The 142,623-nt window shown below is 45.2% G+C and overlaps 4 protein-coding genes across 11 annotated transcripts; 3 read left to right on the top strand and 1 right to left on the bottom strand.

Annotated features, from left to right (window-relative positions):
• The first annotated feature begins 41,185 nt into the window (after positions 1 to 41,185).
• Galm (galactose mutarotase) lies at positions 41,186 to 92,777 on the top strand. The gene is made up of 7 exons (XM_051165136.1): positions 41,186 to 41,490; positions 50,067 to 50,221; positions 55,182 to 55,388; positions 60,682 to 60,763; positions 88,371 to 88,512; positions 91,220 to 91,394; positions 92,453 to 92,777. Exons 1-7 carry the CDS (start codon positions 41,301 to 41,303, stop codon positions 92,528 to 92,530), a joined length of 1,029 nt encoding a protein of 342 aa, XP_051021093.1. The 5' UTR covers positions 41,186 to 41,300; the 3' UTR covers positions 92,531 to 92,777.
• A 13,567-nt stretch (positions 92,778 to 106,344) lies between these two features.
• Srsf7 (serine and arginine rich splicing factor 7) lies at positions 106,345 to 113,288 on the bottom strand. 4 transcript variants are annotated; one of them, XM_051164836.1, is made up of 8 exons: positions 113,125 to 113,288; positions 111,780 to 111,960; positions 111,046 to 111,222; positions 110,103 to 110,177; positions 109,915 to 110,025; positions 108,785 to 108,838; positions 108,160 to 108,195; positions 106,345 to 107,042 (listed from the first exon to the last, which is right to left on the bottom strand). In XM_051164836.1, exons 1-8 carry the CDS (start codon positions 113,150 to 113,152, stop codon positions 106,988 to 106,990), a joined length of 717 nt encoding a protein of 238 aa, XP_051020793.1. In that variant the 5' UTR covers positions 113,153 to 113,288; the 3' UTR covers positions 106,345 to 106,987. The 4 variants fall into 4 exon arrangements, with proteins under 4 accessions (XP_051020793.1, XP_051020864.1, XP_051020937.1 ...); XM_051164907.1 differs by having other exon boundaries at positions 109,924 to 110,025; XM_051164980.1 differs by lacking the exon at positions 108,160 to 108,195.
• Positions 113,289 to 121,624: 8,336 nt separating this feature from the next.
• On the top strand, positions 121,625 to 123,576 carry LOC127195731 (tetratricopeptide repeat protein 39B-like). Its single transcript, XM_051153269.1, has one exon. It carries the CDS (start codon positions 121,762 to 121,764, stop codon positions 123,574 to 123,576), a length of 1,815 nt encoding a protein of 604 aa, XP_051009226.1. The 5' UTR covers positions 121,625 to 121,761.
• A 6,825-nt stretch (positions 123,577 to 130,401) lies between these two features.
• Gemin6 (gem nuclear organelle associated protein 6) lies at positions 130,402 to 133,780 on the top strand. Of its 5 annotated transcripts, none has more exons than XM_051164719.1 (3): positions 130,402 to 130,462; positions 131,228 to 131,374; positions 133,296 to 133,780. In XM_051164719.1, exons 2-3 carry the CDS (start codon positions 131,247 to 131,249, stop codon positions 133,669 to 133,671), a joined length of 504 nt encoding a protein of 167 aa, XP_051020676.1. In that variant the 5' UTR covers positions 130,402 to 130,462; positions 131,228 to 131,246; the 3' UTR covers positions 133,672 to 133,780. The 5 variants fall into 5 exon arrangements, with proteins under 5 accessions (XP_051020676.1, XP_051020532.1, XP_051020636.1 ...); XM_051164575.1 differs by having other exon boundaries at positions 130,439 to 130,539; XM_051164679.1 differs by lacking the exon at positions 130,402 to 130,462 and adding an exon at positions 130,555 to 130,647.
• The last annotated feature ends 8,843 nt before the right edge of the window (positions 133,781 to 142,623 follow it).

Here is a 142,623-nt window from a genome sequence, read left to right as displayed (position 1 = left end):
TGGGAGTCACCACAACGGGACATAAGCAGTTTTGATAGAATACAAAGTCAACTGTTTCTGGCCAAGTGCAGTTGGCAGGAATCATTTCAGCTGTTTTAAATTAGAGTAGTAAAGCACTCGGAGAGTAAGAACACTGACTGGAGACTTGGTCATAGAGGCACAAGGCTTATTTATTTATTATGTTTTTCCAGACAGGGTTTCTCTGTGTAGCCTTGGCTGTCCTGGGCTTACTCTGTAGACCAGGCTGGCCTGGAACTCACAGCAATCTGCCTGCTTCTGCCTCCCGAGTGCTGGGATTAAAGGTGTGTGCCACCACACCAGGCCAGACATATGCTTTTAATCCCAGCACTCAGGAGTCAGAAACAGGCAGGCAGATCTCTGAGTTGAAGGACAGCCTGGTCTACATAGAGAGTTCCAGAACATCTAGGGTTATGTAGAGAGACCCTGCCTCAAAGAAAGAAAAAAAGAAGGAAAGAAAGAAAGAGGAGGGAAGGAGGGAGGGAGGGAGGGAGGTTGGTTCGTTACAATACAGCCTGGTGAGGTGGTACACACCTGTACTTCCAGCACTCAGGGGGCAGAGGCAGGAAGATTTCGTGAGTTCAAGGTTAGCTTAGCCTACACAGGTAGTTCTAGGCCAACAAGGGCTACACAGTGAGACCCCCATCTCAAAACAACAGCAACAACAACAAAAATTAAGAATACCGATGTAGTAACCTCTGAACTAGAAAAGCAGGAGTACTAAGAAAGCAAAGCTGCTGTACCCAGAATCGTCTGGACACAGTCCGGGAAGACACCGTCCTTGATCAGGGAGCTGCAGAACCATACCACACGGCTCAACAAACATGATGGGCACACTGTAGATGCTTCTGGGAGGCACAAAGCTAGAGAGAGAACAGAAGAGACACATCTGCAGCCACACCCCACCAGTAGATGCATAGAGGCACCAATTGTTGGATGAAGAAAGCAAACATTGTCAAAGACAATTTTACCTATTTTTCAACTTTAGATTACTTCAGCCCAGTGTTACAGTGAAAGGATAGATTGCCTAATGACTGCCAGACTGCCAACCTCAATCTTAAAAACTCAACTTTAAAGCAGAGAATGCATTCAAGAAATTTCTAGAAATAAGATGGCTGGAACTCAGGTCTCTGCTAACAGCTGTTTACTTACCTTCTGACACTTTAGAGATGCAGGGATAACAGTATGTTACTGAGACAGACATAATGATTCATAATCCAATTAACATCACTAATGCCTTGTGAATTAAGTTTGGTGGTGGGTGGTGGTTGGTAAGTTTGGTTTGGTTTGGTTTTGAGACAGGGTCCCACATAGCCCAAACTGGTTTTAAACTCCCTATATAGCCAAGACTGGCCTTGAGTTCCTAATCCTCCTGCCTCCCAAATGCCTGATTATAGGCATGTGCCACTATGCACCACTAACATTTGATTTGTTTTTCCTTCTGTTATAATACATCCCAACTGCAGTATCCCTTCCCTCTCCTCTCAATACCACACCTCTCCTCTCCCCCAGATCCACTCCTCCTCCTGTTTCCCTTCAGAAAAAAAAAAAAAGCATGCCTCCCAGGGATAGCAATTGAACACAGCATAACAACCTCAGTAAGATTAGGCACAAGCACTCTTATCAGGGCTGGGCAAGGCAACCCAGGAGGAAGAAAAGGTTCCTAAGAGCAGGTAAATGAATCAGAGACCCCCTCACACCCACTGTTTGGAGTCACTCAAAAGCACCAAGCTAACAACCGTAACATAATTGCAGAGTATCTATGCAGGCTTCATGGTTGCCACTTCAGTCCCTGGGAGCCCTAGTTAGTTGATTCTGTAGTCTGTGTTCTCAACCTCTCTCACTCCTATAAATTAACTGATTCTTAGATAACCCTCCCCTCATCTGTGAAATCATGTCTCCCACTCTGTTGTGCTGCTAGATCCTTCTAGGGATATGACTTCCTAGCTTGAGACTGTGTTTGCCAGCCTCCCTTGCAGCTAGATATGGTACATGGCAAAGTTTGGGGCCATTGGAATATCTGCATCATTTGTTTGAACAGTCCTTGATGTCCTGTCTTTTATCTTCTAGAATACAGATCTGCTCCGAGTTAGCGTCTACCATTCACAGCACTGTAAGAGACGGCTGAGTAGCAGGGCTGGAAGCGTCAGGTGTCTGGATGATTTTTTTTTTTTTTTTGAGACAGGGTTTCTCTGTGTAGCCTTGGCTGTCCTGGTCTCCCAGGCTGGCCTCGAACTCACAGCAATCCGCCTGCCTCTGCCCAGCTGTCTGGATGATTTTTGTGAGTACTCATACCTCACTTAGACCTCACAGTTCGTGTTACACTTCTACTTTGCCAATGTATTTTATTCTGAGATCTCTTAGTTATAGTTTGGCTGGATCCCAGGCTTTGGTGGCTGAGCCATCTCTTCAGCCCAGTTTTGTTAAGCTTAGTCTTTACCAGGCATATATCTATGGCGAGCCTAAGAGAAGGGAATTAGAACCACAGGCTGGTGTCTTTGTATGCTGTTTGAACATGTACTGTCTAACTATTTAAAATATATTAATCAGTTATTAATCTGTTAGTGCCTATGTGCCCCTGTCAAATAAAAGCCAATTTTGCCAAGTATAGTAGCAACACAGCAATGCTTTAATCCCAGAACTCAGGAGGCAGAGGCAGGTGAATCCCTGTGAGTTCAAGGCCAGTCTGGCCTATAGAGAGAGCTACAGACCAGCCAGGTCATTATAGTTAAAGACTCTGTCTCAGGAAAAAAAAAAATGTTTTTTCATTTGTCTTCCTAGGTATGTGAGTGACACACATACATGTGTGCAGACAAAATGCTCATACATAATGAAACAAAACAAATAAATCCTTAAAAATTTCCTCTAAGTAAAATGTACTTTGACAAAAGTAACTCTCCTGTACTGTATCCAGTAGAGACCTAATAAGCATTAAGTTTAACAAAAACTCATTCACGGTAAGTAGCTTCTAAAACAAAGTGCACCTTTGACTAGAGTTTGGAGTGCTATGATTTTCTAAGTGGGAAGCAATGGTGATGGGGAAGAGTGTCACTCAAGCATTTGGGCTTTTTGAGTAGACAATGTGGTTTCAGGAAGAGTATCTCATCACTCTCATTTCTGTTTCCCACTATGTCTGAACTAGCACCTAAGTGGCGGAGCACAAACAGCACGATGGTTGTCTAAGTCTTCTTCAAGATACAGACACTTGGGCCAGGCGTGGTGGTGCACGCCTTTAATCCCAGCACTTGGGAGGCAGAGGCAGGCAGATGTCTGTGAGTTCGAGGCCAGCCTGGTCTACAGAGTGAGTCCAGGATAGCCAGAACTACACAGAGAAACCCTGTCTTGAAAAAAAAGAAAAAAACGTGGTGGCGCACGCCTTTAATCCCAGCACTCGGGAGGCAGAGGCAGGTGGATCGCTGTGAGTTCGAGGCCAGCCTGGTCTACAAAGTGAGTCCAGGATGGCCAAGGCTACACAGAGAAACCCTGTCTCGAAAAACCAAAAAAAAAAGAAAGAAAAAGAAAAAGAAAAAAAGATACCAACACATGGGATGGATACAGATAGCCACAGAGACTGCCGTGTTCATCTTTACAGCTGAGCCTACCACAGGCCAGGTATGGTGGCTTATGCCTGTAATCCCCGAATGTGGGGGCCATGGATTAAAAGACAACCTCAACCTCGGCTACATTTCATATCACTCTAGAATACACAGAGAGAGACAGACAGAAACAGAGAGACACACAGAGACAGAAAGACATGTTGGGGGCGGGGGTGGAGTTTTAGTCCACGGACAAAAAGTTCAAGCAGAAACACACGAAGTGGCTAAAATGTGTGTGATTTACTTCACAGCAGCAGATGACAACATGGAAAGATGATTTTATCATGCCATAATTAGGTTCATTTTATTTGGCTATTTAAAGAATTTTTTTTTTCATCCTTAGGCTGTGCTAGAAACGTCTGTACTAGTAGTAAATATCCAATGTCTCAGGCCTCTCAGCTAGAATGAAAAGCACTCTCTAGAAAAATAAGTTTTCTTTTAGATTTCTATATATATGTACGTTCACCACTTACATGCCTGGTGCCACAGAGGTCAGAAGAGAGTGTTGGATACCCTGGGTCCTGGAGTTACGGATGTTGTGAGACACCCTGTGTGTGCGCTGGGATTCAAACCTGAGTCTTCTGCAGGACCATTAAGTGCTCCCAACCTCTGAGCCATCTCTTTGGCCCCTACTTCAGCCCCAAACTATTATAAGAACCATAAACACGGGTGTATTCATGCCATGCTATTTAATGGAAAAAATTAAGTAGAATTCAAAATTATCTGTGTGTGTATGTCTGTGAATATGTGTGTGTATGTGTGTGTGTGTGTGTGTGCACATGCAGGCACAGGCGCACGTGTGTGGACTGGGGTTTCTTAACCTTGGCACCCTGACACTGGGGATGAGTTCAATCTTTGCTGCTATAGAGTTATACGTATAGAATGTTTAGTGGGAGGTAGGCTGTGACCTTTTACAAACCTACTTTATTTGGGCTTCTAATTTTTTCAGTCTGGCTTTTCTCTTGGGCTCTGCTTGGCCTCAAACGAACTCCAGCAATCTGCTTCAGTGCACTGGCCATTTTTCATTCTCTGGCCCATTCAGTCTTCACCTGAGTTCTCTCTCTCTGCAACCTGTCTCTCTATTACTGTTCCAGTAAAACTGCTCACTCCGCCCACTGCATTGCCCCTTAAGTAGCTTCCCTTTCCTCTCTTTCTCATTAAGAGTTGGGCATGTCCTATTCTGTCAAATCTTTCTCTGATTCATCACTTTTTATGCCACTCAATTAAATATCACTTTCAAACATGGATGCTTCCTTCTACAAACTAACTTTACCTTCACTGTTTGGAATTAAAGGCATGTACCACCACACCTGGGCCTAAGCTTTTCGTTACTTGACACTTGCCTGGCCTTGAACTCAGACTTGTTTGCCCCTGTCTCCTAGATTAAAGGCATGTTTGTATTCCAGTCAGATCACACAAACCTAGAAGGTCTTTGGATGTGATCTCTTGCCAGAGCAGCCATGTTCTGAATTAACATTCCTCCACATAAAAAAGATTTTAGTAAGATTATGAAGTTAGAGCTTTAAAACATTCTCTTCGATATTTTAATATTAGGGTTAAAATAAAATTCAAGTGATCAAGTATGGTCACATCTCTGAGGAGTTTAAAAGAGTTAAAAAATATTTTTTTTCACTGCTGTAAGTCATCTTTATCTTTCCACCATGATACCATCAAAAACAAAAACAAACAAAAAAACCTTGATTTAGATTATTGCAAAATCATTTTTAAGAAAAGCCATAAAACCCAAACTGTTGTGTGACTCAGCTGAAGAAGGGTGGACTGACTCATGTGGACTGAACTCCTCTTTCTGAGGAATATTTCTTGGAGAACCTCCAAATTCAGATTTGCCACTGATTTCTAAGAGAATTATGTATAAGAAAGAAAACTAAATTTTTTACTTTCAATCACTGGATGCAAGTAAGAACATAACATATGTTTGGCTTCAACTGGAAAGTTACTTAAAACATATTGACAATTTCTAATTTCATTTTTTTCAAGCACTAAGGATTACAGCCTGTAACATTTGCAGAACACAGTGTTCATTTTCCCATCTAATGGATGTGAAAACAAGAAACAAAACTTCAGTTATGAACAGGCGGTGAGCAATACAAGTATATAACACAGAAATAAAGGATGTAGGCTCTAATACAGTAGGAATGAGAAAGTACAAACCCACTGTCAACCTTCATAGAGCCATTTGTCCCTTGTTCCACATGATTAACCATTTTCAAAATCTTTATAGTGTTATTATGAGAAGCAGGTAGTTTTTGTGTTTGTTTGTTTGTTTGTTTGTTTGTTTTTTGGTTTTTCGAGACAAGGTTTCTCTGTGTAGCCTTGGCTGTCCTGGGCTAACTTTGTAGACCAGGCTGGCCTTGAACTTACAAAGATCCACCTGCCTCTGCTTCCCCAGTGCTGGGATTAAAGGCGTGCACCACCACTGCCCAGCTGAGAAACAGATAGTTGTGAGGATAAATCTTTTATTTTTTTCCAGACAGAGTTTCTCTGTGTAGCCTTGACTGTCCTGGCCTCGAACTCACAGAGATCTGCCTCTGCCTCTGCCGGGATTCCAGATGTGCGCCACCATGCCAGGCTAACCTAAATCTTGATGGAGAGATGGGCTAAGTAGTTGGCATACCCTCTCTTTGGTCAGATGTTTGAGTCAGTAAGCAGGTATATGGGTGTGTGGTGCCTGTGTGCCCCGAGGCTTGAGGATTTGGAAACTGAGAATGAAGGAAAAATGGAGGTTATAAACAATCTGGAGATCTGGGTAGAACACTTCCTTAGCGTCCATAACGCCTGAGCTCTAAGACCTAGTATTAATTAATCAAAAAATCTGAAGGGCAGGGGTGGAGGGATGGGAAGGGATACAGCTCAGTTGGTATACTGTTGGTCTAGCATTAACGCAGCCCCAGTTCAATTCCCGGAATTGCATAAGCTGAATGTGAAGGCACAGATCTCTCACCCCAGCAAGAGGAAGATCAAGGGTTCGAGGTCATGCTTGGCTGCTCAGTGAGTTGGAGGCTAGCCTGGAGTTAGTCTTCCCTTAGTCTGGGGTGTCTAATGAGTACTTGGGCCTGGTTTTCTTGATATGCCCACGTGCCCCTACAGTCACAACTTACCCCATCCAACCTAAAGGGTGGCTCCTTTCCTGTTCCCAGGAAACAGTCTGTGATGTACGGTAACTCATGACAGATGGTTCAGCTTAAAATGGAGCCTTCTAGGGTGATGGACAGTCTGATTAAAAACAGCATCAGCAGCCACTGGGCGTGGTGGCGCACACCTTTGATCCCAGCACTCGGGAGGCAGAGGCAGGAGGATCTCTGTGATTTTGAGGCCAGCCTGGTCTACAAAGAGAGTCCAGGACAGCCAGGGCTACCCAGAGAAACCATGTTTCAAAAAACAAACAAAAATGAAATTAAAAAAAAACACACAGCAGCTTTACACAATGTGGAATAACTTAGAGCACAGCTGGCTCTCAGCAGATGTTCTAGAAAAATTCCAGTGGGATGGGACTGGGAGCCCATTGTTTCAATAATGTGATAAATGATGGGCTCAGCACCTCCTTGGAATATCTTCAGGGAACTGACAAAGCACAGGGACAGGAGCAGACCTGCTCCTGCTCCTAAGAGCATGCAAGAAACCATCTCCCTGATTCCCCACGGAGAGCCAGGTAACGGACGCTGAAGACAGGGTTTCTCTGTGTAGCCTTGGCTGTCCTGGACTCACTTTGTAGACCAGGCTGGCCTGGAAATCACAGTGATTGCCTGCCTCTGCCTCCCCGAGTGTGGGAATTAGAGATGTGCACCACCACGCCTGGCTGACATTTATCTTCTATGGGACTTTAGAGGTTCCTATATTTTGCGTAAGTGTGGGAACAGGCAGATCCCATCTGATTCACAAAAACAAACAAACAAACAAACAAACAAAAAACTCACTAACCCCCAGTTCTAGATTTCATACAGTTCATATACCTTGAGAGGCTTTCCAGAAAAGCTGTCTATGAATACTGCATCACTGTGAGTAAAATACAAGTCCATCCTTATTTATAGCTTATGTATGCAGACACCATTAAGTTATTTTCTAGTGCACAAAACCTTTCCACAAACTGATATAGAAGAGTCTGATAACGAAGGGCATTTAGGTGAAGGCCAGCTCAGAACAGGCACTACAAGCCAACAGGGACAAATCTCCTATCTTTAAATTATCTCTCTACCATTAGCCACTGCCATCTCTGAGCTCCTGGATTTTTTTTTTTTTTAATTCTTTGCATGCACTGGATATTGAACCCAGGCTCTTGGACTTTCTAGGCCAGTGTTCTTCCACTGAGCTAAATCCTCAGTCCTACAATGTAGGCTCAATTTTCTTAGCAAATATATTTTATTAAGAACTTATTAACCAAGAGTACTTCACTTATAATCTGACTAACCTAAACAATAGGAAAAGAAGATTAAAGAATACAATAACGAAACCGTAAGGATATCAGTTTCGAGGAACAATTCTCCTGGCGTAATCAACAGGATTTCTTCTGCTGGAACCTGCAGCAACCAGAATCCGGAACCTCAGCCGGAGCCCAGAGCCCCGAAGCCTTCCTTCCAGTGGTTCTCTCTAGATGCCTCTCAAAGCAGAGCAATGAACAGCCAAAACAAACTATCCCAAGACTCCAAAGGCCCCACCTCTTGTTTTAGGCTCACATTTATACCTCCTTTTAGAATTTGTTCAAGGATGTTTTTCAGCTGGCTAACAACCAATCTCCCCCACATGGTGGTTCGACCTCTAAGGGATAAACATCACCTGCTCTCTCACAAGTCTTTTTCTCATCCCCCACTTGTAATCTAAACAAAAAACATGTTTATCTCTCCTTCATCTTCCCCTTTCTATTAAATAAAATAACCTATATACAACACTATAGCTAATTTTTTTTTCTTTCTTTGTTTCTTTCTTTCTTCCTTTTCTCAAACAGGGTTTCTCTGTGGAGCCCTGGCTGTGCTGGGACTCGGTCTGTAGATCAGGCTGGCCTCGAACTCACAGAGATCCGCCAGCCTCTGTCTCCCAAGTGCTGGGATTAAAGGCATGTGGGACCATGCCTTGGCTCAGCTATCATATTTTTAACCTTGTGTTTATAAAGCATAAAGAGCAAGCCTCTGATGGCACCACTTCTTCAGGAACTATGATCATTACTCCCAATTAAAATTTACATAAAACTACATAGAATAAATTTAGACATTCATTCTGAAAGTTTAGCGTGTCTTGTATTGAATGCCACAATCTGTTAGACTCTGCCAGCCAGTATTAGAGTGACATATTCTTTAGTTCATCCTTGCTATGTGAATTTGTAATAAATAACTGCTTTAAAAAAAAAAAAACAATCTGTTCCCCCCTCCCCTTACAAAAGAAGTCTTTTTTCTATAAGAAACCCAAGTCACACATCCCAGCTGAGGCTGAACTCTCTCCTGGGACCGTAAGACAATCTTTACAAGAGTGGGCAAGCAACCCGCTCAATGCAGCTGCACTCTCTCCTACTCACAGTGATTTCCTCGGAGACACACATGTGAGCTAGCAGAGCACATTGACATCCCCTCCACCCCAAGATGTCGCTTGTCAGTTATTGAGAAGAAGTGCAACTGTACCCCTGCTAAGCTGCAGAGTAAAACCCGGGGTGGAGCTGAGCGAGGCTCCCGGAGCTCGGAGATAAGAGCTCTGACACTGCTTGAGCCCCTGGGACCTGGTATGTCTGAATCCTGATCCTTATGACCCTTCTTTTTATTTTCTTGCCATCATCCACCCAAGAACAGAGGGCTCAACTGCTCCAACCTATACCATTTTACAAAAGCCAGCAGAAGTTTTTGAAAACTGAAAGCCAACATAAAACGAAGCACCACCGTTTTCCCATTCAGGGTTTCTCCCAGGCCAGTAGTGATGCCATCGGAATAACTAGTAAGATCATAAGAACATAAAAGCACATGATTCGTTGTTTTTGTTCATTTTGATCAAAGCTCAGAAAGACAGCAGATTGGAGGTATCAACAGTCACTCTCAAAACTACAGCACTTAGAACTGAGTAAAATTTAATAATATTTTTATTTATTCTTTGAAATATCTAAGGTTATATAGTGAGACCCTGATCCCCCAAAATAAAGACAAGCTAAGATATTGCTCTTTCATCTATGAATCATTTGCAGAACTATTATGTCACTTCAGTGGTCTTTGTCATTATCGTCAAGAGGGATCTCCTGGCTAGAAGTAGAGGAAGAGTAAACAGCACAGCACAACTCGGATGATGGTTAATATACACCTGCTTAAATTCCCACCACACTCTCGGTCCTTTTGTTGTGCGCTCACATGCATATACACTTTTTTCCCTCCGTCATAATAGGGTCTCCCCAGATTTCTCTTTTTGACCAAATTTGTCAAATCTACCCCATGAGCCTTCCATTTCTCTGAGCAAATAAACTCCTCTTTGGTTAACCCTACTAGGGAAGGGTTATTTTCACCAAGAAGCGAGTTGAGTACCTGCCACAATCTGCTGACCTATTCGAACCCTTCTTGTTGCCAATTATTGGCATGCTCACTACCATAAATCCTGGGATTCAAAGTCACACACTAGCCAGGTGGTGGTGGCAGCAATGCCTTTAAAAGCACCCGGGAGGCCAAGGCAACCAGATCTAGGTGAGTTCCAGGACAGCCTGCTCTAAAAAGAGTTCCAGGACAGCCAGGGCTACAGAAAAGAATTCTGTCTTAAAAACAAAAACAAGACCACAAAATCATACACCACGTACACACACATATACAAGTTACAGACACACACTCATATCTTCACACACCTACAGACATACAAATAAACAGACTGGTAGACACACACTACAGTACACACACTCTACAGACACACTGCAATGGCACATACACCAGCGACAAATTCTCTTTCCCTGTCACATATAGAGTTATCAGAAAAGGGAAGGGAAAACTGGGTGAGGGGGGTGATGACATCAGCTTCTGAACTCAAGAAGTTGAGGCAGAAGGATTTCAAGATCCAGGATAGTCTGGGTACATAGTGAGACTCTGTCCCCAAACAAACAGACAGAAGAGGAACAGAAAAAAATAACGGGAGTGGCACCTTACGCCCCCTCCCAATCACCAGGAAAACAGTAGAAAGAGAACATATACCTTTAATGTTTAAGGGCCAGCATGACACCTCAGTAGGCAAAGGCACCATGGACCTGAGTTTGATCCTTGGAACCTACCTGGCGGGAGAGAACTGACTCCCTTAACTTCCACATGTGTGCCCTGTGTACACACACACACACACACATACACACATACAAATAAATAAATAAATGTAATTTTTGTTGTTGTTTTATTTTAATTTTATTTATTTATTTATTTTATATGAAGAAGGTATGGGTCTCATGGGACTACAGTTAAAGACAATTGTGAAACACCGTGTGTGTAGGCTTTGATCTTTTAAAAACGTGTGTGTGTGTGTGTGTGTGTGTGTGTGTGTGTGTGTGTGTGTGTGTGTGTTTTGAGACAGGGTTTCTCTGTCTAGCTCTGGCTGTTCTGGACTCGTTTTGTAGACCAGGCTGGCCTCAAACTCAGAATGATCCACCTGCCTCTGCCTGCCAAGTGCTGGGATTAAAACATAAAAAACATTCTTTAATGCCTGTACCTCTCTTCCAACCTACCTATCCTAGATAGGAAAGAAAAGAGGTTAATGGGGACCGGAGGAGTAGACCTTTTTAGACTCAGTTCCTTGTGCACATTTCATTCTTTGACGTCAGGATTCCAGAAGACCCATTAAACAGCAAACCAGAAATTCACCAAAAGTGACCGCAACCACAGCAGCTGTAACCTGGAACCTTGAAGTGTCCTCTGGAGCGTTTCTCTCTAGGAGATCTCAAAGCAGAGCGAGGAACAGCCGAGCAATATGAAGCGATACAAAAGCCAAAAGCCAAGCCTCTGGCTTGAGGCTCATCGATATCTTCCTCTCAGAGTCCGTACCAGGATGCTTATCAGCTGGCAAAGACCATGTCCCCACAAGAGGCAGTTCCTCTTCTGGCTGACAAACACCACGCACTTTCACACAAGTGTGTTTGTTTCACATCCCACACTTGGGATCAGAATAAAACCGTGTTTGCATCCATTGCATGTGTGGGTGTTGAGAGTCAAAACTCAAGTCGTTTGGAAGAGCAGCCAGTGTTCCCAAACCACTGCGCCATCCTTCCAGCTCCTTTTGTTCTTTTTCCTTTGAGACCAGGGTTCACCGTGAAAGTCTGACTGGCCCAGAACTCACTATATAGACTAGGCTGGCCTTGAACTCACGGAGAGTCATCTGCCTCTGCCTTTCAAGTACTGGGATCAAAGACCAGCCCCATCACATCGAGCCAACAAATGTCATTTTTTAAATGTTTTATCACTCAACAAGAAAGTGCAGAGGAAACAGAATCAAAGAACATCTGACAGATTTACAGAAGACGTAAATGAATAGAGAAGTGGTTAACTGACCTGCTAAACGGGAAGAAAGAAAAACTTAAACATTACAGAAATTTCAGCAAGACACTGGCTAGGAAGTAAAAGTTTCAGTGTTTATAGGAAACAAAAATCATGAAAGGGAGGCCAGAGAGATGGCTCACTGCTCAAGAGTACATATTGGTTTTGCAGAGGACCTGAGTTCCATTCTGTTCCCAGCATCCTCACTGAGGGACCCACAACTGTCCCCCTAGAGTTCTAGGGGAGCTGATGCCTCTGGCCTCCTAGGCACATAACCCCCTACACACACACACACACACACACACACACACACACACATTTGTACACATAATTAAAAATAAGATAGAAAGAATCACAGAAGGTAGAAGTGAAGATATAACTCTAAAGTTAAAAAGATGTGTTGGACTGTGTGTGGGGGGGGGCACACATACGAGCACACAAAGTATTGTACCTCAGACCCAGGACTCCTCATCTACTCTGAAGCATCCAACCAAATAGTCTATTCTCTGTTCACCTTCCACAAGAGAACAGGGAGCTGTACTCTGAAAAAACAAACCAACAAACATGAATATCTGGACATTGACATCTAAGGATAGGCAGGACAAGCACAAATCACAGAGCTGAAAACTGGACTCTTAGGTTGTGTCCAACTGTTGAACCAGGTAGGTTTAGTAATGTCCTTTTCTTGTTCCCAGAGTCTCAACAACCAAGCATATCTCCACTCCTGTCCTCCCCACCCAATCAAATAGTGGTTCTTCTTGGGAGAAACTGGACAGTTGCAGAGACAAAGCCAGCAGATTGTAACATTAGAGGGTCTTTAACAATAAGGCTGATTCACCACTCAGTCATCTTACAAAAGAGTCTTGTCAGCTACAATCCTACAAACAGCTTTTGCCTGAGTCAGTCTTAAAAGTTAATGAAAATCAGATTCTTGAGGATGAGTGGTATTTAGACCCAAAGAAGTCAAAACAATCTTGCTTCTGTAATGAATGAACTAACATTATTGCCCAGTGTGGTGGGGCAGCCTTTAATCCCAGCACTTAGGGCGCAGTGGCAGGTACGTCTCTGTACGTTCAAAACCAGCTACGTATTAAGTTTCAGGCCAGCCAGAGCTACACAGTGAGATTAAAGACTTGCATCATCGTGCTTGTTACCATGACTAGCAAAAGCGTACTGTTTGTGTATATATGTGCCTGTGCGCTTTGTGTGCACTGTGTTCATGCAGATACTGTAAAGACCAGAAGAAGGCATTGGATCCCCCAGAACTAGAGTTATGGGGGGCTGTGAGTCCTGATACAGGTGCTGGGAACCACATATAATATAGGCCCTATGCAATAATCGTAAGTGCTCTTAGCAGCTGAGCCATCTCTCTTGACCCCCATTTTATTAGAGTTTTAGAGAAAACAACAACCACAGGACAAGCGAGCTGGAGGAGGAGGAAGACAGAGAAAAGAGAATCATGCCCTTTAAATCAGGCAAGCAGCTGTAGCGATGGGAGCAGGGGAAATGCCTGTCTTTAGAGAAACAGCAAGAAAGCACAGAATGTCAGGGAATGCACACTGAAGAAAAAGAAATTTAAAAAAAAGGAAAAGGACACATGACGTTTTTTGAATCTGAACTCAGCAAAGCTTAGCACTAAAAATCTGCAAGCAAGAGCATCAGGGGAGGGGCTTCTGGAGTGCCAAGCTTATCTCTTTAGTCCTTTCTGTCTCCCTAGCTTGTCTTCAGGTAAAGCAACCCCAGGGCATGGTCTCCTGGCCAGAGGCTTGAGAGATGCAGATGGAACAATGGTATGGAGCATTGTGATCTTTCAGGTAGATCTGCCAGAGGAGGAACTCAGATTTATTTTATTTATTTATTTATTTATTTATTTTGGTCTTTTTGAGATAGGGTTTTTATGTAGCCCTGGCTGCCCTAGAATGTTTGTTACTTGTAGTTAAGCAGTCTTAATTATCTCCTGGTTAAAACAAAACAAAAAGAGTCTAGGTTAGGGGTTGTGGTGCATAGCTTTAGTCCTAGATTACAATGGCTTAAATAGCTGGGCAAGTTTTTGTTTTTGTTTTTGTTTTGTTGCTACACAGTAAGGACATGAAGAAAGCAGCTGCGGGATCTGGTTGAATATTCTAAGTATAGCAGCATGGCATTCCTGTGAGCTTCCCACTGTACCTCTTGGGGTGCGAAATGACTCCTGCATTTTCAGGAATCACATCCTGATGGGAAACAGGAAGCCAGATTGAATGCCAGCTATATATGTCCCCACGGTGTCACCTTAGAGCCGGAAACATACTACACGGCCTGCCATTTGTCTGGGAATCTACAGCAAGGAAAGCTGTAAGGGCAGATGCTCAGGGACACGGTCAAGATGGTGGTCCAGGGATAAACTTGCACAGCTCTTCTTAGAATGATGACCCCTAAGTGCAAAAGTCATGCACTTTTAGTAGTGAGGGTTTCTCTACACAATGCTCTGTCCCAGCATTGTTCCAGCACGCACGGTCTGGTGCTTTGTATTTGATTGTTAATTATTTTCCTCCCTGAGGTCTTCTTGCTGTCTTTTCTGAGCAAACTATCATGTACCCCAAGTAATGCTGTGTAACTTTACCTCCAAAAGTATGCTAAACCTGGGGCGGGGAGGGGAGAAGGGGGGAATGTTACACTCCTTTAATCCCAGCACTCGGGAGGCAGAGGCAGGTAGATCACTGTGAGTTCGAGGCCAGCCTGGTCTACAAAGCGAGTTCAGGACAGCCAGGGCTACACAGAGAAAACCTGTTTCGAAAACAACAACAACAAAGAATTTACATGTATCTATCTCATGTAATTCTCACAGCAACTGTAGCAGTTTTTGTTTGTTTGTTTGTTTTTGTTTTTGTTTTGTTTTGTTTTGTTTGGCTTTTCAAGACAGGGTTTCTTGCTTGTAACCCTGGCTGTCATAGAGCTCACTCCATAAACCAGGCTGGCCTCCAACTCAGAGATCTGCCTGCCTCTGTGTCCTCAGTGCTGTGCCTAAAGGTGCACGCCACCACTCCCAGCTGTATCGTTTACTTTTCTGTTGCTGTGCTCAAACACCATGACTAAGGCAACTTATAGAAGCAAGAGTTTATTTTCCCTTTAGGATCCTAGAGAGCTAGCGTAGGTGGTGACAGAGCAGAGGTAGCAGGCTGCAGGGATAGGAGCAGGAGCTGAGGGCACACAAGTCAGCCCCTGAGGAGGAAACTGAGAGCACGCCTGGCATGGACACAAGCCTTTGAAACTTCAAGGCCTGCCCCCAGTGACACACCTCCTCCAACAAAGCCACACCGCCTAACCTCCTAACCTCCTAACCCTTCCCAAACAAGTCCACCAACTTGGTACCAAGTACGCAAACATTCCAGCCTTATGAGATCATTCTCTCTCTCTTTTTCTTTTTTCTTTTTTTTTTTTTCTTTTTCAAGGACAGAGTTTCTCTGTGTAGCCTTGACTGTTCTGGACTTGCTTTGTACACCAAGTTGACCTCAAACTCACAGAGATCCAGCAGCCTCTGCCTCCCAAGTGCTGGGATTAAAACCTTAGCAAGTAAAAGCAGAGGGAAGCAAGGACTGTTGCCCTGTTCTCTAGGGAGAGCTGGGAGGCTGAGACACCCAGAAGTGGACAGACTCCATCAACTTGTACCAAAAGAGCCTCCTCATACAATACTGTTACTTGCCAAGCTAGGACGAAGCTGAAGAACCAGTAGGTTAAACTTCCCCTCTCCTTATAAGGTCACAAACATGCCCCTGGAATTCCTCTTCCTGCAAATAAGGCATTTCCAGCACCTCAGCCCCAGCCGATGATGTGCACTCACACCCCCCCCCCCGCCCCGAAAAGCCGCTACCCACTTCCCAAAGGTATAAATAGCTTTTGTTCTTCCCAATTAGATGAGCTGTCTCACTGCCGCCTGTCTCCCAAGAGTCTGTTCTCAACGGGCTCACCTGCCTCCCTTTCCTTCTCTGGATCTGCTGGTTGTGGTCGAGGGCCCACGACGCCCCGAAGATCCAGGAACAAGAGCGTGTGAGTGCAGGGAGCCAGACTCCAGTCCAGAGTATCTCTATGTGGCCCTGGCTATCCCGGAACTCACTCTGTAGACCAGGCTGCCCTCAAACTCAGAAATTCGCTTGTCTTTGCCTCCTGAGTGCTGGGATTAAAGGTGTGGGCCACCACCGCCCGACTTCTCTCGAAGAATTTTAAAAAACAACTCTTACATGGCTCTGTTCCCCCAGAAATGCATGTAAATTTCTTTTTTTTTTTGACTTTTCAAGACAGGGTTTCTCTGTGTAGCCTTGGCTGTCCTGGACTCGCTTTGTAGACCAGGCGGGCCTCGAACTCACAGCAATCTACCTGCCTCTGCCACCAGAATGCTGGGATTAAAGGCATGCGCCACCACATCCGGCTGTAAATTTCTCTCAAAGGCTCAAAAATAACTTGGATTGGCAAAAATTTGCATCGGCAGTTTGTCATTTAAAAGAATATGCCAGTCCCAACCAAAGATATATAGAGTGGCTATGAAAAAATAAAGAGGGTTTATATTTTAGGGTGATAGGATTATGAATAAATCCCCCTGATGATTTTAATTTATGCTGTCATAACATAATGATGTCTGCTTTTTGTTTCTTTGCCTAAGGAAAAAAAGTTTGTGTGTGTGAGAGAGCGAGAGACAGACAGACAGACAGACAGACAGAGAGACAGAGAGAGACAGAGAGAAACTATTGTCTTTAGGATCAGATATTCTTTCAACCCAAGCAACAAGAATCCATTTGGGGCACTCAGAGGAAGGACAGCAAGTAGCCAAGAAGAGACTTGATACCCTATGAGAATATATAGGGGGACGTAATCCCCCTCAGGAACAGTCATAGGGGAGGGGAATAAGGGGAAAATGGGGGGGGGGAGGAATGGGAGGATAGAAGGGATGGGATAAACATTGAGATGTAACAAGAATAAATTAATAAAAAAAAAAAAAAAGAATCCATTTGGGCACTCTCAAGCTCTGCCTCCATGCAAAAAGGGAATTTCAGAACACAAGGAGATAAAAATGCAAGAATGTTGCAAGGAACAGAAAGGAAAAGATGTAGCTCTAGGCATTAAGAAAGAAGAGAATCTCCAGGCAGGACGGCAAACACCTTTCATCTCAACACTCAGGAGACAAAAACAGGCCGGTCTCTGTGAGTCTCAGGCCGGTCTACTGTGAGGATTCCTCCACACAGTAGAATCCGCTCAGCCAGGATTCCATAGAAACTAAACATCTGCTGGGCGCAGTGGTGCACACCTTTAATCCCAGCACTCAGGAGGCAGAGGCAGGTGGATCGCTGTGAGTTCGAGGCCAACCTGGTCTACAAAGCGAGTCCAGGAAAGCCAGGACTACACAGCGAAACCCTGTCTCGAAAAACAAAAACAAAAACAAAAAAACCCAAAAAAACAATAAAGAAAGAAAGAAACTGGACATCCATGAGAAACAGATGTTAAATACTCAGAGTTCATATTTCTGTAGTTAAGAGCTCATTCTCGCTCTCTGTCTCTCTCTTCTTTCTTCCTCTTTCCCTCGCCCTCGGCTCTCTCTCATCTCTTCCTCTGTTTCATTCTTTTCTATTTCAGGCAATACACTCTGCTTGCTTCTCCAGACAGTTGCCCCCAAGCTTGCACACTTCTTGGTTCTAAGTGGTCCCAGTTCTGAGTGTTCGGAGACAGAACCTATTTAATCTCGCTGCTTCTTTTAATCTAACCCAAATATTCAGTCAGACAGGCATGCAGCAGAAACAGGGTTGCAGGATTCACTCCTGGAGACAGTTGGAAGATGAAGGCCTGCTGTGTGAGTAGAGTCCTAAATCGTGTGTCAGAGTGCTTCAGATTAGATTAGAATCCACACCTTTCCACCTGAACGCCAGGTGGGGGAGGGGGGGGAGGGAAGAAAGCAACTCAACACCTCCTGATTTCTCCGTTCAAACATTGTAGCTACAACGTGTTTGTGATGTTTCAATCATTAAGCTGGAGAGTGAGTCATAATAGTCTATAGTTTGGGTTTATCTTCCCCCTCTAGCCTCTCACTCTGTCTCTCTCTCTCTCCCTCCCTGCCTCCCTTCTTCCCTTCCCCCACCTCTCCCCCCATCACCCCCCTCCCCTCCCCCATTCTCTCTCTCTCTGGTTCTGGGGATGGAACCTAGGGCTGCTGGTTATGTCAGCACATTATCACTCAGCTATATCTCTAGCTCTGTATATCCTAAATGTTTCATAATTTAAAATATGAACATATTGGGGCTGGAGAGATGGCTGCTCTTCCCAGCGACTCAGGTTCAATTGCCAGCACCCACAAGTGTCACAATCACAGGAAATCTGACACTTCTGGTTCCTCCAGATTCCTGCACTGAGATGTGTATATCCACACATATCTATGTGTAATTAGAAATAAAGAAATCTTTTGTTAGGGTGCAGGAATTGCCACACTGACCATTGGAACACCAGACTCAGATTGATGGAAGTTTATTTGAATGCTGAACAAGAACTGACCAGTCAGGCCCACGGTCCAAATTCAGTAATCAGACCATGGCATTGGTCTGCTTCTAAGGCAGGCCTTTTTTTTTGTTTTGTTTTGTTTTGTTTTGTTTTGTTTTGCTTTTCGAGACAGGGTCTCTCTGTGTAGCATTAGCTGTCCTGGACTCGCTTTGTAGACCAGGCTGGCCTCAAACTCACAGCAATGCGCCTACCTCTGCCTCTCAAGTGCTGGGATTAAAGGCGTGGGCCACCACACCTGGCCTAAGGCAGACTTTTTATAAGAAAAAACAGTAACCAGGTAACAACCAAGTAACCAGGTGGGAAGCCAGGTGGAGGGCAGCATCACATCATTTTGATTAGCTAAACATAATAAGACTCGACTTTATTCTCAGCACAATGTGGCTAGACAAGGCATTTTCAGCTGATTGGCTGGGATTTAGGGTAGGAGAGCTCTTGGGGGCTTTCCAGCTCTCTGGGAGTAAGGAACATAGGAGCATGCTGTGGTCTCAACTCTAATAGAACATCATTTATTTCTAACCCAAGCAGAACATGCATTTATCATCTGTTGTTTTGTTCTAAGCAGCAAGCATTGGACCGTCCTGGTTTCAGGCACGTGGGGCCTGAGATCTTGAACTTAATTTCACCTTAGGATCAAAAAGGAGTAAAATGGCTGCTGATATGAGACAGCTGGTGTTAGCAGTGGAGCCACAGTCATGCTAGGAGCTAACGCTGGTCTCATCGGAGGGGTTGTAGTTATGCGAAAAGTTTAAGCTGATTATATCACTTTTAAAGAACGAAAGGATCAGGAAACATTGACTTTTTAGAAGTAAGTTTAAATAGGGATGAGGCCTTTCCTCTCTAGAGTCGCAGGAGCCTGTCTGCTCAGAGCAACTCTCAATGAAGAACAATTAAAATCTTTTCATGCCTGGGACAGAGTTTTGAGCACTTGTCTGGCCCACAGGAAGGACAGAAAGGAAATTCAGCTAGGGATGAGGCATAAACAATTAGATAAATAAGGCTTTATGTGTTTAGCTGGGGGCATCTGCTGGTCCCTGGTGTCTCAGCATCTGCCCATAAATCTTCCCACAGCAGGAGAAAAGCTAGGGTGTTTCCACCAAAGCAGGGATGATTCCCTGGGGCTGTGGGTCTGGCTCAAGGATAGAGCCATGTGTAGCATAATTGAAGCCCTTAGCTCAGTTTCCAGCACAAAAACAAGCAAACAAATAGCAACGATAAAACAAGAAAAGGAGAAATCTCCACCCACAGCTAGAATGCTATAAAGATGACCAAGCTGGGACGTGCGGCATGGGACTGAAGCTCAGTAGTAGACCTACCAGGCAGAATAGCAGCACGTACGGGAGGCCCTGGGATCTACCCACAGCACTACAAAACAAGACTCTGCTAAACGGATTATTATGGCTTGATTTTGAAATGTCCCCCATAGGTTTGGTGCCAAGGTCACTGAATACTCTGAGAAGTCATACCTTGTTCTTATGTCCTCATTCCTCCTGTTCTCCCTCCCTCTCCCCCTCTGCCCTTCCCCACAAACTCTCTCTCTCTGGATACCATCAGGTGATCAACTCTGTCCCCCCCTCCACACACACACACATGACCATATGCTCTCACTTTGGTGTTCAGCCTAAGTTTGAACCAAGAAACAACTATGGACAGAAACCTATAAAACCATGTTCCAAGTCAGGCAGTGCTGCACACCTGTAATCCCAGCACTGGGGGAGGCAGAGGCAGGTGGATCGCTGTGAGTTTGAGGCCAGCCTGGTCTATAAAGTGAGTCCAGGACAGCCAAGGCTACACAGAGAAATCCTGTCTCAAAAAACAAAACAAAACAAAAAAGTTCCAAAATAAATCTTACCTCTCTTAAGGTGACTCCCCATCCCTAGGAATCTATCACAGTAACCAAAAATGAGTACACAGATAATCTAAAAAAAAAAAAAAAAAAAAAGAGTAACCTAGCAGAGAAAACTGGAGAGACCCACATATTCCTTGGCTCTAAGAAACCCTAAAGGAATGACGGACTGGTAGTGACTTCAATATATTCACGCCACTTACAGGGCCTATAATCTATAAGGCCTCTCAACCTATAAGTTAACCTAAGTGGTTCTAGATTAGCCACTTCCAAGCATGTGACAAACACAATTTTTTTTTTTAATGTCTGCACCATAAATCCAGCCTTCAAAATTGTCCATGATGGGCCACGAAGTCACAACCCAGGCTTTTAATCTCACCTTGTGGGGAGAGGGCATCAGAGTAGGAGGATAGCAAGTTCAAGGTCAGTCTGTGCTACAGGGTGAATTCATGGCCAGCCTAGGCAACTTTTTCTCAAAATAAAAGTTAAAATAAGAAGAGTGGGGATATACCTCAAAGGTAGACCCCTTGTCTTGTATGCACAAAGGCCTAGGTGCGGTCCCCAGAATCAAAAGAAAAAGAAAAATATTCCAGTGCTCCAAGGATCACAGCCTCACAATCAAAACACACAAAGACTTGAGGGAAGAAACTTCTATGTTACATTTATCACAAACAACTGAAGGTAAAATCAGTTTGTAAGTTAGCGGGTGGCTGTGATGGCAGCAGTGGTGGTGCACACTCGGAGGCAGAGGCAAGTGGATCTCTATGAGTTCAAAGCCAGCCTGGTCTATAGAGTGAGCTCCCAGACAGCCAGGGATACACAGAGAAACCTTGTCTTAAAAACAAACAAAATTCGTAACTTATGATTCATAAGCATATAAAATATGCTTAACATTGAAAACATGAACAAAAGAACGTATTGACAGTGAAAATTCTAACAAATTCAATGAAAATTAAAACGTTAATTTTATTAAATATTTTTGCAAATTAAAGTAAGAATCTAAAGGGTATGTGAACAAGTTAAAGGAAAAACATTAAACTAAAAGATAAGAATCTATTGTTCAAGGCTCAGGGCAAAGAGAAAAAGGGATATTTGTTGTTTGTTGTCTTTTGAGACAGGGTTTTTCTGTGTAGCCTTGGCTCACTTCTTAGACCAGGCTGGCCTCAAACTCACAGCGATCCTTCTGCCTCTGCCTCCCTAGTGCTGGCATTAAAGGCATGCTCCACCATGCCTGGAGGGGAAAAACATTTTTTGCCTAGCCTTGCATTCACACCCATCCACCTGCTGCTTCTGCCTTCCTGAGTGCTGGGGTTGAAGGCATGTGCCACCATGCTCAGTTCGAAGAAAAAAAAATTAATTTCAGAATAATCAATATCTTTTCAAAGTAGTAAGATTTCGCACCAACTTAACATTAATAAAGTAACATCAATATGAGAAAGACTGCGCTACAGGGTTAGAATCTTTGAGATAGAAATGAAAAAAGTTGGAGCTGGAGAGATGGCTCAGCAGTCTGACCCAGGTTCAATTCCCATTACCCACATGACAGTTCACTACTGTCTGTAACTCCAAGATTTGGCACCCTCACACAAACATACATGCAAGAAGAACACCAGTGCACATAAAATAAATACAGGTTTTTTAATTAAAAAAAAAAAAAGGAATTGTAAAGAGTCCTGAGATCTCAAATGATCCCTTTGACTTACACCAGGTGACAACCTCATGAAAGACAAGGAAGAAGCTGTGTCCTTGCTTTGAGCTTGATTTTTCTCAAAGCAGAATGTGGTTTGGCTGAAATAGGAAAAGGATATACCAAGGACATGCAGTAGCTGACAACTTAAGAAATCTGGAAGAGATTTTCCCCTGAACTTCTCAGTAAAGCTGACAAGTCCATGGAAGAATTAATTTAAAATGGTGCCACAGCTATGAGGAGCAATCTCATCTTAAGAGACATCTCGTTTGTAGGTAGAAACACAGTTTAGAGACATGTAATTTAGTGTTTATAACACAATTTATTACTGAAGAAGAAAAACCAATATAGTGATTCACTAAATGAAATTTTTATTAAAAAAAATACCCTGAGAGGAATTTTATTTTATTTTTAATTTATAAATTTTATGTGCATTGGTGTTTTGCCTGCATGTACATCTGTGTGAGGGTATCAGATCTGGAATTGGAGTTGCAGACAGGTAGGACTTACTAAGTGGGTGCTGGGAATTGACCTAAGGACCTCTGGAAGAGCAGTTAGTGCTCTCAACCTCCGAGCCATCTCACCAGCACCCTGTGCCTCTTATTTTCTCCTTCTCCTTCTCCTTCTCCTTCTCCTTCTCCTTCTCCCTCTCCCTCTCCCTCTCCCTCTCCCTCTCCCTCTCCCTCTCCCTCTCCTTCTCCTTCTCCCTCTCCTTCTCCTTCTCCTTCTCCTTCTTCTCCTTCTCCTTCTTCTTCTTCTTCTTCTTCTTCTTCTTCTTCTTCTTTCCGAGACAGGGTCTCTCTGTGTTAGCTTTGGCTGTCCTTGACTCACTTAGACCAGGCTAGCCTTGAACTCATAGAAATCCACCTGCCTCTGCCTCCCAAGTGCTGGGATTAAAGGTGTGCACCATCATGCCCAGCAGCTTCTTCTTTTTAATACAAGGTTTCACCATATAGTCCTGTCTGGCCTAGAACTCTATGTTTTTATATTGCCTTCACCACCTAAATTCTGGCATTAAAGCCATGTGTCACCATACCTGGCCTTACCCATTTCTCTCTCTCTCTCTCTCTCTCTCTCTCTCTCTCTCTCTCTCTCTCTCTCTCTCTCTCTCTCTCTCATATATATATGCTCTTCCAGAAAATCCAGGTTCAATTCCCAGCAGCCACTTAGTAGCTCACACCTGTCTGCAACTCCAGGAGATCTTATAATATATATACTTGCTTCTCAAAACAGGGTTTCTCTGTGTAACCTTGGCTGTCCTGGACTCCCTTTGTCTGACCAGGCTGGCCTCACACTTACAAAGGTCCACCTGCCATTGCCTCCCTAAATCCTTGGATTAAAAATGTGTACCACCACGCCTGGCTAATATATAAATTTCAATTTTGTTTTGCTTTGTTTTTCAAGACAGGATTTCTCTGGTAGTCCTGGCTGTCCTAGACTGGCTTTGTAGACCAGGCTGGCCTCAAACTCACAGAGATCCTCCTCCCTCTGCCTCCCAAGTACTGGGATTACAGGCATGTGCCACCATGCCAGGCTTTTTAAAACTCTTGTTCCTAGCCAGATGTTAAACATGAGATTTTACATAATAAACAAGTATTCTTTGTGTTTGTTTGTTTGTTTGTTTGTTTTTGAGATAGGGTTTCTCTTTTTCCACACATCACTACCTTTAGTTTGCCAATATCTACTCCATGAACATTGTGTCGACATTTATTAGAAAATAATTCATAATTTCCCCAAAGAAAAATAAAGACGTTGTTAAGTTTACCGTCAAAAAAAAAAAATGATAGTTCAAGATTGATGACAATATTACTACTCTGCATCCTGTATTTTGAATCGTATGAAAAATATTGTAACCACAAAAACCCTCCCCATTTTAAAAAAAAAAAAAAGGATATAAAAACCTAACTCGCTTGCCTACAAAATACATTCAGATTCAAACACTACCCCTGGTTTGTCTCGGTTTGTCACTTGCCAATCTTTGCCCACTGATGCTGTGAGAATTCTCGTTCCCAGGGACCTATACCCGACTGAGACGGTCCATGGCATGAAGGGAGTGGGGAGACCCTGGTAACAGGTACGTACGATCATGCATTCTAGAAAAGAAAGGAAAAACAGAAAGTAACAACAACAACAACAAAAAACCCACAAATCCATAATCACCTTAGAACATGAGAATGTTCCAGTTTTGAAGAATGAAAGTAGTCGAGGCCGAGCTGGAAGACCACGTGGCCAGTTTCTAGCCTCTGCCTGGGAGAACACACGTCCCGGGACGGTTCTGGCTCAGTTAGCCTGGCTATTTTTATGAGGATGTGGCTTGAACACACTCACATTTCTCAATGCAGTTTGTAGCCACTCATTTCTCAGTGTCAGTTTTGTGTTAGACCCTCTTTTCTTTTTTCTTTTTTTAATGGTACTTAACGATCTTGAGTCCAGTGAACAACAAAGCCACAGGATGCAGAACTCATGTCACATTTAACATTTGTCATTTATCCAAGAAAGACAGGGTGTATCTGTAATCCCAGCAACTTGGGAAATGGAGGCAGGAGGATGAGAACTTTCTGACTAACTCTGTTTCAAAAACAAAACAACAACAATAATGACAAATAAATGCTGTCTTGTAGCATTTGCACATTAGATGATTTGAATCGGATGCTACTGACTATAGATGGGACATGACCATTTACAAACACTCCCTGCATAAGGGGTTTCCACTGCCCTGTTTACCTGAACTCCAAAGACTGAGGCCTGTCACCTGGTTTAAAAACAGCCTTCCAGATTGGGCATGGTGGTGCATGCCTTTAATCCCAGCACTCAGAAGACAGAGGCAGGAGGATCGCTGTGAGTTCGAGGCCAGCTTGGTCTAAAAAGTGAGTCTAGGATAGCCAAGGCTACACAGAAAAACCCTGTTTTGAAACAACAGCAACAACAACAACAAAAACAAAAACAAAAAAACACCAAACCAAAGGTTAACATGTTTTCTATTAAAGAAAGCAAGTATAGTAGCCTGCAGGATGTGTAATACCTGCATTTGTGCTATCACACTGCCACCAGGCAGCCTTTTGACTCCAGACTGAATAAATATAGGTTTAACAGATACATTTTTCTCCCCCTTCACAGTGTGTGTGTGTGTGTGTGTGTGTGTGTGTGTGTGTGGGTTGTGTAGGGCTTGGAATCTGTTTAAGAACATTTTGATGCAACGGTTGCCATGGTAAATCCTTTCCCTAAGAACTAAGCAACTATTGAGAGCTCTTATAATTTACTATTATTTCATTTTAGAGTGACATGAGTGCTTTTGCTTCCTCCTTTCATTTAAACATTTTTGTCTGCTTCTGAGTTTCCCTTTTTAGCTTTTTAATCTTCTCTGGAAAAAAAAAAAAGTGCCTCATTGTAAAATGGGATTCAGCAGCGATGGTGAAATTGTATGGGCTTTTCTCCCCTGAGAAAACAGTTACTGTAATTTTATATCTGGAGCTAGACATCCTAAAAGCACCTGCTGTGATCTCACATGGAAGGCTGGGGTTTTTTTTTGTTTGTTTGATTTGGTTTTGGTTTTTTGAGACAGGGTTTCTCTGTGTATGTAACCTTGGCTGTCCTAGAACTCTCTTTGTAGACCAGTACAAGTCCTCTTAAGAGCTTCCTGGTTTCTATAGGATCAACTTTAAAGATAAGGGAGATGTGTAGCCTTGGCTGTCCTGGACTTGTTTCATAGATCAGGTTTGGCCTTGAACTCACAGAGATCCACCTGCCTCTGCCTCCTGAGTGCTGGGATTACAGGAGTGTGCCACCATGCCTGGCTGGTGCATCAGTTTTAATGGTGTCAGACAGCCAGGCCTACTTTGGTAAATTCATCTATTCTAATCTTAATTAGTGCTCTTAACTCATAACACATGGTGTGTGTGTGTGTGTGTGTGTGTGTGTGTGTGTGTGTGTGTGTGTGTCCAGAATGAATACAAGTTAAATAGGCCACAGCTGAGTTCAAGAGGTTTTAGAATTGGGCTGAGAGGAATGCAAACAGTTTGTATTGATAAGATAGCAAACCCAGAACCAGGAAGAGGTTGCTGCTGTAGAGAAAGGGGCAGTGGGAGTGTCAGGATGGAGAGACCATTGTGTCATTTTCAAATGATAATCTGAAATGAGAAGGAACAAATAACCTGCCAGTCAATAACTCAGTGGTCCCCAACCTTCCTAATGCTGCGACCCTTTAATACAGTTCATCATAGTGTGGTGACCAACCAGAAAATGATTTTGTCCCTACTTCATAACTGTTATTTTGCTACTGTTATGAGTAAAAATGTAAATATCTGGCATGCAGCATATCTGATAATTCGAACTCATCCCACAACTTGAAAACCGATGCAATAACTGTTCTCTCTGAAGCAACAATCTCCCCAGTAGTCATAGATCCTGCTCTGCTCAGTACCGGTAACTAGAAAAGGCAGAAAACAGGAAACGAGGCAGCTGTTTGCTACAGGCAAACAACTCTGACCCTGCCAAGGCTTTCAGGCAAGGGAAGTTCAGCACACCTGTGCAGATAAAGGAAATGCACATAGGCAGATGTGAGATAGTGTGAGGCTCTTACTTCACTCTGAGCTGTAGACCACTGCACGTAGAGAGGTGGGGGCTGAGGATGCATGCGGCTCAGTCGGTAGACTGCTTGCCTGGCATGCAGGAAACCCCGGGTCCAATCCTCCACATCACAGAAGCCAAGCGCGGTGGTGCACACCTGTAATATCCCCACTCTGCAAGCAGAGACAGAAGGGTCAGAAATTAAAGGAGCCATGTCCCTACCCCTAGGTGGCTGGATTAAATCCAGAGTACATGCTCTATACAGGTTCAGAAATACACTGAACTGGACGTGGTGGCACATGCCTTTAACCCCAGCACTTTGGAGGCAGAGGCAGGCAGATCTCTGTGAGTTCAAGGCCAAACCTGGTCTATGAAGCAAGTCCAGGACAGCCAGCGCTACACATGTCTCTTATCTTTAAAGTTTATCCTGTAGAACCCAGGAAGCTCTTAAGAGGATTGTGTGGGACGCTGGATGTTGTTACTTTTGTTGTATTGGAGACAGGGTCTCACATAGTCCAACCCAGCCTCAGATTCACTACGTGGCAGAAGATGGCCTTGGATTTCTGATCCTCCACTGCTCCTTCTTCAGGGCTGGCATTACTGGTGTGCTTCATTACTCTTGGTTTATATAGCACCGGGACCAAGGCCAGGTCTTCATCCTCCTTAGGCAAGCACATTGCCGCCTGAACTATCCTTGGGCCTCTTAAAGGGCTTTATTGAAGCAAGCCATATTCATATTTTAGGAAGACACGCTGTGGCTGTAAGAATAGGGATTAGAGGAGGCCAGGGCCAAAAGTCTATTAGGAGCCATTATAGTACATACAACTAATGAAAAAGAAGAAAAGTCTCAGCAAAAAGGCCGCACTGCAGAGGGGTCGAGGGCAAAGCATAGGCTCAGGGTCCAGAGTGAGAGACGAGGACAGGGGAAGTCTGTAAGTGACAGTAGTCATGTTCCAAGGAAATATGAGTAATGCTGGGAGTGATGTGTTAACTGCTGCAAGGGCTACACTATAAGCCAGCGGAGTCCAGAGAGTAGGGGGCATATTAGTCAGGGTCCTATATAGAAACAACTGATAGAGTGACTCTATCTATCTATCTGTCTATCTATCTATCTATCTATCTATCTATCTATCTATCTATAGTTCTGTGTCTGTGTGTGTGTGTGTGTATGTGTGTGTGTGTGTGTGTGTGGGATTTTTTTTTTTTAAAGAATGGGTTTCTCTCATTCTGGCTGTGCTGGACTCGCTTTGTAGACCAGGCTGGCCTCAAACTCACAGAGATCTACCTGCCTCTGCCTCCCTGAGTGCTGGGATTAAAGACAGGCACCACTGCACCCACCAGAAATGCAATTTATGTAGCCTGGCATGGTGGCTCATGCCTTTAATCCCAATACTCAGGAGGCAGAGGCAGGCACATCTCTGTGAGTTCCAGGCTGGTCTGGTCTACAGAATTATTTCCAGGATAACCAGGGTTACACAGAGAAAGAAACCCTGACTCAAAAACAAAAAACAAAAACCGTGAGATTTATTACAGTGCATTACAAATTGTGGTTGACTATTCCAACAATGGCCGTCTCCCACTGGGAAGTCCTAGAACCCAGTAGTTGTTCACTTCACAACTCCAATGTCTCCGCTGGTCCTTACTGCCTGCTGGAATCCTGACTAGGTATACTCTATTGCCCGCGAAGGGATGAACTTGCCACAAAAGGGAAAGCAAGCAGGCAAAGAGCAAATGCTTCCTTCTTCCATGTCCTTTATTTAGGCTGCCACCAAAAGGTGTGACCCAGATGCAGGCGGATAGCTGTGCGTTCGAGGCCAGCCTGGTCTACAAAGGGAGTCCAAGACAGCCAAGGCGACATAGTGAAACCTTGTCTCAAAAAAACAAGAAAAGAAAGAAAGAAAGACAGAAAGAGAGAGAAAGGGAGAAACGGAGAAAGAAAAAAGAGAGAAAGAGAGAAAGAAAGAAAGAAAGAATCCCTTCCAGGTGTATCCAGCAACTTGAGTTTTAGTTAACTCCAGATGTTGCCAAGTTGACAACCAAGAACAGCCCCCAGGGAGGGAAGGGAACATTTCTTTCTTGCATTCATTTCCCCAATATTCTTATTGGATTCAATAAAAACCTGAGTGTGCTTCTTTTCTTCCTTCCTTTCTCAATTTTGCTTTGTCTTGTTTTTCAAGATATGGTTTCTCTTTAGCTTTGGCTGGCCTAGAACTTGCTCTATAGACCAGGCTAGCCTTGAACTCTGTCATCTGACTGCCTCTGCCCCCTGAGTGTCAAGACTAAAGGTGTGCGCCATCACCGGCCTGAACTTCCTTATTTTTTTATTCTTACTTAAAAATAATTTATTTAATAATAAAAATAATTCTCTAATTTTATTCTGTGTGTATGAGTGTTTTGCCTTGCATGTGTGTCTTGAGCACCACATGAATGCGGTTCCTGAGGAGGCCAGAAGAGGACATCAGATGCCCTGCAACTGAAGTTACAGATGGTTGGGAGCCTCCATGTGGGTGCTGGGAATCGAACCTAGGTCCTCTGCAAGGGAAGCAGATGCTCTTTACCACCATTAGGCCATCTCTCCAATACCTGGTGATTTTTTTTTTTTTATTGTGACCTGTGTGGCCCCTCTAGCCATGAATGGACAGGCTGTCCTCACACCGGGCCTTCTCTGCCTGGCTCTGCAACTAGTTCCACAGAACCATTCCCTGCATACTCAGGATGTCAGGCGAGGGTCAGATCGGGATCAGCCAGCCAGATTCCATGTGAGATTTAGCAATTTTTTTTTTTTCTGAGCTCCCCGTCAGGAATCTGAGATCAGCACATTGTGCACAAACACTGAGCAGGACTGTGCATTTCCTGGGGGGAGGCTCCTGGGAAGCAGCTGCTTGGGGAAGTATATTTTGGGAACAGATGCTTTTCTCACTTGGTAGCACTCAGTGACCCTGTCAGCACTGTTACTTCAGCCCCAGACACTCTGGAAGGATCCACACTGCACTGGTGGCTGCAGAGACTCAGCTTAACTACCAAGTCATCCCAGCTGACAGGAAGTACATTCTGAGAAACGCACTGGAGCTAGGCAGGTCTGGATGGAGTTCCAACACCAGCCACACATACCTCTTTGACTCTAGTCTTCTTTGTGCTTATGAAACAACAACCTTGCCTCCACAGAAAAGCCGCATACAGCTGTAAAGTCAGCTTATTTTTCTGGCCTGGCGTAGTTGCCCGCGCCTTTTAATCCTAGCACTCAGGAGGCAGAGGCAGAGGCAGGCAGACCTCTGTGTGTTCCAGGGTCTACAAAGGGAGACAAAGACCACCTGAGCTACACAGAGAAACCTTGTCTCAAAAGAACAAAACAAAAGAGATTACTTTTCTGAAGGCCGGAGTCTAAACGTGTGTTTCTCACCTGGGCGATCTTCCTGTTCTGCCGTGATTCTTCCTACTCCTTAGCAAGGAAAAGATCAAAACCTGCAGTCAGACTTAGACTCTCCCTGCAGAGTATGGCTGCGAAGGTTTCTAGAAAGAACTGATGCTTTGGGGTGCTGGTGGGAGGCGGGAAGGGGGGGGACTAAAACCTGCGATCGCTCCTCCGTCCTCAGACTTCAGTGATCATGGGACTTTCTTTGCGGAGTTATTAAAGATAAATGCTCTGGCCCATCCCATCTTATGAAAGATAAATGCTCTGGCCCATCCCGGCCTTACTGCTAAGAATCACTGAGTCAGATCCAATAATCTATATTTTAATAAGCTTCCCAGAAGATTCTAAATGTGCCAAAGTTTGAGACTCACTGCCTTTCCTGGAAGCTCCTCCTTCTGCCCCCCCATCACTCCACCACCACCACCACCCCGCCGTAACCTGGGTACCTCTAAAAGAGCGTGCCTGCTATCAGCTGGAGGCTGCAGTACTGTAACATATACTTGGTCTTCGTACCCAGATCCTGGCATAGAACCTAAAGCCTTTGGGGTCTCCTGAATGATGAGTCTTTTATTTGATAATAATGACAGGAGGAGGTAATGCTCAAAAGATTCAGGATGGGGCCTGATTACCAGAAAAAAATCAGCCAAGAATTTAAGGGGCTAGAATTTCAGCCCCTGCCAGGTGTGGTGCTGCATGCCTTTAATCTCAGCACTCAGGAGGCAGAGGCAACAGGATCTCTGAGTTCGAAGCCAGCCTGATCTACAGAGCAGAGTTCCAGGACAGCCAGGGCTATACAGAGAAACCCTGTCTTTAAAAACAAAAAGAAAAAAAAAATTTCCAGCCTCTGTCTATTGTTTTCTTTCTTTCTTTTCTTTCTTTTTTTTTTCCCCCAGTCTCTGTGTTCTATTGCTGTGAAGGGACACCATGACCATGGCGCCTCTTAGAAGAAAAACATTTAATTGGGGCTTACTTGGAGTTCAGAGGTTTAGTGCATTATCATCATGGCAGGAAGCATGGCAGCACACAAGCAGGCATGGTGCAGGAGAAGGAAGGAAGAAGCCAAGAAGTCTACATCTTGATCTACAGGCAGCAGAAGAGAGTGACACTGGCCTTGGCTTGAACATTTGAAACACAAAAGCCCACCCTCTGTGAGTGACCACACCTCCTCCAACAAGACCACGCCTACTCCAACAAGGCCACGCCTTCTAATCTTCCTCAAGTAGTGCAACTCCCTAATGATCAAGCATTTAAATATCTGAGCCAGTGAGGGCTGGGGTTACCAATGTGTGCCACCATATCTGACTGTACAGAAACTTTGATTAAATAATTTTAGCTTGCTAACCTGTATTTTGTTAGAGATATGCCATGTATTAATTACTTTTCTTTCACCTTAATAAAACAACAAGGCAATTTATAGCAGAAAGAGTTTATTTGAGCTTATGCTTCCAGAGGGATAAGAGTCCATGGTGGCAGGGAGGCACAGCAGCAAACATGCCAGTAAACAGAGCAGGAAGCTGAGAGAACAAACTATAGGCAGGCTTTAAACTTAAATTCAAAAAGCCACCTGCGAGCTGGGCGGCGGTGGCGCACGCCTTTAATCCCAGCACTCGCGAGGCAGAAGTGGGCAGATTGCTGTGAGTGCGAGGCCAGCCTGGTCTACAAAGTGAGTCCAGGACAGCCAAAGCTACACAGAGAGACCCTGTCTCGAAAAACTAAAAACAAAACAAACAAACAAAAAAACCCCAAAAAGCCACCTGCCCTCAGTGGCATATTTCCTCCAGGAAGGTCACATATATTAAGCTCCCCAAATGGTTGGGGGACGTTCTCATTTTTGACCACCACAGGTGGGAGGCAGAGACAGGTAGATCACTGTGAGTTCAAGGCCAGCCTGGTCTACAAAGTGAGTCTATAAAGAGAAAGCCTGTCTTGAAAAAAACCAACCAAACAAACAAAACAGACCACCACAGGCTGTGACCCTTTGGCCAGTAAGGATTGTACCAGTCTTTTATAGATTTATGGATTTTATGTATATGAGTGTCTTTTTTGCATGTATGCCTACCTATGGAGATCAGAAGAGGATGTCAGATCTGGAATTAGCATTCCAGACGATTGTGACCCACCTCGTAGGTTCTAGGAACCGACTGAACCTTGGTCTTCATCTCTCCAGCTTGGATGGATACCTGTTGTTATAAGGAAAGAAAATCCCAGTCGTGTTTACCATTTCATTTTACCAATAAAGACTCAGGAGCCAGATGCTGGGGTGAGTGGCTGGTAGCTCAGAGAGGCAGAGGAAGAACCCAGCTGACCTTCCTACTCAGCTCATGTCCCAGAGGAAAAAGCCAAAAACTAAAACCTAGGAGCTCCTTTTTCTTCTTCTCCGTGCTGTTTTAAATACTCTTCTCTCAATGTCTCTCCTTTCTGTTTAATCCCTGTCAGCTGGTTTCTTGCTCTACCTCTTGACCTAGGGTTTACTTTATTTAGCTAGTTTACAGAAAGCTCTTGGATTAAAAGTGTGTTAGGACTGAGCCACACTACACCCATCTGTTTACAAAAAAAAAAAAAAACCAGAAAATTCTTGGATGAAAGGTGTGTGTTAGCAGGGCATCGGCTCCTGCCTCCAGGTTCCTGCCTTGCTTGAGTTCCTGTCTTGACTTCCTTCAACGATGAACAGTGATAAGTCATATAACCCTTTCCTCCCCAACTTGCTTTTTCATCACAGCAGCAGAAACCGTAACTAAGACAACAGTCAAGGAGGTAAGTGCTGCTGCTTAGTTCCCTGTTCAGCTTCCTTTTTCCTTTTCATCCAACCCAGGCTTCCAAGCTGTAGGGTGGAGCTGCCCACATTCAGAGCGGACTTTCCTTTCTCAATTAAACCTCTCTGGAAACATGTCCTCAACAGATATGGCCAGAGGTGTGTCTCTTAGGTGATTCTTAGTCCTGCCGAGCTGACCATGAGGATCAACCATCATACTTTCTGTCACCAGGACTGAAATGTGCCAAAGCTCCATTTCTTCAGGGTTTTGACAAAGCATCCTTAGGCATGATTCATGAAATCTTTGGCCATTGAGGACTGGACTTCCAGTCCCTCTCATTTCCCCAGAGGTTGAAGTATGGGGCTGTGGTACGTTGACTAAGAATGGTACCCTTCAGAGGCTCAGATATTTAAATGCTTGATCATTAGGGAGTGGCGCTACTTGAGGAAGATTAGAAGGCGTGGCCTTGCTGGAGTAGGCGTGGTCTTGTTGGAGGAATTGTGTCACTCACAGAGGGTGGGGTTTTTTAAAAAAGATTTATTTATTATGTATACAGTGTTTTGCCTGCATGTACACCAGAAGAGGGCACCAGATCTCATTATAGATGGTTGTGAGCCACCATGTGGTTGCTGGGAATTGAACTCAGGACCTTTGGAAGAGCAGGTGGTGCTCTTAACCTCTGAGCCATCTCTCCAGCCCACAGAGGGTGGGCTTTTGTGTTTCAAATGTTCAAGCCAAGGCCAGTGTCACTCTCTTCTGCTGCCTGTAGATCAAGATGTGTGCTGCCATGCTTCCTGCCATGATGATAATGGACTAAACCTCTGAACTCCAAGTAAGCCCCAATGAAATGTTTTCCTTCTAAGAGGCACCATGGTCATGGTACATGCCATCAATCCCAGCACTCAGAAGGCAGAGGCAAGTGGATCACTGTGAGTGTACTGTGAGTTTGAGGCCAACCTGGCCTACAGAGTGAGTTCTAGGACACCCAGGCATACACAGAGAAACTGACTCTGTTTCAAAAAACTGGAAGTATGCCAGTGCCCAAAGAGGAGCTGGGAACAGAACTTGAAACCCTGTGGGAGAGCAGTGAGTACTCTTACCCATTGAGCCAGCTCTCCAGCCCCATCTATGATCCTTCTCTTAGTAGAAGAAATTCTAATTTTGGGGTCTAGCTTCAGAAATAAAAGGGAGAGTAAGACACAAAAAGGGACAGGAGGGAGTGAGAAGGAGCCATTTTTTTTTTCTATTTTTTTCCCTGGTTTTGGTTCTTCAAGAAAGAATTTCTCTGATCTGGAACTTGCTCTGTGGACCAGGCTGGCCTCAAACTTACAGAGATCTGCCTCCCTCTGCCTCCCGAGTGCTGGGATTAATGGTATGTACCATCACTGCCCTGAGATTTTTCTGAGATCCAAAGTATGGCTCTCTGGGTTATTGTCTTCTGAGACCCAGCCATCACTAGGCACATAGCTGGTGTCGCAAAATTGGTTGGTATATGGAGAAATAATATGAGGTAGGTTTGAAAACAAAAAACTATTGCACAGGCTAGGGACTGTGTCCTATTTTTATCTCCCTTCTCTCACCTGTCCCTTCTGACACATTTCTTTACAGAATGTGGTTGAGTCAGAAGTGGCAACCACTGCACTGCAATTCTCTGACCTACATTCAAAGGAGAAGTGGGCTTACACCACTCTAGAGAAGCCTGCACACGAGGGGGCGGGACTTCCTGCAGAACCCTGAGCCAGGCTTCTAATTATAATCTACACCGTACTCTGTGAGCATTTCAGCAGGCCAGGAGCACTGGAATTAGTTACAGCCTGCCCATTTTTATCAATCATCTGAAAGACAGAATGTCTGGACTATCATTTGACTTTGAGCTGCCTATTGACCTCTGAACCTATGTAGATGTTATGCCTACCAGACTCCTCCTACTTAGCTAGACCTTTACACTAGCTGTGCTTGGCTGTTTACTGACAGTCAAGCCTTTCCTAAGACCCTAAAGTTGCTACCACAAGCCGTTCACAGCTGCTTTCCCTCCACTCTGTCTCAGGGGCCCAGGCAAAGGCTCTACTGAAAGTGCAGACTGCTGCTTTCTCAGTCTTTGCTGCTAAATTCTAGCTCCCTCCTCTTCTCTTTCCCCATCAAAGAAGACCTACAGTTTCATCAACCAGTGTCACCTATTAGTGATGCTACAACAAAAACACTTGAGATTTTGTTATTTGGTTTTGTTTTTGGGTTCTTTTGGAGGGGGGGTGGTTTGGTTTAGTTTGAGGTTTTTTTTCGAGATAGGGTTTCTCTGTGTAGCCTTGACTGTCTTGGACTGCTTTGTAGGCCAGGCTGGCATTGAACTCACAGTGTTCTGCCTGGCTCTATCTCCCGAGTGTTGGGATTAAAGGCATGTGCCACCACGTCCCACAGTACTTGAGATTTTGTTAACAACAACAACAAAACTCTATACTTAGGAGCCCTTAATTCTGGCACATAAGAGGCAGAGGCAGGTGGATAACTGTGAGTTTGAGGCCAGCCTGATCTACAAAGCAAGTTCCAGGACAGCCAAGGCTATGCAGGGAAACCCTGTCTTGGAAAAAAAAAAGAAAACGTTTGTTTTTAGGTTTTTCGATACAGGGTTTCTCTGTGTAACAGCCCTGGCTATTCTAGACTGGATTTGTAGACCAGCCTGGCCTTGAACTCAGAGATCCACTAGCCTCTGCCTCCTGAGTGCTGGGATTAAGGTTTGTACCACCACCCCCAGCTATAATGATAAAATTCAAAATTAAACACCTGAGATATTTATAGGGAAAAATTCTCATAGTTTTGCATGTTTTAGCCCATGGTCCATTGGCCCCATTGCTTTCAGGCTTTGGGTGAGATAGCCATTCACCTCAGTGACAAAAAGAAAAAGAAGCCACCTTGGCTTCCATTTCCTCCTTTGAAGGCACACCCCAGTGACCTGAGCATACCTCACTAGACCCTTATCTTTTTTTGTTTTTGTTTTTGTTTTTGTTTTTTTTTTTTTGGTTTTTTGAGACAGGGTTTCTCTGTGTTAGCCTTGGCTGTGCTGGACTCACTTTGTAGACCAGGCTGGCCTTGAACTCACAGCGATCCTCCTGCCTCTGCCTCCCAAGTGCTGGGATTAAAGGCATGCGCCAACTCTACCAGGCCATTATCTTTTTTTTTTTTCCCCTCTGTTTTTTTTTTTTTTTTTTAAATTAATTTTGGGTTAGCATACACACGGGTTTCATCAGTATAGAATGTTCTCATTTATTCCTCTCTGCTATTGCCTTTCCCTGTGCTTCCTCCCTGGCGCCCCACCCCCCCACCTCCAGCTGGTACCCGCTTTCCCCTTGTTAGTTCCTCCTCAGCTCTCTTATTACACACGCTACTTACCCTGTTTATTGCCCACAACCCCACTGTCCTGTCAATTAGGCACCATTTGTTAAAATCTCTGCTAATTTCCAATGGCGCCTCACTAGGGGCCTAGCCTTTACTACTTGGGCATTTGGAGGACCCTTGAGATACTATTTATCGTACCAATCATTGCTTGTTTCTCTCCTCTACAGAGAAAGAGATGCGGTCAGTTGGGTAGATGGCACAAAATCAAGGGCTACGTGCCCGAGGCCCCATGTGCTATACAAACGCAACTGGAATGCTTGTACCTTGAGTAGGGATTCAAGTGCTCCACAGAAAAGCATCCCTGGGACTAGAGGGCTACTCTGCTAAACTCTACTGCCTGCTGGGAAGCTCGCTATGGACTTTACATAAAACTTAAGACAGAGCCTCACATAGCTTCTAACCCATTAGTCAAAGGACATCTCTTTCTTCTTTTTCTTTCGTTTATGAGGTAGGGCTTCTCTGTGTATAGCTGTACTGACAGCTGGAAATCTCTCCTTCCTTTGTCACCCACTCTTCCTTCATCACCACTTCCAAGATGCAAACATCCACAAAACCTTGAAGCCAGTCTCAGTATGCTGCATCGTCTGGCACTGGTAGGTAACGGCTTTTGAAATGTTTTCCAGAGTCTTCTAGAAAGTAGAAAAGAGGGTTATGTCATGATGTGTGGTAAGCTCCTTAAAGGCAAAGGCCATGTCTTACTTGTCAGTGTGCAACCATCACTTAGCACAGAGCCTGGGATACAACTATCAATACTTGACAAATTAATGGCATGCTTACATTGGCCAGATGTAGTCATCTCCCTGAACAGTTCTCATGTGCCTTCCATCTTGTTTTCCCCAGTAGCAAATCCAAGATGGTTGACAAAATTACGTTGGACATAACCATGAAGAATTCTACCTCTTATGGACTTGATAGGATTCTCCCAGTTCCAGCTTTTAGATACAGGTAGTTTTCCTCTGACCTCAAATATAATGAGCTTGAGTTTTTTTTTTTTTTTTTAAATGTGTGCATGTGCATGTGAAAATATTGAGTCTGGTGTCTGCTGCAAGACAGCTTCTTCTAGACATGACAGAGAAGGCGTGCCCATGAAATCTCAACAATATGGCAACCTGAGTAAGGGCTGCTTGAGGGCAGTACCAGTTCACATGCTAAAGTGTATGAGGGAAACCTCACAAGGCCTCATCCATAGATGGGTGCTAAGAGAAGGGAAATCAGTTTTTCCAAGGACAACAGCCCTGATAAGTTACCTAGTCCCAGGCGGTCAGCCCTAACCATGTGTACATAGAAGCAACACTAAATGGACTCAGTGGGTTGCGTGCGTGTTATGTACATATGTAACAATAATAACTTAAAAAGCCGAGGCCACAGCCGGGCGTGGTGGTGCACGCCTTCAATCTCAGCACTCGAGAGGCAGAGGCAGGCGGATCACTGTGAGTTCGAGGCCAGCCTGGTCTACAAAGCGAGTCTAGGACAGCCAAGGCTACACAGAGAAACCTTGTCTCAAAAAACCAAAAAAAAAAAAAAAGCCGAGGCCACAAATTTGAGAGGGAGTGAGGGACGTGGGAGGGGGTGGGGGAATCTGGAGGGTGGGAATAACATAAATATAATATTTAACAAAACTGAGTCTTGCAATCAACAGTTGAGTAAAACAACAACAAAAACATTTTTTTTCCTTGAAAAGGGAAGGAATTATCTCAAGTAATGGGTCCTGAGTGACAGGAGGTGTGATGACATTACATAGATGGGTCTTCTGACAACCAGAGAGAGAGAGAGAGAGGGAGGGGGAGGAAGGGGGGAAGGGAGGAAGGGAGAGGGGGGAGGGAGGGAGGGAGAGGGGAAGGGAAGGAGGGAGGGGGTGAGGGAAGGAGGGAGAGGGGAAGGGAAGAAGGGGGGGAGGGAAGGAGGGAGGGAGAGGGGGATGATGCAGAACCAGGTTAACGTGTCAGAAGAGAACCTCCTCCGGGTCTCATTCCAGTCAGACTCAGAGTTTCCTATTACAGCAGCCTATGATAGCTTCAGGCTGCCGAGTCATCTTTATGAACCCTGGAGCTGACGTCCTGGGAGGCGTACACCCTGCAGTTTCTGTGTGGTATGAGGAGCACAGGGTCCATGGGTTTATATCTCTTCAGGCCTCAGGCCTGTCTGGGGGACTATTCACCCACTAAAAAGAAGCAAGTCTTACTTTTCAGCTGTCCAGCCTCATTCCTCTGCCTCTGGTTCATACAGAAATGCCATCACGGTCTCTCCTCTTTTATCATTAACTTAACTCCCAGGCTTTATCCAAAAGGTAGACTTAAATACCTCATAGAATTTCACAGTGGCTCCTTCCTACGTTGCAGCTTTGATGCTGACCTCCCTACGGACAGCGAACATGGCTGTAATTCAGGCTTTGAATGCGGAATGGTGCTGTGGGGTGAAGAAAGTGGGCTATTCGGATAAAGAACACAGGGTTTGTAGCCTACACAAGGGAGTCTTGCTTAATATGCCAAACATTCCAAAGCCACGGGGGAAAGGAAACCAGACATGTGCCCTTCACATCTTAGGGAAATAAAGTATGTTTTACACCAAGCCAGGCAATATGAGCCTCCCTGGTGACACTTGGTGCTAGCCACCCAAGGCGTCTTTCTTTCTTTCTGAGGCAGCATGAGCTTGGCAGAACACTGAGAAGTGGAGGCTGAGAAATTTAAAAAAACAAAAACGACAACAAAAACAAAGCACAACAAAAAACTATGGTCTTCCTGATCACATTAGAGATTCTCAGGCATCTTTCTTAGCACAGCACTGCTGACAGGGCTTGTGTATGAGTCAGGCACACATGTTGGGTGGGCTGGTGAGACTTGCGGAAGCTATAAGGGTTTATCTGATGAAGCAGCATACAAGAGTGTCGTTGGGTTATTGTATGAGCCTGGCACAGTCTGTGACTTGGCTTGTTTGGGTCTCTTTGTTATTACTTGTTGTATTTTCCCCAAAGCCTGCTGCAAGCTCCTTTTCCTTTACCTGCTCTCAGAAGTCCCCTAACTTCGTGATGGAGAATTGAGGGCTGTGTAGAATGAGAGCTTAATACGCCTTTCAGTTTCACAGACAGAAACAAGTGAGCCAGCTATGATGTTTATTAGCATTTGGCTATGAGAACATGAGCTCAGTTCCCCTAATTCCCTAATCACAGATGTGTTTCCGTGCTCACAGTGGCTATGCAAAGATCAGAAATGTAAGTGGAGTGAGTTTTGCACTTCTTTAGGCTCCCAGACCTCTCCTTCCTACAGCTAACAATCTCCAGAGCTGCAGATTCAGCAAGGAGAGACAGAGGTGCCTGTATTTCATCTCGTGATCCTAACAAGGTTCCTAATAGCCTTTTCTTAATCCTAGGCCATCAAACCTCCAAACACTTATTTATTTAAATCTAGTCCCAAATCAACATCAGAATGGCCTGAGAGGCGAGGAAAAGCGCAGACTCCAGGGCTGAGGAGATGGCTCCATCACTAAGAGCTAACACTGCTCTAGCAGAGGACAGGGGATGGGGACATGGAGGCGGGTCGATCACTAACAGCTAACACTGCTCTAGCAGAGGACATGAGAGAGGGACAAGGAGGTGGGTCAATCCCCAGTCCTCTTGTCAAGTGGCTCACAACTGCCTAAACGGCAGTTCCAACGGATCCGATGCACTCTTCCGGTCTACATGGCCACTGCATGCACGTGCACAAATCTACCCACACATACACATATAATCAAAAAATTAAATTTTGTACAAGGCTGGAAAGATAGCTCAGAAGTAAGAGCGTTTCTTGCAGAAGACAAGTTCCTCGCACCCATATGGCGGCTCACAACCTTCTGTGACTCCAATTCCAGGGCACCCAACGCCCACTTCTGATCTCTGTGGGCACCCAGCATGAATGTGGTGCACACACATACTTGCAGGCAAAACACTCAACACATAAAATAAATAATAATGAAGATTTCTGATTATCACCATAGGCTCCCAGACTCAGAAACTGCAGGCAGCTAATTGTAAGGTACACTAAAACAAGACAGCAATTCTTCTCCAATAATTGTCTTCTCCAAACTGTACACACTTCAACTTGCAAAGGACACAAGAAAGGACGTCAGTCAGCTGAATAGTCTGCAACGACTTTCTCCCCATTTCTAAGCTACCCCTCAGTGTACCAGTTACTTCATACACCCAGATCGAAGAGTTAGCCAGGCTGGGCATGGTGGGCCGTGCCTTTAATCCTAGCACTCAGAGGCAGGAGGATCTCTATGAGTTCGAGGGCAGCCTGGTCTACAGAGAGAGAGTTCCAGGACAGCCAAGGCTACACAGAGAAACCAGAGAGAGAGAGAGAGAGAGAGAGAGAGAGAGAGAGAGAGAGAGAGAGAGAGAGAGAGAGAGAGAGAGAGAGAGAGAGAGAGAGAGAACGAACCAGAATTCCCTCAGTATCTGTCTAATTGACTCAATATTAATAGCCAGCAATAATGGCCAACCAGCTCCGCTCAGTACATCTTGTACAGGTGTGCAGAGAAGTGGGGATACTGGGGTTTAGAAAGACTACATGCAATGGGCATCATAGCTTAGTAGGTAATGGAGCGGACCCCCACGCCCGTCCGTCCACCTGAGTTGATTCCTCAGAGCCCATTAGGGAAGTGAGAGGACCGAGGTTTTCTTTTGACAGCTAAAGTGCTGGGTCCGCGCACGCCTGCGCAAAAGAATAGTTGATTTGTTTAAAACTACAAGCCCCAAGATGCAATTGCAATTTTCTTAAAGACTACCATTCCCGACATGCACTGAAGCCCGGATTAATGGAGGAAAAGACCTGCACGCTTGACTGGAAAGTTTGCTTTCCCTTACCTTAGGCAAAGGAAAGTTTTAAAAAGACCTCAGAATATTTCGCCCCCTAGGAGTGGTCAAATACTTAAATCCAGTCAATAAAGGGGCGGAGTTAAGACGAGGCCCTCCCCTTCTCCCGGGAACTTTTATCTTCCCAAACGTGACCAAGGCTACAGTTTGAACAGCAGGGAGTAGCTGCACGCCCCGAACTTTCCCAATGGTTTCGGTGACCAGAACCGTGTTTGGAGAGCTGCCCTCGGGGGGAGGGACAGTGGAGAAGTTCCAGCTTCGGTCCGACCAGCTGACTGTGGACATCATCTCCTGGGGCTGCACGATCACTGCTCTGCAGGTCAAAGACAGGCAGGGGAAGGCCTCAGACGTGGTGCTGGGCTTTGCCGAGTTGGAAGGTGGGTGCGTCCTGCCCAAGGCTGCCAAGTGGCCCCAGACCTAGCCCGCACACATTCCTGATCCTGTGTACCCGTGTCCTTCCGGCCTCTCGGGGGACCTACCCAACGTCCCCATGCTGGGCAGTCTTAACTTGGAAGTGCTTGTATGGGCTAATATTAACCGCTAACAGGATTGTGTGGTTAGGAAAAAACAGGATCGATTGCAAATAGCTGTAGGACTTGGCCTTCCTTAGGCAGTTAGACTTTGTCACTGTTCACGAGGAAGTCAGCTGAGAGACCAAAAACTACCTAGAGCGAGCTTTGAACTGTGGGTCACAGGGCGCGTTGCGTGTGATTTTCTGAGGAAGGCAAATCAAAGACAGGCTCCTGCAACCATCCTACACCCCACAACTTTTATAGGATTTTCTTTGAGGCCTCTTTGAGCAGAAATGCCTCAGAATATAGGCCTGGTATAAACTTATCAGAGCGCTTGGCTGCTGTGGTCAATGTCTGGTACAGAGCCTTTGGAGGAACATGTTTGGTTTGGAAGTAAGGCCTCCTAAGACACGGACATAGATCCGTTGGGCAGTTCGGATGTTTTCTTTTTTTTTTTTTTTTTTTTAATTAATTTATTTTATTTATTTTTAATTTGACAGGGTCTCACGCAGCCCAGGCTAGCCTGGAACTCACTGTGTAGCCAAGGCTGGCCTGGAACTCCTGATTACCCCGCTTCCACTTGGGATGACTGGCAAGAGCCATCTGTTTTATCTTAATCCATGCACGGGGTTGGGGGTTGGGGTATTATCTTAATTCTTTTATTTAAACCTGTTAATACAGTGGACTCAACAAGATAGACATGATAAAACGTGCAGTTTAGCTAGGGAGGCAGTTTAGCCCAACGGTTACAGAATGGAGGCTTTGGTTTGCAGCAAGAGAAAGATGTACATCTTACTGTTCCTTAGCAGTGCATGAAACCAGACAGGAAGCAAAAGCTGAAGTAAAGGCGGCAAATGGAAACAGAATTAACTTGCTCTGCTCAGTAGCACCACAAGAAGTTTGAGGTTTTCCTTTTTTGCGCGTCTTTTTGCCTACTTGGTTCTTCGTATGTTTAACTTGGCTCTTCATTTGAGGTCAACAGGAAAACCGTGTTTTACTTATTTATTTGTCCTTTAGGCAGAAATCAAGGCGTGACCCCCTCTTCTTGTTAAAATGCCTGGTAAGAGTGTTGCTAAGGTCCTGTCCTCGGTCTTGCTTTGGTGTAGGCCCTCCCCCACCCCCACAGTTATGTCTTTATTGTCTTGGAGCGTCTACAGCCCCCGGGATTACTTATTTCCCAGCAGAATTTCTTTGGTTACTTAATTGAGAAGGCTGATGTGAGGGACAGGCTCGTGGGAAGGCATGGAGACTTGGAGGAGGTGAGCCCTGATTCCTCCTTCTGTGTGCAGCCATCTTCCGAGTTGGAAGGCTACAGGGCGGGTAATGGAGGAGGCTTTGCTGAGTCACTCCTCTCCATAGGCCCCTTTGTGGCCTGAAGTAAAATCCGCAAAGAGATTATTCCGGTGGACTGGAGCTGATACGTGGCCGAGAAACTCAGAGCCAGTAAGAGAATTCTTACCATCTGTCGCTTGCTCTACCCACCACCCTCCAGAGACAAACAACGCCCCTCCCCCACTCCAGATCACTTTCAGTTCAGAGGTCAGAGTCCAGTGCACCTGAAATACAACCTAAGATGTCTTTGAAATCCCCATGAAATGTGAGAGGATATCCCAGCCAGGAGGCTCCAATTTCTTTACAGGCATGGAAGTACTAATTAGTGAAAGGATGATCCTCGCCTCGTCATAAAAGCTCTAGATAAAAGGCATTAGCTCTCCTTTAGTACAGTGACCCATAAAAGCTCTAGATAAAAGGCATTAGCTCTCCTTTAGTACAGTGGCCCAGCAGGTCTCTTGTTGAGCTCCGCTGGTGCTTGAGAAGGCGCTATAGCAATGGTTCTCAACCTGTGGGTCACGACTACTTTGTGGGTTGCATATCAAATATTTACAGTATGATTCATAACAATAGCAAAATTAAGTTATGAAGTAGCCAGGAAATAATTTTATGGTGGTGGTGGGAGGGGTCACCACAGCGTGAGGATCTATATTAAAGGGTCTCAGGTTTAGGAAGGAGGAGAACGGCTGCTCTATAGCATTTTTCTTATCAAAATGCATCACAGCTTCACCCAATGAAAACTTTAAAATATCCTTGGTGCTGTGCCAAGATGGACATTTTCGTTCCTGTGCTGTAATTTGAATACTGAGTTATTTTAAAAGGAGAGAAAGCTATTGTCAAAAGAGAAGCTGGGAGGAAAGCACCTGTAGAATATTAAGTAATGCTTTCTGAGATGTTAGCTATCTTCAAGATTATGGCAGAGGAAATCCAGTTCCCCTTGTAAAGTCCTGTTTTTCAGGTTTTTATAGATATGGGTTGTCAAAGACAGGAGTTGGCCCATGTCACAACAGGAAGTATTTATCTCAACTATAAAAGAATAAAATGGTTCTCGGCTACTATCTTGGTGGATTGTAGTGTATTAAAACCCATTTTAGGGCCTATAGAGATGGCTTGGCATTTAAGAGCCCTATCTATTCTTCCAGAGGTCCTGAGTTCAATTTCCAGCAACCATATGGTGCTTCACAACCATCTACACTGGGATCTGATGCCCTCTTCTGGCACACAGGTGTACAAGCAAACAGGGCATGCATACACATAGAATAAAGGTAAAAATACTTTTTAAAAGAACATTTTAGATGCCAGGCTTAGTGGTGTATACCTTTAATCCCAGCACTGAGGCAGTGGCAGGTGGATCTCTGTGAGTTTGAGGCCAACTGTGTGTACAAAGTGAGTTCCAGGACAGCTATGGCTGTTACACAGAGAAACCCTGTCCCCCAAAACAAACAACAACGGTTTCGAGTGGGTCTGATGGTGCCTGATCTACTTAGCAAGTTTTAGGAGAGCCAGACCTTGATAATGGAACCGGCAAAATGGCTTATCAGGTTAAGGTGCTTGCTGCCAAGCTCGATTATCAGAGTTTGATTCCCAGGATCCGCATGGTGGAAAGAGAGAACCGACTCCTGCAGGCTGTTCTCTGACCTCCACATGCGCACCACATGGTACCTGAACACACACACACACACACACAAATAAATAAGTAAATAAATAACTCTAATTTAATTTTTATGGTTTGATCCTGTAACTTTACATAAACAAACTGAGTAAGTAATCTGAAGTGAAAAGATTTACCTTGTCTCATAAATGTTTTGAGATGTGTGCAAGTGATAAACCTGATAATTCTGTGAAACGTGCCCCTTCTGTAACTGCCGGTCTCTAGATAGATTTTTATGTAAACTGGATGGCAGCCATGACTAGAGGTCAGAACAGTTCGATTTCTCTCTGGGAAAATAAGCGCTTCTGTAGAATTCTAAAAAGAGAAATTATATATGATCATTTAGTTATAGCCTGGGAAAAATTAGTAATGTCTCCTGTGGGTTTTTCCTACCCTTTCTTATCGTCATCTTTGTGACCCACCAACAGTCATTATTGATGTCTTTCAAAGCCTGTGATAAGAGTATTTGCTTATAAGCCTACCCAAGACTCCTGCCCTCTCATTTCCCCCCAGTTACCACCAAATACCCAGCTATTACTGCAGTGAGACCCACTATGGAAAGAATAAAAAATACCCTTGATGCTTTGAAGTCTGGGGATGTAGTTCAGTGGTAGAGCAATAAACAAACAGTGCTGCGGCCCAGGGGCTGGGAATGTAGCCCAGTTGGTAGTGTGCTTGCCTAACATGTATGTAGCCTTAAAGACTTGAATCCCATCCCTAAGTGCATAAAACCCTGCTGTGGTGGTATTTGCCTATAATCCCTCCACTTAGGAGCAGAGGCAGGAAGATCAGAAGTTCAAGATCATTTTCATCAAAGTCAGTTTGGGATACCTGAAACCCTGTCGCAAAACAAAACAGAAACAAAACAAAACAAACAAAAAAACCCTAGATTTTTGAACAGGGAGTGGAGACCAAAGAGTTCTGGTCAAAGACTGAAGATTGATACTGCAAATGCTCACGGATTCCCTTGTTGGAACAGGGAGAGCTCCCAGTTTAAATCAGTGCTCTGTCTGTTAAAGTGTGAATTATGTAACGTCTCCAGACCTGTAGTGTGTATCTGCCTGTGCTCAATCACGTGAGCAAAGTCTCTGACTATAGAGACTGGTAGTCGTTTTTCATCTCTTTTCCCTCTTTTGTTCCTAAATTGCTTCTTCCACTCTGCTGGAATTTTTTATTTATTTCAGTGTGCTTATCCCATCACGGAGATAACATCTGGCATAATTAAAGTGATTGTCAAGTCAAGTTGTTTCCTTACAGCCTAAGGACAGTGAGTGGTTCGATGGATGAGGCTTCTGAGGGAAAGTAGGGAGTAATTTTACTTCAGGCTTTCGGGCCCTCTGGCGAAGTTGTTGTAGGCTGCCTGATGTGGCATGCGAGTGGAAAGGCTGTGCACCACTGCTGAGCTTTATTAGTTCATTCTGGCTCATGAACCAGCACCGTCAGCCCGCACTCTCTCAGTCCAGCAGTTGAGTTCACTAAGTTAGCATTAATAGCTTGGCCCAGGAACTTTGACCTTTTGATGATAAACAATATTTTCTGTAATTCAAAACCCTTTCAGTCATGCCCATTTCAGGATCTAAGCCTGTCACTTTTTTTTTTTTTTTTTAAGTTAATGGTCTTTTTATTGGAAAAAAAAAAAGACTAGCATTTACAACTTGGAATGGACGTAAATTATAATTTCCTGAACAGCAATGTTGATGGCTGTGCTCAAGCCCACAGCCACAGCCTGCCCTGCTGGCTCCAAGGCTCACCAAGCTTTAAACCAGAGTCCAGAGACGCTCCCTTGGTAAACATTTCTTATTAAAAATTTGTGTGATCTGGTGACGGCCTTCATGTTCACTTCACTCTAATACAATGCACCCAGCACCAAAGCATGTACTTGGGCATGCCACCAGGGTGTCACTGTCACCATGGGATTGGAGCAAGTACAGGAGGACTCTCCTACTTCTAGGGCTGTGTCTCAAAGTTTAGCCTTCACCCATTTTCTGCACATCATCCTGAGGTAAACCAATTATAAATGTTTGTTTGCAGTAAACTGGCTACTGACAATTTATCAGAACAGATTGGACTAGAATCCATCCCTGTCATTTAAAAAAAAAAAAAAGATTTATTTACAAAAAAAAAAGAAAGAAAGAAAGAAAGAAAGGAAAAAGATTTATTTATTATTTATACAGTACTCTACCTGCATGTGTGCTTGCACACCAGAAGAAGGCACTAGATCTCATTATAGATGGTTGTGAGCCACCATGTATTTGCTGGGAAATGAACTCAGGACCTTTTGAAAGAACAGACAGTGCCCTTACCCTCTGAGCCATCTCTCCAGCCTGAGCCTGTCACTTTTCACAGCCCTGATTTGATGGGGAGGCTTTGTAACACTGAAAATAGTGTTTGTTCTGTGAAAGGTTTTTCAGAGACAAATGGGAATGTTTTCTCTGCCCTTATGGTTTAATCTTTAGAAACTATTCATCTACACTAAAGAACTGCCAAGTGCTATTCTTCCTTCCTTTCTTTCTGTTTTTCTTCCCCCACCTCCCCCACCTTTTTTTGTTTTGTTTTGTGGGTATGCCTGCAGGCCATAAGAGGGCATCATATCACATTATAGATGGTTGTGAGCCACCACGTGGTTGCTGGGAATTTTGAACTAAGGACCTCTGGAAGAACAGTCAGTGCTCTTAACCCTCTGAGCCATCTCTCCAGCCCCTCTCTTTCTGTTTTTCAAGACAGATTTTTCTCTGCGTAGCCTAGGGTGTGTAGACCAGGCTGCCCTCAAACTCACAGTGATTCTTCTGCCTCTGCCTCCCTGAGCACTGGGACTCAAAGGCATGCACCACCCACCATCAGGCTTTCTCTGTCTTTATAAGTTTACACCAAAATTCTATTTCTTGCCAGGAGCAGTGGTGCACACTCATAATCCCAGCACTCAGGAGGCAGAGGCAGGTGGATCTCTGTGAGTTCGAGGCCAGGCTGGTCTACAAAGTGAGTCCAGGACATCCAAGGCTACACAGAGAAAAATCTGCCTCCAAATACCAAAAGAAGAAGAAGGAGAAGGAGAGGGAGAAGAAGTCCACGTCTTTTTAAGCAGGCCCCACTCTGTAACCCAGGCTATGGTACATGCTGGATTATAGACATGTGGCTCTGGGAATATCTCTCCCAGATGTTTTCAATCCACGGTTGGTGAAACCCACAGGTACCGAGGGAAGACTGTATTTGGAAGACATAGGTCTTTCTGGTCGAATGCCTTATCATCTCCCTAGATAGGTGGCCCTCTTTCTGCTGGCCCCATTCTGTCTCCCACCTGCCCCCATGTCAGAAGCTGTGGTTTTAAACCCCTCCTAGTGGCTAACCAGAAAGAGCCCCAAAGAGCCAAACAACCTGTTTCTGGCTTTGCTTCGTGTGCACTTTGGCCGGGATGGGAGTGGTTCCTTTTGCACTCATCATAAAGGGTCACGGCTGACCCCTCTAACAAGAGACAGGTGAGTTCACAGAGACCAACATGCCAAATGTATTGGGTCACTCTGTGACAAAAGAGACTTCTGCTGAGGTGAGCTGTCCGTTTTTGTGCTTATGTCTGATAGAAGCTTTGTAAAAATATAGTTTGATAAAATAGGCATAATTCAGTAGCGAGGGACTGAAGAGGGGACCCAACGGGGCCTGCCCGTTAGGTTCTTGCTGGCCTCTTTGGGAAGGACCCCCTCCTAAGTCTGGGATTCTCACTTAGGGGACTTATGATCTGTAGCCAGTCAAGGAGGGTCAGAGAATTTCTTTATAGCTAACTTAGAAAGACAAGAGAAAGCCTGATGGTGGTGGTGCATGCCTTTAGTCCCAGTGCTCAGGGAGGCAGAGGCAGAAGAATCACTGTGAGTTAAATGGCAACCTTGTGTTACTAGCACCTGCCCTAAAGCCCAGTAATATTCGTGTTCATCAGGGTTCCCAGCATCGACATGGCAGCTCACAACTGTCTGTTACTCCAATTCCAGGGGACCCCATGGCACCAGGCATACACAGGGCGCATACATATGTGCATGCAGGCAAAAAACATGTACACATAAAATAAGATTTTTTAAAAATGCGTATCTGTGTGTGTAATTGTGTGTGAGCACTTGCACACTTGTGTGTGTGTGGGTGCATGTGCCCCCACGGAGACCAGAGTTGTCAGGTGCTCTGGAGCTGCAGTTACAGAAGATTGAGAGCCACCTGATTCGGTGCTGGGAACTGAACTTGAGCCCCCTGTAGGAGCAGTACAAATTCTTAACCACTGAGCCATCTCTCTATCTCCCAATTGTATGGTTTTAAAAAAAAAAACAAAAAACAAAAAGTCAGCCGGGTGTGATGGCGCACACCTGTAATCCCAGCACTCTGGAGGCAGAAGCAAGTGGATCTCTGTGAGTTCAAGGAGGCCAGCCTGGTCTATAAAACGAGCCTAGGACAGCCACGGCTAAACAGAGAAGCCCTGTCTCGAAAAACAAAACAAAAACGTAAAAATTAAAAAAAAAAAAAAAAAACTTATAGTTTTCTTTCAAGACTGTATAAGAGGTACTTGAGAGATGGCTTAGCAGTTAGGAGCACTTGCTGTTCTTCCAGAGGACCCAGGTTCAAGTCCCAACATCCACAGGGCAGCTCACAACTGTATGTAGAAACTCTAGTCCCAGGGGATCTGCTGTCCTCTTCAGGCCTCCTTTGGCACTGGGCATACATATGGTGAACAGACAAACATTAGGCATAGATGCAGGAAAAATACCCATATATGATTATACATATATAATTAAAACAAAAATAGTTTAAAGACTGCATAAAAACTGGCCTAGGTACACACCTTTAACCCCAGCCCTCAGAAGGCAGGGCCTGCAGATCTCTGAGCTGGAGACCAGCCTGGTGTACACACTGAGTTCAGGACAGCCAGGATTACTCAGAGAAACCCTGTCTTGAAAACAAACAAACAAAGACTGCATGAAAAAGAAATTAAAATTATGTCATTATCCTTGTATGTTTGTATGATGTGTGTGTAAGCACACATGCCACCATGCCACATGTAGAAGTCAGAAGGCAAATAGCTTACATCAGCCCTCCCCTTCCAATTTGTGGGCTCAGGAAATTAACTTGGGTGGCCAGACTTGCATCTCTGGACAGCAAGCACCTTTTCCCACTGACCTTAAAAGGAAGAAGTCTTGTGTAACAGTACCATCTTAAACTAGGTGTGGTGGCAGTGGCCAATGTCCGTGACACCCCTAATCGCAGCACTAGGAGGTTAAGGTAGGAAGATGGCAAATTTGAGGCCAAGCTGGCCTAGATAGCCAACAAACAAAGGCAACTTTGTTTGAGCTTGAGCCAGGACCAACTTACACATCCTAAGATTTTCCCTCAGAAGAATGCAGGAGGCCACAGTGTGAACCTCCATTAATGTTGGAAGGTTTTTTTTTTTTTTTTTTTAAAGAAATGCTATTGCTTCCTGTCTGTCCAGGTTACCTCCAGAAGCAGCCCTACTTTGGAGCAGTGGTTGGGAGGGTCGCCAACCGAATTGCCAAAGGCAGATTCACGGTAAATGGGAAGGAGTACCACCTGCCCATTAACAGAGAGCCCAACAGCCTCCATGGAGGGTTCAGAGGATTTGATAAGGTGAGTTGGGCATGTGACAGGGGCCCCTCTTGGCACACTTTAAAGTCTCGCCAAGTCTGTGTTTGCAAGACGTGATCCCAGGCCATGGAGCTCCTGTGTGATGGAGGATCCAGAAAACAGGTTGCTTCCACACTTTGACAGCCCTGGACTTGGGAAGACAGGGCGTGGCTTTCACTGTGTTGGCATCAGGGTGCTGGGTGGCAGGAACACAGATTAATGATCATTCTGGGGTTTGGGGGGTCTCTTGGGGGGTGGGGTTCAAGACAGGGTTTCTCTGTGTAGCCTTGGCTGCCCTGGACTCACTCTGCAGACCTGGCTGGCCTGGAATTCACAGAAATCCACCTGCCTCTGCCTCCTGAGTGCTGTGATTGAAGGCGGGTGCCACCATGCCTTGCTTAATGATCATTCTTTTATTTTATTTTTTTATTTATTTTATTTTTTAGTTTTTTTCAAGACAGAGTTTCTCTGTGTGCCCTTGACTGTTCTGTGTAGACCAGGCTGGCCTCGAACTCACAGTGATCCACTTGCCTCTGCTTTACAAATGCTGGGATTAATGGTCCATCTTAAGACTTACTGCCTCCAGGCGTGGCACCTACCTTTAATTCAACACACTCCCTTGTGGCTGTCCTTGGTCCCTTCTCCCATGCATAGGATGCCCTACACCTAAGACTACCCTTCTACTAAAGTGCTTGGTTCCCCAAAGTTAGCTCAGGCTATCTCCAGATCCCCCTCTGTAGACAACCGCTCCCATTACCTAAGCAAATATCTTGGAAACCAGGTCAGGAACGCAGGAGGATAAAGCTGAACCTCTGAGGTGAACAGAGCCCAGCCTCCTGCTCCTTAGCCCGCTGTGAGCAGTCTCCTTCTGAGCTCTGGGGGAGAACACCCCACAGGTCGCTTTCCTTTGGGCCATGCAGCTTAGGTTACTTTCCAGACTCCAGCCAGAGAACGTGGGTGGCAGCCAAAAGCCACCTCTACCTCTGGCCACTACCTCTCCTGCTGAAGGAAGCTGAGGACTCTGTTTCTCCCACTCCTGTCACCAACTTCCTGTCTATGGCCTAGAATGAGACTTCCCCTTTGGTTCCCTTTCCTCAGTGAGGTGCTTCTCACACCAGGAAGAGCAGAAGGTAGAGGGGAGTGTCGGTTCCGCCAGGGTCAGAGCTGCGGATCTCTGGAACATTCCAGGTCTGTGAACAAACCTCAACCCAGAGGAAGCTGGACCCAGCCTTGCTTGGGACAGGGATCCTCAGAGGAGCCTCAAAACAGCAACTTCTTCCAGCTTGTTCCTCCTTCGTTCCACTGTAGTGTTCTGTGGTTTTCATGAACATATATTCCTTTTATGAACACTGTCAAGTAGTGCATATTTGTCTCCATGCCTTTGCTTTTTCTTTCTTTCTTTTTTTGTTTTTTGGTTTTTTTTGTTTGTTTGTTTGTTTTTTGTTTTTTCTTTTGGTTTGGCTTGGCTTGGTTTTTTTGAGACAAGGTTTCTCTGTGTAGCCTTGGCTGTCCTGGACTCACTTTGTAGACCAGGCTGGCCTCGAACTTACAGAGATCCACCTGTCTTTGCCTCCTGAGTGCTGGGATAAAAGCTGTGAGCCACCATGCCCAGCTTTTCTTTCTTTCTTTTCTTTTTGGTTTTTTGAGACTGAGTTTCTCTGTGTAACAGCTCTGGCTGACCTGGGATAGGGTTTCTCTATGTAACAGCTCTGGCTGTTCTGGAACTCGCTCTGTAGACCAGGCTGGCCTTGAACTCACAGAGATCCATGTGCCTCTGCCTCCCAAGTGCTGGGATTGAAGATGTGTGGCATCACCGCCGTTTGTTTGCTTTTAAGATTTATTGGTGTGTGTGTGTGTGTGTGTGTGTGTGTGTGTGTGTGTGTGTGTACATGTGTGTGCACATGCCTAAGGGAGGCGAGAGAAGGTGTTGGGTTCCTGGAACTACAGTTACAGGCAGTTCTGAGCTGCAAGATGTGGATACCAGAAACCAAACTTGGGTCCTGCACAGGAGCAGCCAGCACTGAGTTCTCTCCAGTCTGGGAGTCACCAGTTTTTTGTGGCGGTGGGACTGATTGAAACCAGGCCTTCGTGCACACTGGGTAGTCACTCTGCCCACTGGGGTACATCTCCTAAACCCTGCCTCAGTATGTTTTATGTTGGTACAGCCATGTGAATTGTTACAATAAAGGTCTAAATTGGTTCACATTTCTGGAGGCCAGAAGTTCAAGAGCATGACGCCACCCTTTGGATCTGTTTCAAATGCCAGCTGCCTCCTTCTCTCTTCGCTTTATCCTAAGGTGGAGACGGCACCTTAGAATAATCTTATTACGAAACCACTACAGCCACCATGGGGGTGGGGGATGCACTCACTTATCATGATCTCATCTAACCCTGACTACTCGTCAGGCGCTTTGTCTCAAACACCCCTACCATGAATTTGAGAAGTTTCCAACAGACAAAACTTCTGAGTGGCACATCCCAGTCTTAACAACGTCCTCCAGTGGTGTGAGCCCCTTCTGTGCACCAGTGAACCTCACAGGCCTGGGTTCCTGGGCCTCCGAGGATGGCCCCTTGCCTAACTGCTAAAGGAGCACAGATATAAATTGTGCAACACAGATGTGAACAGTGTGCTGTAGGAAGTGTGAACAGGCATATAGAATGGGGGTGGTGGGATGTGAACTGCCCTTGAAGAGCACATAGCGCCCACCCATCCGTGGATATTTAGGAGAAGGGTCGTGAAAGGAAAGGCTTGGCTGGCTTTTCTGGAGCCAGTGAAGTTTAGGGCCGAAAGTTTTACTGCACTAGCAGGAGCAGCTTCGTTGAACTTGATACTTTAGTCTTTAAACTTGATACTTTATTCTTTATTCGATCCCAACAGTAAATGAATAATTTATGGAGATAATGTGCTTTTTCTATTTATGTCAACACTTAAAAAAAAAAAAGATAAAAATTGAGTCCTGACAGGACTACAAATAGTACAAGAAAGATGATAAAGATGTGAAATTTCTGGAAATATGGAAACTCTGGGTCAGGAAACTCTTGGATAGGAATTGCACTCAGCTGAGGATAATCAAAACATTTCCATTGTGTCCTTTTTTTAAAGGTCAAAAGTCTAGGTGGCAAAGCAGTAACATTTCAACCAGTTCTTAAAATTTTCCATTTGGCTTTTTTTTTTTTTTTTCTTTTTTTGATTTTTTTTTTTTTTTTCCGTTTTTCGAGACAGGGTTTCTCTGTTTAGCCTTGGTTATCCTAGACTCACTTTGTAGACCTGGCTGGCCTTGAACTTATAGATATCTACCTGCCTCTGCCTCCCAAGTGCACCACACCCAGCTTCTTCTTTTTCCCGCATTAAGTTATACATGTAGCAGGCTTCCTTAAATTTTCAGAAATTTTATTTACTAGTGTTACACCTGTGTGTATGTATCTTTGTGTTCGTATGAATGTGTGTGCTCTCAGGTGCACATGTACACACCCGTGTGTGCCTGTGTTTGTCTCTGTGTGTGTGTGTGTGTGTGTATGCGCTATGCATGTGGAGGTCATAGAACAACTTTTAGAAATCCATTTTCATGTTCCACTGTGAGTTGTAGGAGTGGAACTCAGGCTGTGCGGTTACCCACAGAAGCGTCTTGCCATGCAGATGCTTTTTCCCACAAAGCTGGCCTGCTACCCCTAGGCTCTTTTTTTTTTTTTTTTTTTTCCTGTGGCTCAGTGGCTAAGGGTACCTGCTGTAGTGATGCACACCTGTTATCCAAAGCCACACACTGAGTTAGGGACACTTTGGTCCCTAAATCAGGACTCCTGACTTGTGGCTTGGGACTCTCCCAAATGGAATAAGCCCACTGCTTGCCTTAACCCCTCCCAGGGAGCATGGCCAACCTCAGAGTATTTAGAATAAATATTTACAGAGGATTAGTGGTGTAGCTCAGTGGAAGAGCACTTGCTTAGCTTGTTTGGGACCTGGGTTTCAACATCAGAATAATATAACAGTAAGAATTAAATGTCCATGTGCAGTACCCCAGTAGAAAGAAGGCTATGTTTTTGTTCTGGGAATAGTGTAACATGCAGCCCAGGCTGATCTTGAATTCCCTAAGAGCTGAGGGTGACCTTGAACTCTTGATCCTCTTGCCCCTGTCTTCCAAACCTTGAGGTGATAGGCATGCATTACCAGGCCAGGATTTATGTGGTTCTAGAAGTTGAACCCAGGGTTTTATGCCGGCTGGACAAGCACTCCAGCAGCTGAGCTACATTCCCGGCCCCAAGCTTATCTTTAAATATCACAAGTAGGTTTTGATGCCTTTTATTTGTCAGACTGGAAGTCTAAGATTAAAATACATAGCAAAGCCAAGTGGTAGTGACACCACGTCTTTAATCCCAGCACTCTGGAGGCAGAGGCAGGTGGATCTCTGAGTTGGAGGCTAGCCTGGTCTACAGATTGATTTCCAGGACAGTCAGCTAGGACTGCACAGAGAAATTCTGTCTCAAAAAATGGAGAAAAAAAAAAGGGAGGGGGGCCAATGACTGGAAAGATAGCTCAGTGATTAAGAGCACTGGCTGCTCTTTCAGAGGTCCCGAGTTCAATTCCCAGCACCCATCTATAATGGGATCTGATGCCCTCTTCTGACATGCAGGCTGGATATGCAAGCAGAGCACTCATATACATAATAAACAAATTGTTTTTAAAACCAAAGGGAAAGATAAAGAAAAACATAGACTCGTAAATATAAAGTTAGGAGGAGAAGAAATTATAGGAAATGCAAGTAGATGAGGAGGAAACTGTTTTCTCCCAAAAAGCCATGTCTTTCTGTATAAAACAGTTGTGGATGAGTTAAGGTCCAGGCTGTTGTTGGGAAGCCTTTAGTTTTGCATCACCAGTGCCCTTTCTAGACTCTGGTCTTTAAATATTGAAATGTGCCATTTCGGTGGGGACTGAAGTGACTGAGCAGCTTTAAACACTTCTTCCTAGGTCCTGTGGACCCCCCAGGAGTTGTCCAATGGCGTCCAGTTCTCTCGAGTCAGCCCAGATGGTGAGGAGGGCTACCCTGGAGAGCTGAAAGTCTGGGTGACGTATACCCTGGATGGGGGAGAGCTTGTCATCAACTACAGAGCACAGACCAGCCAGACCACGCCAGTTAACCTGACCAACCACTCTTACTTCAACCTGGCAGGCCAAGTAAGTGAAGTTACTTCTCTTCTGCTGCAACCAGAGTGCTGCAGGGATGACCAAGGGGAGGTGGGGTGGCTGGAGAGACAAGCCCGGCTTGGAGATGAACCCATGCTCTCTGTGATCAAAAGGGCCAAGCAGAGTCTCCGGCTCTAAATAGTTGCTCAGTAAAACGGAAGTCATAGAGGAAGAGCAGGTGAACATGTCATCCTGCCAAGGGAAGCAGCTATCACCCATGTGGTGCAGACAAGTGACTAGTTCGAGAAGCCCTTTTCTTCTCATTGCATGTATGCACATCTGCTCCCTCGTACTTCTGCTTCCCCCAGAATTATTCCCATCTAAGGTGGCTTCCGTGCTTAAATGTTGGAAGTGAGCATGTTTGCCTCAGCCCCTCTAAGTATGCCCCAGGTAGTGTGTTGTGTTCCAGCCATGTGGTGCTACAGCCTCTCCCAGGGCACCTGGTGGGTGTTCTTGCCCTGTGTGGTCCAGTGGACAGGGCACTGGGCTTGAACGTAGGAGACCTGGGGTTTTAGATGACTAGACACATCCTCAGTGTCATAATAGTAGCTAACTTTGTTCAGAGCACTCTGTAAAGCTGTTGGTGAAAACATCTGAGACTTGTGTAGAACAGCCAATAGCACCTTCCCTTATTAGTGTCCCCCGAGCCTTTCCCACGTAATTGTTTTAGCCTGTTGAAGAGGCTGTCCCATGAGTCAATCAATCAACTGTAGAGCCGAACCGCAGAGTCTTATCTCTATGACTTCCTCCCTCATCTGAAGAACTTGGTTTATCAAATCACTTGAATCATGGTGGCACCATTTCCTACAAGCTGGTGGTCATGACCAACTGGCGGTATCTTCCATCTTCACCCTTTAGTGGGTTTTGCTGCTGGTTTGCTGGTGGTAATGTCCCGAAACAGCAGATAAGTGGTTCTCACAGAATCTCCAAAGTTCAGACTGACAGTGATGACTCTTCACTCGTCCTTGTGGTCTGTTTTCAGGGATGGTCTCATTCTGTAGCCCAGGCTGGTCTGGAGCTCATAGCAATCCTCCTGCCTCAGGTTCTCAAGTTCTGGGATTACAGGTATAAGCAAACACACCCGTATTCTAAATTTCATAAATAGAAAATTCTAGTTTGGGGCCTGAGCTTCAAGGTACCACCACTTTTAAGATTCAATGTTGGGGTCCTCGGGTGGGGGTGGGGAATCATGTTTTTCAAAGAACAAAAAAAGGAGAAAGGTTACAGGTGGTTTTTCATTTTTATCTTTCTGTCCTAGCCTGTGTCTACTGAAACACTCAGGGAACATGAACATGATTTTTATTGAAACTTTACCTAAAGAGCTATGGGAGCACTTCGGGGAGGTTTGAGATGGAAAGTAAGCCGTGTGGTTCTGGTATGACTAGGTAGATGTGCTGTCAGTGACCCATTTTCTTCCTTTTCCTTCTTTCTTAGTTATTTTTTTAATTACTGTGATAAGATACCATGTCCAGAGCAACTCTAGAAGAAAGAGTTTGTTGAGGAGGACAGTTTCAGAAGGTGAGTCCATGCCCATCATGACTGGCATGGCAGTAGACCTTCAGGCATGGTACTCATCCACAAGCATGAAGCAGGAAGAAAGAACTGGCAGTGGTGTGGCAGTAGAGCTTCAGAGCCCACCCCCAGCAACACACCTCCTCCAACAAGGCCACACCTCCTCCAACAAGGCCACACCTCCTCCAACAAGGCCGCACCTCCCAATCCTTCCCAAACAGTTCCACCTACTCGGAACCAAGCATTCAAATATATGTGGCTATGGAGGCCATTCTTATTTAAACAAGCACACCTTCCTTGGTGTTTAGGCTTTCTGCATTCAGACGTGTTTCCTCCTAGTCACAGAATGGCTGCTATAGCTTCAGGAGTCCCATCCTAATATCATCCTAACATACTCATCTCCACATACAAAACAGGATTTCCTTTATCTTTTTTCCTTCCTTCCTTCCTTCCTTCCTTCCTTCCTTCCTTCCTTCCTTCCTCTCTTGCTTGCTTGATTTCTTTCTTTCTTTCTTTTTTTTTTTTAAGTTTTTTGAGACAGGGTTTCTCTGTGTAGCCTTGGCTGTCCTAGAACTCTCTTTGTAGACCAGGTTGGCCTCGAACTCACAGAGCTCTGCCTGCCTCTGCCTCCCAAGAGCTGGGATTACAGGTGTGCGCCACCTCACCCAGCTTGACTTGTTCCTTTTCATATCTCTCCTGTTTCTTTTCTAAGAACAAACAGGACGTTGTCCAGAAGCATCACATTTCATCAGGCAAAAGTGTGACCCCCGGTCTAGCTCTACCCAACCCGACGACCAGTAAGGAGACTAAAAGAAAAGCAAGGCCTTTGGAGGCTGGCGAGGGCTCCTCTTCCCCGAATATGTGACCTAGTCTACATTAGACAGCAAGTCTGATTCCTTCCATGGGAAAGGGAGCTGATGCAGAGGCGTTGTTGTGACTTTCAGATAGAAATCTCTTGTCTGTTACCTACAACCCTGCAAGTCACTGGGAGCTGAATTGGCAGTAGTCATGGAGATGCACATGGGTCTTCAATGCCCATGCCGTTGTAACAGACTCTGCGTGTCACAGTGTAGTTACAACAAACAACAGTCAAAGGAAACTACCAGGAAAGAAAAAACAAAACAAAACAAAAACACTGAGTCCAGAGACCTGTCTCAAGGTCAATGTAGAAACCAGTGTTTCATGCCAAGTTTTCATCAGCCTAGAAAGGAAGTGAATCTGACAGTAATCTTCCACCAACATAGACTACTGTGTTTCCCAGACCAGAAGACACAAATATGCTTGCTTCTCCTCAGTAATGAAATGTCTGGGCTGTTCAGAGTTTGAGCTCACAATACACCTTTGCCTCTCCTCCCCTTCCTAATATCTCCGACCCATTCATCTGTTTGGTGTGCGGTTTTCAGGTGTTGGTTTATTTTCTTCCTGCCTTAGTGCTTTAAAATATATTTTGAAAGAACAAAAGAAAGAAAGAAAACAGTCAAGGAAATTCCTCAGCAGCTTTGTTCCTACTGTGAAAGCAGTGGAAACAAGCCACAAGTTTATCTACAGGAGAATTGTATAACGGCAAACAGCGCTAAACCCTATAGTAGAAAGGACCAAATCACCCATCTAGTGACTTGGACATATTCAAGAGCATTTGCTGTGAGGGAGAGGGGAGCCACTGAAAAGCGTCTACTGTGGGATGCCATTTGTATCAAGCTCCAGAGCAGAAGAGATCAGTCTCCAGCCCTAGACACCAAAACAGTGTTCTGGTTATAGGAAGGTATTTATCTGTGAAGGAATGGCAGCAAAGAGATCTGCTCCTGGGCAAGGAAAGTGTAGATCTGGACACAGGCTGGGCCAGGTCCAGAGGGTGACCCCCACCAATGACATCAGCAGGCTTGTGTCTTTCAAGATTCACGTGTAGAGGAAGATGGCTCTTGTGCTTTAGGGCTCTTCTGTTACTGCTGATTTAGCGGCGTCTTACCCAGTGTTCCATGCTAATTCACCAGCGGAGCCTCCAGTGTAATGAAAAGCATTTCTGCTATTTATTTATTTATTTGTTTTGTTTTGGGACAGGGCTTCTCTGTGTAGCCTTGGCTGTCCTGGACTTGCTTTGTAGAGCAGGCTGGCCTCGAACTCACAGAGATCTGCCTGCCTCTGCCTCCCCAAGTTCTGGGATTATAGGCCTGTGCCACCACGCCAGCCTTCTGCTGTGTTTTGGCAGACTCACAAGTCTCTGAACTCTGGCCTCTCTTCTCAGAATGAGTCATTCGATTGTGTAGCCTGCATCTTTCTGCCTATAGAGATCCTGGCTGCCTCTCTGGAACCTGGCAGGGCTTCTGCTAAGGGTTTCTCAAAATCGACACTGACATTTTGGGTGAGATGATTCTTGCAGTGCAGGTAGAATGTTTGGCAGCCTCCTTGGCTTTGTCCAGTTCAGAGGGCAGCAGCCCTGATTCCAGACATTGCAGATGTCGCTCTGCAGCACACAGTCTCCCTGGCTCAGAAGCCTCCGTTTAGCTTTTTGAGAGATCATAAAAATGGAAGCTCAGCCGGGCGGTGGTGGCTCATGCCTTTAATCCCAGCACTTGGGAGGCAGAGGCAAGTGGATCACTGTGAATTTGAGGCCAGCCTGGTCTACAAAGTGAGTCCAGGACAGTCAAGGTGACACAGAGAAACCCTGTCTCGAAAAGCCAATAAATAAATAATAAATAAATAAGCAAGCAAGCTCATATTGGCTCCTCTTCCCCATTTGCCATTGTATGGCTTTAAGATACTGAAAATAAAAAATGCTTATGTGGTTTCATATTACAAAAGTATTTCCCAATTTAGGAACAGTGTATCCCCTTAACTAAACTGTACCTCAGAAGGACCCTGGGGAAAGTGAGAGTGTCTCCCAGTTTTCTACCAAAACAAGTAAGGTTCCAAAAGACTTTGTGATTTTCCTAGAGACACTCAGTGAGTGCCAGAACTGGGTCAACCCTGGGCCCTCTGACCTCTGACCTGAGCTTCCTAGACCAGCTGATTCTGCCCCAAAGAACAAACTCAGGAGCAGGAACTATGATTCTGACTCCTGTTGTGTGACAGGGAATGTGTCCTGTGGGTAGGAGCTAAGCCAGAGAAGAGTGACAGATGGCCTTCTCTGATGAGCCTGGAAGTAGTCTCTGGCTAGACAAGACTTGTGTCTTCCTACCCCTTCTTTTTATCTTGTATGTGAGAGAGCAGGCAAAGGCCACTTTTTTGTTGAAAATTGTGTGTGTGTGTGTGTGTGTGTGTGTGTGTGTGTGTGTTGTGTACGCACACATGCTTACCACAGATCATATATGGAGGTCTGAGGACAACATATGATGAGAGTTTGATTTTCTCTTCTGCCCTGTGAGTTCTGGGCACAGGCTTGACAACATGTCCCTTTACTCACTGAACCACTTTGCCCACCCTACAATTACATTTGACAGTTTCTTCCAAACTTGTCGGTGGCTCTATGGAGGTTCTGTCTACCTACCCTTCAGTGATCTTATTAATCATAGCTATCAGTCAGCTGTCAATGCTTGAAGATGTTTTTTGCAGAAGATAATAAAGTGAATATGTAAAATAAAACCCAGTAGCTAGGCATAGTACACACTTTTAATCCCAGCACTTGGGACACAAGGGCGATCTCTGTGAACTTCAGGCCATCCTGGTCTACATAGTGAGTTCCATGGCCCCAGACTACATAGAGAAACCCTGTCTTATTGTCCACCCATCAAGAAGGACCCAAGCAGTACATCTTCTTTTTCTCTTTTCCTTCCAGGGCTCCCCAAATATATATGACCACGAAGTCACCATTGCAGCAGAGGCATATTTGCCTGTGGATGAAACTCTGATTCCTACAGGTCAGTAAATATTTTCTTTTTCTTTTCTTTCTTTCTTTTTTTGGTTTTTTTTGGGGGGGGGGTTGTTTTTTTGTTGTTTGTTTGTTTGTTTTTTGAGACAGAGTTTCCCTGTGTAGCCTTGACTGTCCTGGACTTGCCTTGTAGACCAGGCTAGCCTCGAACTCACAGAGATCCACCTGCCTCTGCCTCCCAAGTGCTGGGATTACAGGCATGTGCCACCACTGCCTGGCTTCAGGTCAGTGATTTAAACTACTATGTTGTGTAGAACCATGGTTCCCAGTCTGAGAAAGGTTGTTGCTGGGTTAACCTTTACTGTGTTCACCTTAACTAGGTGAAGGCCTAGTAAAAATGGTGCTTTAGTTAACTAGCCTACTAATGTCAGTCTTTTCAGTTTTGATATTTGCACCATGGCTTATACAAAACGTTAAAAGTAGGGGAGTTGATGAAAAGTGTAACAAGTTTTTACAAGGGTACTGGACGTGGTGGCTGTCTTAGTTACTGTTCTCCTGCTGTGAGGAAACACCATGACCAAGGCATCTTATGGAAGAAAGCATTTAACTGGGGGCTGGCTTACAATTTAAGAGGACTGATCCTTGACTATCATGATGGAGAGTGTGGCAGCAGGCAGGCATGGTGCTGGAGCAGTAGCTGAGAGTTTACATCTGATCCACCTGAAGCAGGAAGAGAGGGGGCAGAGGGGGAGGTGGAGAGGGAGGGAGACAGACAGACAGGCAGACAGGCAGACAGACAGACAGAGACTGAGCCTGGTGTGGACTTTTGGAACCTAAAAGCCCACCCCCAGTGACACACCTCCTCCAACAAGCCACACCTTCTAATCCTTCCCAAACAGTTCTGCTGACTGGAGTCCAAGTCTTAAAAGATAATGAGCCACCTATGGGGCCATTCCTTCTTTCAACCCACTGTAGGAAGAGGAGAGGCCTATGAGATGGCTAAGTAGGTAGAGGTGCCTACTGTGCAAGCTTGACCTGAGTTTGCTCTCTGGAACCCACATACACATAGAAGGAGAGAACTGATTCCACAGAGGTGTCCTCTCACCTTCACACATGGGCCATGGTACATGTTCATCTGTACATATGTCATACACACACATACCTAAAGAGTAATAAATTTTAAAATTTCACAAGGAAAAAGGCTAAGTATACGGGCCTACATACTGAACAGCATTAACAGCAGGAATTAAAAACTTTCGCAAGCCAGGTGTTGGTGGTGCACGCCTTTAATCCTGGCACTTAGGAGGCAGAGGCAGGCAGATCTCTGAGTTTGAGGCCAGCCTGGTCTACAGAGTGAGTCCAGGATAGCCAAGGCTATACAGAGAAACACTGTTTCAAAAAAACAAAACAGAAGCAAAAACAAAAACAAAAAAAAAACCACACACACAAACAAAAACCAAAGAAAGAAAAGAAAAAAGAAACTTTCATAAATATAGTGGCTGTAAAATTAACTATATGTGAGGCACACACATTTGATCTCTGCGCCCAGAAGGTGGATACAGGTAGATCTCCCTGTTAAAGGCTAGCCAGGACTACACAGGGAGACTCCCTCTCTCACTCAACCACAAACAAGTAAACCCCAAACCTAGTTGGGGAAAGATGCCTGCAGAACTGTACCATGTAACCCTGTGAATTCTACCCACCTCATCCTCTGTACTCGGAAAAATAGAACTTTCCATTTTTCTTCTCTCTGCGTCCTCTCTCTCTCTCTCTCTCTCTCTCTCTCTCTCTCTCTCTCTCTCTCTCTCTCTCTCTCTCTCTCTTCAGGTACTAGTCAAAGCCCAGAGATCCATGGTTTATCTGGCACTGTCTGCATTCTCATTCTTCCTCTGAAGCCCGCCTCTCCTTCTGTCACGCTGCTGGGTATCAACCTCTGTTGCAGAAGGCGTGGCTTTCTTTCATTCTCTTCATCCCACTCTTCCTGGTAACTGCCAAGATTCACAGCTTGCCTGCCCTATTGTTTCCTCTCAAACTGGAATAAAATAGCCCCCAAGTTAAAAAAACAAAAAACAAAAAAACAGGGTCGTGGTGGTTGGATCACACTTAACCCAGCACTCAGGAGGCAGAGGCCTCTGGGAATTGGAGGCCAGGGTGGTCTATCTACAAAGTGAGTTCCAGGACATGCAAAGCTACACAGAGAAACCCTGTCTCAAAACCAACATAAATAAATAAATATAAATTTTAAAAATGGAATAGTAATGAGAAGTTGAAGTAAATGGACTAACATTTATGGCATCTGAGCTTTGACTATTTCCCTGGTTTGCTGAGGTGGATTTAAAGGCTTTTCTGTCTATCCCACTAGCACATTGCCGCCTGATATTTATGTGACTCTATAGATGAGCAGGAGGAAGTCAGCTCATCTTGTCCTCGATGCAGAATTATTGCATTTCAGCATCTTAGCGGTGGCTTCTGCCTGTGACTGATAAGGGACAAGATAAACTCAGTAGCTTGAAAGTGCTGCATATGAAATAGATGTATTTATCGTGCATGTTTATGAAGCATCTTGTGCCATCCTCTTGTGTTTTAATCTAATGAAAACCGCAGCCGTGCACATCTGGCACCAACTGGGTCATGATTGCGAGGGGGCAGTGCACAGTGGAGCCTGACATGGAGCATAATGAAATGCATAAAAGTCCCATGTGCCTCAATTCTGCACTGCAAATACCATTAGGGTGAGATTCTGCACTTTGTACTAATATTGAAAACCTGTTGAGTGGGAGCTAAGAGTTCCGGACTCTGGTAGCAGGAGACTTGTTCTAGTCCCTACTTTGTTCTGTTTGTTTCTCTGTGTAACCTTGGCTAGCCTGCAACTATGTAGAAAGCTGCCTTGGCCTCCCAAGTGCTGGAATGAGGAGGCGTGCAGCACCATGCCCAGCTCTCACGTTCTTCTTAAGCAAACGAAAGGCCGTCTGTGTATGAGTAATGTTTTAACATTTCACCACACAGATTCCTATTTCTTCTTTTTTCAAACAGGAAGAAAGTGGGCAGTTTAAGATAGGCTTGGGCTACATCAGGATATGTTTCAAAAAATAAAATAAAAAGGCAGGGGGGCTTGAGAGATGGCTCAGCAGTTGAAAGTGCATACTGGAAACCGGGCTTGGTGGCGCACGCCTTTGATCCCAGCATTCGGGAGGCAGAGGCAGGTAGATTGCTGTGAGTTCAAGGCCAGCTTGGTCTACAAAGTGAGTCCAGGACAGCCAGGGCTATACAGAGAAACCCTGTCTCGGAAAAAAAAACCAAAACAGAGCCAGGCGTGGTGGCGCACGCCTTTAATCCCAGCACTCGGGAGGCAGAGGCAGGCGAATCGCTGTGAGTTCAAGGCCAGCCTGGTCTACAAAGTGAGTCCAGGATGGCCAAGGCTACACAGAGAAACCCTGTCTCAAAAAACCAAAAAAAAAAAACCCAAACCAAAACAAAACAAAAAAATGTGTATACTGTTATTCCAGAGGACTGGAGTTCAGTTCCCAGCACCCACATTTGGTGGCTAACAACTGCTAAAACACCAGCTCCAGAGAATCTAGGCCTCTGGCCTCCACTGGCACCACACTCATGCACACTTACTCCCAACACACATGCATGATTAACAATAAGATAAAAATACTTTAAGAAAATTAGGACACCTACATAAAGACCTGTAAAACAGAATTTTTGCAATCAAGAGTGTGTGCATTGAGTTGGGCGTGGTGGTGCACACCTGTAATCCCATTACTGCGGAGGCAGAGGCAGGCAGATCTCTGTGAGTTCTAGTCCAGCTTGGTCTACATAGTGAGTCTAGGACAGCCAAGGCTACACAGAGAAACCCTGTCTTAAAAACAACAACAACAACAAAGAGTATGCATCATTCTTGTGTGACTTTTCTGCTTGTTTGGTTTAGCTTTGGGGTTTTCAAGGCAGGGTTTCTCTGTGTAGCCCCAGCTGTCCTGGGCTCGCTCTGTAGACCAGGCTTCTTGTCTGGCTTTGATTCCTATTTCCACATCAGACAGCTCACAACTGCCCATCACTACAGCTCAGGGACTCTAACACCTTCTTCTGACCAGGCTGGCCTTGAACTGAGGGATCTGCCTGCCTCTGCCTCCTTGGTGCTGGTGTAAAGTGTGTGCCACCACCACCCTGCTTCTGTTCCTGGGCTGTTCAGGGCTGTGGAGTTCGCTGTATGTTCCCCTACCATATACACACAAAAATAAGCAAACAGAGCCAGGCATGGTACTGCACGCCTGTAATCCCAGCACTTAGGAGGCAGAGGCAGGTGGATCACTGTGAGTTCCAGGTCTACAAAGTGAGTCCAGGACAGCCAAGGCTACACAGAGAAACCCTGTCTCGAAAAACCACACACACACACACACACACACACACACACACACACACACACAGAAAGAAAGAAAGAAAAGAAAGAGAAAAATAAGCACAGCACTTGGGAGGCAGAGGCAGGCGGATTGCTTTGAGTTCAAGGCCAGCCTGGTCTACAAAGCAAGTCTGGGACAGCCAAAGCTACACAGAGAAACCCTGTCTCGAAAAAACAAAAAGAAAAAAAAAAAAAGAAAGAAAGAAAAATAAGCAAACAAGCAAACATTTGATAGAGAGCTATTAACTCTAATCTCCTTGGTTATGGCTATCTTTTTCCTATAAATTGTTTATTTTGCTCACCCTCCAGATCTTCCGATTTCTACCTCAAATCCCTGCTTGTATGATTATTCTTCAAATTTCTCTTTCTAGGGCCATAAAAGTTGCTAATTTTATTTGCAGTTGAGAGATAAGGAACTCTCTCTTTTTATCATTGTAGTATTGAGAGGAGGTGATGATGACGCAGATCTAACCTTTGGGGGTGTTTTTCACTCTGGTCAGCCACAATAAACAGTGTTTCAGATGACGGGGAACTCACATCATGAGACAGTAGCACTCTTTACTGTAACAGCACTACCGTGCCTGGGCTACCTACCGTCCCTGTGTATCTCTGGGGAGGAGTCAGTCCTGTTCTCCAGTTGTGTGCTTCCTGCTTGCTCACTGACTGGTTACATAAAATGGAATACTGTGATGCACAAGGACCTGAAACAAGTACAACAGGATGAAATGACTCCCCGTTACACTGCAGGCGCCCATGTAAATCTTTACTCCTGGCATCCTTGGGGCCCCTAGCCCACACCTTTTAGCAATTGTAGGGGACCTAAATCATGCGTTCAGCCCTTTATTTGGCCAATAAAGCATAGAAACCTATGGGGTCTGGCTTCTCCATTCTCTCATTTGTCCTGTCTCCTACCTGAGGAGGCTCTCCTTCGCCCCAAGTCGCTGCAACAGTAGGGACATGTGCAACCTTCACTGGGGCCCCAACAAAGTGGCTTAAAGCCACCCTTGCTTTCTCCATAGGAGATTCTCATGAGCCCTGGAGCTTCATAACACAAACCAGCAATATCCCTTATGTATTCATTGTTCAGCTACAAGATTCTAGCATCTTTGCTTTTCTATTTGAAAAATAAAGCAAGCAAACAACAACAAAAAGCCAAGCAGTGCAGTGGTGGCACATGTCTTTAATCCCAGCACTTAGGAGTCTGAGGCAGGAGGATGATTTGAACCCAAGAGTTCAACAGCCTAGGCAACATAGACCCCAGGTCAAAAGAAAATAAGAAGAAGAAGGAAAAAAAAAAGAAAAAGAAAATACATTAAATAAGACAAATATTTTGAGTAAAATCATTTGCCCAGCTGCCAAAAATACATTTTTGGCCCTCCTGAATGCATAGCCGTTGGTCACTGCGCCTTGGCAGGCTGCCCTTGTGGAAGGCATCTGTGGAGTGAACACTCACTTCAACCCACAACTCAGGCTGCAGTCCATTGCATGTTGGCAAGTTAGCTTAGCCGTTTCTCCAGAGCAATTGTTTTTAGCTACATAAAACAAACAAACCCCAGATCCCTGCTGCTCACGAACTATTAACTCTTTGGTAGAACGTTAAGAGCCTGCTTTCATCAGGATATCTTCAGTCCTCTTGAGTGTGTTTGCTTCATGTGTTGTAGTCAGATCTAGCCCCGAAATAAAACTCCTAGAGACCTTTTACAAGAGAAGCGGTATAATATTAACAACGTTTAGAATCTGGGTGGTGGTGGCGCAAGCCTTTAATCCCAGCACTTGAGAGCCAGAGGCAGGCCTGATCTACAGAGTGAGCTCCAGGACAGCAGGGCTACACACAGAAACCTTGCCTTGAAAAACCAAAATGAAATGAACAAACCAATGTCTGGAATAGAGAAAACTCCCATATCAGACTTTTTCTTTTTTCATGTCTATATGTGTGGTGTGCATACATGTATGTATACATGTTCATGTGTGTGTCTATGTGTGTGTGTGTGTGTCTGTGTGTGGATGCACAATGATACACATGCATTAGGAAGCCTTAAATTGATGCCTGGAATCTTCTTCAGTCTCTCTTCTCCCTTTTTTGTTTGTTTGTTTGTTTTTTGTTTTTGAGACAGGGTTTCTCTGTGTAGCCCTGGCTGTCCTGGAACTCACTCTGTAGATCAGGCTGGCCTCGAATTCAGTGATCCACCTGCCCCTGCTTCCCGAATGCTGGGATGAAAGGCATGCCCACCACCTGGCTTTCTTCTCCCATATTCTTTGAGGCACAACCTCTCAATCAAACCTCGATCTCACAGGTTAGGCTAGTCTCCCTAGCCAGCTCTCAGAGGCTCCTCTCTGTCCTCCTTCCAAGGCTGGAATTGCAGGGTAGCCACCTCGTCCACCTTGCATTTACAAGGGTCTGAGGATTCGAACATGGGTCCTCATCCTTGCGCAGTAAGCCCTTTAACTGCCAAGCCATCTCCCTGACTCCAGCATCTGAATCTGTCCTGCCAAGCAGCCACAAGAGAAAACTGGTACCCTATCAGGTAGCAGGTCAGCTGACTGTGAGCATGTGAGAGTCTAAGCTAGAGATGGATCAGCTCCCGGAGGTGGGACTCTGACATACCACCTTCACCCTACAGAGTGGAAGGAACAGGAGGTGACATCACTGCATACGACTGTGTTTATTTTTTTGCTGTGTTGTATCTGTAGTGGTATATGTGGAATTAAGAAAGCATAAACAGCCAGGTGGTGGTGATAATGCACACCTTTAATCCCAGCACTCAGGAAGCAGGGGCAGGCGGATCTCTGAGTTCTGAGTTCCAGGCCAGCCTGGTCTACAGAGCAAATTCCAGGACAGCTAAAGCTACACAGAGAAACCCTGTCTCAAAAAACTTAAAAAAAAAATAAAACAAAAGCAGAAATGAATGCTTACAGTAACATCACTTTTTTTGTTTTTTGTTGTTGTTTTGTTTTGCTTTTAATTTAAAATTCTTCTCCTTGAGGAAAATATACCTCTTATTTTTTAAAACGTTTACCCAATCAGCCCAGTCCCCCACCTCATCCATGCTCCCCTGCTGTTCTTGCTACAGTGAATTTTGGAAAGCTCATGCTAAAATTACATGAAAGCAGACCCACTTTGCCCAAATTAGAGTTTGGGTAGGAAAAGCTTACCACAAGGTGTCCAAGGAGGTCCAGTGGAGGTTGCCACAGTATCTCACCCTCACTCTGTCCAGCCTAGTACAGTCAACGGTTTAGTTACTTCTCCAGGGCGGGTCTGTCTTTACCCCAGGTCTCCTCTTGTTTCCAAGGTGTCACCAGTGAAGGCTGCCATGTGTGCTGCCATGTAGGGCTTCATCTTTCTAGAATTTCTCACAGAAAATTCCTCTTTCATCTAATCCTAAAAGAATGCCTGATGGGACTGGAGAGATGGCTCAGAGGGTAAGAGCAGTGGCTGTTCTTCCAAAGGTCCTGAGTTCAATTCCCAGCAACCACATAGTGGCTCACAACCATCCACAATGAGATCTGGTGCCCTCTTCTGGAGAGCAGATGTACATATAGGCAGAGCACTGTATGCATAATAAATAAATAAATCTTAAAAAAAAAAAAAAAAAAAATGCCTGAGGTATTTCTTTCTTTCCTTTTTTTTTTTTTTTTTTTTTTTTTTTTTTTAAAGATTTGTTTATTTATTTATGTATACAGTGCTCTGCCTGCATGTACATCTGCAGGCCAGAAGAAGGCATCAGATCACATTAGAGATGGTTGTAAGCCACCATGTGGTTGCTGGGAATTGAATGCAGGACCTCTGGAAGAACAGTTAGTGCCCTTAACCTGTGAGCCATCTCTCCAGCCCTTGAGTATTTATTTTAACCATCCACAGAGTTTCTTCTCTTTCCTTCTTGCCTCCCCAACCTTAGTCCTGCTAATTTTTTTTTCTTTCTTTCTTTCTTCCTTTTTTTTTTTTTTTTTTTTTTTTTTTTTTTTTTTTTTGTGGTTTTCCTGGACTTGGTTTGTAGACCAGGCCGTCCTCAAGCTCATAGAGATTCTCCTTTCTCTGCCTCTCTAAGTTCTGGGATTACAGATGTGTGCCACCACGCCCGGCTAGTCCTACTAATTTTTAACTCCAATATCCATCTGGTCTGTCTCTTTAGTCTTTCACATTGGTTATGTGACATTGTCTCTGTTGGGACTCTCTAACTTACATTACGGGAACATAAATTTTGATCAATAAATGAGTGGATAAATGAATCTAGATCATTACTCTAACTGAAAATGAAACCTTAAAGATTTACCCTCCATCTGGTTCCTAAATGCATCTAAAATGCAAATCTTACTTTGTTAATTACTCCTTTAAAATATCTTTGTAGGGTCTGGGATGCGGCTCAGTTAAGAACTTGCCTAGCGTGTGTGAAAAGCTCCGAGTTCGTGCACCAGGTGGTGCACACCTCTAATCCTAGCCCTCAGGGGATGCTGGCAGGATAATCATAAATTCTGGCTCACCCTTGCCTACATAGGAAGTTTGAGGTTAGCCAGGGCTACATGAGAGTTCATCTCAAAACAACCAACCACATGCCCCCTTCCCCCCCCCATCCCCCATTCCCCCCACAACCCCCCCCCCCCCCCGCACACACACACTCCTTTTTCACATTGCTACCCAGGCAGACACTAGCTGCTTCCCCAGGCTGCTCTGCTCTTACCATGCCTTGGTCACACCTTCCCAGTCTCTGAACATCCCCCACCTCCACGCTATGGGGGCGTAAATGTCCGCTTTGCCTCATGAATCTCCATTCAGCCTTCAAGACTCATACGTTCTCCTTGCCTGTCCTTCCGGGCCTCCTCTGCCGCAGCTTTGCTTCCTGTGCATGGTCTTGGTAATGCCTGGCGTCATGAGGAGTTTCTCACTCGTTCAGATCCCTCTCTCTGTTCTTCCGGTGCTAATGATGCTCCTCAGACATCAGTCTGTCAGGGTAGTTGTAAAACAAAGACGGGCTTGCTGTCTTTGGTTTGAAGCTAGAGAAACTACGGGCTGGTGAGGTGGCACCACAGACAAAAGTCACCTGTCACCAAGCCCGAGGATCTGAGTTCAGTACCTGGGTTCCACAAAATAAAATGTTAAAATAAATATAATAAAATGAATATCTACATTTAAAACAGGGAGGGGCTCATTGTGTAGCCCTCACTGTATAGCTCTAGCTGGCTTCAGACTCACAGAGATCTTCCTGCGTCTGCTTCCTAAGTGCTGGGATCAAAGATGTGCGCCACCATGCCCAGCATAAGAATAGTTTGTTTGGAACCGGGCGTGGTGGCACACGCCTTTAATCCCCGCACTCAGGAGGCAGAGGCAGGTGGATCGACCTGAGTTCAAGGCCAGCCTGGTCTACAAAGGGAGTCCAGGACAGCCAAGGCTACACAGAGAAACCTTGTCTCAAAAAAACAAACAAACAAAAAAGAATAGTTTGTTTGTTTTTTAAAGAAAGACTATCTGTGCCAAATACAAAAATAAAACCCATTAAAAACTAATCTGTATGTTTTAGGAACAGCTAACTACATTTTCCCCCAAGCCTCTCCACTCTAACCTCCCTTGCAGCTGTTTTTTTGGTGGTGGTTTTTATTTTTTTGTGTGTGTGTTTTTGTTTTTCTGATACAGGATTTCACTATTTAGCTCTGGCTGTTGTCCTGGAACTTGCTATGTAGACCAGGCTGGCCTCGAACTCACAAAGATCCTCTTGCCTCTTGTGCCATGAGTTTGTGTGCCACTCTGCTCTGCTCCTTGCAGCTGTTTTCAATGGTATGTTAATGCAGTGTGGTGAGAAAACTGGGGTCCAGTTTCTGCTTCCCACCAGTCACCCGAGAGAAATCTGGTCCTTGTCAACCAAATACGAGAAATCTGAGGAGCTGAACTCTGACATCCTGTCCTGCTTCTAAAACTCTGACCCCAAAGCCATGCAGAAGGTAGACCAAAATGTACTTGACTGGTGGCCTTGTGTCTGGAAATCTGGCAGAAGAACATCAGGGTCCTGGGAGCTCCTGAGAGCCTGTGGCAGATCCTGTGTGAGCTGGCCAAGCCGGCTGGATCTGCATGGTGGGTTCTTATCTTTTCCCCCTCTCACGGCCATGCCTGTCTAAGGCTGCCTCACTCAGCCTTACAGTTGTACACACAATGGCAGCCGAGGGATTTCAGGCAGAGTTGGGCGTTTAGTTTCATTTCGCCGAGTTCATCAGGCTGCACTTCCCAAAGGGAAGCTAAGGGAGGGAGGTGGCACACCAAGGAAATCCGTTGCCCCCGCGGTCCACCAGAGAAGTCCAGCCACGAAGGGCTCAGAGTAGAGCGGCTACTGCTTCTGCCTGATCTGAGGCGTGAAATGACGTTCACTGGCCCATCTGCTCCTGTCAGGATTCAGGCCCGGGCACTCAGACACAGAGGGTAGAGCTGGCAAGCACATAGGTCCGCTCCGCAAGTAGAAACTAGAGCGCCGTGTGTCAGCTGTTACCCTCAGCCCTGCTCTAGCTCCCATGACTGCTTTTCCTAGGTTCCGTCTCCAGGTGACAGCTAGGACCTACTGTGTGCCAGCCACTGTGTCAGCCCAAGGGAAGTCATAGTGAGCAAGCTGGATACATTCTGCCTCCAGTGGGACACGCAGCAGCATCCATAGCACAGGCTCTGTCCTCGGCGAAGGACGGCTACAGTCAAAGAAGTACACGTGAGGCTGGGGAGATGGCTCAGTGGGTACTTGGCTGCCCTTCAAGAGGATCAAGGTTCGATTCTAGCACCTGAGTGGCAGTTGACAACTGGCTGTCACTCTGGTTCCAGGGGATCTGTTGCCCTTTTCTGGCTTCTGCAGGCCCTGCATCATTATGACATATATGCAGGCAAAAAACAAAACAAACCAAAAAACCCTATACACATAAAATAAAGAAGTATGTGTGAGACTGGCACTAAAGCCTGGCTTAGTTGTACACAGCTGAAGCCCCAGCACTCTGGAGGCTGAGGCAGGAGGACTGCTGCAAGTTTGATACATAGTGAGTTGAGGGCAGTTCCAGATGCATAGCAAAAGCCTGTGTCTAGATAGATGGTAGATAGAAAGAAAGAAAAGAAAGAAAGAAAGAAAGAAAGAAAGAAAGAAAGAAAGAAAGAAAGAAAGAAAGAAAAGATAATAAGGCTAGCAAAAATGGGTAAAGGCAGGTGTCACCACGCCTGATGACCTGAGTCCAAGCCCTGGAGCCCATATGGTAGAAGAAGAGAGACCTGACTTTTTGTTGTTGTTGTTGTTGTTTTGTTTTGTTTTGTTTTTCAAGACAGAGTTTCTCTGTGTAGCCCTGGCTGCCCTGGACTCACTGTGTAGACCTGGCTGGCCTTGAACTCACTGAGTTCTGCCTGCCTTTGCCTCCTGAGTGCTCAGATTAGAGGAGTGCACCAGCACTGCCTGACTGAGACCTGACTCTTGAAAGTTTTTCTCTGAATTCCACATGATCACTGTGGCATGCATGTGTCCACACGTAACACATGCCTGCCTCTCTCTCTCTCTCTCTCTCTCTCTCTCTCTCTCTCTCTCTCTCTCTCTCTCATACACACACAGAGAGATGATAAATAAAGGGGTGACACTATAAAAACTTAGCCCCATGTCATTAGAGCTGCTTGTTGTAGGGCAGGTCCTGCCTAAACAGTATGCCAGGAGGCCACTGAAGACCCAGGGCTCTCTCCTGATGGCAATGATGTTTCCTAAGGGGACATATTTCTGAGGACCTCTCCACAAAACAATCCAAGAACAGCTCTGTGAGCCTCCAGAGTAGCTCCCCGGGCTACCTGTCTTCCCAGCTAGAAAACACGCCACCCGCTGCTGTAGGGTTGGCAAACATGAGCCAGCGTGCTAGAAAGTTGGCAGGGAGAGAGCTCAGAAGCTAGCACTCTGCCAGGCTCCATGCACTTCCTGTGACAAGTGCAGGCTCCCATCAAGTGAGTTGGTCCTAAGGGAAGTTAGTTGCTAAGAGTTGATCGCTACCTTTAGAGAACTGATATCACACTCGTGCCTCTCCCCCCACCCCTCAGGGTTGTTCTGTTCCAAAGAGGCTGGAGGATAAAGGGGGCTTTGAGTGATGCATCAGACACTGAGTGCGCTCCCAGAGCAATCTCAGGTTCATATGGTGCCCAGTGACTGGTGCACTGCCTGGGCCTCGGCCATAGCTAGAGAGAGGATGGAACACTGGAGAAGCGCCCAGGGAGAGGAAAAATCTGTCATGGGTTGAGTAGTGATAGATAATACCCTCAGTGCTAAGTGAGCACAGAGGTGAGGCTAGGGGAGAGAGGCTTTCTCGGCTTAAGCTAATTTTTGAGAAGTATTTTTAGTGTCTCAGAATCTACAAATAGAGAAGACTAACTGAAACACAGAATTCTGAAGTAGGGGTGGACTGTTAAGTAGTGCAAGGCAAAGACTAGAGTGGTTTTTTGTTTTGGTTTGGTTTGGTTTTTGAGACAGGGTTTCTCTGTGTAGCCCTGGCTGTCCTGGATTCTTTGTACACCAGGCTGGTCTCAAACTCACAGAGATCCGCTTGCCTCTGCCTCTCAAGTGAGTGCTGGGATTAAAGACGTGCGCCATCACATCCGGCTAGAGCAGCAATCTTTGAAATATATAATTTGTTTTTATTTTATGTTCATTGGTGATTTTTCTTGTATTTATGTCTGTGTGAGGGTGTAAGAAGCCCTAGGACTGGAGTTACAGACAGGTGTGAGTTGCCATGTGGGTGCTGGGCATTGAAGCTGGGTCTCCTGGAAGAGCTGGCAGTGCCCTTAACTGCTGAGCCATCTCTCAAGCCCCACAGAGTGAAAATTTTAAGATACTCACTTGCTGGTTTTTGCTCTTACATGGTCAGCATCTGAGAGCCTGCCTCTGCGGTTTGCACATAAGGCTCCCTGCTTGCCCAACCCTGCAGCTGAGGCATCATGCCTGACCTTTTGTATCATGCTATGAATTTGAGTCTTTATCTTTGAATGATGGAGGTCTTTGGAGGGTTTTAATCCGGAGACTGACTTCTCACAGTTGTCAATTTAGAAATACTACTGCACCAAGCCTAGGGGTGGGGCTTGACTGGAGACAGAGACCAGTTGAGAAGATACTTCATGTCCAAATTAGGCAAGAAGGGCCTTGTATAGTGTTTAGGAGGTAAAGTCAGTGGCTGGGGCTGGGGAGAAAATAGCTCAGTGTTTGCAGGCCTGAGTTCCATCCCTAGAGCCCATATACAAACAACCAGGGGTCAGTAGAGCACTCTGTAATCCCAGCACTGAGGAGGAAGAGACAGTAAGATCCCTAGAGGTCTCTGGCCAGTAAGCCTAGGCAAATCTGCAAGTTCCAGGCCAGTGAGGGACCCTGTCTCAAAACAAACAAACAAACAAACAAACAAACAAAAACTGGGCTGAGCAGAAGTAGCACACACCTTTAACCCCAGCACTAGGGACACAGAGGCAGGCAGATCTGTATGTGTTTGAGGCTAGCCTGGTCTACAGAGCAAGTTCCAGGATAGCCAGGGCTACACAGAGAAACTCTGCCCGAGGTGGTGGTGGTGGGGGGAACAAGGGGAGGGGGTGAGAAAATGAGGGGCCCATGGGCAGTAGAAATAAAGATATTAAAAAGTGATTAAGTGGTGGTGGAGGAAGGGAGTTAAAAGCGCAGGGAGCAAGCTTAGAGAGAACTAAGAAAGGAATGGATTTAGCCATAGTGATATGTGAGATGAAGGCCCCTGCAGGGCATCCGGGTAGAGCAAGGGACAAGCAGTTGAACAGATGAGTACGGTGGTACGTGGTACGACAGAAGGGGGACAAGACACCGATGAGCGTATGAACTTTGTAGAAGAAACCTTGTGGGTTTCCAAAAGGAAACAGACCGAGGGGACAGCAGCAATATGAGACCGAACTCAAGGGGGCCCAAGGAAACTACTACTGATATTGTAAGTTGAGACAGACCCGTGCAAAGGATGCCGGGAAAATGGCCAGGTAGAGAGCAGAGGGAAAGTGTCGCAGCTAACCCCTCTTAACAGCATGGTCAGGGTAGAGGCCAATTCAGGTACGTGGAGGGATCACAAAGTGAAGAGAGTCAGAGAGTGTGAGCCTGTGAAGAGTTGACTGCGAATCCTGGGGCTGATTCTTGATTGGTTTGTTTTGGTCCATGTGTTTTGCTCCAGGCCTGGAGCGAGGCGGCTGGGCGGTCTGTCTATCCTTAACTGCCTATGTGAGACATGGAAGAGCCAGGAAGAGGGTGTCTCCAAGACGCATGGGTACCAGTCAAGTTAGAGGGGTTTTATGGTGAAGACTGAGACCCCAGATTCGTGTTGCCTCGGCTGGGGCCTCTGAATTTTCTCCTTTCAGAAGTCAAGACAAAGAAGGTAAATTGACCCACAATTGAGGTTTTGTCGAATGAAAGGGCAGGATGTCAGAGTGCAAGACAGGCCAGTGAACGTCACAAAACCGGTAGCTCAGGCCGTAGACAAAGGGTCTTTAATAAGTGTGAAAGACTGTGAAGGATGGAAGGATGCATACTGAGAAAATACAGTGACAAGGGACCTGGCAGTCTCTGGGGATATCAGACCTATCAATAGCCTCATGCCTGTGGCAGAGCCAGAAGGCCTGGAGGCCACAGCTGAGCAGAGGGCAACTCAGGGTGAATATTTTACTTAATGGCAAATCCCCATATTCAGAGCTGATGGAAATCTAGGATGGAAAAACACTGTCATGAAAATGCCTTGTGTGGGGTTAACCATGAAAGCTACCTTCTCACCTGAAACTGACCTGCAACTCAGCTTAGCTTTTCCTGCCGCGGATGTTATGTCCTGTCTGGAAGCACTACCCTCCCCCACTGCAAGTCAGAGCCAAAACCCAGAAAGCGCTCAGTGGAATGGAAAGAGGTTGCGGGTGGAACCCACCTGCCCACACAGAAGCAGAAGGACACCACAAGCACAGCTAGACAGCAGAGGAAAATGCAGAGGAGCTTTGAGATTTCGTGCTCTGTGAAATTTCATCAAAATGCTACCTTTACAGAAAAATCCCAAGGTGCTTTACTTGCCAGCTGCTGGAATGAAGTAAAAATTCCCACCCGGGGTGTTACTTTTCATTTTCCTCCTCTTTATGTTGTTTCCTAAAATAATAACCGCCATTCTGGAGATGACTTACGAGATGGCTTAATTAGGTGTCAGACTCGATACCTGTGCCCTCGAGCCCCATTACTGTAGGCCTCCTTATGCAAATCTCCCTGACTAGTCCCAGCCCGACTAGCTAAAGAGGCAGACATAATTGGAGCAGCTGGGCTGCAAGCACAGCTGGGCCGTCCCCATGGAGACCAGACTAGACTCCAGAGTGTTTCCTGTGGCTTCAGCCTCCTTGCTCGCTCTTTTTCCCGCCCCCCCCCCCAAAGATTATGCAGCAGCCCAGTTAAGCTCAGGTCTGTGCATACCAATCACTGGGGAGCTTATTAAATACAGATTTTCCTCCGTGATCTCCGGTTGAGTGCTGGGTCCATGTTTCTTGAGGCATGCCTCACTGCTGGTGGTCCTCGGGTCTCGCTCCAAGCAGCTATCCCCCAGGGCCTTAGACAAAGCTCCAACTAGCCCGCAGGAACCCGGGCTGCTTTCTCATTTAGACACTATTTCTCCCCTTTCGTTGCCCTCCCCAGCTCCTCTGTGGTCTCACAGGCCCTTAGCTTCCTGTACTCTCTCCTCCCTCAGCACACCGTTCCTGGGCTCTGGGCTCTCTGTCATCTAGTCTGTGTTCCTCGGTTCATTCATCAGCAAACGCATTCAGCCAGTGGCCATCTTAGCTTCACAAGTTCAAGGCCAGCCTGGCCTGTATGAGACTCTGTCTCAAAATTAAAATTTTAAAAGAAAGAAGAAAAGGTAACCAACTATCACAGAGTATTCTCCCAAATTAGCAAGCAGCATCAATGCTTTTGTCTCACAGGCCAATGATCCTGGGGTGTCATAATTGGAAAGATTCGTTTATTTGTCTGTCCTGCATCATGATCCTAGCAGCTGGTGCCTCAGAGATAGGGCGCTGCTCTGCTTCTTGTCCTCCTGGGTCAACATGTGGGAAAGGCCTTTCTCTCTTTTCTTTTTTTCCTTTCTGTCTTTTTTTGTTTGTTTGTTTGTTTTTTGTTTTGGTTTTTGGTTTTTTGGGACAAGGTTTCTCTATGTAGGCCTGGCTGTCCTGGATTCACTTTGTAGACCAGGCTGGCCTGGAACTCAGAGATCCTCCTGCCTTTGCCTCCCTAGTGCTGGGGTTAAATGTATATACCACCACCAGCAGTAGCAGCAGCTTTTTAAAAAAAGATTTATCCATATTTGATGTTTTGAGAGAGTCTCACTGTATAGCTCCAGCTGGCCTTGAACCTGCTACTTAAAGGCTGGCCTCTGCAGGGTGGTGAAGGCACAAGACTGTAATCCCACAACTCAGGAGGCAGTGGCAGATATAATCTCTTGAGTCCAAGGCCGGCTAGCCTGGATTACAGAGCAAGTTCCAGGACAGTGTGAGCCACATAGTGAAACCCTGTCTTGAAAAAACAAAATAGAGGCTGGAGAGATGGCTCAGAGGTTAAGAGCACTGCCTGCTTTTCCAGAGGTCCTGAGTTCAATTCCCAGCAACCACATAGTGGCTCACAACCATCTGTAATGTGGTCTAGTGCCCTCTTCTGGCTGCAAGTAGAGAACTAACTGTATGTGTATTAATAAATAAATCTTTTTTTAAAAAAAGAAAAGAAAAGACAAAACAAATCAAACAAAAACCAAAAAAGGCTGGTCTCAGACTGGCCTGCCTCTGCCTCCCGAGTGCTGGGATTAAAGGTGTGTGCCTGGTTTTCTCTTTGTTGAGACATAATCTCTAGCCCAGCCTGACATCAAACCACCTCCATAGCTAAGGATTACCTTGAATTTCTGACCCTCCTACCTCACCTCCTCCACCACCTCAACCTTTTTTAAAGGTGGGTGGGTGCTAAGACAGCTCAGTGATTGAAAGCTCCTGTTGCTCTTACAGAAGACCCAGGTGTGGTTTCTAGTACCCACATGATGGCTTACAACCATCTGTAACTCCAGTTCCAGGGGATCTGACTCCTCTGTTACCTCCATTGGCTCCAATAACACATATGGTACACGCATACCTGCAAGGAAAGCATTTATAAAATAAAGTGAATAAATTTTTTTAAAAACTGGTTTTTAAAATGATGGTTTAGCCGGGCGGTGGGGGTGCACGCCTTTAATCCCAGCACTCGGGAGGCAGAGGCAGGTGGATCTCTGTGAGTTCGAGGCCAGCCTGGTCTACAAAGCAAGTCCAGGACAGCCAAGGCTACACGGAGAAACCCTGTCTCGAAAAACCAAGACCAAAACAAAACAAAATAAAATGATGGTTTAGTCAAGAGCATTCGTTCTATGGAGTCTGGTTGCCAAACAAGTGATCAGGATACTCCAGGGAAGTAGGGTTAACAGTTATTGGTGATTATGACCTCCGATGCCACCAAAATCCGGGGGGGGGGGGGGGGGGGGCGGGGCCACTTGGCTCTGCAGCCCCATGTTGGAGGTTGTCATTAGGAACGACCCCTGCTTTCCTCAGTGCTTCATCTCCCTACCGTATCTGAAAGCTGTTGGTTTGCCTACACTGAGTCAAGCATCTCTGCCTCGGGGTGTTTGTTGTATGTGCTGATAGAAAGTGGAGGGGTTGTGAACAGTGCAAAAGGCGGCCCTGATTTGATATCTGGAGTCTCTGTTGCATTGCTGTAAGTCGGCGTCCTCCAAATTAGCCAGCATACTCCTGATGGTGATGTAACTGCAGCATTCCACCTGTGAATTTTGGCATCCAAGCGGGGGAGGGCAGCGTGCTCTGTGATGCTTAGCAGTGTAGGCAGCCTGTCTTCTGCAGCCCACAGGCCAGGGATCCTTAACAAGGGAGGTGTGGCAGGGCTTAGCGAGCTCCGTGGAGCTTCTGTGTGTGCCTAGTCACGTGTACTGGAAAGAGAGAAAGAGAGTCTGTAGCTCTTCCATTATTCTCAAGGGAATTCATGACTCAACACAGTTTTAAACCCATTCTTCTAAATCCTTAAATAATTAACAGCAAAAAGCTGAAAAACATAATGGAAATATCCTATTAAATAAAACTGCCCCTGTTCCAGTGTTTTCATTTTACCGAATACGCATGTGCATGCGAGTGTGTAACAATCAAAACAGGCTAATTGTGTACCGAGTAGATGCCAGTATTAGCTCCACCTTATACGTGGGGAAATTGAAGCTTACAAAGACATAGAACCTATCCAAGGCCCATGAGTGAGTTCATTTGAAACCTAAGATAGTTTTGAGAGGCTGGGGAAGGAAGGCTGCAAACTCAAGGTCGGCTCAGGCAACCCTACCTTAAAGTAAAAAGCAAAATAAAAGCCTGGTATGTAGGTAAATGTTTGCCTAAGGCTCCAGGTTTAATCCCTAGCCCCATAATCATGTGTATACACACACACACACACACACACACACACACACACACACACGGAATCTCATGTCTTCCAGCCTGGTCTGAAACTATGTAGTCAAAGAATAACCTTGAGTTTCTGGCTCTCTGGCTTCCATTGCCCGAGTGCTGCTGGGATTATAGGCAGGCAGTGTCCAGGTTATGCAGCGCTGGTGATATAACCCAGGGTTTCCTGTATCCTAGGCCAGCACTCTACCAACTGATTGTCCCAAGCCAAAGATTGTTCAGATGACACAGTAGTTTTTGAGCTTTCTGTGCCTGTGCATAGTGCCGGGGATTGAACCCAGGGCCTTGCATATGCTAGGAAAGTACCCCAGCAATCTGGTACATCTGTAGTCCTCAACAGGTTCCCGTTGGTTGGTTGGTTGGTTGGTTTGGTTTGGTTTGGTTTTTGATTGTTTGAAACAGAGCTTCTCTGTGTAGCCTTGGCTGTCCTGGACTTGCTTTGAAGGCCAGGCTGGCCTTGGACTCACAGAGATCCGCTTGCCTTTGCTTCCCTGAATGCTGGGATCACAGGCATGTACCATACTGTCTGGGTTTGGGCGTGGTGGCACACACCTTTAATCCCAGCACTTGGGAGACAGAGGCAAGCAGATCGCTGTGAATTCGAGGCCAACCTGGTCTACAAAGTGAGCCCAGGACAGCCAAGGCTACACAGAGAAACCCTGTCTCAAAAAAAAAAAAAAAAAAAAAAAACTAAAAATGAAATAATTATTTATTAAGTATATTTATTAAGATCCACATGCCTCTGCCTCCCAAGTGCTGGGATTAAAGGCGTGCGCCACCATGCCTGGCCCTCTACCCTGTTTCTTATGCCTTTTACCTATCCTCCAATTGTGAGAGCTCACTTAGGATCTGTGTAATGTTATATAGATGTGTCTAGCTTGTGTCCCAAACATAAGTTCGTCAGAAGCAGAAGTCTATTCCTGTGTTGTCATCTCTTGTCCCTCATCGAATCAGCCAATCCTGACTCATCTTTTATGATCAGGTTTCTGTAACACCTCTGAGAAACCTTTGTTGGCCCACATCCCACAATGATGGCATTTTCACAGCCTTGTAACGGCTTATATTGTGAGTCTGTCTCTGCCACATGGTTTTGGGCTTCCTGAGGTCAGTTTAACCATTGACAAGGATGATACAAGAAACAAACAAGACAAAACTTCCTGTTCGTGTGTGTGCACATGCATGTGAAGTCAGAGGTAACCTCGCTGCTCTTCCTTTGTACCATCCATTTGCCTTTTGAGATCTCTCACTGGCCTGGAACTTACCAAGCTGGCTTGGCTTGCTGGCCAGTGAGCCCCAAGGAGCTGCCAGTCTGCATCTTCCTGGAGCTGGAATTACCTGTCATCTTGCCTGACATTTTAAATTTTATTTTTTATATAAGTTCTGGAGATTCACTCAGGTCCTGGAGCACTCCATTTACTAAGTGATCACCCTGGTCCCTATTTTTGGTTTTCCCTGGTGCAAAAATAATTTCAAGAATCCATGCTCTTGATGTAGGCTCTCTTGAAGGCCCTTAAAAACCATGTGCAGGGCCTGGAGAGATGATAGCTCAGTGGTTAAGAGCACTGCTTGCACTTCCAAAGGACCTGAGTTCAGTTCCCAGCACCTACATGGCAGCTTACAACTGTCTGTAACCCTAAGATCTGACACCCTCACACAAATGCACATAAATTTAAATAAAATAAAATGTTTAAAAAAAAAAAACATGTGCAAAGGCAGGGAGGTGGGTGGGTGGGAGAAAGAGAGAGGAGGGGGAAGAGAGAGGGAGAGAGAGAGAAGCCTCTGTACGGACTTGTCAGTCAGTGCTGATAGGCGACAACACCCTGGAGCAACCGCTAACATAACAAACCAACATAGTCATTTATTGTCACGTTGTTTCTTTTAGTCAGGGCGAGTCATCCTCTAGGGCCTCCAGCAAACATCAGAGCTGGCACGTAAACATCTATAGACTTCTTTTGCCTGTTGGCATTGGCTTTTGGTTGGGAGCTCAGCTGAGGCTATCTCTCCCCCTTCCCCCCCACCCCACTCCCACTCCCCTACCCCCCACCCCGCCTGCACACTCCTCCTTGTGATGTGGGCTTCCTAATTGATATCATGGCTGCCTCTCAAGAGCACATGTCTTAAGAGAGCAGTCCAGGCAGAGGCTGCTTTATATTTCATAACCTCGTCTCAGGAATCACACCCCAGCGTGATTCAGGCAATTATTATGGTGCACATAAGTTCAAGAGGGAGAGAAAGATGCCAGCTGTCAGTCAGGGAGTGTTAGTATTGTCGTTCTGCGTTCTCTGCTGCTGTCAGGGGTGCAGCGTACGGCAGAGGTCCAGTCCTCTGGCAGGCTGGCCCAGGTGCTCTTGGCTTCCGGAGCAGGAACAGAGGAACTTTTAGAATCAAAGTTTCTGCTTCTTTCAGGAGTGGCTAGAGTGCTCTGAGGAGGCCTGTGTGCAAGGCTCCTGGATCTCACAGGGGTGTGGAAAAGCATTTCCCACTGTGTTACAATTAGCTTTTTAAAAAAAAATGAGATTGCTGGTACCAAACCGGGCGTCCCAAAGCTGGTGATGATACTGCAGTGTTATAGCCCATCGGCCTAGCTGCTGAGCCAACGGCAACAGATGGCTAGAAGGCAGGCCTGGCCACTGCTGCTTCATCAGTCATGAGAGGGCTTCAGCAGCTGCCTCGGCAGTCAAGCCTGGGGACCCAGCAGCGAATTCTTCAGGGAGCAGGAGAGCCCTTCCTTCCCCAGGATAAATGACGAGTCTCAGACTGTCGTGGTGAAAAATAATGGCAGCCTGTTTATTTCGTGTGAAACAAGGCAATTGGGGGGTGGGGGAGGTTTGGAGGGTGAATGTGTTTGGGTCTCTGGGGCTAGGGGTGTCAGGGAGACTTCATTTACATGCAGCAGTACCATCCTATCGTAAGAAGAGGAATGCAATACATAACTGTCCATGGGCTGGGCATGGTAGCTCACACCTTTAATCCCAGCACTCGGGAGGCAGAGGCAGGCAGATCGCTGTGAGTTCGAGGCCAGCTTTGTCTACAAAGCAAGTTCAAGGCAGGCAAGGCTACACAGTGAAACCTTGCCTCAAAAAAAAAACAAAAAAACAAAAACAAAAAAACAAACAAAGAAACAAAAACAAAACAAACAAAAAACATAATTTTCCTTGGGTAGGGGAAGAACTCCCAAGACATCTCATTAGCATAGGGTAGGTGTTTCTAGGAATCCCTAGGTGCACACTGAACCCTTTTCTTATCAGGAAAGGCTCAGGCCTGTAATCTGCCTCAGGGGTATGTGACACTTCTTATAGGATCTGGAGTTTCCCCAGATCAAAGGGAAATGAGGGAACCCAGTTGAGGATAATGCCAGCCTTTGACCTTCCCAGCAAGGCCCAACAAGTATGTGGGAAAGGGCACATGAGGGATGGGATGTAGACTAGGGTGCCGTCTGCCACAGACATGAAGAAAGGCCACACTCCGTGATAAAATGTGAGCGTGAGACCCTCAGTGACATAAGGGAAATCAAGGCAGGTGGGTTGCAAAAGAGCTGAGTGCTCTCTTCACTTTCAGAGAGTAAGTAATCATCACTGTCAAGGAGGCAGCCAGGAGGAAGGAGGCTAACTCCTGGTAATGGATGTCTAGCATTGTCAGGAAGTTCTGTCTTTGATGATCACATCCACTTCTTGCAAAACTGGCACAGCTGTTATGGCCAGCGCACATGCTCATGAAACTAACTCTCAGTCGACTCTGTCCGTTCACACACCCTTTCTCCAGCCAATTCCCCTCACTTCTGGGCCACTGTCACTCCAGCACCATCACTGTCACAATTCCTGGCCTTTTCCTTATTCATACTTGTGGATCTTGATCTGCTAGCCCCTTAAATCACGCGATCTTCAGATAGCCTTGTCCTCCACGGGTCCTCACCTCACAGCCCTCTGTGGCCACTCTGCAGGAGGTCAGCCCTCTGTGGCCACTCTTCAGGGGGTCAGCCCTCTGTGGCCACTCTTCAGGATGTCAGCCCTCTGTGGCCACTCTTCAGGGGGGTCAGCCCTCTGTGGCCACTCTTCAGGGGGTCAGCCCTCTGTGGCCACTCTTCAGGGGGTCAGCCCTCTGTGGCCACTCTTCAGGGGGTCAGCCCTCTGTGGCTACTCTTCAGGGGGTCAGCCCTCTGTGGCCACTCTTCAGGATGTCAGCCCTCTGTGGCCACTCTTCAGGAGGTCAGCCCTCTGTGGCCACTCTTCAGGAGGTCAGCCCTCTGTGGCCACTCTTCAGGATGTCAGCCCTCTGTGGCCACTCTTCAGGGGGGTCAGCCCTCTGTGGCCACTCTTCAGGATGTCAGCCCTCTGTGGCCACTCTGCAGGATGTCAGCCCTCTGTGGCCACTCTTCAGGGGGTCAGCCCTCTGTGGCCACTCTTCAGGAGGTCAGCCCTCTGTGGCCACTCTGCAGGAGGTCAGCCCTCTGTGGCCACTCTGCAGGAGGTCAGCCCTCTGTGGCCACTCTTCAGGGGGTCAGCCCTCTGTGGCCACTCTTCAGGATGTCAGCCCTCTGTGGCCACTCTTCAGGATGTCAGCCCTCTGTGGCCACTCTTCAGGGGGGTCAGCCCTCTATGGCCACTCTTCAGGATGTCAGCCCTCTGTGGCCACTCTGCAGGATGTCAGCCCTCTGTGGCCACTCTTCAGGGGGTCAGCCCTCTGTGGCCACTCTTCAGGGGGGTCAGCCCTCTGTGGCCACTCTTCAGGGGGTCAGCCCTCTGTGGCCACTCTTCAGGAGGTCAGCCCTCTGTGGCCATTCTTCAGGAGGTCAGCCCTCTGTGGCCACTCTTCAGGAGGTCAGCCCTCTGTGGCCACTCTTCAGGGGGTCAGCCCTCTGTGGCCACTCTTCAGGAGGTCAGCTCTCTGTGGCCACTCTTCAGGGGGTCAGCCCTCTGTGGCCACTCTTCAGGGGGTCATCTTTGAGATCCTATCATCCTTCACCACAGGACCTGCAGCCCTTTCATCCGTCTACCCTTTCCTTCCGCTCTCGCCCACCCACTCATGACCTCACTTCCACCCCTATCCATCCCAGCTGAGGTCGGAGCTCATCACTGAAAAGCACCACTTTGCACACATTGTCAACTTTCTCATCTCTCTCCCTCCTCTTGTACTGTTGCAAGCCGGTCCTAAGCTGGTAGACCCAGCCCAATCATCACAGTTGCTATCCTGAAGTTTTAGGCCTCACCCTGTAGCCATAGGAACCGAAAACGTGGAATTCTTACTCTTGTGTGCCCTCAGGTTTTGCTGCAACGGGGAAGCAGGATCAGTCAGGTCATTCCTGTGCCCTTGAGCTGTACCGACATGTCTTTGGGTCAGAGGTCACCAACTGCCAGGCTTTAGGTTTTGCTTCCCACAGCTTAACATGCCTCCAGCCATATCAGGATAGGCATCCTCTTCCGAAAGCACACAAGATAGATGGTGGGCAGCCAGAGGAAGCAACAGACAGACAGACAGACAGACAGGGATGGGTGGATCTGGTGGCTTTCAAACTAGAACCATGATGTGACATCCTCTCTGTGGGCACATTTTCCACTTCATTTTCATTTTCTGTACACTCAGCTTTGCTCAAAGCCTGATTGATGTCTCTTTTCTATTCTTAGCACAAAGCAGAAACTCACATATGCAGATTAACCGAAGTTAAAGGAGCTTGTTCATTTTGCAGAGTCTTTGAAAGACCAAGAAGACTTAGGGGCTGAGGGGGTCGCCACGGCCGACACATCATAGTAAGTCAGAAAGGGCTGCCGTGGACACCGGAAGGCTTTGTGGCCTGGAGATGTGTCACTTCAGGCAAGTCCCTTTTGCACCTGGCTCAGTGTCTCTGCAAAGTGAGGGGTCTGCATGAGGCCACTCACATGGGCCTTCCGGGCTTTGCATTCTGACTTTGTCACAGATGCTGCCACCTTCGTAGCGGCTGCTGTTCTCCTGCTTTCCTGTCAAGCAAAGGTTCCAGTTCATGCCAGCCACTATGGAGAGCAGGACCCTGCTCCTGTGCTTCAGAACCCACCTTCACAAGAGGCAGAAAACTTGCTATAGTCCAATATTTCGACAGTAGTGCGGTGGATGTTTGATACAGTCTGTTCTGTGTCTGGTGATAGCACAGTAGGAAAGGGATTAGTCTGACTGTGGAAGAGTCCTCCACGGGAGGAACCATGCTACTAGACAGTTTAGAGAGTTCTCTGACTTTTGTTCTTGTTATTGCTTTTTTATAAATGTAAATACCTGAGACAGGGTCTCTCCGTCATGCAGCTCTGGCTGGCCTGGAACTTAGAGTGTAGGCCAGGAGACAGCAGCTTCCTTACAGGCAGACTTGCTCAATATGGGCAAAACAGGCCTGCCCTTTTAAAAAGTCGATGTACCTCTACCCAGATCTAGCCAAGGGACAGGTCATTCTCTACAGTTGAGTGAAGAGTGGGCACTAACTTTCACATGAACTCTGGTGCCCCATATTTGACCATGTCCCCTTGATGGGGAGGCCTGGTGGCACTCAGGGGAAGGATGGCAGGCTACCAAGAAGAGACTTGATACCCTATGAGCATATATAGGGGGAAGAAGTCCCCTTCAGTCACAATCATAGGGGAGGGGAATAGGGTGAAAGTGGGAGGGAGGGAGGAATGAAAGGATGAAGGGATACGCTAACAATTGAGATGTAATATGAATTAATTAATTAATAAATACATATAAAATAAAAAGTCGATGTGAGCTGGGCCATGGTAGCACACGCCTTTAATCCCAGCCCTTGGGAGGCAGAGGCAGGTGGATCTCTGTGAGTCCGAGGCCAGCCTGGTCTGCAAAGGGAATTCCAGGACAGCCAAGGCTACACAGAGAAACCCTGTCTCGAAAAACCAAAAAGACAAAACAAAACGAAAATAAAAGGTTGATGTGGAAACAAGGCTTGGTGAGAAACAGAAGTCCAAAGTTAGGGCCATCACAGGGACTGTGAGGTCTAGTCCCAGAGTTTGAATCCCCAGGGTGTATGTCAAGTGGAAGGAAGTTCTCTCCCTCCTTCAGTGGCATGAACACCCATGTACACGTAGCCACACATGCACACTAATAATCAGAATGCATAGACCTTTGCGACATGTCTAGGAGGTATTTGGGCACACACTCGTTACATGATAAAAGCACTCAGGTGGGAGCAGCCTTGGCTCCTCCAGCAGGTGGGAGCCAGCCCCCCACCCCACCCCTGCTCCTGCTCCTGCTCCTGGTCATGATGGATAACAAGATGTTGTCTTCATAGTGAATTACAGTACGGTCAGAGCTACAGAATAGACTGTGTCGCAAAAAACAAAACATACCTACATACATACATATTATATATTTGTTTGTGTATGCACATATATTTACAATAAGGGAACTCCAAAACCAAAATTACAGTTGAATAATTGTAAACAATCTTGATACATATTTTGCAAAAAGAATGAAACATAGAAACTTTAAGATGGCCACATGTATCTTGGTCAACTTCTCCAGCAGCTGATTTGACTATACTTATTAAGGTCTACATTTTTAAATTAAAAAAAAAAAAAAAAAAAAAAAGTACCAGTGGGCTCTCTACCATCTAGAATTTGGCCTTTGTGCTCCAAAATTAACTACTAAATCTCCCAGAATGAGTCATGGTGCCTAGGATTGACTAGCACAGACTCCGCGGATGGTTTTGCTGCTCTCGTGTTTCTAGCGCCACCTCCTGGAAACAAGGTGCCTTTTACTTTACCTTCTACTCAAACAGATGGAAACCTAAGACTTAAAGAATTTTGAAAAGGGGAGATAGGGGCAGCTCGCCCAAAAAGGAGTAGGAAGGCAGGGAAAATAGCTCAGGGTTTGTAAAGTGCTTGCCTTGCAGGCACAGGGGCCTGAGTTCAATCCCCACTATGTACAGAAAAAAGCCGGGCATGGTGGCAGTTAGCCAACATAGAATGCTACTGAGTTCAGTTTTTACGTGGGTTCTGAAGACTTGAACTCAGGTCCTCATACTTGCAAGGCAAATGCTTTACACTCTGAACCATCTCCACAGCATGAAGTTTTTTTTGTTTGAATACTTTTATTTTACTTTTTGATTTTATTATTATTATTATTTTGTTTTGTTTTTGTTTTTGAGACAGGGTTTCTCTGGGTAGTCTTGACTGTCCTAGACTCACTTTGTAGACCATGCTAGCCTCCAACTCACAGAACCTGCCTCTACCTTTAGGCCCAAGTACTTTTATTTTTTGGTTGGTTTTGTTTTAGAGCCAATTTTTTGATTTTGATTCTTGGGGTTTTTTTGTTTGTGTTTGTTTTTTGTTTTGTTTGGTTAGAACAGGGTCTCTCTGCATAGCCCTGCAACTCATCAGGTAGACCAATCTAGCCTTGAATTGAATGAGACCTGCTTGTCTCTGCCTCCTGAGTGCCAGGATTATAGGTTTATGATTCCACAACTAGAATGCATAAACTTCTGATCCTCCCGCCTCCACCTCCTGTGTGCTGGGATTATAGATGTGGACCACCACATGTAGCTTTATGTGTGTGCTATGGAGGCACTCCAGCAACAGAGCCGCACCCCAGCCCTTTGCCCATTTCATATTGTTTTAGATACTGCATTTGGCAGTCAGTTGCTTATTCTGATCCAGGGAACCCAGCAACTCACTCTCCTCCGTGGGACCCAGGCTCCCATCTCCTCCCCAGAGGGAAAGGAAGGCTGAGAGAGTAGAGCAAGTGGGTCTTGAGGACAGAATGTGTACAGTGTTGGTCTTGGTAATAAGCACTTTTGTTTCTCCATTCTCTTCCCAGGAGTTATTGCTCCAGTAGAAGGAACTGCATTCGACCTGAGAAAGCCAGTGGAGCTTGGGAAACACCTGCAGGAGTTTCACATCCATGGTTTTGACCACAATTTCTGTCTGAAGGAGTCAAAAGAAAAGACTTTTTGTGCAAGGTTGGAACTTTGTCCTTATTGCCTCTCTGGAAGGGAGAAGAAATAGCAATTCTTATTTGAGGAGCTTTTTTTTTTTTTTTTTTTTGGTTTTTGGTTTTTGGTTTTTGAAGACAGGGTTTCTCTGTGTAGCCTTAGCTGTCCTGGACTCACTTTGTAGACCAGGCTAGCCTGGAACTCACAGTGATCCACCTGCCTCTGCCTCCCGAGTGCTGGCATTAAAGGCGTGTGCCCACTGCCAGCAAGGAGCATTTTCTATAACAGTTTCAATAGCACCTAATAGGAACAGGGGTCAAATACCACACCCTGTATCTTTGTAAAGTCCCCTGCCATAAGTGAATTCTGTAGAATCCTTCCTCTCCAACCTGCTCCTCCAGTCCCCTTACCCAGCATCTTCTCTGGCCTTGCATCTCTGGCTGTCCTGTAAGCCCCTTTTCTGTCAGAGGCCCTAATTCTCCTGTTCTGGTTAACTTAACTCCAGAGCCCTTGGTACATTCCTATCTGCAGGGACGGGCTGGAGGCTGCGTTTCTCTTGCAGTTCTCACAGCTCCCACCCCCAGTTTGACAATGGAATACATACCCTCTTCTCACTCAAATCCAGTCATTCTGTGTGTGGAAGTCCTGATCTTTCCCCTACTGCCTAATACCGTGCTTGGCATGAACAACTGGTCAGCTCATGGCTGTGGAGCCGGGCGTCTAGGGGGAGACGTGACTCATACCTTGATAGAGACAAATACTTTCCGAACCTCATCCCTGGAGCTCTAGGAACAGGGGCCTTTGGGTTCCATCGGCTCAGGATAACCCCTTCCTGTGTGCATACCTACTGTGTGCATACCCATTGTCATATTCCTCTCCTCACCACCCCTACCTAAGGAGGCCTTCCTCTCTTCTTCCCGTTGATTCAAATCCTGGGCCCCCTCTTTCCAAATGTTTTCTCCAACCTCTTGGTTGACAACACATTTTGCATTTTTAAAATTTATTTATTTATTTATTTATAGTTTTCAAGTCAGGGTTTCTCTGTGTAGCCTTGGCTGTCCTGGACTCACTTTGTAGACTAGGCTGGCCTTGAACTCACAGAGATCTGCCTGGCTCTGCCTCCTGAGTGCTGGGATTACAGGCGTGCTCCACTATGCCTGGCTTTGCATTTTAATTTTTTTTAAATTATATTATTATTAGTGCAGTTTTGTGGAGGAAGGAGGAGAGGCACATGTACTGGCAGAGCCATCTCACCAGCCCAACAACATGCTTTGTTTGAATGATTTCCTGTGATCCAGGCCTTTCTTTATATCCTTTTGACAGGAAGTACAGACCTAGGCCAGTATGTTCAACCAGGTGTGGTGGTGCACACCTTTAATCCCACCACTTGGGAGGCAGAGGCAGGCAAATCCTGAGTTCGAGGCCCCCCTGGTCTACAGAGCTAATTCCAGGACAACTAGGGCCAGGGCTGCACAGAGAAACCCTGTCTCGAAAATACCAAACAAAAGAAATACAGAACCAGGTAGGAGTACCACTTCTACAGAGGCCTGGTTTGAAAACAAACAACATAGTGACTCCAGGAACCCCACAGCAGGACTGTTCTGGGGAGACCTGAGGCCAGCTGAAGACCTTGGGAAAGAAGGTTTAGTCAGAAAAACATCTCTCCTCTGTTTTTCATAAGACCTGGCTGCTTACTGTCAAACCAACAGAGCACCCCAACACTGTGGTGGTGGTCGGGGAAGTGTCTGGGGCTGGAGATGCGGCTCAGAGAATCAGAACCCAGAGCTACCCAACTCACACATACCTTTTCTTTATACCAAGACAAGGCTTCTCTGTGTAGCCCCAGCTGTCCTGTAGACAAGGCTGACCTTGAACTTAGACACCCTCCTGCCTGGGCCCCCCGGAGTGCTGGGACTAAGGCTGTGCACCACCACACCTGGTTGAACATACCACACTTTTCTCAGAAGAAGAGTTAGGCTGCTTCGAACCACTTGTAGCTCCAGATCCAGCAGGTCTGATGTCCTTTGCTTGCCTTCAAGAGCACCTGTATTCATGTGCATATTTCCACACACACGCACATGCTTAAAAATATAAACAGCCAAGTGTGGTGGTGCACGCCTTTTATCCCAGTACTTTGGAGGTAGAGGCTTGTGGATCACTGTGAGTTCGAGGCCAGCCTGGTCTACAAAGTGAGTCCAGGACATCCAAGGCTACACAGAGAAACCCTGTCTCGAAAAACCAAAAAATAAAAATAAAAAAGAACATATACATAAACAAACTGGACAGTAGGACAGTAGTTTGCATGCCTTTAATCCCCGCACTCCAGAGGGAGAGGCAGGAAGAGGTCTGAGTTCCAGTGCAACCTGGGCCACACCCTTGGGAGGCATGTCTCAGTGGAAGTGGCAGTGGCCATGTGCTTCATCTCCAACATCTCTACAGAAGCATCTCAGCATCCTAGAACTGCCTCTCTCCAGCCTGCCTGCCTGCTCCTCCACACCCGTAACTGGCTGAGGTCAGCCTGTGGTACCGTTGCCCAGAGAGGCCAAGACTCGTGAGGAGTTGTTTCTGTTTCTGAAGGTCAACAGCTCATGGCTCCCCTGTAAAGCTTCTAGAATCTTCATCCAGTTTTTATCTCCTGCATCTTTCTTGCCCGGCTTCTGTGGCCAGTTCTGCTTCCAGTCAGTTTCCTGGCCTCTTTCTTCCACGTTCAAATGTTGCTTGTCTTATCCCACAGGGTGCATCATGCCGGAAGTGGACGGACCCTGGAAGTATACACCACCCAACCTGGCATCCAGTTTTACACAGGCAACTTCCTGGATGGCACTCTGAAAGGCAAGAGTGGAGCCGTCTATCCCAAGCACTCCGGTTTCTGCCTGGAGACCCAGAACTGGCCTGATGCTGTCAATCAGGTAAGGCTACAAGTTGGCTTGTCAGAGTGGCGTTGACCCACAATCGCTCAGCATGGCAGGTCACAGCACTCAAGTCAGGCTGTGTAATTAAAGCTCATGTTCTTGCTTTTCAATGAGGACAGCCACAGAAAACCCACAGCTAAGGAACCGGTAAAAGCGCGAAGTTTGTTGGGCGCAGTGGTGCACCCCTGTAAATCCCAGCAGGCAGGAAGGCACAGGCAGGTGGATCTCTGTGTGTTCGAGGCCAGCTTGGTCTACAAAGCCAGTCCAGGACAGCCAAGGCCACACAGAGAAACCCTGTCTCAAGAAAAAAGGGGCAGCGGGGTTTGCAAACTTTGTACCATCACCATCTTTCTTCAGTGTTTCTCTTCTCACTTCTTGTTTTCTGCACGTTCTTGGGGAGTGGGAGGTGTGTAGCGACATGCCATGGTGGTTAGAGGACAACTTGCAGGGCTTGGTTCGCCTTCATGCGGGTTCCAGTGATAAACTCCGGTTATCAGCCTTGCCCTCGACCACCTTTACCTCCTGAACGGTCTTGCCAGCCCACATCCATTCTGTTTGTTTGTCTGGTTTTTGACACAGGGTTTCTCTGGGTGGCCCTGGTTGTCCTGGAACTCTGTAGACCAGGCTGGCCTCGAACTCACAGAGATCCACCTGCCTCTGCCTCCCCAAGTACTGGGATTAGAGGTGTGCACCACCACCACCTGGCTTACATCCACTCTTTGAAGAGGCCCTCCAAATCCTTCCTCCCTGTTTGTTTTCTCCTTTCCTCTCTAGTTGCTACTTAGAGCAGTGCTCCTCACCGTGTCATCCATGGGGACAAGCTTGTGGTTTACTCCGGAGTCAAGGCAATGCTTCCCATAGCAAGTCTTGCTTTGACAAAGAAGGCCTGGTGCTGTGGTAGATTTTTAATTTCTCTGAAAGTCAGCAACGCGCTGTCCTCACACTGGCACCAGTCCACATACACTGCTCCGGAGACTAGCACAGAAGCAGCCCCACGTGGCTGTTTGTATAGCCAGGATGGCTGGTAAGGTCTAATTGCTGATTTCTTTCCACAGCCCCAGTTCCCTCCTGTGCTGCTGGTGCCCGGGAAGGAGTACGACCACACCACCTGGTTCAAGTTTTCTGTTGCTTAAAGAAGACTGAGGATGAGACCTGGCTCAGAGCCAGGCTGGTCCCCACTAGCCGGCCTCCTATCCAGCGAGGGCTTGGAAGCTTTAAAGTGGCCCCACGTCTTATGCCTGGTGGCTGCTGTAGTAGCTTGAATACTGATGTCCTCCCAACAGCTGTCTTCAGGCCATGTCTAATGACCGGCTCTGCTCTCTGTCCAGTTCAGGTGGCAAATTAGCTCTTCTACTAATGCCCTCATCTAAGGTCTGATCCTCGGGACTCTCCTGCTGTTACAGGCTCCGTCTCTCCATCCTGTCTGTTTCCTTAAGCCTTCCTTTCTTTGATGGAACTCCCTTGTTTTTCTTGTCTCTTCTTTTACCTCAGACACCCTCCTCCAGAAGTTAGTATAACAGTTTTAGGTTATACTAAACCAACAGGGCTTGGGTTCAGGCTATGAGAATTCAGGTCCTCCTCTGTGCTTCTATTTCAGTTTGCCTAAACATTCCTAGGGTCACTGAAGGACAAGTAGGATTTTAGACCCTGCTCCGTCAGACCTTTCTTCTTAGACTTACTGTAGGAGCCACAGAGATGGCACACACTGCTCTTGCATAAGACCAGCACCCATGTCAGGTTCACAACTGCCTATAATTCTAGCTCTAGGGGATCAAGTGCCCTCTTGTGGTCTCCATGAGTACCCACACTCATGTGCACATACACACACCCACCTACTCACAATTGAAAATAAATTTTAAAATTAAAAAAAAAAATCACTTTAGAATGATTAGAGTGAGTTGAACTATCTTTTTAGTCTTAGAAATGGTGTGGTTTAAATGGTAAAATCTAAATGTTAGAATAATTTAGGTTTTCCTGCCTTTGAGGCTCACTAGGAGCTCGGCTAAGGTGTAGGAAGGTGCATAGGTGTAGAGGGCAGGAGCTGAATGAGAGCAGCTCACACAAACAGTGCCTGCAGCATTGTACTTTGCGCTAGAACTAGATGCTATGTTGAGCCAAAATGGCTGAAGGCTCCTCTTTTCCTCTGTGATTACTGATTTTGAAAAAAAAAAAAATAGTTTGTTAATACCTGCTACAATCAGTTGAAATAAAACCAAATTTTCACCTTCAGGAGACTCTTGTTTGTTCATTCTGTGTGTGTGTGTGTGTGTGTTTGTGTTTGTGTATGTGTGTGTTTTCGTTCATGCATGCTCCATGTCTGCCTATGTGGGCGCTCTAGGAGGATTTGGATAACTTCATGTTTCCTCTTAAGTCAATGTTTTCACTGAAACTGGAGCTCGCCTTTTTTCAGCTAGGCTGGCTGCCAGGAAGCCTCATCTGTCCTCTACCACTCCCCCTACACCTGGGGTGAGAGCTGTGCACTACCATGCTCAATCTTTCTGTGTGGGTGCTAGGTATCTGAGCTCAGATGCTCATGAGTGCACAGCGAACACACTTACTTGATGAGCTATGCTTCCAGCCTGTCTTCTCAGCTGTGACACAAAGGGACAAGAAGATGACTTCTGCAGGGTAGGACCTAGAGCTGATATCAATCATGTTCTTTTTCTTCTGGCCCAGGGTCCCCCAGTGCTGCTGGAGCCCCAGGAAAGGGTGCATAGTAAGTGCTTCAGATGACCACAGCCCTAAGCAACCAAAGCGAGGAGTCTGGAGCATCTGCTCAGAGCTCCTGACAATCTACTTTGATCACGTTCTTTGAGGACCCTCTGTGTAAATAAATCATTACTGTTCCCATTGTGGGGAGCTGTTTCCTCCTAGAGAGAGGACAGAAGCTCCTAAAAGTCAGGAAGTTCTGAAAGTTATAAGATTTGCAAGGTCCCTCCTTCCAGGTTATAGAAGCAATGTATTGGTCAGGGTTCTCTAGAGTAATGGAAATTAAGTGTGTGTGTGTGTGTGTGTGTTTGCATGCTGTGGTCCAGCTAAACTGAACAGAAGGTCCAACAATCCAGTAATTGTTCAGTCCACAAGGCTGAATCTCTCAACTGGTCTCCAGTATACAACAGAATCTTATAAAAAGCTGTAATGCCAGCAAAGGAATGGATTTGCTAGGGAGGTGAGAGCAAGCAAGCAAAGAACAAACACTTCCTTGTCCCATGTCTTTATATAGGCGTCCAGGGGAAGGCGTGGCTCAGATTAGCAGAGGATCTTCCTGTCTCAGAAGATCTGGGTTAAGGTGGACTTTCCCACCTGAAAGATCCTCATTAGAAATGAACCTTCTCCCTTCTACAAAGTGAGTCCAGGACAGCCAAGGCTACACAGAGAGACCCTGTCTCGAAAAACAAAACAAACAAACAAAAAGAAAAGAAAAGAAATGGACCCACTTTTCCACTTTAAATCTAGCAAAACTCCCCCCGTAGTGTGCCCTTCCATTTCTGGTCTCAGTTAATTGGGTGCAGCCAAGGCGACTACCAAGAATTGCTGTCAAAAGCGGTAAAGAATCCGTGGGGAGAGGAGACCCCGCAGTCAGTCAAGCTGCCTGAAAGATGTACAAGGGACTCCATGTTACCTTCCGTGAAGCTGTCATCCAGGACTGTATGGGACCCGGCAGTGACGCAGCTGCTTCCGCTCGCCCACATCCTGTAAGTAGCCCCAGCCCCAGCACGATCTGCACTCTGCAGGTAAGCCTGGTAAACTCCCTGACCCACCAGGTTGGACTTTAGACAGTCTGTGCTTGGTGCTGTCTGGGTTGGAGAGATATTTAGTCTCCTCAGGAAGAGTTAATGCGGCAGCCATCTTGCCAGGGCTGTAACCAGCTATTCACTGTAGCTCTATCACAGTGGTTGAATTGTGAGTGGATGCTTTCATCTGACCTTGAAAGGTCAGGTGGGTATTGATGCCCTGGTGAAAAACAGGTCATGGCAGATCCAGGGTCAATGTCTATATCCTTTGATAAGAAGCCCAGTCCTATTGGCACTAAACACAAGAAAAACGGAAACTCCTGTTTTTTTAGGGAGGGAAAAATTATAATTCATGTCTTAGTTACGTTTAATTGTATAACAAAGCATCATGGCCAAGACAGATTTATTATACAAGTTTATTGAGGGTGTGCAGTTTCAGAGGGTGAGTCTGTCACCATCATAGTGGAGAGAGTGGCAGCAGGCAGGCAAGTGTGGCGCTTGAGCAGGAGCTGAGCTCCGTATCCTTATCCTCAAGTAGGAGACGAAGGGGAAGGGCAGTTAGGGCTGAGGGTGGCATGGGCTTTTGAAACCTCAAGTCCCGCCCCCAGTAACACACCTACTCCAATAAGTCATGAATCCCAATCCTTCCCACACAGTTCCACAAACTGGGGACCAAGCATACAAATACACAGGCATGTGTGTGCCATTCTATTCCAGCCACCAGAATTTGTAATACTGATAAGTAGAGAGTTTCTGCCCAATTGCCACTGGCACAAGCATTAGTTAATACTACTTCAATAGAGGGAAATTTGATAGAATCTATCATTATTGCAAAAACTCATGGTCTCGGGCTGGGTGTAGTGTCTCGCACCTTTAATCCCGGTACTCTGGAAGCAGAGGCAAACAGATCTCTGAGTTTGAGGCCAGCCTGGTCTACATAATGAGTTTTAAGACAGCCAGGGCTTTGTAGAGAGACCCTGTCTCAAAATAATAAATTAATTAATAATAAATAAATGGCCAGGCAGTGGTGGCACACGCCTTTAATACCAGCACTGAGGAGGCAGAGGCAGGTGGATCTTTGTGAGTTCAGGGTCAGCCTGGTCTTCAAAGCGAGTCCAGTAACCAAAAAAATGTTTTCAAATAAATGAAGCCTGGCTTTGTGAGGAGAATTCTGAGTACTTGTGAGAAAACAAGAGTCTTGTGACCTCAGTTTCTTCAAAACACAGGCTTCTTCTTAGAATGTGTTTACGAGCTCCTCCCAGGTGTAGCAGATGGGAGTGAATTTACTTCCAATTACTCATTATTGCTTGCAGGTGTTAGCCAATTGAGTGTTTCTATTCCTCTATGGAAAAACATGTTTTTGCCATGTGTGGCTTCTCGTTGTGATTGTATGCGGCTTGAACTCATGAGAACTTTACCCATGTGACTGTTCTTAACCCCCGGAGTATACATTGTCTGAGGCTCTGACTAAAGGTGCCTGAGTGTTTAGTTGGCCTTATTTACCATCTCTGTTCCCCCACCTGTCTCCCCACCTGACTAGCAGTAAACAGGCGGTTGAGAGCACTTGTGCTCTTCCAGAGGCCTGAGTTTGGTTCCTGATGACATGTGTATCAGGCATGTTCACAATCCAGCTCCAGGGGACCTGCTGCCTTCTCCTGGCCTCTTCAGGCACCCAAACATGTGGCATACATTCACAGAGATGAGCCTAAAAAGAAACAAAACACTAGAACAAGCATATAAAGGCAGTCAGAATGTTTATCAAAATGTAATTGGGTTTTTAAATTTTTATTTTATTTTTGGTTTTTCAAGACAGGGTTTCTCTGTGTAGTCTTGGCTGTCCTGGACTCGCTTTGTAGACCAGGCTGGCCTCGAACTCACAGTCATCCACCTGCCTCTGCCTCCCGAGTGCTGGGATTAAAGGTGTGCGCCACCACTCCCGGCCACAATGTGATTGGTAATAATGAAAATTTTAATCTACCAAATGAATGCCATCAACATAGGAAAATAAGTGACTCAATGGTTAAGAGCTCTGTCTGCTCTTCCAGAGGTCCCAAGTTCAATTCCCAGCAACCACTTGGTGGCTCATAGAATGTGATCGGCTACCCTTTTCTGCCATGGACGTGTACATTCAGATAGAGCACTCAGATACATAAATATTTTTTAAAAAGGAAACCCTGTCTCAAAAAAGCAAAACCAAAACCAAATACAACAACAACAACAAAAGCAAAGTGGGGTCAAGAGAAAGGGAAAGCAAGCAAGTATTACTAGAGATCTAGGTGGTTCATATTAATGAGAGGATCAGGCCAGGGGCGCGGTCGGGGAGTAAAGCACTGGCCTACTAAGTGTGAGGACCTGAGTTTGAATCTCCAGCTTTCCCAGAAAGCCAGGAGCTGTAGAGTGTCCTTGTAATCCCAGTACAGAACCGCCAGAACTTGTGGGTCAGCTAGCCTGGGGTATGCAATTATAAATGTATGTACCTCACAGCAAAGCCTTAGGATGCTTTGAAGCAATAATCATGGCTAGAGTTGTAAATTGCCTCCGCCGTGGCACCCTAGGCCTAACTTAATAGTTCTCCTGTGAAATACTGCTTCAAAGTTCCTGAAGAGAATTTTCCCCCCAGTTTCTTTCTTTTAGCACAGTGACCTCTACTGGTACAGCTGTAGATTAAAGCACAGTTTCTGCTGTTTTGTATTTGGCTAGAGACACCTAAACTCAGCCCCTTAGCCACACTAGTGCTTTTTCCTCTGTGCAGCCAGACTAATGTCAGTTTCCAGTTAGGAAACAGAGACCCAAAGCATTGGTTCTCAATCTACTTGTATTAGGATCATCATGAGGTTTTTGAACTAATTTGACTTATCCATTTGTGTAGTATAGAGGAATATTACTTCAGAACATGGCTGTTCTGGCAGGGGGGTCACATCCAAACCCCTTCTAGGTCTATGTGATCATGTTGGCAAGAGATGACATGCAAAGATCTTTTGGGTCTGTGTAATCTGGCTGGAACAAGCACGCCTTTTATCCAGGAGACAGAGGCAAGCAGATCTGAGTTCATGGCCGGCCTGGTATAGAGCAAGTATGAGGGAAAGAAAAGCTTGGGTCTGGGCATGGAGGTGCAGGCCTTTAATCCCAAACAAAGGTAAAGTTAGTTTGTAGAAGGAAGCATCTATGTTAGAAAGTGATGTCTAATCGAGTGGCAGAAGAGTTATAAATCAGAGAAGATTCGACAGGAGATGCACACCTCTCATGAGAAGAAAGGGGAAAGGGAAGCTACTAAGCTACTTAAGAGGCAGTTTTAGAGGAGGCAGTTTGTACTAGGACAGTAATAGAGACATGGGTTGCAGAGAGAGAACTCAAGACAGAATGAGCCAGAAAATGAGAAGCCGGAAGATTAGCGCAGATTGCTGAGTTAGTTTGGGGCCAAGCAGAGAAATTCCGGCCTGCCGAGAGAGACACAAGATTAAATAAATCAGCTGGGAGAAGAGTTTGAGCCAGAACAGCCGAGTTGAACCAGGCAGCCCAGAGCTCAGAAAGAACAAGTAAGGGTGAGCTTATTAAGCAGTAAATCTCAGAGGCCGAAACATTCGAGGCCTAGATTAGATTACACAGAGGCTAGACGCTTCCAGAACTAGGCCTAGGCCAGCAGAAGGAGGGAGTTAGTCTCCCAGATAACAACTGAGGCAAAAGAATAAAGTTACTTTTATGGTGTAGAATGTTTTAAGGTCCCTAAATTATCCTACTGAAAATAGCAATGAGAGCAATTGCTGTAGCAGCTCTTCCTGCTGTCTCACTATGGTCACCAACACTGCATGTTCCAAGCACACAAATGTGTTGATTCCCTAATCCGCAAGCACCTTTTTTCATTAACAAGTCTCGGACAATAGTCTTTCAGACCATAAGCATTAGTTGGATGTCTTAGTCATGGTTACTACTGCTTTGATAAAAAGAGACCAAAAGCAACTCCGAGAGGCAAGGTTTTATTCGGCTTATGCTTCATCATCACAGGAAGTCAGGACAGGAACTCAAGCAGGGCAGGAGCCTGAAGCCAGAAGCTGGTGTAGAGGCCATGGAGGCGTGCTGCTTAGCGGCTTGCTCCTCTGTGGTTTGTTCAGCCTGCTTTCTTTTTTCTTTTCTTTCTTCGGAGACAGGGTTTCTCTGTGTAGCCCTGGCTGTCCTGGACTTCACAGAGATCCACCTGCCTCTGCCTCCCGAGTTTTAGGATTAAAGGCATGCACCACGGGAACTGGAGAGACAGCCTGCTTTCTTATAGAACTGAGGACCACCAGCCCAGGAATGGCACCACCTACACCTAGAATGGGCTAGGCTTTCCCACTTCAGTCACTCATTAAGAAAAGGCCCTCTAAGGCTGCCTGCAGCCATATCTTTTCTTTTCTCTGCTAGGGTTTCTCTGTGTAGCACTGGCTATCTTGGACTCACTCTGTAGACCAGGTTGGCCTCCAACTCACAGAGGTCACCTGCTTCTGCCTCCGGGGTGCTGGGATTAAAGGCGTGCACCACCACACCCAGCTCAATAGACATGTTATTAACGGAGTCCTTAAAACCCAATCCAGACACTTTCAAACCTTAGTCTTTGTGAAGCACAAGCCAGGGGCCTCCAGCAGGATAGGAGGTAGTCGACAGTCATGAAATGAAAGCCTCTGCACCGTTCTTTCACCAGCTCTGCAGACCTGCTGCACACATACCTTTTGCACAGCAATTTCCCAATGTTTTCTGAGCGCTACTTTTTTGTTTTTTGTTTTTTTGTTTTTCAAGACAAGGTCTCTCTGTGTAGCCTTGGACTCACTTTGTAGACCAGGCTGGCCTCAAACTCACAGCGGTCCACCCGCCTCTGCCTCCCGAGTGCTGGGATTATTATTATTAATAATTAATTAATTAATTTTTTTGCTTTTCGGGACAGGATTTCTCTACTTAATAGCCCTGGCTGTCCTGGACTCACTTTGTAGAGCAGGTTGGCCTCAAACTCAAAAAGATCTGCCAGACTCTGCTTCCCAAGTGCTGGGATTAGAGGCCTGTGCCACCACACCCGGTTCTGATCAATACTTTCAAGACCAGAATTCAGGGTCAGCCCAGATGAGAATATTTTGTGTGGGGGTGTCTTGCTTGCATGTGAGTATGTGTACTATGTGCATACAGTGTCCACAGAGACCATGAGATCCTCTTGGACTAGAGTTACAGATGATTGCGAGCCACCATACCGATGTTAGGAGTTGAACCTGGGCTCTCTGGAAGAGCAGCTAGGGCACTCAACAGCTGACCCCCTGTGCTAGAGCTACAAAATAGAGCCTAAGGAGACAAAGTCGGTCTCATAAGCACCCAAACAAAGTATAAGCTTTTAATTGATATAATGACTAGGTTCCAATTTCATATGCTTACCTTATAAAAATTAATTAGAATCCAGGTGTATACACCTTTAATCCCAGCAGTGGGGAGGTAGAGGCGGGCAGATCTCTGAGTTTGAGGCCAGCCTGGTCTACAAAGTGAGTCCATGACAGCCAAGGCTACACAGAGGAACCCTGTCTCAGAAACAGGAGTCACTATTATTATTCAAGTAATTGATTTATTCACATTAACATTTTCACTCAGAGCTGGTCATGGTATCATAGCCCTTTAACCCCAGCACTCAGGAAGCAGAGGCAGATGGATCTCTCTGTGAGTTCAAGGCCAACCTGGTCTACAAAGCAAGCCTAGGACAGCCAGGACTGTTACACAGAGAAACTCTTGTCTTGAAAAACCTTAAAAAAAAAAAAAAGTTTCACTCAGATACATAAATGTTAATTGGTATGTATAGGCAATTAAATAAAATATAGGCAATTGCCTGGGTGTGGTGGCACATGGCTTTAATCCCAGCACTTCGGAGGCAGAGGCAGGTGGATCTCTGTGAGTTTGAGGACAGCCTAGTCTACAAAGAGAGTGTCCAGGACAGCCACAGCTGTTACACAGAAAAACCCTATCTCAAAAACCAACCAAATATATATTTAGGCAATTACTAAACAGAATAGTGGCTGATATGTAGACCAATGAACAGAAAATAGTTATGTAAATTGAGTCCCACTGGCAAAGTTCAAGTATATTGAAACTAAGGAAATTAAAACAGTGTGAACACATGGAAAATTGCCAGAAAGGGTTGATTAATGTTTTTACCATAAATTTTAAAAGGAGGGGAATAGCCAGGTGTGGTGTTATGCGCCTTTAACCCCAGCACTCATGAGGCAGAGGCAGATGGATCTCTGTGATTTAGAGGCCAGCCTGTCGGAAGGCAGAGGCAGGCGGATCGCTGTGAGTTTGAGGCCAGCCTGGTCTACAAAGTGAGTCCAGGATGGCCAAGGCTACACAGAGAAACCCTGACTCGAAAAACAAAAAACAAAATAGAGGCCAGCCTGGCCTACAGAGAGAGTCCAGGACAGCCAGGGCTCTGTGTAACAGAGAAACCCTGTCTCAAAAAAGAAACAAGCAAACTGACAAAAGGAGAGGTATAAAGAAAAAGATAAATGCGGAGAAAGTTGACCCAAGTATGTTAAATGTATGAAAATGTTCTAAGCGTATTATTTTGTATAACTAAAATGTAGTAAAAGAAAAACACTGTGGCCGAGCGTGGTGGCACACGCCTTTAATCCCAGAACTCAGGAGGCAGAGGCAGGCGGATCGCTGTGAGTTCGAGGCCAGCCTAGTCTACAAAGTGAGTCCAGGATGGCCAAGGCTACACAGAGAAACCCTGTCTCGGAAAAAAAAAAGAAAAACACTGTGTTGTACTAAATTTTCAACACAAGGTCTGTTAAAATCATAAATTTGAAAGCCCACCCAATAGGAAATAAGGAACCTCCTGAATGCCTATATATTACCACCAGGGAAAACTAACAACACCCACCAAAATTTAAAATATACACATATCTTTGACCCAGAAACTTAGGATCCTGGATATACATGCTCATCCAAGCAAAGTTAACATTCACTTAAACGTGGAAATAGTAATTAGAAATCACTCAAGTCCATCAGTAGGGAACTGGATTTCCATTACTGCTCTCCTCAAAACCCCCTCTAGGAAAGCCAGGCAGGTAGTGCGTGCCTTTAATCCTAGCACAGGAGCAGAGGCAGACAGCTCTCTCTGAATCTGAGGCCCGCTTGGGCCTACACAGTAAGTTCCAGGACGTCTCAAACAAACAATAAAAAAACAATTCCAAGTTGCAGGATATTTGATCCCATTGTGAATCCCTAGATTGTGAACTGGAAAACCCTGTTTGTTTATTGTTGTGCTGTGGCTCAGCCCCAACACACACCTTTAAACCAAGAGTGTTCTGTTGATCGTGAACAAGTAGCTGTGGTGTGGCTCAGCACTGGCACACATCTCGAACCCAAGAGCTTTCTGTGAATAAGAGCTAAAGTCAACCACAGGTCAAGAGGCGGAACAAGCAACTAGTTGACAGGGAATAAAACGAAAGGAAACACAGGAAAGAGGGACGCTGAGGTGAAGGGCATTAAAGAGAGCACGGGAAGGAGAAAAGGCCTTTCCTTCTAGTGTGTCAGTGGAGTAGGAAGGTCAGCTGAGTGCTTTCTCTGCCTCGCTGAGCTGTCAAGTTTTCACACCAGCATCTGGCTCCTGAGTCTTTATTGGTAAAATCGAATGATTGACATTTTGCTGAAAAACAATTCTATTTGGAGAAAAAAAAAAAAAAAAAAAAAAAAAAAAGGCTATAGCCATGCTTGGCAGTACACACCTTTAATCCCAGCAAAGACAGGTGGTTCAATGCAAGTTCAAGGCCAGCCTGGTCTACATAGCAAACTCCAGGCCAGTGAGAAACTTGTCTCAAAAACAAAAAGGGGTGCTGGAGGGATGACTTACTTGAGAAGAGTACAGTTGCTCTTACAGAGGACTCAAGCTCAGTTCCCAGCATCTGTACTGTGGTTTACAAGCATCTATAACTCCAGTTCCCCACTGCCCTCTTCTGACCTCTGTACGGGCACCAGGCACACATGTGGCACTCATACATACATGCAAGCAAAACACTCATCTACATTAAAATTAAATACTTAAGAGGCCAAAGCACCTCCCCTTTTTTTTGTTTTTTCCTCGAGACAGGGTTTCTGTGTGCAGCCTTGAATGTTCTGGACTTGCTTTGTAGACCAGGCTGGCCTCGAACTCACATTGATCTGCCTGCCTCTGCCTCCCGAATGCTGGGATTAAAGGCGTGTGCCCCCACACCTGGCACCTGGCTGCGAGAGCCCTTACATAGATCTTCCACCAGAGGAAATGTTGAGCAGATGCTCCACAGCACATGCTGATTAGAGAAATGAATGCTCTAACACAACACCGCCACACACTGGCCAAAATCAAAGGACAGGGCACAACAGCAACTATGGCAGTGTACTGCGGGATATGAGAAGATATATCTCTTGGGAAGTTGGCAGTTTCTTATAAACACAGTGAGAGCTCTAGAGGGATCTAGTAGGAGAGCATGGCTACTTGTATTCTGTTGACTGAAAAACTATCTTCTTCTACTGGGGAAAGTCATCCTGTTTGATTAAGCTCATAGTGTGATAAGGGAGGGAGGTGAGACCAGCCATATTAATACTATATAGGTCAATTGTGTGACAGATCACCCTCATATACAAAAGTAAACAATCATGCTCCTTGCTATTTACTCAAAGGTGTTAAATGTCTACACAAAGTCACCACTTTAATGGTAGTGTACCTTTATTCTTTATTACCTAAATTAGTAACTTACCATATTTTCTGGCATATAAAATTATTTTTTTTTGGTTTTTGGAGACAGGGTTTCTCTGTGTAGCCTTGGCTGTCCTGGGCTAGCTTTGTAGACCAGGCTGGCCTTGAACTCACAGAGATCCACATGCCTCTGCCTCCCAAGTGCTGGAATTAAAGGTGTGCGCCACTACGCCCGGCTGCCCACGTCCAGCTCTTAAAATTACTTTAACCACTGCCCCCTCCCAGGCCAAGCTGAAAAATCCCTACCAAAATCAGGGGTCATCTTATATTCCAGGTACTTACCTGTAGCTTGCTTCCCCTTGCTTCATATGTCTGGTGCATATAGTAGGGGTGCTGTGGCCAATTCCCTGCTGTGCTTGATTGGCTCTCTACCAGAACCCACCCGACTCAGAGGGCTAGTCTTTGGGTTGAGTGTGGAACACACCTTAAAGGGGCAGGCAGTGTAAATTGGCACTAGCTGCCATAAGTGACTGGCTGTCTGTGCCTTGCTTGCAAATAGACACATGCCCAAGTCTGTTGCACAGGGTGTGTGTTGAAGAGGGGTAGTCTCATATGGTGAGTATATTCCAAACATTATTTTAACTGAAAAGGTTGGGGGGTAGTCTTATATGCCAGAAAACACTAAGACACCCTCTCTCTAGCAGGCAAATGGAACTGGAATATCCAACTATTAGCACTAGGAGGTTAAAATGCTAGTACTAGGTTACAAGGAAAAAGAAAAAATCTGGGATTTGATGCATCGGTAGCTGAAGGCAGCTGCAGGATCACTTGAGCCCTGCCTGTAACTTTTGAAGGGTTCAAAACCACAAGAATTAAGTGTTCCTTATTTCCTGCTAGATGAATAAACCAATACTAATTTCTGAACCCAGAAAGATGGAGGTAATAACAATTTTGTTGTAGAGACCTATTTGCTTCAGTAATTACAGTAAACAGAGATAAGAACCTCACATTTTGCTGAGTTTACACCTAACTCAAAAGTCTGATCCAGTTAAAGCAGTTATTTTCTCCAAGTGTTCAACCTGACTACTGTTGCTTCTTTCCTTCATTTTAAAACTAAAAGCTCTTGCCAGGCCTGGTGGTGCACATCTTTAATCCCAGCATTTAGGCAGAGGCAGGAGGATCTCTGAGTTTTAGGCCAGCCTGGTCTACAGAGTTCCAGGACAGCCAGGGCTGCACAGAGAAATCTTGTCTTGGAAAAAACCAGTAAGTAAAATTTTGGTTTTTTCCGAGACAGGGTTTCTCTGTGTAGCCCTAGCTGTCCTGGACTCACTTTGTAGACCAGGCTGACCTTGAACTCACAGAAACACCCCCCCACCCCAAAAAAAACACACTTCCAGTCTTAGGTAGTGATGGTCACAAAGACCTAAAATTACAGACTGGAACTGCATCTGAGAGTGTACCACAGAACAGAAGCATATTGGCCCACACAGCCAGGGCATTCTTACAAAAGCAGAACTGTTTAACTGAGATAACTTTTTACTCCATCCCATCCCTTCAGGCCCTATCTAGAATGCTACACTAATCTTAAAAAGCTACAGGGTTGATTTAATTTTTAGCTCAGATATACTTCCAAAGACTGAATATCAGGATTATTTGTTCAATCTCTGCAGATTTATTGTTGAATAAACTTTTAATTTTTATCGAATACAGAACAATTTAAAGCTAACCAAGTGCAACAAATTAAGTCTGCCAATTATACATCGCTTCATACCAACCATGTATTCCACCAGTAAAACTCTAAAAACAAAGATTCCAAATGACTTTCAACATACTAGTGATCACTCAGCCAAATAAATTTGAGGCAGATCAGTATTCAAGTTGCAATACTATCGGACAACTTTGTTGAAAAAGCCTAAAATGGACAAGGACAGATTCCTGTGCTACTTGTTTTTACACTAAGGCTAAGAAATATAGTTAAAAAGCTTGTTTAAAAAAAAAAAACCAAAAACTTGAAAATGACCATTACTGCCCTACTATGCTTAATATATTTAAAGTCTGAATAAGAACACACTATACCACTCTAAGGTCTACCAGATACTAAAAGAGAAAGCAACAAAAAAACAAAAAGCCCCAAAACATAACAAAACTTAGCTACATGAAATACTAAATATATAAGGTTTACAAAACTGCTTTGTTTCTAACATTTTTACTTGACATCTCTTTATACCAGCTTGGCAAAATAGAACAGTGCCAGGAACTGAAAAATCTAGCTCAGATAGTAACAGGTTTTTGCACAGGATAAGGCAGTCCATTAAAAAAACAGAAAAACAAAACAAAACAAAAAACAAAACAAAAACAGCAAGAGCATGGGGCTGGATCATTTTGCAAAGCTGGTTTACAAGGTTTTGTACCAAATTCAGACAATTCTTCAAACATGCATTTTTTGGTATTAAATTGGCTGTTTGAAAAGAAAAAGTACAGTGAGCAGAATCATCCTAACTTAATAGTCTGGGAAAACCACACAGATACTAAAAAACTCAGCCTCTAGAAATCAAGTTTCTTAATGACATTTACTTTAGTAACTCTGAGTTCCTGTCATGCATCCATTTGTAGGCTAAATCGGTGGTCCCTCTAGCGTGAGGATTTGAGACTGTTAGTTTGACTTCTACTTAACACCAATTCTCAAGAGATCTGCCATGATGCATTCATGCTATTACAAGGACTCAAGATCATCTTACCCAAAGGTACAAGGGTAAAATGGGATTTTCAAAGTCCTCTAAGATACTGGCCAGTGTTATGGAAGTTAATGATATTTGATACTTAGTCAACACCATTAACTTTGAATACAGGCCCATATAAATATGGTCAATAACAATTGTCTGGACACCTGATGCTTACCCAATTGAAAAGTATTAATATTGAACACAAATCAAAAAAAATCTAGTTAGAAACATTTTATTTAAATGTGCCAAATAACAACCCACATTTCCAGACCATAAGATGTTAATACATTCAACAAAAACAATATTTTACTGCTGTGAATTTTACAGAGTAATAATAATCCAGATCCATTCTCATTAGATGGTTGATCCTTCCTAGGTTATACTTTACAGACATAACAAATCCCTTATAATAATGTAAACAAAATAACTTTTCCCTAACGGGTGAACTTGAGAACTTCAGTCCATTCTTTCAGGACTTGCACTTCTGCGAGGACTTCCTGATGGAGAACGACTAAAAACAAAGTTTGGAACCAATTAGTGTCATGGAGCTTTTTCTTGTGTACAAGTCACTATTTCAATACATTCAAAGAGATCAAATTCTTTTTGGCCAAAGACTAAGCATAAGCAAATGTACATATCCACTCTTAATGTGCTTGGTATTTTTTCCCCTAAACATTGTTATTTTAATTATATGTGAGCTATGTTCACACGAATGCAAGTGCCTGTGGAGAGGTCAGAGTATTAGACCCCCACCTGACATGGGTACTGAGTTCTACTTGTTCTGTTAAGAGTAGTATGTGCTCTTAACCACTGGGCCATGTCACCAACCCCATAATCTGGCTTTTAAGAGCCACTCTAGTCAAAACTGCGAGGTTACATTAAATAAAAAATTTTGAAGCTGGGCGTAGTGGCGCACGCCTTAATCCCAGCATTTGGGAGGCCGAAGCAGGCGGATGGATCTCTGTGAGTTCGAGGCCAGCCAGTCTACAAAGCAACTCCAGGACAGCCAAGGATACACAGAGAAGCCCTGTCTCAAAAAACCTTTTAAAAAAGCCGGGCGTGGTGGCACACGCCTTTAATCCCAGAGAAACCCTGTCTCGAAAAACCAAAAAAAAAAAAAAAGACGTTGGGGTGATGGTGGGTGAAGGGGTCATTGAGGGGCAGTGAGAAGGAATAATTCAGTTTCAACATTTCAACTTGCAACTATTTCCAAGATTATGTTTTTTAATATGTGGCTATTTCCCTTTCAGCTACTATACACACAGGGGGAAAATGTGTTTCTTAAGCATGACATACCTACAACTGAACTGAAAACACTCAAGACTAAAAACACCTTAAATTTTCCTAACACTTATGGTTATTTATTTTCTTTTTTTTTTCTTTATTAATTTATTCTTGTTACATCTCAATGTTTATCCCATCCCTTGTATCCTCCCATTCCTCCCCCCCTGGTTATTTATTTTCAACTAAAGTTTTAACTAATACAAAAATAAAAAGTCATCATTAAAAAATGTCCCCAATCTATACAGCACCAATTCTCCAAAGAGTTCAAAGACCACTAAGTAGGCAGTTAAGTTCTTCAAGAGGCCATGTTTTGACAATATTTGGCAACAAAACATTTAGCTTACCTTCTTTTAGGAGATGGAGATCTGGATTTTGATCGGCTGTTAAAACATGAGAAATTCTAGTAAGAAAAAACACTAACGAATCTCTTTATAGTCCTACTACAAAACAAACACCAAAATTATCTTTAAAATGTCACATTGAGCTAAAATTTCAGTGTCTATCTCAGTTCCTCTAAAAAGTCAATTTTTTGTTGGTTTTCTGAAACCAGTTTCGCTGTGTAACTCTGGCTGACCTGGACTTGTTCTGTAGACCAGGCTGGCCTCAATAAAAAGCCAATCTTAAAGGGCCCACTTTTCCATAAAATGAGTGAACTGCTGTATTACAGTTCATTTTTACATTCTGCTATAAAGCACATTTCTCAGAAAGCTTCTCTATGTGCCTACCTCTTTTAAGGGCCTCTTAACCTCCAAAGTAAAATGTCACCTAACATTAACTTCTCCTGAATTTGGCTAATAGGCCATGTATAAATGAAGTTCTCAATTGAGTTAACAAGGTACGGTTATTTCTACTTAACACTCAGATTTTGGGCTAACACCCAAGTTTCAATAATTTGCAATACTTTGATCTCTTTGGATATTGGTGCTATATAATTGTAAGAGCACTGAATCAGATAAAATCTGACCCTACCTGCTTCTCGGTCGTGAAATAGACCTGGATCTTGATCTTGACCTTGAGCGGGATCTTAATGAAAAAGGAAAGGGGACACAATTATACAAGAACTCCTTTGTAACCTTTCCAAGTAGTATAGACAGGACAGAGAAACAGAGACAACCGCTGCATGACATCAATCTGATGTACAAATGATTCAACGAGGAGATTTCAAACAAAGAGAACCACTATTTCATAGTTTTCCTTTTCCTTTGTTTTTTTTTTTTTTTTGAGACAGGGCTTCTGTTAATCTTGGCTGTCCTGGACTCACTTTGTAGACCAGGCTGGCCTTGAATTCACAGCAATCTGCCTGCCTCTGACTCCCAAGTGCTGTACAGACCCATTTGCAAACATGAATAGCCAAGATTAACAGGTGGTTCCATTTGAGAATACTACCATGACTTGACTTTTTACTCTTATCATGGCTGAAGGTCCTTAATTGTCCAAATTAGGCTGACCATGTCTCTTTTAAAAAACCTTGGGACACTATAATTAAACTGATGTAGAGATGGTTTAGTAATTTTCTCAAATTGTTAATCCATTAATTACTGTACTTAAGGGTTTTAATATTAGCTGGCAGTAAAGCCCAGTGGCGAAGTACTTCTTTATCTGTACTATAAATTATTTATAAAATAGATTTTATAACCTTTTAAGGCCTCTACAAAGGAAGTAAAGTTGACTTCACTTAAATACATTTACTGAGAGTGTTATGTTTGAGTAGGTTAACGCCACCTTCCAGAAGTCAGAGAGCAACCTGTGGGAATTGGTTCTCTCTTCCCTCTATGTGGGATCCAAGATCAAAAAGCAAGTTGTCAGGCTTGGTGGAAAGCTCTTTTGCCAATTTTCTTTGGCTGGCTTGCATCATGTTTGCCCAGATTATTCACTGGAATATTATTTTTCTGGTCTGAGGTGGAATATCTACCTCACTATGCTCCCCTTCTATTTCAGTCTCAGTCTAAATGCTAGGAGTACAGGCATGCACCACACTCAATAAACAACCTTCACATCTCAAATATTTTGAAGACCCTTATTTGAATCAAGATACTTCACTGTGTCATTAAGATGTGACAGTCCATCTACAAGTAAGCAGGAAAAAATGTGTTACATACTGGAAATACCTCGATCCTTTTATAGAACCAGACCTAGATCTTCTGAGTGAAGCTGATCTTGATCTACGAAGAGACACAGACCTTGATCGTCGAAGAGATGCTGATCTTGACCTAAAAAATAAAAGTAGTTTTAAGCCCATCTCTCTTTTTCCCACTTGTTAAAACTTGAATTTTACTAGATTTCTTACCTCCTACCCCGGCTCCTGCTGCGTGAGCGAGAGTATCGCCTTCCCCTGGATCGAGAATGTGATCTAGACCGTGACCTATTTTTCAAGTTAGAAAAATACAAAATATTAGACGATAACTCAGTTTTAGTGTTTGTGTACCTCTGCTGAAATCAAATCTCAAAACTATTTAAAATTCAGTATCTCATTTGGAAAGTCTGGGCCTATTAATTTTTTTTTTTTTTACTACCTAAAAAAAGATTTGTTAAAAGCTGAATTACAACTTAGAATTACAAATTATAAAACGCCATAATGTGTATTTAAAATAAACCTTGCAAGTTTGCAGGTCGACCCTCTTTGGCCCATGGTCTAGTAGTAGGTCTAGTAGATCTAGACGATCTAGAAGTATCTATAGCCGATCGCTGCATCTAGTTGTTTTCTTCAATCTAACGACGATCAAACTGACAGCCAAAAGAGCCAGGTGAGGCTTGATTGACGCAAGAAGATTTTTCTAGTTGGGAATGTGGTCAATCTGGTGTTCCTCTTTCTAAAGCGGAGGGGGCCCCAATTGTAAGCCAAATTTACTGTTACGGCGATCACCGACTCAAATTTTCTGCCCTTTAAAGAATAAGGTGAAGCTAGGTGTAGATGACTCGAGGGGATCTGGCCTCTTATGCTGATCACCTCAAGGTCTAGGAGGATCTTAATTGTCGGATTTGCAAGGCGCCTCAGCATGATATCATAAGGCTCGTGACATTCTGAATCAAGGCGACTGACTCAAACGAAGAAACCTGAAAGGTTTTGACCAGGTTGATTATTAATATATTAACATTTTAATTAAACAAAAATTGTAAAATACACCTGTACAATTAACATTCAAGTTTATAGAAAAAACACTAGTTTCTGCCTTGCTAATAAAAGAATTTGATTAACTAGAATACCAACCATTCCTTCATTAATTAAATACCTGCTTCTTCTTCGTCGGCTATAGCGATGACAGTCATAAGCATAATGTCCCTTTTCACCACACTCATAGCATCTATCATTAGGATCAAAGGGACGACGGGCAGGCGGCCTATCAAAACGAGATCTCCGAGGCATGCCTGTAGATAGTTCAACCCTCACTCGAGAACCACAAATCACCCTATAAAATGTTAAGAAAATGCTGATGTTAAAATATACATATGAGCTTAAAAGAATTACCAACCAACTACTCATTCTCCCTAGGAGCTTCGTCTTTGTTTACAAAGCTCTTCCAATTCCACCCTTTTTTGGTTTGGTTTGGTTTGTTTTTCAAGACAGGGTTTCTCTGTGTAGCCTTGACTGTCCTGTACTCCTTTGTAGACCAGGCTGGTCTTGAACTCACAGCGATCCGCCTGCCTCTGCCTCCCGAGGTTTCTCTTGAGTCCTGTCTGTCCTGGACTCAACTTGTAAAGAGATCTGCCTGCCTCTGCCTCCAGGCATATGCCAGCACGCCTGGCTGATGATCTTAAAATTATCAAGTGCCTGTAATTCCACCACTTGAGAGGCTGACAGATTGGCTCCAGCCACCACCTGAGCTACTTACTGTTGAGTTCCAGGCCAATACAGGCCAGAGACACACTATCAAAAACAACGCTCCTCCCCCAGTCTATGATTAGTACCAAGATGACTATCTAGCCCACAGGAATATTGTAGACAAACTTGAAACAACCCACTTACTTCCCATCCAATCCTCGAACTGCATCTTCTGCATCTCTGGGATCTTCAAATTCCACAAAGGCAAATCCCGGAGGATTTCTGGCAATCCATACAGTTCTTAAGGGCCCATAGTAACTGAATGCCCTTTCTAACTCTCCTTTACCAGCACCAGTTCCCAGGTTACCAACATATACCTTGGTTTCTGTTCAAAAACAAACACAACAAATGTTATTCAAAGCGTGTCTCGTTTGAATTCGTTCCTTTAAAACAAACCATTCTTTAAAAACTGCCAAAAATACATGTTTTGCTTTGGAGACCTCGATTGCGCCAGCTTAGTGCCCTACTACGGGGACACACTACAAACATTTACGTATGTATCACTTAAGGAACTCTCTTGCCACAACTTTCCTCAGGCAGCTGGGACTAAAGGCCACCATGCATGACTTCTTTTATTTGGCTCTCTTCAAGCATTAGTTTTAGTCTTAACCTCGTGAGATACTGAAAGCCAGTCTCGTGACCAAATTCTGTAGTTCCTATACGACAGAAGCGCTGGAAAACTCTTGCTTTAAGGAAGAGTGGTGGACTAAGGCGTTTGGGGTGGGGTGGGCCCCGGCCCCGCCCCCCAGTCCCGGCAGCCCCGGGCGAGCCAGCGTGCGGACTCCGGTGGCCCGGCCCGGCGAGGTCTACCGGGAAGAGCTGGGCCGCGCCGGTTCCTGTCTTCCACGGTAGGCGCAGGCTCACTCAAGTCCCCGCCCCAGAGCCAGAAAGCCACGCTTGAGACGACTAAAAAAATAATAAAAGAAGGGGGGGGGGGTAATAAAAATAAAAAAAAAAAAAAGAAAAAGAAAAAGCCGTCGCCGGTCGTAACGGTTTCTCCCTCCACTCTCCCAATTCAACCAGCTATTGGACGCCGCGCAGCTCGCAGCTACCAGTGTCGTTCTGTCTCCAATCCAAGCCGAATCTTAACGCCCAGCTCTCCCCGCTCCAGTGGCGGGAAAGCGCTGAGGAAATGCGCCACCATGGTCGTCAATGTGCTCAAAATGGCAGCCACGGCCGCCGAGGGCGGGGGGGGAGGGAGGAGGCGGGCGGCAGCGCCGAGAAAGGGCTACGCCACGGCGGCGGCGATCCCACCAGGCTTCGGGCTGGCCAGGAGCCCCAGACGGCCCAGCGCCCCGGCCCTACCCTGCACCCATGCCCTCCAGTCCCGCTCTCCCTCCTGCACCCCGCCCCCGCGGCCTCGGGCTTCGTACGGCGTGCGCCCGAGCCGCCATTACGCACGCGGAATAACCGTCTCCAACCGCCGCGCCGACCCTTATGGCCTCGCTCTGCCAACAGCACCGTCCTCCCCTGGGCCCTGGCCGCTTACCTCCTCCATACCGCCCGTAACGTGACATGATGGCCGGCCCCGCGTACTCGGCTCTAGTTCAGGGCTCCAAGCGCGAGTAGCACGGAAGCGGCGATGCGAACCTCCCCGCCAACGATCCCAGCGGCACTAACAAGGAAGAGGCCGGATCCACGCTTATATACGCGGCGGGCGGGGAGGCCTTTTTTTTTCCTTGCGCATGCGTCGTGCTAACGTTCTGCGCGGCACAAAGGAGCTGGGCGGAAACAGCCTAGAGGCGGGGCGGAGGGAACTAAGAGGCCCCACGCCGAGTGCGGGCGGAGGGATACGTTTCCATGGGAACACCGAAGACTTTGCCCCCCCCCCCCCAAACCCGTAGCCTTCGGGGCGGCGTCCTGCTCCCTCCCCTCCCCTTCCCCTTTCCCGAACCCTTTGGAACCTCCTTACCTTCTCCCAACCCTTCCACTTCTTCATTTTAATCTAGGAACTGACCTCGCTAGTAACCTTAGTGCAGGTGCCTTAGGGTCCATCTGTGAAAGTCTGTAAAATTTAACTGCTGAAGTCGCTGTCGCCACCTTTCGGTTTGGGGTACCTGGCCTAAGTCTGCTATTCATTGATCTTTGAGGCTCATCTGAGGTAATTAGACTGTGACCGGAGTGAAAAAAAACCTCCCCTTACCCCGCCATTCTGCATAATGGTCATTACATCACAAGCCTCAAAGGGATTCTGGATCCTACCTCTCCTATTTGCACTGACTGACAGCCCATTAAGCAGTCGGTCACTTAATTTGTCACCAACTTTGATCTGAATCCTTGTGTGTTTGCTGAACAAAGGGATAGAGTTGGGAGGAAGGGCTTCTGGCAATGTTAAAATTGTGTCAAAACTGTAAAAGTTTGCAAGCATACTGAGTCCAGACAATTCTTAGATTACATGCATCTGAAGCACAAAGAAATTTATTTTTCGCTTTTATAGTGCTTTGGGTTTTTTTTTTTAAGTTGTGCTTGAGTTTTTACTTAAAACTTTACAGCTCAGCTACTCAATATACAGTAAGTGAAACTCTTGTCTCTATATTAGAGTTGCTTAAAATCTGCCTTTGACTTTACACAATGCACTTGCCAGAATCCAGCTTTAAAAACACAGAGTTAAGTTCTTTTTATCAACCGCCAAAAAAATACATTACGGCATAAATACTTGGAATACTCAAGACCTGGAAACTTTGCACATAAAAGAGGAAATCCTTAGGTATGTGATCTTATCGTTTTATTGTCTTCATTTGATGTGTATAGATGCAGATGCTGAGTACAGAGAAAGGAGGCCTACTTGGTCAATAAAGCATGAAATCCTTAAGCATCACCTTGGTTTGGTTTGGTTTGGTTTCTTGAGACAGGGTTTCTCTGTGTGTAGCTCTGCCAGTCCTGCACTTGCTTTGTAGACCAGGCTGGCCTCGAACTCAGAAATCGCTTGCCTCTGCCTCCTGAGTGCTGGGATCAAAGGCGTGTGCCACCGCCGCCGCCGCCGCCGCCGCCACCGCCACCACCTGGCCAGGCATTACCAATTCATATGCACGTTGATTTTTCAAATATTTCAAATTATAGAGTGTTTCAACAAAATGTCTGGCAAGAAAATAGAAACTCTACAGAGTGTATTTGTTCTTCCTCGGTCTTATTGTTGTGGTTTTTGCTCGCCACAGGATCGCCTGCAGTCTAGGCTAGCCTTAGATTTGCTCTGTATAGAACCCAGAGTTCTTACGCATACTAGGGAAAGACTCTACTAACCCGATCTACATTCCCAGCCCCTGGTTTTTGCTATTATCTGCTTATCTTCTGAAAAGCACTAGCAATAATTATAAAGATTTTTAAAAATACTCTCTGAAGGAAGTTTTTGTTTGTTTGTTTGTTTGTTTGTTTGTTTTTCAAGATGAGGTCTCTCTGAGTAGCTCTGGCTGTCCTGGAACTCCTTCCGTAGATCAGGCTAGCCTGGAACTCACAGAGATTTACCTGCCTCTACCTCCTGAGTGCGGGGATTAAATGGATATGCCACCATGCTTGGCCTCCAGATTCACTTTAAATGAATCTGCTTAAGTCAACAAATATACTAACATCTGCAAATATAAGCTACTGAGTAATTAGTAATATGCAATGGTTGTTCAATCTTGCCTATGTTACCACTTTAAAATTGGATGTTATGATATGATAGGAAACTCATTAGCGGCCAACCTGAGTTATATAGTAAATTATAGGCCAGTATGATCTGCATTTTACATGAATTTTCTTTTTCTTTCTTTTTTTTTCTTCTTCCTTTTCTTTTTCTTCCTTTTTTTTTTTTTTTTTTTTTTTTTTTGGTTTTGGTTTGGTTTTTTTGTTTTGTTTTGTTTTGTTTTGTTTGAGATAGGGTTTCCCTGTGTAACAGAGCCTTGTCCTGGACTTACTTTGTTCTTTGTAGACCAGGCTGGCCTTGAACTCACAGCGATCACCTGCTTCTGCCTCCCAAATGCTGGGATTACAGGCATGTGCCACCCATGTCCGGTCCAGCTATCAATTTTCAAAATTTATCTTCATTTACTAAATTTAACATTTCCATAAAAGAGTTAAGAAGTCATTTTTGTTGGTGGCAGTGTTCTCTGTGTAGCCTGGAACACTCTGTAGACCAGGCTGGCCTTGAACTCAGAGATCTGCCTGCCTCTGCCTCCCTGGGATTAAATCCCCTGCCTGCACTGGGATTAAAGGCATGCGCACCACTGCCCAGTTTGAAACAGATCTTGCTGTAAACTCTTCTAAATCCACCTTCCAGTGCTGAGGGAAAAGGGTTTTGTTTTGTTTTGTTTTACAGTAGAGGAGATTCTGTTGCCTAAGGCAATAGAAGGCAAGGAGGCAGGAGGCGAGGGGAAAGGTCACTTCCAAGTGTTGCTTCCTTCACCACTTCAGTTTAGTTTTTAAATTATTTTAAATTATTGTCATTAGGTTAGTTGAGAAAAATCCTACGAGACAAGAAAAAAATTTGTACAGCTCTCTCCTCTCTCTCTCTCTCTCTCTCTCTCTCTCTCTCTCTCTCTCTCTCTCACACACACACACACACACACACACACACACACACAGAAACAATCTAGCTAAGTGGTTGGTGGTGGCACATACTTTAATCCTAGCACACAGGAGGCAGAAACAAGCCGATCTGTATTTGTTTGAGGCCAGCCTGGTCTACATAGTGAGTTCTAGGACAGCCAAAATAAACCATGCCTACAAAAACCAAAACCCAGTTGGGCATGGTGGTGCACACCTGTAATCCCAGCACTCAGGGAGGCAGAGGCATGCAGATCTCTGTGAGTTCGAGGCCAGCCTGGTCTACAAAGCGAGTCCAGGACAGCCAAGGCTACACAGAGGGACCCTGTCTCAGAAACAACAACAAACCAAAACCAAACAAAAAAACATGAGAGTGCTTTTTTTTTTTTTTTTTTTTTTTAAAGGAAACCTGGAAAGGCTTATAGAATATATGATTCTTTCATATTATAAGAAATGAAGCCGGGCGTGGTGGCGCACGCCTTTAATCCCAGCACTCGGGAGGCAGAGGCAGGCGGATCGCTGTGAGTTTGAGGCCAGCCTGGTCTACAAAGTGAGTCCAGGATGGCCAAGGCTACACAGAGAAACCCTGTCTCGAAAAACCAAAACAAAAAACATAAAACAAAACAAAACAAAAAAAGAAATAAACCTGTCATTAGCCACATACTACACACACTTAAAACAGTAGTAAAGTGTGAAGGTAGAGAGTAACAGTAAAGCGCTGTGAGAGCTTTGGCCACCTTCCAACAAAGAGGCATGGTGGCTCATGCCTGTAATTCCAGCACTTAGCTGGCTGAGTCAGGAGACTCCTGAGTGTGAGGTCAGCCCCAGCCACAAAGAAGATTAGGGTGGGCGTGGGTGGAAGTGTGAGAGTAAAACTAGGAAGAAGAAAGCTAATGCTGGACGTAGGAGTTTAAAACAATCCAGGGTGTTGCTAGGTTTTCTAAGGAATACCTTGTGATATTTTAAAAATGTAAAAGTAAGGAATCTTGATGCCCTTAACAAGTCAATCATCGTCTTCCTTCTCTGAAGAAAGAATACTGGTGGGTGGGCCTGGACCTGTCTTAACTGCAGAGCTGGATTATTTTAGGTTTCGGATTCAACAGTTTATTCTGTGCTAGTTTGGAAGGAGACAGCCCTGCGGGTAGGGGTGAGCGTGTGTGGTTTGAAATAGCGCATTCCAGGAGCCTTTCCAAGGGAAACTCCTTAAAACTATTTTACGTAACAACCCACTGTTTACAGAAGTGCTCAGAATCCTGGGAACAACTTAAATCTCATTCACAGCCTGGCGTGGTGGCACATGTCATTAGTTCTAGTACTAGGGGGTGGGGGCAGAGGCACGAGGGTCTCTGTGAGTTCAAGGACAGCCTGGTCTACAAGAACAACCAGGCCTTGTTACCCAGAGAAACCCTTTCTCAAAAAACAAAACAAAACACAGCATATAGGATTCATTTCTGGAACCTTTGCTTGTAACTGGCTGTTGGCTACACTTAGAGAAACACTGTTAAGCCTTTTCTTTGATACTGATCTAGACCCTAGAAATGACTTTTTTTTTTTGAGACAGGGTTTCTCTGTGTAGCCTTGGCTGTCCTGGACTCCCTTTGTAGACCAGGCTGGCCTCGAACTCACTGCGATCTGCCTGCCTCTCTAGAAATGATTTTATTCTGCCATAAATTAATAAATAGCCAAGTGTGGTAGCATGTGCCTCTAATCCCAGCATGGGGGAGGTAATTGCAAAAGGATTACTGCAAATTTGAGGCTTGACTGCTATAGACAGGAAGGTATAGGTCAATTGGAGTTATGCAAGGAGACTCTGTCTTGAAAAGGTGTTTAGCCAGGCAGTGGTGGTGCAGTCCTTTAATCCCAGCACTTGGGAGGCAGAGGCAGATGGATCCCTGTGATTTGGAGACCAGCCTGGCACACACACAGAGAAGCCTTGTCTTGAAAAACCAAGAAGAAGAAGAAAATGTTAGGCTGGGCGTGGTGGCGCACACCTTTAATCCCAGCACTCAGGAGGCAGAGGCAGGTGGATCGCTGTGAGTTCGAGGCCAGCCTGGACTACAAAGTGAGTCCAGGACAGCCAAGGCTACACAGAGAAACTCTATCTCAAAAAACAAACAAACAAACAAACAAAAAACAAAAACAAACAAACAAAAAAAAAAAAAAGAAGAAAAAAATGTTTAGAAGGCTGGCAAGATGGCTCCGTACATAAAGGGCTTTTTGCCATCCCTGAAGACCTGAGTTTGATCCCCAAGATTCATGCAGGTTTTCTTTTGACTTTTACATGTGGCATGTCACAGAGAGAGTGAGAGAGAGAGAGAGAGAGAGAGAGAGAGAGAGAGAGAGAGAGAGAGAGAGAGAAAGTGTGTATTTTTAAAATTTTAATGTATTTTAGTTGAAAAAAAAACTCATTTTCTTTTTTATTTTTATTTTATTTTATTTTTATTTTTTATTAATTTATTCTTGTTACATCTCAATGTTTATCCCATAAAAAACTCATTTTCTAAGGAAAATCCCAACACTCAGGAGGCAGATGCAAGCAGATCTCTATAAGTTCAAGGCCAGTCTGATCTACATTAAAAATTCCAGGTTAGGGGCTGGAGAGGTGGCTCAGGGGTTAAGAGCACTGATTGTTCTCCCAGAGGACCCGGGGTTCAATTCCGAGCACCCACATGGCAGCTCACAACTGTCTATAACTCCTTTTCCGGGGTATCTGACACCTTCACACAGATATGCATGCAATCAAAACACCAATGTACATAACATTAAAAAAAAAAATTAGCCAGGTGGTTCTGGCTCATGCCTTTAATCCAAGCACTTGGGAGGCTGAGGCAGGCAGATCGCTGTGAGTTTGTGGCCAGCTTAGTCTACAAAGTGAGTCCAGGACAGCCAAGACTACACAGAGAAACCCTGTCTTGAAAAACCAAAAATCAACCAACCAACCAACAAGCAAAAATCTTTGGTTGGTAGCATATGCCTTTAATCCCAGCCCTTGGGAGGCAGAGGCAGGTAGATCTCTGTGAGTTTGAAGCCAGCCTGGTCTACAATTCCAGGACTACCAGGGCTACACAGAAACCCTCTCTTAAAAAACAAAAATGAGAGCCGGGCGTAGTGGCGCACGGGAGGCAGAGGCAGGCGGATCGCTGTGAGTTCCAGGCCAGCCTGGTCTACAAAGTGAGTCCAGGATTGCCAAGACTACACAGAGAAACCCTGTCTCGAAGAAAACCAAAAAAAAAGCCAAAAAAAAAAAAGAGAAAATTTGTGTTTATACTGAATATGTACAGACTATTCAACACAGCATAACTATTTACACAGTCTTTGTATTATAAGTAAGCTAGAGGTGATTTAAAGTCCTCAGAAGGGGGTTGGGGATTTAGCTCAGTGGTAGAGTGCTTGCCTAGCAAGTGCAAAGCCCTGGATATGGTCCTCAGCTCTGGAAAAAAAAAAAAAAAAAAAGACAAAATAAAGTCCTCAGGAGGATATTCATGGATATATGCTAATTTATATAAGGGATTTGAGCATCTGTACAGTTCAGGGATGTAGCTCAGTGAGACAGCTTTTTCTTTTTTCTTTTCTTGTTTCTTTTTTCTTTCTTTCTTTTCTTTTTTGGTTTTTCAAGACAAGGTTTCTCTATGTAGTCTTGGCTATCCTGGACTCACTTTGTAGACCAGGCTGACCTCGAACTCACAGTGGTCCACCTGCCTTTGCCTCCCGAGTTCTGGGATTCAAGGCGTGCGCCACCATGCCTGGCGAGATAGCTTTTTCTTAATGTGTAAGGCCCTAGGTTCAATCCCCATTCCCCCGTAATCCCCCAAATCACTTTAAATCCAAGAAGCTGAGGATAGCTCAGTAATAAATACAAGGCCTTAGGTTTTATCCCTAAGATAAATAGGTAGGGAAAAAAAATACCCAATTCTATTGGCATGGTAATGCATGGCAATAAACCCAGCACTTGGGAGGCAGAAGAAGGAGGATCATGGGAAGTTCTTGACTTACCCAGCATGTTCCAGGTCAGCTAGGACTATGTTGTAAGATCCTGTCCTCAAAAAGCAAGACAAGTGACAAGTGTTGGAGAGACGGGTCAGTGGGCTCAAGTACTGCTGTGCGAGATGAAGGGCTGGAGTGCTGGTCCCAGGACTCACACTAAAGCAGTGCAGCGGAACTGGCTACCTGTGATCCCGGGGTCTGATGCGAGGGACAGGATCTCTGAGCAAGCTGGCCTGCTGTATTACCCAGAATCAGGATCTGTGGTACACCATTTGAAAGTAGCTTTGTGAGTGCCAGGGGAAGGTGAGCTTTGTCCTCAGGCTGAATCTGGCTATCACCTAGGTGCCTCTGGACAACCATGACAGCCACGATCCCCAGTTTTATCCTTAGTTCCATTTCTTGCTGCTGATTTTGCAATGTTGGGGATAGAACCGGGGCCTTGTGCACATTGCACAAGAAGTCTACCATTGCGTTACGTTTTCAGCACCACCCACTGCTGTTGCCACCCCAAGATTAAGTTCTCTTTCAACGCACCACATGGCTTTGCCATGCACAGCAAAGTCTTCTAGGGATGTGTGTGGTTAACATTGCTTTCCAAGGGTTATTAATTACAGCTGCTAAGTCCTTGAAACACAAATTGTAAAAACAATAAATTCCTAAAATAACACCTCTGAGACAATCCTTACCAACATTTAAAAAATATATTTTCCCTTTCTTTATTAAAAAAGTTACATTTCTCCTTCTTCATCATTTCCAAGACAAGGTTTCTCTGTGTAGCCTTGGTTGTCCTGGAACTAATTCTGTAGACCAGTTCTACAGAATGAGTTCAGGAGAGCCAGAGTTAAGCAGAGAGATCTTATCTTGGCACCTCCTACAAACATACAAACAAACAAAAAGGCCTTGTTTCAGTGACAATACACACACAGCACTAAGGATAGTTGGGAGGGCTTTTTCATTCCCATAATCTTTGTTCTTTGGACAGAACAAGGCACGCCTTCCTTAGTCTGAACTAGAGAACTATATATGCATCCTTTCTAGCTAGATTCTTGTGTCCTACTGAGAGAGTGTGCAGCCATCTCTGTCAAGTTCTACCACAAAATACCCAGAAGTGTGAGCAAATGCAATTTGTACTAACTAGGTACAGAACTCTACTGCTTATCAGGGTTTACTTTTAGTGACTAGTTTTCTTTTCTTTTCTTTCTTTCTTTTTTTTCTGAGACAGGGTTTCTCTGAGTAGCCTTGGTTGTCCTGGACTCACTCTGTAGACCAGGCTGGCCTTGAACTCACAGAGATCTGTCTGCCTCTGCCTCTGAGTGCTGGGATTATAGGTGTGCACCACCACACCCGGCTCAATGGTTGGTTTCCTTCAGCTCGTTCTGGATGACCTTTTCAGAAATGCATCTTCTGGGTACATAAAGCAATCCTCCTCTTGTCTGACATAGATCGTAGAGAGAATGCCCTAAGGCTGTATCTCACAGCTAGTCTTGCGTTTGCCTCCATTTTAACAGCAACACTTCAGACTGAGCTTTGTGTGGAAGACGAGACCCTGGTCAGGAGTGCAGCAGCTACTCTCCTTGCAACCCCACTTCAGATAGTCCTGCCTCTTTGCGAGGAAGCAAATATGTCACGGTTTCTAAGAAACGAGGATGATGAGAACATGTTAACTACGTCTGTTAGTCTAAACGAAGGGGAAAGTGAGAGAATGGCCAGAGTAACTAGATCACTGAGTCTAAGAGAAAGCGAAGCAGAGGACAAGTTTGAGGATGCCCATGAAATTATCCCTGTGGCAACGACAATGAACCTTTTATCATCCTTGGACGAATGCACAACTGGGTTGTACTTGTTTTTAAATAACAGATTCTCAGATGCCATCAATCTTATTCACCCATGGTCAAAACACAGTCCGTACCACGCCCTAGTATACAGTATGCTTATGGTTGTCAAAGCCATCCTGACCTTTGATCCACAGGATATTCAGATTGGAATGGATGCTGTAAAGGAAGCTTTGAAAACCTGCAACAATTTCCGGAAAAGACCCAGGATAATGACTTTGTCTCGCCTAGTGAGTAGGCAGGGAATAAAGTCTATCAAAGAGGAGGAATTACACGCAGAGGTCTGTTATGCTGAGTGTCTGATTCTCAAGTGTGCCATAACGTTTATACAGGACGACAGTTTGCTGAATTTTCTTAAAAGCGGCCTTAACGTTGGGTCAAGCTATCAAATATATAAAGACTGCCAACAGGTCTTAGCACTTATGCCTGACAACCAAAGCAAAGCCCACAAACACTTGGATGGAGGGGTAAAATTTGGACTTGGAGTATTCAATCTGATGTTTTCACTTGTGCCACCAAGGTCACTTAAACTTCTCAATATTGTTGGCTATTCTGGAGATAGAGAAGTGGGCCTGGCTTTGCTTCATGAGAGTGCATCTGAACCCCATATAAATAACATCTTAAGTGTTTTCACTCTTCTCTTTTATTACAATTATGTGCGCGTAGTTTTTGGTGTTGAAAAGGTTTCCAATAGGGCCACAGAGAGTCTCTTCCTAATCTACCTGGAGAAATTCCCCAACTGTGTTGTACTTAAATTTTTTCGTGCACGGTTCAGCATGCTAAATGGGAACTTTGAAATGGCACAGTTAAAGTTACAAGAGTGCATTATTACTCAGAATGAATGGAAGCAGATTCATCACCTCTGTTACTGGGAACTCATGTGGTGCCACATTTTTCTGCAGAAGTGGAAGCAGGCATACAACTATGCCAACCTACTGGCTCAACACAGCCGCTGGTCTAAGGCCATATACACCTACAGCAAAGCCATCATACTGGCCTTGCTTCCTCCTGACTATGTGGACTCAGAGACTGAGAAAATGAGCTCTGTCTTCTTACGTGTGGATAGCCTGAGAATCAAATTTTTAGGCTCGTCTGTGCCAATAGAAAAGTTTATTGGCGAGAAAAGTCAGCGCTACAGCACTACAACAGGCTGGTTTACAGCACAGCCCCTCCTGGAATTCATTTATGCCTGGAGTGGCTTCCGAGTCATGAGCAAGAGAATAGAGCTTATTTCAAGTTGGCTGTCAATAATCGACAAAGGGAAAGACCTGCTGAGTGAGAATCCAAATGAGGAATATGGCATAGATGACATGAGTTTGCTGAACCTGCTGAAAGGTTTGTGCCTCAAACACCTGGGCAAGCATTTGAAGGCTGAGCACTACTTTACTCGTGTTATCAGGAAGGAGAAAATGTTAAAATATGACCACTATTTGGTGCCGTACAGTTACTATGAGCTGGGAATGCTGTACTATCTGAAGGGAGACTACACTAGTGCCATGAAAAACCTAGACTGCATAAAGCACTACAGAGACTACTCCATGGAAGCCCGGCTACAGTTTAGGGCTCATATTGCCCTTGAGCAGATCGCTAAATTAGAGAAGTGATCCTTTTTTTTTGTTTTTGTTTTTGTTTTGAGAAGTGATTCTTAACCCAGTATGCTTCTGTTTAGTATGAGTGGACTATCTACAATCGGTCAAGTAGGCAGTGGGTAGACAAGAAAGTACTTTGTGAAAAGCACAAATCCTAGAGGCAGCTGCTAAGAATCTGATCAGTAAATAAGGAATATGCCATTTCTTTGCCCTCTCTGCTCCTCCTTACTCATAAAGTGGAACGCTTAGACTAAACACGGAGTGATGCACATTCTTGAAAAGGAAAGGCAAATGCTGTACATTGCAAAGCTATTCATGAGCTTATTACATTAACAGCTGTAAAAACCTTTAAAGGTTTAGCCACCCACTATATACTGATTACCTCTTGCACGTAACATAATGAATGTTTAGCTGGTAAGAAATGACCTCAGTATCGTACTGTTCCAAAAATAACGGCACACTGAGTAGAATAAACTCTGAAAGGTTTTCCCTTCTAAATTATCACTTTCATGGGCTTTTGTATTGAAGATGATTTTCCCCTGTGTGATAGGGAATATCATTTACACTTTTACCTGAGGAATACTAGGAAGCTCTAATGTGAGTTTATGATTTGCCAGAGAGAATAGAGAAGAAAGAAGGCTCTACATATAAATCCTATGATGATAACTAGAGGAAATCAAGATGATGATAGACAGTTGGGTTTAAAAAAAAAAAAAAGGACCTGGGGAAATGGCTTAGCAAATAAAGCACCTGCCACGTGATCATGGAGCCCAGAGTTTGGCTTCCCAGAACCTAGGTAAATTCTTCTGGGTGGGTGTGGCAGTCTGACCTGTAAGAGGCAGGAGGAGATGGGGGAACCAGGAACAAGCTGGCTGATTAGATGAACCCGTGCCTGAGAGCTCTAGGTTCAGTTGAGAGACTCTGCCTCAATAAAGTGGAGAGCAATCAATGCCTGTTAATATCAACCTCAGGCCTCCACGTGCGCGCGCACACACACACACACACACAAACACACACACACACACACACACCCCACACACACACACCCCTACACATTAATAAACAATTCAAGGGAAAAAGGGTGAGGCTGTTGGAGGTACAACTAGTGACTGACTAACCCTTACTTTCATTGTCCTTAGGTGTAGTTTCTATTTTAATACCAGCCAGCTTTTGGACGTCTTTGTTTGTTTGTTTTGTTCTGTTTTTTCGAGACAGGGTTTCTCTGTGTTACAGCCCTAGCTGCCTGGACTCACTCTGTAGACCAGGCTGGCCTCGAACTCACGGAGGTCCACCTGCCTCTGCCTCCTGAGTGCTGGAACTAATGGTGTGAGCCACCACAGCCCTAAAACGTGTTTGTTTCTTCTTCTCCTCCTCTTCCTCCTCCTTTTTGCTCTTCAACAGTTAAACCATTTGATAGGCCAATATGTAAGCAAATGGTAATTATAGCTTTGGGATTCGGTATTGTTTTACCTGCCTCAGGGATAAAAAATAGTCTCCAATTTCCAGAGCAGTAAGTTGGGTTGAGTGTATCCTTGCACCTTGAAACAAATGTCAGGAAAGAACCAGACACGATGATGTAGGCTTGTAATATCGCTCCCAGGTTGAGGCAGCTGGATTCATATTCTAACTGTGCCTGGGCTACATCGAAAGACCTCGTGTAAATGAAACAAAAGAAAAAAATGGGTTTGACACTGGGAATGTTACTTGGCCATAAAAGTGCTTAACATGTGCAAGATCCCAAGTTTGATCCCCAGCATCTCACCAAAAATATGTGTTATATTTGTTTTTTGCTTTTTTGGGACAGGGTCTGTCTGTGTAGTCTTGGCTGTCACGGACTCACTTTGTAGACCAGGCTGGCCTCAAACTCACAAAGATCTGCCTGCCTTTGCTTCCAGAGTGCTGAAATTAAAGGCGTGTGCCATCACGCCTAGCTATTTTAATTGTTATTTTTTTTCAAATTTTGTTTTTCGAGACAGGGTTTCTCTGTGTAGCCTTGGCTGTCCTGGACTCACTTTTGTAGACCAGGCTGGCCTTGAACTCATAGTCATCCATCTGCCTCTGCTTCCCGAGTGCTGGGATTAAAGGCGTGCGCCACCACGCCTGGCCTTATTTTAATTATTTTTAGTGTGTGTGTGTGTGTGTGTGTGTGTGTGTGTGAGAGAGAGAGAGAGAGAGAGAGAGAGAGAGAGAGAGAGAGAGAGAGAGAGAGAGAGAGAGAGGAGAGAGAGAGGGAGAGAATATGTAAGTGAGAGAAGAGTTACAGGCAGTTGTGAACTGCCTAATGTGGGTGCTGGGAACCAAACAGTCTATCTGGAGAAGCACTACACTTTTAATTGCTGAGCCATCTCTCCAACCTCTTAGTCTTTTGTGTTTTCTAAAGTCAGGGTCTTATGTAGCACGCTATTCTTGCATGTATAATCCCATCAGTTGGGAGGTGATGACAGAATCAGGGTTTTAGGGTCATCTTGGGTTAAAAAGCGAGTTAGAAGCTAACCTGGGCTTCATGGAACTCTGTTTCAAAAACAAGAAACAACAAAAGTCACTTTCATACTTTATATTTATTGCTTTAGAGTGCATATAAGTGTATTCATCTTAAGAAAACAAATCAGTCTTCACTTGATGCCAGGGAAATCAATCTTGCTTCTCTGAGGTTGTGAGCCTTCCTCCCAGTCTCCAATTTTAACTGGATTTTCTGTTAAAGATAGTGTTCTGGAGATGTTTTTCTGAATACCATTCTTCACTTTGCTTGGGTACATAGTATATTATACATGATTTTTGTTTTTGTTTTTTCGAGACAGGGTTTCTCTGTGTAGCCTTGGCTGTTCTGGACTTGCTTTGTAGACCAGGCTGGACTTGAACTCACAGAGATCCGCCTGCCTCTGCCTCTGCCTCTCTGAGTGCTGGGCTATACATGATTTTTTTCAGTGTGTTTTAGTTCTCTATGTTCCCCAGGTCCTATTTCTCTGTATTCCCTCTCCTTTTACTTTAGTCCTGGGAAATTGAATCCCTGGCCTCTACCATGTAAAGCAAATCTTGACTATTGAGACGCATCCCTACCTCCCTTGCAGCCCTTCTTTGCATCTGTCTGTCTATCCATCTACCTCCCTGTTTTTTCTTTTCTTTTCTTTCTTTCTTTCCTTTTTTAAAGATTTATTATTTATACAGTACTCTGACTGCATGCCAAAAGAGGCATCAGATCACATTATAGATGGCTGTGAGCCACCATGTGGTTGTTGGGACTTGAACTCAGGACCTTTGGAAGAGCAACCTCTGAGCCATCTCTTCAGCCCCTCTATTTTTTTTTTTTTTCCTTTTGGAACTTCCAGAGATCCATCTGCCTCTGCCTCCCAAGTTCTGGAATTACAGGCGTGTACCACCATGCCTTTTTTTTTTTTTTTCCTTATTTCTTCTTCTTCTTCTTTCTTCTTTTTTCTTTCTTCTCTTCCCTTCTCCTCCTCCTCCTTCTTCTTCAAGACAGAGTTTCTCTGTGTGGCCTTGCCTGTTCTGGAACTTAGTCTGTAGACCAGGCTGGCTTCATACTCAGATATCTGCTTGCCTCTGCCTCCCAGTGGTCCATGCCTTTAATCTCAGCTCGGGAGATTCTAAACTCGGGAGGCAGAGGCAGGTGGATCTCTGTCAGTTTGAGGCCAGCCTGGTATTCAAAATGAGCTCAGAACTGCTAGGACTATAAGAGAAACCTTTTCTCAGAAAAACAAAACAAAGCAAAAAAAAAAAAAAATCACCACAATTGCTAGGCTTTTTGTATTGATTTAATCATGTCATTACATAGTTAAAAAAATAGGCTGGGCATGGTGGCACACGCCTTTAACCCCAGCACGCAGGAGGCAGAGGCAGGCAGATCTCTGAGTTCCAGGCCAGCCTGGTCTACAAAGTGAGTCCAGGACAGCCAAGGCTACATAGAGAAACCCTGTCTTGAAAAAACAAAAACAAATAAACAAAAAACCAATTATCTGCAAGCCTATTTATTCATGCAGTGAAAAGACATGTACATGTAGAACCCACTTGCCCTGGTGCTGAGGCTGAGGGTTGCTAGAGAGTAGCCTGAGCAGCAAAGTTAAAAGAACAGTACAGACATCAATATACCATTATTCATATTAACTTTTAGGGTTGGATTGTAGTTCAATGATAGAGTACTTACCTAATTCGCTTGACCTCCCCCAGTCCCCACATCCCATATACAGTTAATGTTTGTAAGTTCTTACAGTGCCTGGCATAAGGTGTGTCCCTGTGTCCTGTCCTGTTGTGTGTCCATCCGCTCCACCCCATCCAGTCTCTCTTGGCACTATGATTACAAGTGCATATACTACTCCAAGCTTACACAACGCTGGGATCAAACCTAGGAATTCATGCATGCTAAGCAAGCACTCTGCCAACTGGGCTACATCTCCAGCTCAGACACAGAAGTTTTCTTAGAAAAATAAACAGTGGCTGGGTATAGTGGTGCAGTCCTTTAATAAGCACTCTGGAGGCTGGTGCAGGATGATCTGGAGTTCTAGACTAGCCTTGGCTACATAGCGAGAGTCTGTCTCAAAAGACAATACATTAAAAAAAATTCTATTTAGTCAGCCAGACATGGTGGCACACAAATGTCCCAGAGATCAAATTTTCGTCATCAGGGAAAGCAGCCAGTTCCTTTAACCACGGAGCAAGGTCACCGGACTGCAGGTGCTCACCTGGCTTCTGTGGGCGCTGGGGATGTGAACTCAGGTTCTCAAGCAAGCTCTTTACTAAGGGCCGTCGTCACCCCAGCCCAGTGTATTCTCGTTCAAAGTAAAAATCATTTTATGGGCATGGGTGTTTTACTTGCATGTAAGTCTGAGCACCACATAGGTGGCCAGATGAGTGTGTCAGCTCCTGAGAGTTAGACAATTGTAAGCCGCCATATGGGTAGTGGGGGTTGAATCCTGGCTCTTAGAACAGCCAGTGTTCCTAACCACTGAGCCATCTCTCCAGTCCCTTAACATTTGTTTGTTGGTTTGGTTTTGGTTTTGGAGACAGGGTTTCTCTATGTAGCCTTGGCTGTCCTAGACTCAACTTTGTAGACCAGGCTGGCCTCAAACTCACAGCGATCTGCCTGCCTCTGCTTCCCAAGGGCTGGGATTAAAGGCGTTCACCATCACATCCAGCAATGTATTCTTTTTCTAAATTTGTTTTATGTTCCCTTCTGTGTGTGGTAGGGCAACCTCAGGTGTCACTCTCAGGAAATCCAACCACCTTAAGACAGGATCTCATTGGCCCAGAACTTGGCAATTAGATTAGTGAGCCCCAGGGAGCCTTCGGTGTCCACTTCCCAGCCATGGGATTACAAATGAACACCACCATGCTGGGCTTTTTTTTTTTTTTAAAGGTTTATTATTATGTATACAGTGCTCTGTTTTTATGTACACCTGCACACCAGAAGAAGGCACCAGATCTCATTATAGATGGTTGTGAGCCACCATGTGGTTGCTGGGAATTGAACTCAGGACCTTTGGAAGAGCAGCCAGTGCTCTTAACCTCTGAGCCATCTCTCCAGCCTCATGCTGGGCTTTTTAATATAGCTAGTCCTAGTCCCTCATCAAAGTAAAGTATTCTTGATGACTAAGCATATACATACAGAAGAGACACTTATACTGGCTGGAAAAGCTAGAATACTTTGTCTTGTACCTAATGCAATACAATGCTTGCACCTGACTCTCTCTCTCTCTCTCTCTCTCTCTCTCTCTCTCTCTCTCTCTCTCTCTCTCTCTCTCTCTGTGTGTGTGTGTGTGTGTGTGTGTGTGTGTGAGAGAGAGAGACAGGGCTAGCCTGGAACTCACTATGTAGATCAGTTAGTCCCAACCCCCACCCACCTCTGCTTCCCACGTACTGGGATTAAAGACCAGTGCACTGTGTGTGGTCCAAATGCAATTTAAATTAATGATAGTTTGGGCAGAGTAGGGGAGTGACCTTGTCTCAAAACAGAAAGAAAACACAAAGCCAAACCTTTTATTTTGCAATAAAGAATGAAGCTTAAAGTGCAAATGAACAGTTGTAGCCCCTTTATTCTGCGTTTTTAAAAGGTCAAACATTTTCTCCCACACTCTAATAACTTGGAATTTACATTAGCCCTTTGTAGATTTACAGAGGGTTTTAATTGGGAAAGTCTAACTTAATCCACGAAAGCTCATTAATGTAAGTAGCCAGCCACTGAATGAGTGAAGGTTTTGAGGATTATTTGATATGGAATTTCAAGTAGTAATAAAAAGCTGATTCATTTTTAGTGTTTCTGCTCTATGGCTTCACAGTCTTTTAGCTCAATTTTTGTTCATCACCCTTGGTGTTTTCGTTTAGGCAGGATCTCAGCATTCACTCACTACCTTGCACCACTTTTCAGTATCACAGTCTCCAAAAAGATTCTGCACTATGTCAGCCCAGTTAACTACGTGCCCAGAAATCTGAAGCAGAAGCAAGAGCTGTATCCCTTTTCATCAAAGGGGTTTATAATGAGTGATGGTATTCAACACATTCCAGTGTTGATCTTCCCATCTTCCGCACCGCCCTTGAGATTTGAGAGCACATTCCAAAGGCGTAGGCATGCATCTGCCCCAAATCAATTCACCAGCATCTAGATTTACCCAGAGAGCTTTTCGTTGACTCTATGGCAAAAGTGCATTTTCATACCCACTTGCCTTGAGGACATGGTACGAACATTATCTTCTCATAAGGATTACTTGAAATGTTCACGGTGGCTGAGAGAACTCAGAATTCCTAATATACAGCATGTGAGTCCGCCCCGTATCTAGAACGGAGGCAAAGAACTACAGAGCGGAGGATTCTGGGGGAAGGAAATGACGTCAGGTACAAAGCATGCTGGGCTCTGGCGGGCCGACTTGAGACGGCTCGGTCGCGCGTGAGCTGAGTGGGTCGTAACCAGGCTTTTCTGCGGCGTTTTCCTGGATTGTCGGGGATAAGCAGCTGACTAGCGTGCAGTTGTGGGTATGGCGGCCACAGGACCCGGCCTTGGAGCTCTAGAGCTTCGCTGACCAGTCCTCAGCGCTTTGCGAGGACATTGGCAAAAATCCCGCGGAGACTTCTCTAGAGAGAGTAGGTGGGAATCCCGAGAACTCCGCATCAGCTCTGCCTCTCGGGGCGAAATCCTTTTATTTAAGGAAAGAGGAGCCGAAGGGTTTGAGTATCCGCTATGGGCCAGAGTTCATACCAGGTTGAAAGCAGTATCCGGAATTGGGAGAAGAGGGTGGGAGGGACATGTTAGAAGAGTTTCAGAATTGCACCTGCGGGCATTCGGTGTCACCATAGCTCAGGCTGAATTATAAATAGCTTTTCTTTTTCCGGATATGGTAAAAACAAAACATTCTCAAGAATCCGCCAACCGTACTGTTAGTTTCTTACGGTTTTTGTTTGTTTGTTGTTCCTTTAGAGGCTGGAGACCCGCACTGTGTTAACCAGATCGGTCTCAAATTGATGGTGTCAGTAGTTGTAGGTAGACTGTAGGTGTGAGTTTCCAAGACCGGCTCTGTGTTTCAGTGCTTACTTGTATTAAGAACTTGTTCAATTTGAGGCAAATTTTAGACTTTTCGCTGCCTCCAGAGTGGCGATTAGGAGTTAGGACATTTGCTTGTGTGGAATATGCCTAGTGATTAACCCAGATTGGTAACGGTTTTAGATCTAGCCAGCTGGTAGCCATGAGCGAATGGATCAAGAAGAGCCCCTTAGAATGGGAAGAGTACGTTTATAAGGAAGTCAGAGTGACAGCCAGTGAGAAGAAGGAGTATAAAGGATGGCTCCTAACCACAGACCCAGTCTCTGCCAAGTGAGTATGCACCTTTCTTTCCTGAAATGACAGTCCAGTGTACTGACCTGGATTGGGATGAGAATGTGGACCAATGAAAGGCTGGCTATTCCCACATAAGAGCTGCTTTTGAACCTGAGTGCTCTTTTAACATATGGATTATTACAGGAATCGAAAATAGAAATTCTCTTCTCTCCTAGCCATCCTTTCATGGGGTCTCATGTATGTAGCCCAGGCTGGCCTTGAGTTAGTTCTATATCTAAAGATGACATTAAACATCTGATTCAGATGCTTCTACTTCCTGAATGCCAGGACGCCACACCAATCTTTTTTTTTTTAATAAGTCTCACATAGTTTTTTTTAAGATTTATTTATTATGTATACAAATCTCATTATAGATGGTTGTGAGCCACCATGTGGTTGCTGGGAATTGAACTCATGACCTTTGGAAGAGCAGTCAGAGCTCTTAACCTCTGAGCCATCTCTCCAGCCCCTCAAATTCATTCTGTAGCTGAGGATAAATGTGAACTGATCCTCCTGTCTCCATCTCCTGAGTGTTGAAACTAAGTGTGAGCTGTCATCTTCAATTGTGAGAACTTGTCTCAAAAAGTAACAAAGAAGCCAGGCGGTGGTGGCGCACGCCTTTAATCCCAGCACTCGGGAGGCAGAGGCAGGCGGATCGCTGTGAGTTTGAGTCCAGGACAGCCAAGGCTACACAGAGAAACCCTGTCTCGAAAAACCAAAAAAAAAAAAAAAAAAAAAAAAAAAAAGTAACAAAGAATTGAGGCTACACAGAGGTGAAGGGCGAAAATGCCCATACCACTTACTGGCAAATTCTTCTTTTTTTTTTTCTGTTTAGCTTTTTGAGGATGGGGGGGGGGGGGTCTCTGTATTACATCCTTGGCTGTCATGGACTTGCTTTGTAGACCAGGCTGGCCTCAAACTCACAGAGATCGCCTTTCTTTGCCTCCTAGTGCTGGGATTAAAGGCATCGCCACCATGCCCGACTTAAGTTTTTTTTTTTAAACAGGTTTATGTATATGTGGTATATGTGCATGTATATATGCATATTCATATGTGGTATGTGCAATTAAGCATGCACATAGGTGCATGAGTAGATACAGGCATGGTAGCCCCTGTCACCCTCCACATTATATAAGGGGCGGGTTCCTCACCTGAGCCAGTGTAACCAGCCACCTTGCTCTAGGGGTCTTCTGTCTGTGCTGCCCACCTGCTGGGGTTTCAGGTGACCTGCGCCATCCGTATGTGTAGGGATCCAGTTGCCCTCCTCAACACAGCGCTTTGTCCGCTGAGCTATCTCCACACCCGACTTTTGTTTTTTAACTTTACAATTAAATGTACACCTTGTCTTACACATGCTCAAGGCATTTGTAACTCTTTTTCTTTTCATCGTTGTGGTAAGCAAGCACTGTCATTGAACTGCATTTCAACCTTAACCCATAGCTGTGCCCTGTAGTGATTAGCTGGGCAAATGCGTAGATGTTTAGGGTCTCAGTGAATGCTTGTGGACAAGTAAAAGCATTAGGTGGAGATGACTAATCTTCTCTAGGGACAGTTGTTCCCTCTTGTTCAAGTACCTGCTCGGTGGGGGTCGGGTGGGGTGGGTGGTGGTGGTGGTGGTGGGGCTAGAGAGATGGCTCAGAGGTTAAGAGCACTGCTCTTCCAAAGGCCCTGAGTTCGATTCCCAGCAACCACAAGGTGGCTCACAGCCATCTACAATGAGATCTTGTGCCCTTGTCTGGTGTGTAGGCACACACGTTCAGGCAGAATACTGTATAAATAATACATACATACATACATGCATAAGTCTTTTTTAAAAAAGTACCTGCTCGGGTTAGTGATGCCCTCAGTCCATTGCTTCTTCATCGTACTTGTGGTTTTTCTTTTGCAAATCTGCTCTGAACTTACTTTTTCTTTAAAGTATTGTCCTCGTGAACTTCCTTGAAGATGGCAGATTGTCTGTGACTGGAATCATGGGACATTCTGTGCAGACTGTGGAAACTGTGAATGAAGGGGACCACAAGGTACGAGAGAAGCTGATGCGTTTGTTCACGTCTGGAGATTGTCAAGGATTCAGCCCTGAAGATCTGGAAAAGAAAAAGAGCAGCCTAAGGAAATGGCTTGAGAAGAACCACATCCCTGTCACTGAGCAGGGAGATGCACAGAGGACTCTCTGTGTGGCCGGGGTTCTGACTATAGACCCGCCATATGCTCCAGAGAACTGCAGCAGCTCTAACGAGATCATCCTGTCCCGTGTTCAGGATCTTATTCAAGGACACCTTTCAGCTTCCCAGTGAGAGGCCGGCACTACGAGCACACTGACCCAAATGACTTACTTCACTGTTGGGTTTTGTATTAAATGCTTGGAATGTAAGTTGGTCACATTATAGTACTTCATAAGCACACATAGGCTGTGTGTGTGTGTGTGTGTGTGTGTGTGTGTGCGCGCGTGCATGCACATGAGGTTTCTGTTTAGGTCAGGTCAGATGTGTAAATCATGAGTGCTGAATTGAAGGGTACAAGACTAGCATCCTGTGCACTGAAAGTCAGACTTGTAAGGAGCTAAATATAATTTTTATATTTTGGTTTTTCAAGACAGGGTTTCTTTGTGTAGCTTTGGCTGTCCTGGACTTTGTAGATCAGGCGGTCCTTGAACTCACAGTGATCTGCCTGCCTCTGCCTCCTGAGTGCTGGGATTAAAAACAAATGCCACCAAGCCCTGCTAAAGGAGACTATCTAATCAGGGCTGGTTTACAGTTCAGAGGTTTAGTCCTTTATCCTCCTGGGGGGAAACATGGCAGCATGCAGGCAGACATGGTGCTGGAGAAGGAGCTGAGAGTTCTAGTGATGCTGATACAGATCCTGATGCTGGATCTGAAGGCAGCATCAGGAGACTGCCGCACTGGATGGAGCTTGAGCATAGGAGAGCTCAAACTTCAGCCCCATGGCAACACACTTCCTCCAACAAGGCCATATGTGGACCTAGCATTCAAACACCCGAGTCAGTCCTAATCAAAATCCTAATTCCTAATCAAACCACCACAGGAAAGATTATGGGACCTGGTCTCAGACTTCCTGTTTGACGCTGTAAGTTCTTCTACTGTGGCGATGTGCATTCTGGAAAGAAAAAGCCCTTATGTGAACTTGCTCCAGCCCTGACCAAAGTAGAGCTGGTGGAGTGTTACTGTGCTATACCTCCGACACTGAGTTCAATTTTTCTTCATAAAAAGCCTATTCCAAGTATTTAGTTAATTTTAGTGACCCAAAGCAGAGATCCACCTGCCTCTGCCTCCTGAGTGCTGGGATTACAGGTGTGTGCCACCATGCTTGGCTAGGACCTGTTAGAAATTTAATAGAGGGAGAATATAAAATAACTGGCTTTAACATGAAAATGATTCTGATCAGCCAATGTCCTTGTGGGAAGAAAATTAACCACGGCATCACTCAGGCGTGGTCTTGGTTCAGGGACAGACTTGGGGCCATTAGTGTTGGTAGATAGATTTGCTGTCCAATGTCTGTTGGGGACATGCTGTTTCTTGGAAACTGAATCCTTAGACTGTTTAAACAATTAGCCTACAAATAAAACCTGAGTGCTGAAGAGGGCAAACCATCCTCTCTGCCATGGGAACTGGCTGCTGAGGGAGTTTCCCTGTCACCACCTCAGCTAAGATGCTCCCAGAGTGAGGTTAGCTCACCATTGTGATCCTCAGGGCCGTTGGTTGGGGTTCCGGATTCTGCAGAGGCAGGGTCTTTGCCAAAGCCGACTCTGCTTACTGTTTTTCTGGGTGGCAGCCAGGGCTGTCTTTGAACATGACATTAAGAATACTTTTTAAAAAACGAAAGACTTGAGCTGGAGAGATGGCTTAGAGGTTCAGAGCACTGACTGCTCTTCCAGAGGTCCTGAGTTCAATTCCTAGCAACCACATGGTGGCTCACAACCATCTATAATGAGATCTGCTGCCTCTATTGGTGGGCAGGTGCACATGCAGGCAGAACATTGTATACATAATAAATAAATGTTAAAAAAAACAAACAAACAACGAAGGACTTGGGCTGGAGAGACGGCTCAGGGTTCAGAGCACGTAATTGGGGGTTTGATTCCCAACAGTCACATCATTTGGCACACAACCGACTATAACTCCAGTTCTGGGGTTTCCTTCTTTTTTTGTAATTAATTTATTCATATTACATCTTGATTGTTAGCCCTTCCCCTGTTTCCTCCCATTCTTCCCTCCCTCCCACTTCCCCCCTTCTCCCCTCCCCTATGTCTGTGATTGAGGGAGACCTCCTCCCCCTATATATGCTCTTAGAATATCGAGTCTCTTCTTGGTAACTTGCTATCCTTCCTCTGAGTGCCGCCAGGGCTCCCCATCCAGGGGACATGGTTAGAAAAGGGGCACCAGGGTTCGCGTGAGAGTCAGATCTCACTCTCCACTCAATGGTGGGGAATAGCATGTTCGTCAGCTAGGTCTTGGTAGGGGTTCGAAGCTTAATGCCTATATTCTCCTTGGCTGGGGCTATAGTTTGAGGAGGACCCCAGGACCCAGATCTGCCTGTCATAAAGTTCTTCTTGTAGGTTTCCAGGACCCTGTGGGTCCTACTATTTCCCTATTCTTCCATGCTACTCTCGCCTAAAGTCTCAATAGGATGTCCTCTCCTCTGACCCACTTTCTTGGTAAGTAAAGTTTTTCATGGTACGTATCCCTTGGACTAGTGTTTTGATATAAATGAGTATATACTGTTTGTCTCTTTTTGCTTCTGGGTGAACTCACTCATTATGATAATTTCTAGATCAATCCATTTGTCCACAAATTTCGGGAATTCCTTGTTTTTAATAGCTGAGTAGTATTCCATAGTGTAAATGTACCACAGTTTCTTAGTCCATTCTTCTACTGAGGGACACAGGCTATTTCCATGTTCTGGCTATTATGTATAAAGCAGCTATGAACATGGTTGAGCATATGTCCCTGTTGTGTGGTAGGGCATTTTCTGGGTATATTCCAAGGAGTGGGATAGCTGGGTCTTGAGGAAGCCCTATTCCCATTTTTTCTTCACCAACCCTTCATCTGACAAAGGTTTAATATCCAAAATATATAAAGAACTCAAGAAATTAAACACCACAAAACCAACAACCCAATTGCGAAATGGGGCTTGGAACTTAACAGAGAATTCTCAACAGAGGAATATCAAATGGCCGAGAAACACTTAAAGAAATGCTCGTCCTCGTTAGTCATTAGAGAAATGCAAATCAAAACGACACTGAGATTCCATCTTACACCCATCAGAATGGCTAAGATCAAAAACTCAAATGACACCACATGTTGGCGAGGATGTGGAGAGAGAGGAACACTCCTTCATTGCTGGTGGGAATGCAAACTAGTACAACCACTTTGGAAAGCTATCTGGCGCTTTCTCAGAAAAATGGGATTTCCTTTTTTTAATTTTTAATTTTAATTTTTTTTTTTTTTTTTTGAGATAGGATCTCTTCTAGCCTAGGCTAGTCTTGAGCTGTGCATGTAGTTGTGGCTGGACTTGAATTACCTGGTCCCTTAGACTGCCTCCCAGACTACTGGAATTACAGGTGTGTGTTAGCATACCCGACAAAGATGTATTTTTAAGAATCTGTTAGGTGGCTCGGCTTGTAAAAGCACTTGCTACCAAATGTGATTTTCACACCAGCTGGAGGAGAGAGCCAACTCCTGAAAGGTGTCCTTTGACCTCCAAATGTGTGCTGTGCACGCGCGCACACACACAAATATGAAAGAGTGTCTATTAGAAGAGGGACGGTACAGACATGGTCGCGGCCGCCTTTAATCCCAGCACTTGGGAGGCAGAGGCAGGTGGATCATTGTAAGTTTGAGGCCAGCCTGGTCTACAAACAAGTCCAGGACAGCCAAGGCTACACAGAGAAACTCTGTCTTGAAAAACAAAAATAAAACAAAACAAAAAGTCTCCATGCTCTTTTCAGCATGTTTGTTTGTCGTTGTTTTCCAAGACAGAGTCTCTTTGTGTAGTCCTCTGCCTCTGGAGTGCTGGGATTAAAGAGTGTGCCCAGACATCAGCAGTTGTTAATGTATGTCCCTGTGTGTGGCGGTCAGAGGACTACAGGGCTTTGCAGTTTTCTCCATACAAGTCTTACGTTGCTTTTTAATTTTTTGGTTTTTTGAGACAGGGTTTCTCTGTGTATCCCTAGCTGTCCTGAAACCAGCCTGGCCTTGAACTCTGTCTCCAAAGTGCTGGGATTAAAGGCATACGCCACCATTGTCCTGCTTATGTTGCTTTTTTATTTATCTTACTTTATTTTTTGTGATAAGGCCTTGGCCTTTCTATATTTCCCAGGCTGGCCTGGTACTTGCAGTGTAGCCCAGCCTGGCTTCAAACTTGCAACTATGCTCCTGCCTCAGCCTCCCAAGTCACGGTCCTTCCATTAAACAAACACACCTTATTTCTGATGGAGAGAGGCTTGAGGATCAAACCCAAGGCCTCTAGCATGCTCAGCAAGCACCTCCCAGTGCATTCTATCTGTAGGCCCAAGAGTGGAAAGGCAGAATTAGGAATCCTCATGTCTTTAGTTCCTTTTAATTTCAATAAGTAAGTATCCAGATTCTTCAGCTATCTTAGACATTATATGGCTGAGTTATGTTACAGATTGATTGTATCTGAGTAAGCTTCATGTCTGTTCTGCGTCCTTGTTTATCTCTGTGCTCTGAATTTCTAGCATGTTGACTGATCTCCAGCAATTACATGCTTTGCTCAAAAGAAATTCAAAACAGATGTGGGAAGTATTTCTGCAGCTCTGAGTTGGGTTTCAGGGTAGCACTGTGGTGAACTTTAGTTGTAAGCTGGCTTTTCTGCTAACTAATGCTTCAGTTAATCTACTCTTAGCCATGCTCACTGTAGGTACAGATTACGTAGGGATAACGGGGGCAGCTGCAGTGTAAGTGCAGAGCTGAGCAGGTGAATCCCAGCGGGAGGGCACACAAACCTCTCTGATTACCAGTCACTTTGTTCTGGATCTGTAATCAGCTAGTTTCCCTAGCATCCGGGATGGTCCTTTGGTGCTCATCTTGTAGCACTGCCATTGTTTGATGTGTCATCTGCCTTCCAGAGAGCACGCCACACCTCACCTCTCTTTTTGGCAATCCATGAAACCGATGGATTTTTCTAGCAAACTTAGGGAGAGAAGAGTTAATGCACCTAGAAATTAAGGTTCCTGTTTAGGTTTTACATATTAGCCAAAGTCTACTAGATTGGACTATGTTCCGTTAGCATGGAGATAATGGTTTGTGTTTATGTTAGACATTGTAATGTAGGCTTATGTGTGGTAACTTGTGTTTTGCAGTGCCAGTCATTAGTACCAGCAATACCAGTCATATCTTCACATTTTTAAAATAAGTGATTTTTAAAAAGATCAGAACTGGCAAACCATTTTTTAAAAAATCCCTCTCCATCTATACATGGCTTTTGCCTATTTGTGCATATCATTTTCTTGGTCTTTACATTTCTGTACTTAGCAACACAATGTGTGGTCTTTTTTTTTTTTTTTTTGGTTTTTTGAGACAGGGTTTCTCTGTGTAGCCTTGGCCATCCTGGACTCACTTTGTAGACCAGGCTGACCTCGAACTCACAGCGATCCGCCTGCCTCTGCCTCCCGAGTGCTGGGATTAAAGGCGTGCGCCACCACGCCCAGCTCACAATGTGTGGTCTTACTCAGATAGCACATGCTTATTGTATTTATTTGTGCACATGCATGTGTGTGCATGTGTGCGTGCGTGGGTGTGCACATGAACCGTATGTGGAGGTCAGAGGACAACACATGCAAGTTGCAAGTTGGCTTCTCCCTCTCTTGTGCAGGGCTGGGGATCCAGCTCAGGTCAGCTTTGGCAGCAAGTTCCTTTACGCACTGAGCCATTTTGTCTGCCACAGCAGAGGTTTCACGTTTAGTATTCTAACATATGTTTACATTTTTAGATGTGTCTATTGACAAAATTTGTACTTGAATAATAAGCTATTATACTTTATAAATGGTTCCTTATTTAATTTTGTTTAAATAGAGTTTTGCCCCCCTTGGCAGTATTGACATTTTGGACTGGATAAGTTGTTTGTTTGTTTGTTTTTTCTACAGCTTTTGTGAGTCATTTTTCACCACGTGGGTTTTGAGCATTGAACTCAGGTCTGCAGCCTTGGCGGTAAGTGCCTTGAGCAGCTGAGTCGTCTTGCCAGCCTCCAAACATACTCCCGCCTGGGTGTGTTTAAAACTTCACTTCAGCTGCCGGTAATTTTGTCCCCTAGGGAACATTTGGAATGTCCAAAGTCATTGTTGGTTGTCATAGCTGAAAGAAAGAGCTGTTAGTGTCCAGTACAGCCCAAGGACACTCACTGCTCAGTACCCTACAAGGCATAGGGTATTCCCAATAACATGTGTCAAGCATGATCCCACCCACTCCAGCACACACACACAACAGGCAAATGAGAAAATAGACCTCCTAGATTTTGTCTTGAAGGTATTCAGGTGGGTGCCTAGCACATGGAAGCCCAAGGACAGAATGAAGAAAAGCATATGCAAAGTGAAATGTAAAATTGGGTGCAAGTGAGTCTTTTTTCTTTTTTGGTTTTTCAAGATAGGGTCTCTCTATGTAGCCTTGGCTGTCCTGGACTCGCTTTGTAGACCAGGCTGCCCTCAAACTCAGAGCGATCCGCCTGCCTCTGCCTCCCGAGTGCTGGGATTACAGGTGTGTGCACCACGCCCGGCTGCAAGTGAGTCTTTTGAGCTGCTTCAATGTAGAAGGAAGACATGCATGGATAATCTAAACCTGGAAGAAAAATGCACCGCGTCTCAGCATGGAGGTGGCAGTCAGTGTTTTCTGTAATTCTTCCTGCCTTTTTGTTGTTGTAAAACTGCTCCTTTTTATTTTTTTTAAGATTTATTTATTTATCTTATGTCTGAGTGCTCTATCTTCATGTACACCTGCATGCCAGAAGAGGCATCAGATCCCTGTATGGATGGTTGTGAGCCACCATGTGGTTGCTGGGACTTGAATTCGGCACCTCTGGAAGATCAGCCAGTGCTCTTAACTGCGGAGCCATCTCTCCAGCCCGAAACTGCTCACTCTTATGGTAGAGCTAAGGATGACCGTGAATGACTGATCTTCCAGCCTGTACCTGCTAAGGCTAGGCTTACAGGACAGTACTAACATGCCTGGCTTAAAGAACAAAACAGAAACAAGTAAACCTCATGGTTTGCTGTCTCCTTAGTGAAAATGTTTGTTTTATACTATATGCCATGTTTACCAATATTTTTTTGTTTTGTTTTGGATTTTCAAGACAGGGTTTCTCTGTGTGGCCTTGGCTGTCCTGAACTCACTTTGTAGTCCAGGTTGGCCTCGAACTCGCTGCGATCCACCTGCCTCTGCCTCAAGGGCTGGGATTAAAGGCATGTGCCATAATATTATTTTTATACTATGTCAAATATCACTTTAAGCCCTGTTCTTCATCCCTCATTGTAGTTACAAGACTGATTAGGTGGCCTCTCCTCCCCTCCTCTCCCCTCCCCTCCCCTTCCCTCCCGTCCTTGGTGACAAAGCACTCAAATCTATGAACTTGTGGGGGCTATGGTGGTTTGAATAAAAATGGCTCTCATAAGCGCATATGTTTCAATGCTTGGTCATCAGGGAGTGGCACTACTTGGAAAGGCTTGGGCGATGTGGCCCTGTTGGAGGAAGTGTGCCACTAGGGGTGGGCTTTGAGTTTTCAAAAGCCCAAGCCAGCCCAGTGTCTCACTCTTCCTGCTGCTTGCAGATCCAGATGTAGAACTCTTAGCTACTTCTCCTGCACCGTGGCTGTCCATGCCGCTGCCCCTCCCCCCACGATAAAGGACTAACAATTAAATGCTTTCTTTCATAAGAGCAAGAGTTAAGGTCATGGTGTGTCTTCACAGCCATACAACAGTAACTAAGATGAGTCATTTGTAATGAACTGGTACAATACAATGTCAGATATCTTTTTAAAAAATATTTATTTTATTTTATGTATATGAGTGTTTTGCATGAGTGGACAAATGTGCATTTTGAATGTGCATAATGCCCTCCAAAGTCAGAGAGTGTGTAGGACCCCCTGGAAATGTAATTATAGATGGTTGTGAACCACCATGTGGGTGCTGGGAATTGAACTCAGGTCTTCTGAAAGAGCAGCCAGTGTTCTTAACTGTTGTGCCACTTCTCCAGCCCGAATGTCAGATACCTTACTGGGGTGGTACTTTAGAAATGGCAAGAAGTTCCATCATACAAGTGTCTCATCGTGGCTGTTATCCAGTCACTGCAGTTTTATATTCACAATACTAAAAGAGGACCTGGAGAGATGGCCCAGGGAATAAAGTGCTCACCACACAAGCATGAGGCCCTGAGTTTGAATGTCCAGGACCTGGGCAGAAAGCCAGGGTTCTGACTCTGTTACTTCGAGCTTGATGTCTAGCCAATTTCAATAAGTTAGCGAGCTCACTGAAGGGTAGAGAGCACCAGAGAGTCCTGACGTTGACCTCTGCCCCTCACACCTGCCCCCTCCATGTTCCATACCTGCCTGGGCTGCACAGTGAGACCCTGTCTAAAACAGAACGAGAGCTAAGGATACAGCCCACTGCTAGTGCTTCCTAGCGTGTGCAAGGACCTGGATTCAGACCCCAGCCCTGCAAAGCAAACCAACTTCTCCATGCCAGATGGGGGAGGAGGCCAAAAGACATGGAAGAAACCACTCACACTGGAACAGTCTGAAACTACTATTGTGACAAGAAAATTGTCTTGTCTGTTCCCATCTGGGGCACTCGGTCCTATGAGCACTTGAATGTTCACTGACACAGGTAAAAGTGCTAGCATGTGTGAACCCAAGCTTGGGGTGGAGGAGGTAGGAGTGAGATCTAACTTCCGAAAACAGTAGCTACTTTTTAAAAATATCATTGTTATTGTTTTGGTTTTTCGAGACAGCATTAGTCTGTGTAGCCTTGGCTGTCCTGGACTTACTCTGTAGACCAGGCTGGCCTCAAACTCAAAGTGATCCACCTGCCTCTGCTTTTCAAGTGCTGGGATTAAAGTCGTGTGCCACCACCACCCAGCTTCCACCTTATTTTTTGAGACAGTTTTTCACTGAAACTGGGACTCAGCAGTTTGGTTAAGCTGGCCTACCAGCAAGTCTCAGGGGTCCAGCTGTCCCCCACAGCTGCCCTTCAGCACCCAGCACTGGGGTAGTATATACTACCT

This window comes from Acomys russatus, chromosome 1 (assembly GCF_903995435.1).
Source record: "Acomys russatus chromosome 1, mAcoRus1.1, whole genome shotgun sequence".
NCBI lineage: Eukaryota > Metazoa > Chordata > Mammalia > Rodentia > Muridae > Acomys > Acomys russatus.
This window is presented reverse-complemented; position numbering and strand designations above follow the sequence as displayed.

Coding starts and splice junctions, on each gene's coding strand:
- Gemin6 (XM_051164719.1), top strand. CDS start 131,247: ATGAGCGAATGGATCAAGAAGAGCCCCTTAGAATGGGAAGAGTACGTT. Junction 131,375..133,295: donor ACAGACCCAGTCTCTGCCAA/GTGAGTATGCAC, acceptor TTTTCTTTAAAG/TATTGTCCTCGTGAACTTCC.
- Galm (XM_051165136.1), top strand. CDS start 41,301: ATGGTTTCGGTGACCAGAACCGTGTTTGGAGAGCTGCCCTCGGGGGGA. Junction 55,389..60,681: donor ACTTCAACCTGGCAGGCCAA/GTAAGTGAAGTT, acceptor TTTTCCTTCCAG/GGCTCCCCAAATATATATGA. Junction 88,513..91,219: donor GAAAAGACTTTTTGTGCAAG/GTTGGAACTTTG, acceptor CTTATCCCACAG/GGTGCATCATGCCGGAAGTG.
- LOC127195731 (XM_051153269.1), top strand. CDS start 121,762: ATGTCACGGTTTCTAAGAAACGAGGATGATGAGAACATGTTAACTACG.
- Srsf7 (XM_051164836.1), bottom strand. CDS start 113,152: ATGTCACGTTACGGGCGGTATGGAGGAG. Junction 110,026..110,102: donor AGCAGGAGCCGGGGTAGGAG/GTAAGAAATCTA, acceptor TTTATTTTTTAG/GTCAAGATCAGCATCTCTTC. Junction 108,196..108,784: donor ATTTCACGACCGAGAAGCAG/GTAGGGTCAGAT, acceptor ATGTTTTAACAG/CCGATCAAAATCCAGATCTC.